Here is a 117772-nt window from a genome sequence, read left to right as displayed (position 1 = left end):
CAGTGCACAACCCAAAGATATAAATAAATCAGAAAACACTCACATTTGAGAAGCTGGAATCAGAGAATTTATTAATTTTTCTTCTTAAAGAAAATGACTCAAAACGATTAATCGATTATTAAAATAGTTGGCGATTAATTGAGTAGTTGGCAACTGATTGCTCAGTTTGATTGTTCTGGGAAGCCTTACCATCATGCACCTTAGATCTTCAGAACTAATTGCAGATATTGTTGATTACACCTGTGCTTTTCCTATAATGACGTGTCAAACGTTACGTCATGACAGACGTCTATCAGTAAGAACAGAACCATCACCTGACCGAGCTAAAGCAATATGTGACCCTTTGTTTTTTTTGTTGTTGTTGTTGTTGTTGTTTTTTTTTACATTTTTGCATGGTAATTGTATTGTGGCTTTCATGAGAATTATAAACTGCATACAGCAGTTATTATGCCTTATCAGCGTATTTCTAGAGCAGTGAACTGTATGTTCTCGTTGCCGCTCTGAACCTCTCAGATAAAAATATCATGGGTGAGTCGTTCTCTGGGCCGCTGTGGTTGGAGCAGCTGTTTAAAATGTATAGAGAGAACATCACCACACCCACCGGTTTGTATCCTACTTCACGCAACCTTTTTACACATACAGCAGCACTCTGCGCCTAGAAGAACTGACATAGCATGTTTGCTTGGATACACCCTCACTGACCTCGCACATGTGCTTGTTTTGATCACCAGGGGACAGAATACCGGGACCCACTGATATTATTACCTGTGATTCTTGTGCCTTGACATTTTTTTGTCTAACTTTACGATAGAATGAGATTCATAGAACATGATCACTATTATAAGTGTGGTCACGATTTAGACTGAGAACTACCTAACACTGGTACTGTTCTAAAACCAGTACCTGCCAATTAATGCGAGGTTATATGTTTTAATCACTGTGGTTAAAGAGCTCCTGTAGTATTGACTCAGAGAGAAAGTTTTTATTACGGTGGCCCTGACGTGCAAAACACAACATTTCACACAAAAAAACACAAACATTCTACAAAACACAACGACAAATGTGTTTTCTAAAATGTGTTTTGCACCTCTAGGGACACCGTATCTTATGACTGAAGGGTTAAACGGTAATATGTGTTATCAATGTAGTGCCTTTAATACTGATGCTGATGTTAATGCGTCCGTGTTAATGAGTAGGTACCACTATACTGTAGATGTACTGTATACTTCCTGTAGATGTTGCCTTTGAAAACAGAACTGAATTCCTGATGTTCAGTTTTATTGAATAGTTAAGTAGAATAATGTAGAATGATTTAGAATATTTCATGACAAATATTTGGGTAATGAATAACATATGCACTACTTGATAGAAATGTACTTTTTTTTCTTTAACCTGTGGAGTTGTGAAAAGCCAAAACAATGGATAACTGGATAGAAAAAAACAGAAGATTCATTATTCTGTGGAATATGACATTGATATCATATTGTTTGATGCCATGTTAAAATAAAACTGTTTCTGACTACTTTCCGTTCACTTTAACAGATGCATAATAATTGTGCCAATTTTGTATATAATAGCATATAGTATGTATTACACAGTACATGTTCCCAGAGCCTTAAATGGATATTGGATTTGAAGTCTTGTTGTCCTAAATAACCAAACATGTGCACAACACACACTTCAGTGGAGGCTGTGGAGGGAAATGCTGCAGAAGTGGTGGATCTGGGATAGTAAACCACAGCTAACTGTTGTGGAGGAGCACTGATCAACGGTCAACTCATCAGTGATGCCTTATGCTGAGAATATTTATTGAACAGAAACCTTATCAATCACAGTTGAATGTGCATTGATGCCATCTCTAATGGATTTCAGCTCTGACTTTGGTGTTTAAACCCCTACAGATCATACCATAAACACTATACATCCAGAAAGTTAGTCTATTGGTTCATTAGTTTCTAAACAGGGAAATGTTTTTACCTGTGTTAGTTCAGGTCACATTGCACGGAGCTTCAGGTCACTGTTGTCTGATTATGCCAATGGAATCTGCACAATCACCTATCTGTGGTGTCTGGGAAGTCTCGGGGCCATCTCCCTGACCTTGGATACCATGACAACGCTGGTTTGCCCTTTATCAGAGTGGCTCCTGCTTTCCCCAAACATCCAGACAGCTGCTGCGCACCCAAGGAGAGGAGACAGTGTCTCTCTCTGTAAGATTTAGATTCATGATTCATGCTTGACCCAGTGTAACCCAATTTGTAACCCCTGAAGTTAGAATTTTCTATAACGTTAACAGCATCAATAACCTGGAGATCAGCACCGTCTTGTGGCCTCTTTATGTTAATATGACTCCTACCAGAAACCCAGAAACAAGCCTGTGTTCAGATGCAAGATCAAGATGGCGAAGTTAACGCCAGTGAGGCCGACTGTATCTGCTGCTTTCTGTTAGAAGTCACATGACCTCTTCAAGCACCTTCAGGTTAGAAGGCAACAGGTAAATTACATCTTCAGGCTAAATGAGTCACGTTTAACAGACATTAGACAACACTGAACTCTGTTTGGAGCCAAATGACTGTCAGATTTACACCAGGTCTGAACTAGTTCATTTACAATGTAAAACAGAAGAAATCCATTACTTTTGAACTATTCCACGGGCTATATATACATATTTGTGAATTTTCTCCTATATATTTTTTTCTCATCAGAACAATTTAAACCTGCATTAGACTGGCACAGACCAGTACAGATAAAGAATTAAAATACACATAACAAAGTTACATAACTATAGACAAAGCCATATAAAATCAAGTTCTGGCTAAAGCTGCATAAATATTATCATACTTTACTGCAGCATGTGTTTCGTTCTCTTATTACAAAGTGTAACTGTTGACATGTTTGATATCTGACCTGGCTGCTCTTTCTTTAGCACTCTGATGATCCAAATGTGTGCAGCTGCTTCACTCATGAACTTTATACAACGTAAAACCTCATAGGCTTGTTTAATACACCTATATATAAAAAATCATATCCTGAATCACATTTGAGGTTTATTTAGTAAGAAATAAATTATGAACACTTAGATTTTTAAACAAATCTAATTGCAAAATTTCATTTTTTGATCTGTTTCACAAGTAGGTCTTTTGATTTGCATTTTTTATTTGTTTCTATTAAATTGTTAACACTTAACCTAACCTTAAAAATATTCAGTTTCTATTTAAACACTATTAATTGTGTGCAGAATGAGTGATCATATGGAAACTCTTCCTTCACTGTCACATTCAAATCCATGTGACATGCAGCAGACGTTTAAAGGCGGGGTTTGTTTTAGTTTGCTACACTTGGACAGCTGCACACCCAACCCTAACCGGTCCAGCAGCTCCACACCCACCCCGCCCACCCCCCTCACACACCTCCTGGCTTTCCCCCAACTCCTCCTCTTCCTCCTCCTCTCTTTCTTTCTTGAGCTCCTCTCCAAGCTGCTCTCCCCCTCCTCCGGGTTTTCCTCTAGCTCATCCCGTAGCTCTCAGATTCTCTTCCTAGCTGGCCCCATGCAGTGCCAGAGGATGAAGAGTGGACTTATGTGGTGCTCTATGATCAGAACAAGATCCTCCTCAGAAAGCTGACGACAGTGAGCTCCCCTGAGAGGAGTGAGGAGGTTGGCAAGGCTGTTTCTGTGTGTGTTCCCCTCTGAATGGCCCTGAGCAGAAGTGGGTGAGGAGCCTGGGGGCCCTCAGGAGGGAGGTAAACAGGTGACCCTCCAGGGAAGCGCTCCTTTAACACTTTACTGTAAATTCATTTATTTGACTTCATCTGACCTGATCTAATCTTATTTGAATTTCTTGTTATTTATGTTGATCTGTTCATTGATGTGGATCATGTCTTGATCTGGTTAGGGTATCAGTCAGGAAGTGTGGGGGTGATCTGAGGCGGGCGGCGTGAACCTCCTATGTGTCACATCCTCACAGTAAAGCAAATGATAAAAAAAATGGAGGTTCACAAGCGTGTGTCTGCACCCACCCGAAAGCAACAGTTGAATCACCAGTGACGGGTGATGATGATGTGTGATGATGGTGTGAATAACGGAGGACTCTAGATACATACACAACACTTGTTAGTAGGATCAGTGCACATGAGATTTGTTGACAATAAGAAAATATAGAAAATCACCATCTAAATCCTTATAGTTTATACAGTTATACAGTTTATGTGACAATTTGCAGCAAGGGCCATTAGCTTTTTCTTGTTATTATTCATATGACAAAATGTATTTTATAATCATAAAATTGCAGAACATACAAATGTAGCATTTAAGTAAACTGCTGTTTATTGATTTGGGACAAATACACAGGATAGTATGTGTTTCTATATATAGCTGAACACTCTGCCCACTCAGAGGTGACAGTTTGACAGACTCACTGTGGGTGTGCATCACTTCATGTTGTTTGCACAGAAATCAGCATTCTCATCATTTCCTTTCTGTTCTGAACTGGGGTGATAAGAGGTCACCACCCCAAAAATAATCTCCTACACTATAAATATCAAGACAAGTGAGGTAATAGAGGATGAGCAGATAAAAGTCAAGACATTTTCTTTTAGATCCTCAGGCAGGAGATCTGATACATGGAGGGGGTGGTGGTGTGTCTTCCACAAGCTCGGGTCCTCTACCAGAGGTCTGCTGGGAGTTTGAGGGTTCTGCACAGTATCTTAGCTGTTCCTAGGACTGCGCTCTCAGATGTTGTACCTGGAATCTGCTGGTGCCACTCTCCCAGTTTGTGGGTCACAGCCCCCAGTGCTCCAATTACCACTGGCACCACTGTTGCCTTTACTCTCCACATCTTTTCTAGCTCCTCTTTCAGCCCTCGGCATTTTTCGAGCTTCTCGTGCTCCTTCTTCCTGATGTTACTGTCGCTTGGGATTGCTACGTCTATCACCACTGCCTTCTTCTGTTGTTTGTCGATCAACACAATGTCCGGTTGGCTAGCCATCACCAGTCTGTCAGTCTGGATCTGGAAGTCCTACAGGATCTTAGCTTGGTCCTTCTCAACCACCTTAGGAGGCGTCTTCCATTGTGACCTTGGGACTTCCAGCTCATACTGCAGATGTTCCTGTACACTATGCCAGCCACTTGGTTATGGCGTTCCATGTACGCTGTTCCTGCCTGCATCTTACACCCTGCTATTATGTGCTGAACTGTCTCAGGAGCATCTTTGCACAGCCTGCACCTGGGGTCCTGTCTGGTGTGGTAGATCCCTGCCTCTATTGATCTAATACTGAGTGCCTGTTCTTGTGCTGTCATGATTAGTGCTTCTGTGCTGTCCTTCAGTCCAGCCTTTTCCAGCCACTGGTAGGATTTCTTGATATCAGCCACTTCTTCTATCTGTCGGTGGTACATGCCGTGTAGGGGCTCGTCCCTCCATGATGGTTCCTCCTCCTCTGCATCATTGGGTTTCTGCTGCATGAGGTATTCACTTAGCAGTTCATCTTTGGGGGCCATCTTCCTGATGTATTCCTTGATGTTGGTTGTTTTTTCCTGGACAGTGGCTCTAATGCTCACCAGTCACCAGTCCTCGGCCTCCCTTGTTCCGCTTAGTGTACAGTCTCAGGGTGCTGGACTTGGGATGAAACCCTCCATGCAATGTGAGGAGCTTCCTTGTCTTGTCAGTGGCCTCTATCTCCTCCTTTGGCCAGCTTATTATATCAGCAGGGTATCTGATGACTGGCAGAGCGTACGTGTTGATGGCTGATACCTTGTTCTTCCCATTCAGCTGACTTTTCAGGACCTGCCTTACTCTGTGTAGGTATTTGGCTGTGGCTGACTTCCTCGCGGCCTCCTCATGGTTCCCAACTGCCTGCAGGATCCCAAGGTATTTGTAGCTGTCCTGAACATCTGCAATGCTGCCTTCTGGTAGCTCAACCCCCTCGGTTCTGACCATCTTCCCTCTCTTTGATACCATCCAACCACACTTATCTAGTCCGAATGACATTCCGATGTCATTGCTGTAGATTCTGGTGAGGTGGATCAGTGAGTCGATGTCACGCACATTCCTGGCATACAGCTTGATGTCATCCATGTAGAGGAGGTGACTGATGGTTGTTCTACTTCGAAATCGGTATTCGTAGCTACTCTTTGTGAGGATCTGGCTGAGGGGGTTCAGGCCTATGCAGAACAGCAGCGGGGATAGTGCATCACCTTGGTATATGCTGCACTTGATGTTAACTTGTGCAGTTGGCTTTGACTTGGCCTCCAGAGTCGTTTTCCACAGCCCCACTGAGAATTAATGAAGGCTTAATGTCCTGTTGATGTTGTACATTTCCAAGCATTCCAGTATCCATGTGTGGCATTGAGTTGTGGGCTTTCTTGTAGTCAATCCGGGCGGTGCACAGGTTGGTCTGCCTGGTCTTGCGGTCTCGGGTGACTGCTCTATCGACTAGTAGCTGATGCTTGGCTCCCCTGGTATTACTACCAATTCCTTTCTGGGCCCTGCTCATGTATTGGGCCATGTGCCTATTCATCTTAGCTGCTATGATGCCTGACAGGAGCTTCCATGTTGTACAGAGGCAGGTTATTGGCCGGTAGTTGGATGGAATCACGTCCTTCTGGGGGTCCTTCATGATCACGATTGTCCGCCCTTGGGTTAACCGTTCTGGGTGGGTCCCATCCATCAGCAGTTGGTTATATATATATATATATATATATATATATATATATGTGCTGGTAATGCTTGCTTTTAGCTGACGTTAAAAAATACATAAATGAAAACTACACAAAAAACAAACAATAAATACAACATATAAATTTCAATTGTAGTCCCAAAAAGTTAAATGATAACACAGACAAAAAATTCAGTGTGTGCAGTAGCAGGTATTGTTTCAGTTGCCTGTGGCAGAGTATATGTGACCAGTTTCTATCTAATGGTCCTGCTGACAGGACCACATGCTGCTCTGTGGTCTACATTAGTTTGTGACCTGAGTCATGTTGGTTGTGTGTGACATTTCTGTTGCTGAAATAACCTCCTATAGTTGGTTTGGTTGGTTTGTACTTGCAGTGTAAATGCAGATGTTGTGATGTTCTGGTAAACGATGTTTGGACACATGAAGCAAGGCTTACTCGGTGTTGATTCAGCAGAGACAGAGGTTCTGTAACAGACAAACAGCCAGCAGGTTTAAAAATAACAAACATGACACGACAGCTATCTTTGCATTCAAAGAACCACTCAGTTAATTATTAGTATTTCTAGAGATTCCAGCCTGTTGTTAAACCACGCTGTTCTGTAAGGCCAAGAGGGCATTTGTTGTCAAAGCATACAAAAAGAAAATAAATGATATATAACTCAAAAGAGTCCTATCCACACAGCCATCTGAATGAAAATATAAAAAGGTTTATTAAAAGGAGAGATTACCCCTGAAAATTGATTCTGGGAGAATAGCATCAATATTTTTCTCTGAATATATCTTCATACAGTCGACTGCCATGTTTTTGAGCTATAATGTTTCCTGTTATAAAACTTGTACATTGAGTTCAATGAGATCTGGTGAGGCATGTCTGGGTAATTTTTTACTTTATTTCATGGTTGACAGTTGAGTGTAAATGAGAAATGAGGGGAGAATCCCCGGCGTGACTTGAGTCATGATCACTGTGACATAGTTGGTTTCCAACACGCCTACCGACTTCATTATAAGAACCAAAAATAATAGTTGTGAAAGTCAGTTTAGTCAGTCTAGTGAATGTGTCCATGTTTACGTCATTTTAAACTTAAATGTGTTTCTATAGATGAACACTCTGCCCACTCAGAGGTGACAGTTTGACAGACTCACTGTGGGTGTGCATCACTTCATGTTGTTCACTTCCTTTCTGTTCTGAACTGGGGTGATAAGAGGTCACCACTCCAAAAGATACTGGAGTATAATCTCCTACACTATAAATATCAAGACCAGTGAGGTAATGGTTCTATAGAGGATGAGCTGATAAAAGTCAAGACATTTTCTTCTCAGGCACGAGATTTGATCTAAAAAGCTTCTGACTTAAAAAACAGACCGTGACCAGGAGTTCTTTGACCACTTAGCTTTGTGTGTTTTGCTGTTTTGCTGGCTGGTTGGTATACTTGTGGTTCAGCAGCTGATTCTCAGCTTTTTGTTTGCTCTGTGGTCCACCAACAGGGTGTGGTTCACATCTCAAACTGAAACTCGATGTTCAGGCGGAGGGAAATTCTTCTGTGTTTCTACCTTGCTTCATTTTGGTGATGCTTGCTCATCTTTGATAAATATTCCCTCTTAATAGTTGTTTTATTTTTTTACTTGGAGTCCCCTTTGACTTGTGTGCATCACAGAAAAGTTGAGGATCAAAAAACAGTTTATTATACAGTAATTACAAGAAATAATTAGAGAATAATCAGGTAATACTGATTCTTAATTGCATTGACATTTATCTGTTATTTACTAGAACTTGCTCAAGCAATATAGTACAGTTAGTTATAGTCTGAGATAACAAAAATGTCTGTAATCAATGTCCTCAACATGATGTAAAACTACTAAAATACAGTGTAGTCCTGCACACCAACATTTACTCCTGTAAAAAGAGCAAACCTGAACCTGTAGACCACCAGGACTTAAAAACCTGTAACCTGAACCTTTGAGAATTTGCAGGACTAAAGTGGTCAGAAGGTGCCTTTCTTTGCTGTTGTATCCGGGAAGGATCAGATATACGTCACCAAAAAGGTGACAGCAGGACAAATGGCGTCATTTATCCTAAATATGCTCTCCATTGTTCTCGCCCATGTACACACACACAGGTGAAATGTTGTGCCATGTTGTGTTTGTTGTAGTTTAGGTGTGATGACATAACTGCTTGACCAATCACTGACAACAGCCCGACCAGCACCCCGCCTCCTCTCCCTGCGACGTCCTGGGACTTCATTAATAGCACCTGTTCTCCAAAGCAGGTGGAGGACAGTGGAAACGAAAGCAGAACCCAGTTCGACTACAGCATTTATGTACAGGTTTTCAAAACATATTTTAGTGCACACATATCTATTCCTTATTGACCTGCAGACATGCATTCATACATGATCACACGCCGCACAGGCCTGAACAGGTTTGCTTCTTCTTCTCTAGTTCAACACTGTTTTGAAACTTGTCAAACATGTTCATAATAACAGATGCACTGTCACCTCAAGCTGTACATGTATTTGACTTGTTTTCAACCTTACAGCTGTTGACCACAGTTTGATTTATTTCTGAACATGGTTCACTGAGCAGAGTTGAGACATTTTGTCTAAATATAAAAATAGTCTCTTCTTCTTTGCTGTTATTCTGGTATGCCCCTCTGCACTTTCTCAGTCATAGATTTTTCCATATAATGCAGAAAGAGGAAGTGAGAAGGAGGGCTATGGGTAGCTCTGCACAGCTCTGAGCAGAAAGGGAAGTGTACGCAACAGCGAAGTTCACTAAAAAACAAGCTGGAAAACAGAAACAAGTCGATTTATTCTCTCACACAGGTAAGACCTAAACCTTATTTCTTGTCTTTATTTTTCTGTTCCAAGTGTCTGAATAAGATCTTCATACTTTTACAGTGTTTTAAAGATCGTGTTTTACCATCGGTAGATTCCTCTTCATCACGTCGAAATGTGTTGATGTTACTTGTAGGTTTTATTTGACATCATTTAAATAGCCGATAAATGAATCCAACATGGTCAGTTACTTAACTAAAAGTATAAATTGTGTAAAAATCACAAAATATAATAATATATGTATAATATAAAATGTTAAAAACTCCTTATAAAAACATTAGCAATAAATGTTTTTTATTAATTATTCTTACAGCGAACATCAATCATTATAGATGAACAATTTTATGTTAAAACTCTTGTCTCAGCTGTTTATACTCTGGTGATTGTTACAGGGAGATGTTTACCGAGAAGTATTCGTTTTGGTTTAAAATTTTTTACCCATAAATATGTATTTCACATTTTCGGGAAACTAGTGGTATTTCCACTGTGATGTAATCAGTAACACGTCAACATGTCGACTGTAATATGTTCATGTTGTGTTTAATGAACACAAAATGTGTTTGAAAGGCAGTTCCTACTGAGACTAAACCGAGACGAGACAAAGGAAGTGAAATGTGTCAGCATCACACTTCCTTGCAGTGTGACTGTGAAGTTATGTCAGCATTAATACACACACACACACATACACACAAAAGCAGAAATCAAACCACATAAACCAAACGCTGGTGTTCAGTGCAGATCAGATGTCTCAACTCTGCTCATAATTCTATAAAATGAAACGTATGACATGATGTTTGTTTGTTTGTTTGTTTGTTTGTTAATTTTCTCGCCGCAGGTGTGATCAGAGGTGTGACACGATGGCTCAACGCTGCCTCAAGTGTTTAAAGTACACCATGTGTGTCGCCAACTTTCTTTGTTTTGTACGTATATCTCAATCATCCGGTCTCACGTTCAGATGTTAAAGGACAGCTTCACAATTTTTAAGTCTGTCGTTAAAACAGCAGTCAGGTGTCCGTTTTCCTCGCTGTAATCATTCCTCCTGTTCATACTGGATATTAAAAGATCCTTCAAATGTGCTTTCAACGGAAGTGATGTCAGCCAAAATCCACAGTTTGTCCACACAGTCATTTAAAAGTCTCTGTGAAGCTGATATGAGGCTTCAGCAGTCTGAGTTAGTCATATCAGGTGGATATCTGACACATTTACAGTCTTTTTAGCATCAAATTCCCTCTTTGTGTTTCACTGTTGAGCTGCAGGTGGAAGTATAGTAACAAAAAGAGGAACTTTGGCACTAAAAAGACTGTAACGTTGAAAGATATATACTTGATTTGACTCATTTGGACGCTGAAGCTTCATATTAGCTTCAGATAAACATTTAAATACATTTTTTGCACAGAAGGAGGACTGTGGATTTTGTCCCCCATCACTTCCATTGTAAGGTCATTATGAAGGGATCTTCTAATGGTCAGTATGAACAGGAGGAATGATTACAGCAAGAAAAACAGGTTTCAGTGTTCATTTGGGCTCCTGACTGTTGTTTTAAGACAGATTTGAATAATTGTGAACCTATTGTGGTAACTAGTGTTATATGACTGAAAGTTAAAGTAAAACTTTAAAGGAGAAGTTCACATTTAACTTAACCTAACCTTACGTAAACTGAGTTATTGGAGTGCAAGTATCTTCTGGGTGCCCTCGATCAATGAAGAAACTGTTTTCTAAGTTTTCGAATAGAAGCTTTGGTGTGATGTAATCAGGAGTGTGTAGCATGAAGCTGACTGCAGTGTACGTTGTCTCCTGTCAGATGTGTGGTGTAGCCGTGCTGGGCCTCGGCGTGTACTTGATGGTGACCTTCAAGTTTACCATACTCACCCCGAACCTGGCCAGCTTCAGCGTGGCCAACATGCTGCTGATCAGCGGCATCGTCATCACCTGCGTGTCCTTCCTGGGATTCCTGGGAGCTCTGAAGGAGAACCGCTGTCTTCTCCTGACGGTACCACGCACACACAGCACCCCTGGGTGCTCCAGCCACTTCTAGTCCATCTGCTAACTTCTCATGTTGGGCTATGCAATGTGTTATCTCTACTTTAGGCAATGTTGATGTTGTTTGTACACCGTCACCTTAACTTATTATTCCCCAAAGGTGTCACAAGAAGATAAAAGAGGGAAATATATGAGATTTGGGTTTCTCAAGACATTTACCCCAAAAAACTTGTTTGTTTTTGTTTTTTTACATTTACCTCATAGGGACTATTTGTTGTATAGAAAGTAGTTCCAGTTAAGACTGTTGACAGTGTGTTCTGTGGATTTATCCAAAGTAAGTAAGTAATGTGTTGTTGAAGCAACCGACTGTTTCTCACGCATCGGTTGTCGTCACAAATTATTTTTACCACCACCACCAAGGTGTCTTAAAAAAACTTTTGAACTTGCATCAAGGTCATCCAAAGTGAAAGAAACATTTGAAAACACATACATCATGCTTCTGTTTTGTATCTACATTACATATTATTATTACTACTATAACATAATAAATTGATTCAAGGATAATTTAGGTTCAGAAAGGTTATGAACAAGCCAACAGTTTAGCCAGATTATGTAAACCACTTTATTTAGAGGTCAAACTGTAAGTGAGGGCATCCAAAATGGCATTAATGGTCAAACATGAATCTATGATATCATGTGCTACAGTCATACAAATGCAATTCAAAGAGTAAAAAATACAATAGAATTTAGTGAAATGCTGTTTGTGTTGACAGTTTTTCATGCTGCTGTTCTCCCTGATGCTGGTGGAGCTGGCTGCTGCATGTCTGCTTCTCATGTATGAGACACAGGTAGGGTCACATCCCTCAGTACTCACACTGTATGTTGTGCTAATGAAGGGACACGTGTTATGTGGATAATCTGCAAATCTCACCTCGCTATTTAGATCACTGAGTGGGTGGAAAAGGATCTCAACGATGGTTTGAAAAAAGCAAGAAAGGCTGGAAATGAAACAGTGCTCAGTGAGTGGGATCTGCTGCAGAACACGGTGAGTACATCAGAGCAGAAAAATCCTAACAGCTCACATCATGTAGCAACACAAATCACACTGCAGAGAGCACTGCATTTTATACATGTATCATTTTTTCCCCTTAATGATTTGTTTCAGTTCCATTGCTGTGGAGTCAATAATGCGTCCGACTGGGGAAGAAACGTGCCTCAATCTTGCCACGAGCCACCCAGGAACGGCACAAAGCTTCCGCACAAGCCGGTAGACACAGTGCAACCTTTGTGAACAGCTTGGGTTGAAATGCCCATTAGATACCTTGTTATTGCATTTCCACTGTTGGTTGCAGTTCATCTAAAAATGTGTGCTCTTGGTTCGCAGGGTTGTTTGGCAACGTTGAGGACGTGGTTTTCGGAAAATTTCCTTGTCACCGGGATTTCTGTCATTGTCCTCTGCATTATCGAGGTAAACTGATGATCAATTTTAAAATGAGATATTTGCTATGTTAAAAATATTTTAGGAAATACTGCAAGGTAAGCAGTTATTGTTGAACTTCTCCATAAAATGTTATTGCAAAAGTGAACTCGTGGAGGAAACGGTGGCCTTGCTGATGGAAAGTTGTCTCAGAGAATGAATAATTAAATTTGACAGGAAAGTAAAATAAGATAAAATAGGAATAATAGATAAACTAAAATAGATCTATGTGTATATACTGTACGTATAAGCCCAACAGGCTACATACACTCATACGGTATCTGTTTGTATATACATGTGCGATATCTGTGGTGGTGACAGTTGAACTGTGAGTGTGTCTGGTTTTGAGTCTCAATCAGTAGAAGTAGGAGGTACTGGGTGCTGAGGCACTTTGAGGCACATGGCTGGATGAGTCTGTGGCTTGACTGTGGCTAAGTCATCTCAGCTCAGCATAGAGAGGATGAGAAGGGTCGTCCATGATAGCTTTCAGTTCCCCTCTCACTGTCCAGTTCCATCCCCATCACAGAGCTGGTCCTCCTCAACCGGCTTGCCCAGTTTGCTGGGACCACAACCCCCCTGTGCCACCTCCCCAGCACACCACAACAAAGAAGATAACACTGGCCACCACCAGCAGATGGTCAATCGTTCAGACAATTTATCTGCCGTCATGACCTCAATCTGCACGGCTAAAGATTAACGATCTGGCAGAGAATCGTCCTGTTTTTAAAATGAACCTGGGGGTAAAATCACGCTTAATCAATTAAAAGTGTTTGCCTGCCTTTAGTGACTATTTGAACAGCGGATTGGGGCACCCAGATATTTGCTCAGATGTTTTTGGAGGCCAAAACAGAGTTAAAGTGGAGTAAATATGTTACTTAAACATCTCAACTCTAAATGTCTGCTAATAATGTATGCTAATAATATATTCTAATGTCTGCTAATAACGTATGCTAATAATATATTCTAATGTCTGCTAATAACGTATGCTAATAATGTCTGCTAATAACATATGCAAATAACATGCAAATCACATATGCTAATAGTGTCTACTAATAATATATGCTAATAATGTCTGCTAATAACATATGCTAATAATGTCTGCTAATTACATGCTAATAATGCCTGCTAATAACATATGCTAACAATGTATGCTAATAATATATGCTAACAATGTATGCTACAGCAGCCCACAAGAGGGCAAAAATAATATACTGCAGCTTTAAATCTATCCAAGCTCAAAAAAAAATTCATTTTCTTTTTCTTCTAAATAACAACAGAACCTGAGAGATAATTACATAGCTGGACTCAACAGCCTAAATTTAGATTTTGAAGTGTTTGCATGAATTGCTTGAAAGGCTGTGTGCAATAAATATGAATTTAGAAGTCTTTACATACAATAGGATATCTGTGAAGATGTATCCATGCTGTTCTCTGTCTTTCTTTGTTGACAGGTCTTGGGGATGTGTTTCGCCATGACACTTTTCTGTCACATCAGTAGGACTGGACTGGGCTACAAGTTATAGACCACATTTCCTCTTCATCAATCATTTATTCAATAATAATCTTATTTTATTTCTTGTACAGATCTGCCCTTTAAAAGAAGTGTTTCATTTTCTTGTTGGCCTGCTGTAACATGGAGATTCATGTAAAATGCCATTTCAGGTGTATAAAATGAGCTTTTTTGAATGTAGGAGTTTGCTTTTAAGCCAAATTTCTCCCAACATTGTACATTTTTCAAAGAGAATTGTGAAAACTAGCTGTTCCTGTGAGAAACTATATACCTACAGAAAAATTCTTCCACAAAATTTGCCAATAAAGTTTTGTGATAACACTGTAACCTCCATTTTGACTGCTTGTGTGTTGTCAGATGATCACCATATCCTGTCTCTTGCTTTGCAGTTCGCTGTGTGGTGGAGCCATAAATATAACCACTTCCTCTTTTGACCCTGTTAGTTCCTCTAAATACACTTGTAGAGGCAGTGTGAAGTACTTTACATCCACTTAACTCTCCATATACAGTCATTCTTCCAATTTTTGGGGAACTTTGGACATAACCCCCCTCAAAAAAAATGAAATATTTAAGACATTTCCTTGTCTCACAGAGAGTATTAAAAAAAAAAAAAGGAGAAAACAAGCGACACAGATGAATTTATTTATTTAAAGAATAAATCCTGCATCAATATTTTAAGACAAAAAAACTAAAAAAATACTAAGATTTCCTTTACACTTTAAAATAATTTTGTTCTTTTTGAAACATCACACAAAAAATATAAACAAGTAAAATTTTTTGTAATTAAAAAAAATGTAACTGTACACAGCAGAATATACCATTTATTGCAAACTGAACACCCCTGACACCTCAGAAACTATTAACACAAATATTGCAATTCACCTACAGATATGAAAAGACAAAAAAAAAAAACAAAAACAAAAACAAAAAAACCCCTACTCTGATACAGCTCTCTCATCATCATCATCATCTTCTTCTTCTTCTCTGAAATAAACAGCTGTTTTGTTGAGTCTGGTTTGCCCCCTACGATGCCCCTCTGAGCCTCCAGAGGCAGCAGACTCGTGTATGTGTCATTAAGCCGTTCAGGTCCTTTTCAGTGGGGATCTCCAGTAACTGTGGCACTTGTTCCCTCCTTCAGATACTAGATGAACACAGTCCTCTTTGGGGGGAAAACCACAGTTAACACAAGGTTGAACCAAAAAAAAATAAATCCTTTCTGAACAGGGAAATAAAAGAGAGTCCCTCTGAGTGGCGATTCACAGGAAACCTGGTCCAACATTATTGTAAAGCACTGCTGATCTTGCATTATGGAAATTTAAAAAAGTAGACATTCTGTCCTTGCTATTGCTGAAAGATTACAAAAAGCAGCTCATTTAGAAAAGTTGGGGTTTGTTTCATTCAGCAATACTTATAAGCTACACTTAAATATCACAGGACAGGCTCAAGTTAAACATGCCGCCCACCAAACAAGTTACTTTTACAGTATTTTGAAGTGTCGCATTAACAAATGCTATCGTAGTGAAACCCTATGTAGAAAATGTTGCTAAAAAGTTTGATACCTATTTTGTGCTCAAGATGTTTAAAAAGAAAAAGCTGTTAGAAATGCCCCAGCAAGAGACAGTATCAGAATGAAAGTCATTTGGAGGAGCAGACAGTACCGTGCCTAAAAGAAACATTCTGGTTAGAAAGAGAGAGAGAGAGCCCGACGATGACATGAATGTTGCAAAGAGCGATCTCCCTCGGTAAACATCCACCTCAAAAGAGCCGCGTGTACAGACGAGAGCATCTGCAAAGACATCAATAAATAAGAGAAAGACAGAAACAAAGTCTTTCCCAACCCTGGTTCACAAATCCCCGTCCCACCCCCGCTGGTCAAACCTACGTCCCCCCCCCAACCACGATCCACCCATAGAACTGGAATGAGTAGCGACAGTTAGGGTACCCAGCCCCTATTTTCACAACGTTAAAATATCAAGGTTCAAACGTCTTATCTGCTGTCATTTCATCGTTTGTTCAGTGACGACTGACCTCAACATTGACATCTGCTCTGCTTAATGCTCAGTAACATCAGATACAGTATACAGAGAAGCACAGTCAGTTACACCACCTGACACATCGCCCTCGCTGCTGCTGCTAGTTCATTTACACGCTAAAAACTGCTCGTTTGTATCATAAAGCTAATACTTCCGAGATTACCATTTATGCTTGAGAGCAGTTAACATTAGAAAAATAATAGCAACCCCTGCTGTAAGGTAATGAGCAGGCAACCAACATTCACAAAGAAAACAGAAGAGTTACCTCAATTGTAACTTTTAAAATCCAAAAAGACCAGTGACATACTGGCAAGTCAAAACAAAAAAAAAAGAAAAGAAAAGAAAAGAAAAGAAAAGAAAAGAAAAGGTGTAAGGGCTTCGGTTGAAAACCCTGAAAGAGCTGAGACAACCACTCAGCAGCTGTTTCCACCAAACTATCAAGCCAATTAGAAAACGGGCACTTTTTACTGGTGCGAGCCTATGATAACTTATTATGGATACAAGTGACTTTAGATTTTTCAAGTCTATCTTACATTTCATGTGTACGTTGACAGAGTTAGTAGTAATCATTCCTTCGCTTTATGAGAAGGCTAAATTGAGGCTTCAGCTGTATCTTCAGCTTAATTTGAGTCGGTCAAATTAAGAGGCTTTCTTCATCCTGGCAGTTGCACGTATGTTTGTTGCCGGTGTTTTGTCCCCACTGTCCGTGGAAATACCAGGTGGGAATTTGAAAAAGGTTGTGACACTGAAAGTTAAGACACAGCTTCATATTAGTTTGGTCTGAGTCTAAGAATGCATTTGTATGGAGGAACTGGGATTGTGGATTTTCATTCCACAGCCAGCGTAGCGAGGAGGAATGATTACAGTAACCAATGACTCGGGGTATATATGGCGTATGAGTATTGTATTAACCTCTCCTTTAATTAAGCCAAAACTGTGACTTTTAAATTGCTGCCAACAGAAACTATCTCATTATTTCACAAATACCGTTTTTTCAATTACTATATATTGTTTTTTCCCCCCAAAATCAACCAGCTATTTAAATGAATACCTAGCTATACGGAGTGCCAATTAGGAAATAGATCCTGGTCGACAGCACAGGACTGCACACCATCACCTGTCTGCTTGAAGATGAAGCTAAAGTGTAAAAACAAACATTATTGAACAATTATGGCTTATATATTCATTTCTAAAAATCTGATGACTTTCAGGCATGTCAATTTCTACAAAAAAAAACTGTATCTGAGAACACAAAGCAGACGCCACGTTATATTCTGCTGAAGCCTTACCAAAATCATTAGCATCGGTACTAGAGGCACCAACAAGAGCAAAGCTTTCTAGAAATACAGTACTTTCCACTAGTGTCACAGAGCACAGGAGAAGTTGAGAGGAGAAGCAGCTCTGGGCATGGTTCAAGTAAAGGAGACACTAGCACAAAGTCCCTCCGTCCTGTACGCGTCAGATGCTTCCACATTATTGTGCTTTTGCATTCGATTATAATCCACAAAAAGGGCTCAGCCTGTCCAAAAAATATATACCAATCACTGCCTGTGATGACTTTAAAATCCCATGATGCATTTTGTTCTTAATAGGAGCAGTGTTTCATAAATGACCCCATCGGAAAGGCACAGATCGTCACCCAACGATTTGAGGAGCACAGCGACGTCGGCCCAATCGTAAAGGCCTTCACGATGTCAGCTGTGACGCTGAAAAGCACCGCCCGCCATCGTTGCTTAAGGATGGTATTTGTGCAGCTGTGCCCTTTATTGACCATTTCAGCCAAAGCTAATAATACATCCACAATCCACTGGGAACTTATTGCATCATGAAGCTGTACACACCTGAGTACTGACTGTCGCCAAGGGGGGGTCAAATACAAGAGTCCGTTTACCACGACGGTAAAGAGAAAACAGCAGCTTGTGATGTGTTACATAAGGGCATAACACTGTGAGCAACATGATCAACAAGTCACTGTTAAGGTGAGAGCAGGAGAGGCGGGCAGCGTACGGACGGACGGATGAGCTCGGCCGAGAAACAATAGCTGCATGTGAAATTTTCCTTGTACATTCAGTTTGTTTGAGCACTTTTTATTCCGACGTACGTCGTGTATTGGGAGGGAAACTCTGGGTTGCCACTCGGTTACAGTGATACAACACATTTCCAAAACACTTCCTATTTATTTCTGTGAATTTCTGGCTATCAACAGATTTCCATGCTCCCTCGTTTAAAAGAAAAATAATGATTTGTGTCGAGACTACAAAACTTAATGGACACTGAATTCTTTTGAGTGATGCTTATGACTGTCTTCGAGTGTGGTCATTTGGAAAAGATATAAACACTTGAAGCAATGAAACCTTAATTCAGTAGTTACAAAAAAAATAAAAAAATATCCTCCTGCAGTCTGTCTGAACTAGAGCAACCCATCAACCAACTTACTCACAGTGTTAATGCATCCCCAACAGCTACAGTGCTAGTTAGAGTGTGTGTGCGTGGGCGTGTACGTGTGAAATATGGACCCGAGCTTACTCCATGGTGCAGTGTTCGGGAGCATGAAGAATATACTTTTAAGACTAGACTGCACAAGACTCAATATAGGTCAGTGAGGCCGCGCCCGTGGCGCTGCACGCAAGTCCCAATATGTCTCATCTCCGAGGCGTTTTCACTATATGTAGCAGCAATACAACTAACCGTTTACATTAAGACTGCAACTTACTAAGGTCTGTCGAATCCTCATTAGACAAAAATCATTTTAAAAAATATATTGTACGCAAAAGCCATCTGATCTGCAATCCTGCAGTCTGGAGCTTGATGACATTCTGCTATTAAACTGGTGAAAAGGGAATCTGACACTGTCTGCTGAGAGCTACCAGATGTGTGTCTGAGCAGACACACATGTATGAAGGGTGGAGCGATACAGATACAAACCTGTCAGTGTCACCCACCTAGAAAATGTTGCAGTTTTAAATAATCTGAACTATCTGGATGTTCTTATCTGCATCAGATGTTCATATTCTGCTGAGTGTTAGTGTCCTGTGATGGTGTAACTGGTGTTTCAAAGAGATTTTTCTGCACTGGCAAAAACAGTAATTGGAATATTTTGGTTAGAAAATGTTGAATATTAGAATGATCAGACTAATCCTTCTGTATACACTGCAAAAATATCGGTCCTAACAATTTAATCCTGTATTCAGTCTGAAATGATTCTGTTTCAGGAGCTGACAGCGTCTTGAGACGGTTTTTTAGTTTTTAGTTACTTGTAGGAGCAGTGAAACCAGTTGAACTTGGCCTGTTGTTGTATTGATCCCAATTAATAAGGTTTTAAGACTAAATAGAGGACCAGGTGATTTAAAATGCACATCCCTACTCCTCACACAGCAGTGTGGTAATAGACAAATGTGTGTTTGGATATACAGCCATTTTTGCCAGGCCCTGTTGGGTCAACTGTTCAACTTCCACATGTCAGACACTCTCGGTATTTAGCTGACATCGATGGACATGCTGTTCCCAGATGAAAAATACCTGAGTGCCTGTTTGAGGACGTCTATCCAGACGAGATAAGTAATGCTGAACTGTCAGAGATTTAGTGGAAGAGAAAAGGGGCTGATCTGTTTTTCGAGCCTTTCACCGTTATGCTGTATGTGCAGAGACATGTTTATTTTTCTCTAAACCTTTTGCATAGTGCAGTGTCTGAAATTGCCGATCTATTCTAGGCTTCTACTAGTTTGAGCTTTCTCTTCCTCCTCATGTCAGTTTGATGTTGTGGTTAAATATATTGCATGTGCACCCAATTCCATTACTTTCATTAACCTCAACAGTGAAACATTTGCACAAACAGTGAATACTGGAGGTTCCCTGTGAGACTGTGTCCAAACTTTTACAACACACCCTCAGTCTGCTTTCAAATCACTAGCTTAAATAAAAAAAGGGCACATGACAACTGAACATTTGAAGTATGTAAGCTGATCAGGTGACCTGAACCAGCAGCCTCAGCATTATGGCAGTTGAACTGATTTGAAGTTTTTGCCCATGATCACAGTGCTCCTCAAATGGTCAGAGTAAGACTATTTTACCATGGAAAAGGGGTGATGCTGTTTTGCAGTGTTGTGCAAAACAACAGATTTTTACATTTTCCTCCAAACAACTGACAAAAGCTCCCAGTAGGTCAGAGTATCTACAGCGGATTTGATGAATTTGTCAACTGGCTCAATATGAGGCCTACTGACATATTTACAGTTACAGTAGACAATCGTTTCACCTAACGAGCAGATCTTTGTCACTTGTATAAAAGGAAAAGACTAAACAATGTGCTATGCTTCTTTCTGCAGTTTGTTACTGAGTGCTGCAGCTCCATGGCTGTGCAGGGTGGGGAGTGAGTCGGGCTTCACGGTCTGTCAGGCCAGCCAGCTGTAGCCTCTCTGAGGCACGGGAATGCTGTGGTTTTGGACAAGGTGACTGCCTCTCTGCCCAGTGCTGCCGGCTTAGAGGGGCATCAGCCTGGTGGTGTGGAACAGGAGGGGGTTCAGGTCCTCAGCGTGGACGGCCCGATGGAGTGAGGGCTCAGAGCGACTCCGCTCGATTTTTGGCAGCAGGTCTTGAACCTGCTCAATGGCTACCAGGATCTGATGAAGGGAAACCGAAGGAAAAAGTAACCGTCAATACGATGTTTAAGTGTGGTGTTTATATACTGTACATGTTGGCTTACTCTGCTGTCACCTTGTCTATTGTAAATCTGTTCCCCAGACAAAAATGAAGGTTTTTTTTTTAGAAGTACATTTAAATGCAACACTCTTTCTCAACACTTTTTTCACAACTTGACAACACTTTGACTCACAACTTTTCAAATGTCTCACACCACAAATGCACAGCCTGGATTAAAGCCACTGTATGTGAGATTTAAAGATTTTGGTGTCCCCTGTGGTGGAGTATCATTTGAAAACAGAGGGCTTCACTGATTCATTTTTTTATTGTATGACAAGAACATTTTGTAGGATACCTTTTACTACATGCATAACTTATAGACTTCTCACCTGTGGAAACAGGGGCCTCTCGTCACGTTTGAACTTCAGGCAGTCAATGATCAGCCTTTTCATTGACTTGGGTGAGGTACTATACAGCTTACTGAGGTCTGGAGACAAGTAACCACGTCCAACCATAAAGATTATCTGAGAGAGACAACAAAGAGGAGACAGTTACTGAAATCTGAAGTGCGACTGATGTTAGGGAACAGGACCAGTGCCTCTAACTTCAGCTATCAGAAACAACAACATCAGATATAAAAATCTGATGAAGCTTTGATAAAGCTATCTTATATGGTGATGTGTGAGTGAGTTAATTATTTCTACAACTCTTGGTTGGATTGCCATGACATCTGGTAAAGATATTCATGGTTTCAAACGGATGGATGTTGACTTTAGTGTTGCCCTGACTTGTCTATCTATTAAAATGTTCACTTGCTCTACACTAAAACATACCTCAGAAACTACCAATGTAGAAATTCATGGTGTGTAGATGATGAAATCATAAAGATGTGGTCTCTCTCGGACCTTTCCTATAGTTTGAAGTTAGGCTAAAACTGTCTGTGACATACCTAAAATCTGAAAAGGCAGGCTACACAGTTTGCACCATCAAGCTGGAGGTACAGTAGCCCTAACAGTCAGTGAACCCAGTGCAGAGACTCCATCGTGTTAGGCAAAGATTTCAGAAAGATGAATGTGATACTGTGCTACGTCGGTGTTGTGTTAAAACAAAATACGAGTGTGGTGTAACCTGGTCTCTGTTGTTGATATTCGAGTAAGGCAGGGTCCCTGACATCAGCTCAAACAGCACGACTCCGTAGCCGTATACATCAGACTGGAATGTGTATGGGTTGCTGTCCTGCATTCGGATCACCTCAGGAGCCTTGGAAAAAAAAAAGAGTGGGGAAAAAAAAGAGGTCTAATGATCTAATCATACGTTAAACATTAGTGGTTAAGCTAATTTAGCTGCTAAACAAGCTGACTAATGTCTTAAATATAGACAGTTTGCTTCCTACATACACTATAGTCTATGTCTTTTTTCAACATTTACATGAAAATGTTTACAGCAAGGTGCATCTTAAACTTTCAGTCAACAGATAGATTGAGCTCACCATTTGGTTGTCTAATAACATTAAAGGTCACACTTTTATAGTAACCACAATCATTTCCTAAAAAGTGTCAAAGAGTGGACAGTAAAAGAGAGGCTTACCATCCAGAGAATGGATCCACTGGGTTGTTCTACCTGTTGAGAGCCGCTCCACCGAGATTTCACTGTGGCCAAGCCAAAGTCACCGATCTTAACAGTCCAGCCCTCATGAAGAAAAATATCTAGCAGCAGAGCTAAGGAAATATTATAACAGACGACTGGTATACATATCGGTGCTATTAGTTATACAGAAAACCTCTAAAAAGCAGGAAACTAAGGAAAGGGTGAACGATAGACAGGAAACTACCTAAGAAAACCATGTAAACGTTTTTTTTTTTGTTTTTGTAAAGGGGACATATGATGCTTTTCCTTACTTTCAGACATATATATAATGTCACAATGTTGGATGTTCATGTTAAAAGTGGCCGACGTGTCAAACAACGAGGTAAACGTATGTAGCAGTAATCCCTGTTAGCAAAAAGCAGCAGCTTCATTCTGCTCTGAACGCTACGTTTCCGACGTTTTTTTTTTACTTTCAGCCCGAGCTGCCGTCAGTTCGTCTGCTACGTGCACCAGCGCACGAGTTCGCTGCTCCGCTCCGGGAGTAGTGACGCCGAGCCACGACGCCGTTACACAGCACAGCAAAGTAAAATAAGTAGTTTACCTGTTGGGGGTGTGCTGGTCGTCTGCAACTCTTCATCAAACATCATCATCACTGTGGCTGTTTGTGCTTGTACTCTTCCTCCCTGCGTTATTTCTAACTGTAACAAATAGCTCAAATACCTCCATATATTGTTGTTTCAACTGGTTTTTAACGCCGCTAACGAAGCTCCGCTAATTCAGTGAGGAACACGTTTTTACTTCCTGTAAATTCTTCACAATAGTCTCCCATTAGTTAGTCATTTAAAAGCTTTCAATTTGAAGCAGTAAAGCAGGAAATGTTTGGTTTGCATTGACAGTTAAGATACACAACTCTGATACATAAATCTGGCCAATCAGAGCAGAGCGGACTCATCAGGTGGGGAACCTTAAAGAGACAGGAGCTAAAACGGAGCGTAGGAGAAACTGTGTACACTGAGGGGCTGCATAAAGGGCCAGTATGAGATAAATAAGGAGTTTTTTGAACTGTGAATCATGCAGAGCTGCTCTCGTGGAGTCCAAAAATACAAATTTAGAGCTGAAATGAGCATAGCAGGTCCTCTTTAAACAAAACAGCAGTTGACCAAGTGACAGTTGGTGTTGATTTCACATTCAAAAACATTCAAACAGTAAAAAGGTCACGTTTACCTGGTCTGCTACAATGTCTACAAAGTAAAAGTCTTACACAGTTCACCTGGTGTGGATGCTAACACCTACTGAACAGAGTACAGAGCTGAAAGCCAAAAATAATGAACTCTGCAGTATACCTTCGCCTATTAAAAGGTTATGATTCATGTTTGTGGTTAAACCTCTTGCTAGCTATAGAACACAGTGTGCAAATCTACCCTTGTGGTTATTGGTCGAGTCTTCAGCAGAATAAAGTCAACTATGTCATAGAGCTCACCCTCACTCACTTACACTTTCACACACTTACTTCTCAGCTAAAGCGTTAAAAACCTACCATTGGACAATAAAAAGGATACTGTTTGATTTCAGATCTCGATGAATGATGTTCTTTGCATGGAGATAACTGAAAGGAAGAAGAATAAGATCATTCATTTCATCTCTGGGAGCACTGCAGCACCAAATGTTGTTAACTCCACTTATTGCACCCTTTGCAATTTTAGAAAGCCACCGTCATCAGCAATCAGCTTTCTCAGAGACTCTCCTGCAGTAATAACAGACTGTCTGTTGCGGTTTCTTGCAATTGTTTATAAAAAAAAAAAGACTTAAACTTACACAATAAAATTAATACAAATCTATAAAACAATCTTAATTTTAATGCCCACAAAGTAAAACTCCTACGACTAACAGTACTGGCTATGTGTTACTAACACTTTAAGTTTAAAGATACAAATCTAGATTTGAAACTTTCCGCATCCTGTTTTCAATGAAATGTAAATATGATTTATTCCAGTGAATAATGCATCTATACCAAACCGATATCCTTTTCTACAGAGTGCACCAAGTTGTGTACTGGAAATATTTATCAGTTGACCTTTCTTTACTTTAAAAAAGGGCATCAGCAGTGAGTAAGTGGTGAAATGGATTCTAATAGCAGGCCTTACTCCATGCCTTGTGCTGTCTGTCGGGCCACATCAATGCGCCGCATAGTGTCAAACTTGGTTTCTGTGACATGCAGATGGCGATACAGGCTGCTGCCTTCACACCACTGTGTGATGATGGCAAAGTTGGGCTTAGTCATATAGCCCATGAACAGCAGGATGTTGACGTGGCGAGTCTTCCTGCAGAGAATGGAGAATGTTGATAGTATTAGATGGTATGTTATCATTCAAGTTTCAGTTATTGAAAAGTTTTCATTTAGATATTAGATAGTTATCCCAATAAGAAGTGGTTATTACTGGTTCAAGTGGCCGTCATGTAATGATAACGTCCCACTGTTGAGTTACAACCATGTCTGTCCAGACTCATAATACTTGTAGTGAAGACTTTGAAGGAATTTAATAAAAAGGTATGAAGTGTATTTTCCTTGTATGTGTTCACATGTTTGGCCAATAAAGCTGATTCTGATAGAACACAAAGTTGTAGCCGTGACAGTAGACGATGCCTCACACGCACGTCTTCGACTCGGCAGCAGAGAAGATCTATACGATCACCACAGTTTCAACCAAGATTAGTGTCACCAATTCAGTATCCGACCAAATCCAGACCACACTACTCACCGTAAGACCTGCATTTCGTTTTTGAAGGCCTGTAACTGCTCAGGTGTCGGCTCTGTGACTTTAAGGATTTTGATCGCCACGTCTCCATGCCACTTGCCCTTGAAGACGGTTCCAAAGGAGCCAGCGCCTATTCTCTTCTGGATGTTGACTTCTCGAGAGTGGACCTCCCAGTAGTAACTCGAGTCCCTGTAGCCCCCTCGGTGCTGAAAGCATGAGGAAATCTCTTTACTTGGCCTTTTCAAAAGGGTGCCAGCCACTATTAAACCTCTAAACATGTCTCTGAGGACAACCAATGAGCTGTAAATGAGGTCAAAGACTTCGTACCACTTTCTTTTTGTCATCAGATGAAGAGGGCTTGCGCTCCTTGTGCTCTGAGGGGGACTTGGGCGGTCTCCTCCCTGGAGAGCCGAGAGAGGAGGGTGGGCTTGTGGAGGGCTTCGGTGAGGGCTCAGGACCTGCAGAAATGAGAACACAGGACTTCAAAATATGAGAAAACCACCACATGTAAAATTACAAATGAATACAAATTCTGAAATGATGGAGGGGAAATAAAAAAAGCAAACAAAAACAAAACCATACCGATTATGTTGTTGAATTTTAGTGCTTCCTATAAAGGAGAAGAGATACGACATAATAAATGTACATTTCATAACTTATTACACAGGTTAGAAAAGGTGTTGAAGTGGATATTTGTAAGACTATATTTATATCTAATATCTGTTTATCCTGCAAACAAAATAGTCTATCAAAGAGTTCATCGGGTAACAACAGGTGGTCAAGGCTGAACATTTCTGGTGAACAGCAGGAAATGAGTTTTCTCAGTTTACTTATCTTGCATGAGGTGTTGCTTTTGCGGGCAAGGGTTAACAGTTGACATGTTTTTTTTTAGTTTTATACTAAATACAATGAGATCCTCTCGTAACAACAGCAACCAATCAAAACACGGCCCAAGCAGCCGACACTGACCTCTATGATGCTGGCACCAGCAGGGCCCACTGTGCTGACCATATGAACATTGGGAGTGGAGGTGGAGCGATGCCTCTGTAGAGACTGGCCATCTCCACCAGGCATGGGGAAGGGAAAGGCTGAGGTCGGAGACAGGAGGTCCATCCTGAGTGATGAGGTGAAATAGTCACAACTTTGAATTTGAATATCACTTTCAAAAGATTAATGCTGTCCTTTTTATCTGAATGTAAACAGTTGTGCATGTGAGCTCACCCAGGAGGCTCTGGGGTTAAGGCTATGTTGCTCTGTGACGGGGAATTTTCTGGCAATAATATCTGGGGGTACTCATCTGTGCAGGGATTGGGATCACACCTGGACAAAAACACAGGTGGGAAGGATGAGACATGACAAAAATAACAAGAAAAGGAACTCTCATTTAAGGACTTGCAGTTGGTGAGGCTCTAGTTATATGAAATGCTTTTTAACATAAGCTCTCTGAATCAAAAGATGAAACCCAGCTAATGAGAAAACCATCATCTTATATATACACACAGTAACTCAGCAAACCAGGTTTCTCAACAAGCTTTCTTTCAACAACTAAGTCCATTTTGACATGACAAGCACACAAAAATATGTACCAATACAGAAGACGAGCTGATAACAATAATCAACTAGTCACATTTTTTACACAATCATGTTGTTATCAGATAATGGCTTCATATTTCTATTGTAGGATCTGCAGCACCAACAATGCTGGAGAGTGCATAGTTATCCTGTCTTTATTCTTCATCTGTGCGGCATGAATGTTTATTCTTGGCATTGGAAACAGTACTGTAACTACAAAAAACAAACAAATAACAGTACTGACGACTGTGCCAAATGGGAAAGGCAGTGAAACATCCCTTAATGATGTCATGCAACACATCTTTGGAAAGCTGAGATTCTTATGATTCGATTGATGCAAACCGTTTAAAGATACAACAGCAGGTATAATCAACGCCTCTGTCAGACCACCAACAAACAAACATCTATGAAGCCTCATATTATTCCACTGACTGATACAACTCCAACAGAAACAGTCTTGTGACACTGGGAAAGGTTCAGTTAATCCAATCCAGTAAAAATATTTAATCCAAAAACATGATTACATCAATAAATATCAACAAACAGCTGTTGCATCATTTCAAATTATCCAGCAGATGTCCTAATCTTCGATGTATTTTCCGTCGTAAATACTGGCCACATTTTGGTATCAAATGATGTTTTGACACCTCAGAGCTCCCGTGTCCTGTCCACAGCCTAAGATAGCCAACGACAGTTTGTGCTGAAAGGAAGTGCCCGCCCCTCTTCTTTTGTGTAAAGACCGAGCCAATAGGAACAGTTTCTGCTGATGACCAGCGCTTCGAATAGCCAATGAAATTCCGAAAATGACAATATGCAGCTTTAGTGTTTTTTATAAAGCCACAACATGGAAATTATGTGAATATAAACAGTTTGTTACTTTTTATACAAACTCCCTTTCCACTATAGCACTTGTTTTGACTCTTTTATATGCACAAAATTTAGCTTTAAAAGGGGTGTTTTTTTGCAAGACACCAAGTAACTCCCTTAGAAAAACGTGTAAAATATTCATTTTCTGTGGTATTGTTATTAAAATTGAACATGGACTAGGTACGGCTCCATGCTGTGGTCCCATTGTGTTTTCCAGCTAGTAAGTCTCAGCTATAGCTCACCTGCAGGCATCTGTTTGCAAAAAAACATTCAGGCAGAAATAAAAACCTTATACTTCTATTACACAATGCCAGTAGCACTTACAGTGATTCTGTTGGGGAAACAACTTCAGAGTGTGACCTTTCAAAAGAGACCAAAACCATGCATGTACTCCTATTTGTTCATGAAAAGCTTTGAATGTACTTTAGGTATGCTTTGGTGTTTTGGGCTAATTTTACAGGAATTTAAAGGAATATTGACGTGTTATATCCTGAAAAACCCAATAGGTGAACTTTTTGCAGTTCCTTCTACTCGAACAAGTGCAGTTTTTTTTACATTTTGATTAAATACATAGGAAATTCAGCTCTCCCTTTCCATCTCACAGGTGCTAGAGGTGGACGTTCTGCTGAAGAAACAATGGCAAGTTGGAGAATAACTCCTGCCCTTGTTGGCATCACCTGACCAGTAAGACACTTGGTGCTCTTATACAAGTACATCCACTGATAAACTGAAGAGAATCCCTGCACGTCACTGAACGCTTCTTCACCAACTCACCGTTTGCTCACTGTGTCCATGTCCACGCACACAGTAGGGACCTTGCTACTGCAGTGCTGGTGAAATTTGTAGCCGCATGTCTGACATCTGAAGCCATTAAAAAGAAACTTGTGGCAAAAATCACAGTAAGCCAGCTTGAAGAAGGTTTTCCGTACCTGCAGATAAAGAAGCCACAATATTCACTTCTACATTAGCAATCTTTAAGAATATTTAGGTGAAAAAAAGAGAAGAAAAATTTGGACCTGATCAGTTGCCATTCTGTAAATATATGGTACTTCAGAGAAGCCATATAAATAAATACAGGGTATGTGCGTTTACCAGTTACTTACAAAGTTGTGCATGGTGAGGGGAATATCATCCAAGACCTCTACCAGAAGCTCCTCTCCAACCAGAGGAGTGATATCTGTTTCCCAATCTGTCAGTCTCTTACGACTGGATAGGCAAAGACAAAAACAAGTAATAAATAAAAGAGAAAGTTTGTACATATTATCAGTTTTAAAACCCATACATCTCCACACATTAACTGCTCCCTAAGGCAGCCATTTACACCTTTATAGTGTTTGTCACAATAAAATGGCATTTAAAGATTCCTTGTGATAAAGTGAGAGAATGGCCTTCTTCATAAACAAGCAGTTATCCAGATGATCTAATCCACTTTATTTGTAAGTAAAGCTGAAAGTGAGCAAACTTGGAATGTCAGCAATAATTCCTCATTACACAGGAAAACGCTGCACACAACTAGGTTAAGTAAGGTAGGTCAAAGTTGAACTAGAGAGTTGGTCTGAAAACTGTGCTGGATGTTTACAACAGACAGTTAGGGTAATACCAAACCTTTGTTTTCTCTTTAAATAGCTATGACTAACCTTGGGATTTGATTAAAACGGTCTGATTATCTCAGTGCTTGTGTGTCTTGCCCCGTCTGACTTCTTCTTTCTGAGTACAATGTTATTATTGATAGGATTTATAGCCTAAAACTCTCAAATTTAGATGCAAGAATTTCTCTTTAAAATCTATTGCCTAGATACATTACAGTTAAAGTAATGTATATTAGCTAGGCACTGTATTTTTGAGCATGTATAAATAGCTCAGAGACACAAGTGAGTTTGATTCACACTTCATACTCTGCCTATATTTCACAAATATATAAACATATCACACTGTGCAATGTGTAGATATGAGGTGCAACAATCGTTTGCTGTTGCGTCTAAATCTTCTATGTAGGCGATGAGGGATGCAACTCATTATCCTTATATGGTGTGGACAATAATGCAATCTTACCCTTCTAGCAGGCGAAATACAGCACAGCACTCTTGGCTTAGGCCTCTCACTTTGAGCGCTTTATCTAGACTCTCGTGCACAGTTTGTCCTTGTCGAACATTCACCTGAGAACAAGAAACAGTATTTGACAAGTGTGACTTTGAGGTGACATTCATTGGCCATGTACATACAGATAACAAGGAGGCATACTGAAACCACATCAAAATGACAGTCACACATATTCTGACTGCAAATTATCATGTTTTGACAGATCGACTGTAAAATAGTGTCAGGAGAGAAAACTTCAGTCCAGTGTACAGATCACCTTTCACCCACATAAAAATAATATATTCTTGTTCTGACCACAACAAAGCTCTTATAGAACACTGTGGGATGTCAATCACCCACAGCTGCTGGTTGCTTGGTGATAGCACCACACACACACACACAATGTTTCACAATTAGATGTACATTTCTAACATAGTAATACAAAACAGATTCAGTACAGAGTATTGTGCGTCTGTTCGTTTCACACAAACAGCCAAGCAGGAAAACTGGAAGAGTTCTGCCAAATTTTGGTTTGGCAGGATTTGTTTCATCCAGTTAAGTTCCCCTGGCTTCTTAATTCATCATTTCAGAAGAAGGAAGCTATTACATTGACGTGTTTCTGTCTGAGCGGATGCATACATCTCTATTTAGCAAGATTTTTCAACAATGGGTTATCTGCAATACTACAGTAAAGTGCAAATGTCACAAAAATCAACTTCTGCCAGCAAGTTTTACATATAGGAAGCTTGGACAGGTGGCTTGCTGTTGTACAGTAGAGAGGTATGGATAACATCAAGAACTAATTGTCCTCCACACAATTTTAACTACGATGGACAATCATCATGTGACAATTTAGCTCAATAGCACCGTGACAGGACAATTTAACTATTTTTCAGAATATGAAAACATAACGTCTACGTCTGATAGGAATTATAACTCAAATAAATGGTGGCCAACACCATCTGTGAAACCTGACACCAACTGTCCACTAGCTTACTCACTGACATGCTGTGAAAGATGTCAAACTTTGTGTGAGTAATTACACTCACAACCAATAGCACTGGCAACGTTCTTTTACAATTGGTAATTGCCAACTGTTACTCATTAGTCTAATTACTCATATTTTTTCTGTAGTATGAAAAAACTTGTTTTCTAACAGGAGTTGCTGTATGATTGATAAAGAGCCAATCATCTTACCACTGTCCTCTGTTTGTTGGGGAGGTAGACTCGGATGGTGCCCCCACCTCGGGGTACATCCTCCGGACTAGTCTCCCCCGAGGAGGAGTAGGAGGAGGAGGTGGAGGACATGATGAGAGGCAGGAGGAGCTGGAGAACGCAGCACTAGACACCACAACCTCAGGAGAGCTTCATGCACAGCGGGATCCAGAAGAGTTAGCCCTTTATATAGAAACTGCAACAACATGGACATATTTCAGTTTGGACACCAATATATCTCATGTAAATACAATGGATCTGATTGATGGGAGGAAGAAAGCATTTCTTGATATCATGATGATACAATAAAATATCAACTGCAAGAATCCAGCATTATGTACAAAGCCTGTTCCTAACACCCACAATTATAAAAATAAAACTTCACTTTTACATGAGACATACAGTTGAACGGCACACTCAGAAATGTTGTACAAATCTCTCCATATCAGAAAAGACAACCCATAATTGTTGTCTCCATTAACATTAACAATGTACAGTGTATCAACAATGTGCAAATGCCACCTCATTCATAAACACAAGTTATCATGAAACAGTAGAGCATACTGATTACAGGAATATCTTATTTTTGGTTTATGGCTGTTGAATTCTAGCTGGAAAAACATACATTAGATAAGCAGCAGTGTGTGTATGTGTGGTGGGGGGCGGCGGCAATGCACTTCTGCTCTCTCAACACTGCTCTTATTTGTATGAACAGAAGGTAATGTCAACCTCTTCTAAAATGCTGACGGCTGATCCGAGATACATATCTCGCACAACACGAATCAGTAATCTGCTGGAGAGCAAGCAGAGAGGACACTTTAAAATAACTTCAAAATAACGTTTAAAAAGCGTAATTTTCTTTTATTGGTGGAAACACTGTGCCAGATACTCCAAGTGAATCCCAACGAGTCCTGAAGGGTTATTTAGTTATTCTCACAAAGATAAAATCCTTTACCATCGGGAAGACAATAAAATTGTCCAATTTTTAATTCTGTGTAATCATACGACAGAGGATGAACAGACTTCGACACAACACCGGGTCTTACATACGCGTAACATAGCGGCACAGACGAACGAAAACGACGTTTACAGCTAGGATTAACTTAAGCTAACACGGAAAATATGAACTTACCCCAAAATCATGTAGCTGTGCGAGCGTCAAATTAATGCTGAAATTCCGCGCTGTCAGTCAAAAGTTACAAACCAGTAAACTCACAATCTAAAATAGTTACTTGCATGATGCTAATTGCTACCTGACGTTAGCCGTTAGCTTAGCATGGGATTTGCCTGTGTAATATGTCATTTCCACTTTGGGGAGGCCATGTTTCTCTCGGTGCGCCAGTTTAACGACTTTAGCAAACTGCTACAAAAAGGTAGGGGCAAGTACTTAAGTAGTGACATAATGACAATATAATGCGAAGTTATTAAAGCTTCGGATTATTCCTCTACACTCGACTTGAAACAGTAGTTAGCTAGATAGCACTGGTTTGAGTGTGAGAGGAGATTATGTGGCTAACTCGTTCAGCTTTAATGCTAACTCGTAGCCAGCTAACGTTAGAGTCCGGGGTTTTACCAGCGCGTCAGCTTGTTAGCTTCTTCTGCTGTTCTCCAAAAAATAAATATATATATGACTTATTTAATTGACATGCATAAAACGGCACGACAAACTTGTCGCTATACTTTTCTAAGGATAACAGCAAAACCTTCCACCGCCACCGTCAAAGTGTTGTGATACAGTTTGGATATAAATTAAACTCTTACCTGTAGCAGCCATCTTGAATTCTCTCAATCTGAAGTCGGATCTGTCACAAGAACTTGAGGGAAAGCGGAAAAACCTCCGAAATGCCCCTTTGTCATTGGTCAATTCCTGTAGCTGCGTGTTTTTCATTGGACAAAACCAGCTGCGCATAATTAAAGTGGAAGTTGAATAAACGGTCTCGTCCATGACTTTATACATATATATGTGTGGTTTTGTCATGTAAATCAACTAACTTACACTATAATATTTAGTAGCCGGGACGTAACACTACTATCTCCAATAATACAAATAAATAAACTAATTAATTAATTAATTAAGTGTTTCCTATATATACACTTGCAGTAGGCCTATTTATTTGCGTCTTTTCTGTTTAGATAAATGGACACGTATGCTCGCATCTCTGTATTAAATACTGTGTGGTGTTAGGCGTGCACCTATTCTCTTGCATCCCAATATGTATGTTATTTCAGTATGGTGAAAAAAAAAGAACAAATACAAGTCATAAGAAACAAATTTTATTATAAAATAATTATAATACACACAATACAGTATGTATTAGGTGTCTGTTAACCAATGAGTTTAAAAAACAAAACAAACAAAAAAAAAAACAACCTCAATTTACTTGAAAAATACTGTCACTCATGATGGCTATGATGCAGTTTGATTGATTGCTTGTTAATTAATGGTGACCATTATGATTGACTATGGGAAACCCTTGACTTAAACTTATTATACTTGGTAGGGTACAAAATCTCACTTTTCATTTTAAAAAAGGACCAATGTATAGAATTTAGCGTTTTGAAAAACAGTCCAAAAAGCAGTTTTTGACAACGGTTTAGTTATTCTTTATTAGTTCCTATTGCACACTGAGGACCCTCCTCTTCTTCGCCGTGTGTGTGTATGCATGGTGACGCCACTCCACATCTGCTGTGCTCTCGTTCTCCAGGGTGCCGAGTTTGATCATGTACACTATACAGAAGAAGAGCAGATGTAAACATTTTACACGTCCCAAAAGAAAGGTGGCACAGAACAGAGGAATTCCACTTAAAAATGTCCCGAAATTCGTAGCTATCTTCCAATGGTTTTTCTGGCCCTTATTTAAAAAGGAACACTTTGACACTTTTGAGTATTAGACTGGTGTCTCTCACCAAAATCTATTTTGTTTCATCCATTGCAGAAATAGGTCTGGACTGTGTAGCCTTGCATAACATGAAGGTAGAGTTCAGACTGGGACAGCTATAGCCCAGATGATCCTGGATTTTATTTAGGCGGATATCAACATCTATAAAGACCCTTTTCACAGCAGACAGTTTGACTTGTCAGGTGGAATTAATAACATTAATGATGGCTGCATTCCATTTAGGTGAGCCAGTGGCAGCGCTCTGGTATTGTGCATGTTTGCTTACTGTGACAAATAATGGAATGGAGCCGTCGTTAATATTATTATTTACAGCTGTGCTTTTCCTGCTTTGAAAAGTCAAAATGTCTGCTGTGAAAAGGGTCTATTTAAGAGTTTAAAATGGATGCTCAAGACTTTGGAGGATGGAGGATCAAGACTTTATATAGAGGATCCCTTACATTTAATTATTTGAAACATTGGGCTCAAGATATGCACTGAGCGGGACATTTTACAATGAATACAGTCAGTGCTCTATGATGTACAAACTATGTAACGGTGTCACTGTTTCTTCTGTACTTAGAATTTGTTGACAGCAAATCATAGCAATATATTTATGATAAGCCAATATACCAGCCTGGAAGATTTATCTGTCACTAATTTCAATAAAACAATCTTCCTGTCAATAGAGGACTCTTCTGCTGCAATGCAAAGCCACATCATCCAGCCTCGCACCGAACAGGCCGATCTAGTCAAAATTAGAATTTTAGAAGTCTTCATACTAATTTTTCTATTATACCCCATTCCTGGATGGTATTACATGTTTAAACCGGTACTTGAAGCAACACGCAGGACTGTTTTCAGTCTGAACAGCTCTAACAACAACAGAAAAGATACTCCTGTTAACAAGTAAGTTAGTCACCTGAGTTTTGTTCATGTTAAGTCACAACACTGTTTCCTTCTTCCAGTCTAAGTGCTGACAGGTCCTGGACCTATCTAGAAGTACCTATCCATACTTACATTTCATTTCAAACCTGGGTCCCACTTCTGTCAGCTCAATGTTCTTGTGGTCTGTTTTCTTGTAGGTGTGATGTCTGTAATAAAAGAAAGCTCATTATTGTTGACCTCAATACCACAAAATCTGTATGACATTTCATTGAGGGGGAACTTTCACACTGACCTGAAAGAGATGAAGTCCTCTTGGTTGGCGAACGTCATTACACGCCTACTGTCCTCTTTCGGCACTGGAAAAAGATACTTGAGGATATTCGATACCTGTGCAAGCAGAATTAATTAGTTGTACGCACAAACAACGAGTGAAAGAGAATATCGGTGACATGTGTACAGTGCCGTGGTCCGACACGACACTCACCCTCTTGCCTAGCCGTGAGGTGAAGTTGTGAAAAATGAGGTGTGGGTAGGCCTCAGACATGGTGCCTATGTCTGGAACATCGTGCCTCATTACCACGTTGTAAAGTGTGAAATAGGCTGTGGGTCCAAATGGCAAGTGACACACCACCAGGCCATCTGCAAACATACAGGAACAAAAAAAAAAGTTGACTTTTACATTAATACTCTGATTACAGCGTGCACTGAGCCATGTTGGCAGGGCGATAAGGAAAGACAACCGGTAGATTGATTACCACAGATGGATTTTCAGAAATACTGAAGAGCAATGCACCTCTCACTCCCCACACTCCCAGAAAATCTGGACACCAAAATTAACTTGTATTTTCCAACACGCAGGTCTGAATGGCCATTTCCACACTGCCAGAAATACAATTGTGGTGGGAAAATACTGAATCCTTTCAAAAAAAATACTGAAATATGCCAAAATAATACCAACCCTGCGTCACTTTTCTAAACAGGATATTTTAAAAAGAAGATGCTTAAGTTTCAGGGTCCTGGTATCATGCATGCTGGTGAATAGAACAGAGCCATTGTTAATGTTATTAGTAACACCTGTGCTTTTCCCAACATGACAAGTCAAAATATCTGCTGTGAAAAAGGCCTATTCTTCAACTCCCCCCAGGTTGCTACAACCCACAAATTCCCAGAATATATACGGCGGATGTGGCCTCAGTGGTCGTCATGGTGCTGTTAATACTACTGCCAGTCAAACTAAAAAGCTCCTTTTACTTTGTGTGTTGCTTTGAGGGAAAATACTGTAAAAATGGCGTACCCGGCTGTCCTCTTGTTTCGTGCACGATGACGAGGTCGGTGACGTTGTTGGCTTTGCAGGCTCGCACCAGCGCTGCGATCTCATGGTTTCCCCTGTTCATGCGCTGGGCTCCAGGAAACATCAGCTTTACTTCCTGTGGCAGCACAGGTTATATCATATGTTAGCCCCCCTGCTACCTTTCACATATCTCCTGTTGCTTAGCCAATTAAAAGTTAAAAGTTAAAAAAGGAAGTTGTTTGAATCTTAACAGTCGGTGGCTAACCTCATGTTACCCACTGACAGTTCCTGCAGCTGTGAAGTATTAATGACTGCAAGCCTGTACATATACATTTAATCATGGGGATCGCTCAGAGACACTTCAACATACATAGACATCACCATCGTCAATCTGCTGCTGTCCTAAGTGATAAATTCACCACAGAGAAATGGGCCTGACCTTGGAAAACATTTTGAGTCTGGAGCTCGGGTCTCTGGATGTGGTGACCATGACTTTGGGATCTTCAACTCCGGCCCATTTATACTCATCATCCATGTGTGAGCTGACACCTGCACAGACGAAATAATAAAAAGGTGATGATTGAATAAAACAGGATGAACGCTGACAAGTCGGCGCCATCAGATAGGACAAGACGTGACACTAACCTTCTGCCCCTTCATCGTCATATTCCAGTAGTTTCTGTAGCTGCAGAGCCTCTTTGCGTACCTCAGTTGGAAGGAGACGATTTTCTGTTGAGACAAAAGGAAAAGGATTTGAGGTCTGATCATTTGCACTACTGACTACTTGTAGCTGGAAATCTGCAATCTAATGATGATGATCACACAATCCGTACCATCTAGGGCACCCTTCAGCTTCTCTTTCTTCTCTTCAATCGTTCGGAGTCTGTCCTCTTGCGCCTTCCTGTACAGGTACTCTCGCCTTTGTCTCACCTCTCGACGAAGCTGTTAACATTACACCACATAATCTCATGTAACAACATGCAGAATAATAGATAGAACAGAAACTTTTGATGACATACTTGTAGGAAAACAGAAGCATTATAGAAGCTGGGAACATGAAAAACATTATTTTCTTGTAAAGAAATAGCTGGTAGCAGAATGCTGAAATTAATGTAAAGTGATTGTCTCTGTCACTAGACTATATATGGAGAAAATGTTATGAACTCTTTAAAAGTTTTGAAACATGCCATACAGCTAATATGACAAAGCATCCTCTTAAATTCAGCGTACATGTAACATGGCAACATTTTATCTTTTAAGTCAAACTCCCGTTTACTAAGCAGCGAGATTTATTACAAAGTTGACACATATTGTACTTTAAATGCTGATTAATCCCGAATGCAACTGTGACTTTTGATAATGACGGGAATATGTTGATTAGTCCAGATATGATATAGATGATGGGGTTTGTTAGCTAATGTGAATAACTGCTTGTCTTCTTCGTGGCAGCTTGAAAACCAACTATTTCCACACTGGACTCAAATATGAGTCTCTGACTGAGTTAGTCGTGGTATCACTAGATAATACACAATACATTACTCCAACTACAAAGCCTTTTAACAAGTTGTGGTACAGACTGATGTTTACATTTAACGGGGACACGACGCCGCCATGAATTAGCATGTAGCATTAATTAGCTGAGTTGCTGATTAAGCTAATGAATAAATTTAGTGTCAAGCTTGTAAAGAGACACGATGTTCGTTAACATTTTTATCAACTTCTCACTTACCATGTTTTCTCTTTAGCTGGTTGCTAGCAGGCAGCACTACTCCTCACATGGACACAGGGAGAGGCGAACAACACTTACCCTTATTGGCTAACAATCAACCAATAGAAGCGCTTGATACTGACTAGCAAGATTTCCAAAATAAAAGCAGGGGTGAGCAATAGGCAGCTTACGTTTATACAGTAAGTGAGGAGTTTAGGTATTGGGGGGATTCAGTATACTGTGTCCCATTTTAACAATACTCACCCTACTGGCTTCAAAGTGGCACCTTTACAACAGATTATTATAAAGATTGGTTGTGATAAGACACTTTCATGGTGCAAATTATTAATAAAACCCATCTTTACTTTTCTTTTTGATGATAATGATAATAATCAACTCTCCTCAGACTGATGTCAGACACTGATATGTATCTGTGTGGTTAGACATTTCCTGAAGGCCTGTGACACCTGCAAGAATAGCAGCTTCTCTTCCTCTTTACTACAGAGAGACACTTTGAATACTTGGATTATGCTTTTTCTAATTTCTATGTTGTTTTTGGCTGTAGGTAAGTGGAGAACAAATCTTTCTTTACAGTGTTTAAAAAGGTTTTATTATTAAATTGCTGTATTTACTGCTTTATTTAGCCAAATACCTGAAGATCATCTGCATGAAATGTACAGCAAAATGTGCTGATATTAAAACAAAGGACATTTGGCATATCATTAGAGCTAAATGGTCTCCTGATATACCAAGTGTCCACTAAAGTGGACTACTTTTTAATTTCTTGATGCCTTCCTATAATATTCATTAAAAAAAATGGAAAGCATAAAACATTATGTACATCATGTACTTTATGTTCTGGACTGTAAGCCTTGGTACTTAATACACAGGTTATCCACCTTGAGATCAGTTCTAAGTGTAGTAAGCCTTTTCAAACAGTCAAATGAATTATAAAATGATAAGGTATCTGAGATTTCGATACCATTTCCTCGCACTGCATTCGGGCAATCACTCAACTCAGCAGAACGTCCTACCTGATGATTATTAGTACGTTCAAAACCAAATTAAAAAATCTGCTAAAAACTACTCAGCTCTGTAACCACTGACTCTAAATGTCATCTCATGGTCTTCTCATGAACACAAGTAATCTTGCTTTTCATTTGACAAGCTTACATTATTCATTTCTAGTTGACATTGTGTGTAGCTTTGTATTTTGTGTTATCTGTCCTGTGTGTTTTTCACTTTGTACTGTTTGTTATTGTGCTGATATATGTTTTAATTGTGACTAAAACTGTACATGGTCCCAATAAATACAATACAATAATGTTTCCCATGATCATTATTTTTTTATAATGTATTGGTACAGCAGCAGGTGACACAGTTTCAACCATTTGATTTACTGCTACATGACTGTGTGCAGGTGCCTGTGAGGCAGTGTACTGGCAGAGGCTGACATGCCCGTATGAGCTGAGGTTTGAGAGCATGCCGAGGGTGTGGTGCAGGCAGAGCTCCACCGAATGCTGCACCGGCCTCGTCTTCGGCCAGGACACCCAGTCGGTGGATGGAGTTAAACTGGAGGTGGTGGAGGGCTCGGACTCCTTCACTGTGGCTGTGCGGGAGCTGAGCCGTGGAGAGGGGGTGTACTGGTGTGGTGTGCTGAGTGGAAATGACACCATCATTAAGCTGGCTGAAGGCTACTTCCACAGCTGTAAGTAGAAGACGAGATTCAAAAGTTCATGAACGGGTCAGGGTCTGATAGACACTGTTGTATTGTGGCTTCGTCACATATTGGTTTCCTTTGGCTCATCCTCTGATTAAAGAGCCCAGTTGTGCCCCCAAATGAACTCCCATGGGCGATGTATCTTTAAAACTATTTTTTGTTTTAACACTGAGTTAAATAACGGTGTAATGGTGTCAAGTCAAGTCAATTTTATTTGACAGACAGATGTATAATAGATGTTATGTGTACAGACTAGAACACTAATTACAGAATACAACATTGAAAAGGATAACAAAATTCTAATGGATTTTTAATATGTGTATATATAATATATAAGGTGTCACTTGCAGTTCCCCTCAGATTTATGAAGTCTTTTAGTCTTTTTCCAGCCTGCAACTAGACACATCAACCTGATCTCCAGCTGCAGCAGGAAGCTGCTTTTAGCTTCTGTATGCTACCTGCTCAGTGCCAAACATCACACAGATAAAGTTAGCAACTGGCTACCAAATATAGTGTTTAATTAGGCAATTTCTTTCTATAAAAATGACTATAACAACTTTATAAGGGGATAATATGTCAGTTTGTATTTTATGCTTTAATTTAGATACATTTCAGTCAAAAGATCTTGAAATCTTAACATAACTATTTTATGGCATTGTCATAAAAAGAGGGAATATTACATCATTACTTCTTTATGTTTTTATTCAATTAATTCATGTTTATTTAATAATTCATTCACTTTTCAGATTCATTTACATGTAACTGTGCCCCCTGATGGGTGAGACCTGAACACTGAGGCTATTTCTTACAAATGAAAGCTGAATGAAGTGGTTTTATCAAAGCTTTTAAACTGAAAATAACTGGCTGTTGTGTTTGAAAATTAGGTTCATTTTTGAAAACCAAATCCAGATAAAAGAGTAAAACACTGAGTGCAGCTTTAATTCAACTTTCTCATAAGTGACGGTGGTTAATAATAATAATAATACATGACTGGATAAGTGTTTGTTACGTCTAAAGTTTATTACATGAACGATGGGATAACGGTCAGAGATCATCAGGCAAACCTGCAAACTGTAGATGTTTGAAATTATTGAAATAGAAATGTTATAATAAAACTCATCAGGCCTCGCACCATCAATACTCACATTACCTTTCTTTGTCATGCCTCTGCAGACTCTGGTCTTCATCTCATTCGCTGGATTCTGCTGCCTCTGTTGCCCATGGTGACCGTTTTCACCTACATTTACTCCAGAGGTAAGCTGCTAACGCCACCAACAAAGACAGACAAAAAGATGCAGCAAATGTTTCTCTTCTTAGTTTGATTAGATTGTGGATGATAGAATTGTATATAAAAAAATGGAAATAAAAGGTTTTCTAGTGTTGAACTGAGATGATTCATCTACAATATAATGCAGATTATGGTAAATATGATCAATTAGCATAACAAGGAAGTAAACTCTCAATGTTTTCTTCTGCAGCAACAACAAAACACATGCGTAAGGTAATAAACTGCTTATATTTTCATGCTTTCATTTTTTTTTAAAAATTTGCTTGACAGTAAGAGTTGTAACATCTTTTTCTTCTTCTCTTTAGAAGACAGAGGAGCCTCACGATGACGTTACTCTGCGCAGACGTCTGGCTGAGCCGCAGTACGAGAACACAGCAGCTCTGAATGAGCTGGAATGATGAAGATGATGAAGGGAAATTTAAAAGGCTGTCTCACACTCCATCACATTAAGAGACTTTTAGGACAAAATAATGACAAGAGTCATCAAAGTCATGGCGTTCATTGATTTGAGGGTGAAAAAAAAGACCATATAAATACCACTTATGAAGAAATAAGTTTGCATTTATTGGACAAACCAAACATAGGCAAACTCACACATAGTGTAAAGATGGAATATGTCATGGGGTGAAAAATAAATGAAGGGATTCATTCCAAAATGTCATACCATTTGGGGAAAAAAATACCTGAAAGACAATATTTTCAAAGTGCATATCCGTCCTCAGTAATGTTATGAATGTTATAATAATCCCCCTTTTGGATCTTTCCTGTCTGTCATCATTTTATAGGAATTCAGTGACTTTTTCCCCCCCAGATGGTGTATATATATATATATCATTTTGGAATAAAGCTCTTCAAATATATATATTTATTTATATACTTTATACATTCTTTTCTTGCTGTACATTTAAGTCTCATGCTTCGCTTGAAACTGTGCTTTCAGCATTTATCCTCAATCACATGACAAAAAGACCAAAAAAAAAAAAAAAGAAGAGCATACAGTATTCAGGATCAATGCTGCATAGTTTCAACTTTGGAATATTAAACATCATTTTCTTTGTAAACCAACTGAGTATAACTTTATGTGTATGGAAGATGGAAACTGTACGAAAATCTGTAGTTCTAAAAATACACATCATTTATCCGAAACCTTTTGGTGATGCAATCTATGGAAGATGCTGCACGTCATATCTGTCTTATCATGAGCGCTGGGCAAAAAGAGACGAGACATGAAAAGGTTTAACCACAAACGTCGTCTTAAAAGCAGCGGAAAGTAAACCGTCGGAGGATGTTTTTACAGGAAAAAATAAAAAAGTTTAGAATTGTGAACAACTTTAACCCACAAAAAAAAAAAAGCTGCATGATGTGTTTGTTGAGGGCAGTTTTCAGCACAAATCACACAAAGCAAAATAGAAACAATAAATAACAAGGATAAAACAATGACCTCGGAAACGTTGCACTTACAGACACATAATTCCATAATACTCCTTAAAAATGACGGTGTTTTGCTGTCTGAGTGAAAATCAAAACAAAAACTAAAAAGACAAACAAACGTACTGATTCACTGCAATCTTATAGCAGGCTTTATAAAGATGATATGGGTTCTGTTTCACCAATAAACGGGCTGGGGGCAGCGTTCTGAACCCCAAACCGAGCTACCTACCAGTTTACAGTAAGAACACTTCAAATGGTTCATGAGGATAGCGGCACATCATTCCCTTGTAGTGACCTCTATTAAGGCATTTGCAGAAAAAACATGAAGAGAATTTGAATGTAGCCTCTCAGGTGAAGCAGAGAAAGGAGGGCCAGTAAGAAAGACATTTAATCATTAAGTTGTCCTAACAGGGAAATGATTTACTGATGGATTGATCCCAAAGCGGCTTTAAGGGATAACAAAAGACTACGTCCACACTAAGCTGGCTCATTTTTGTCCACATTAGTGTTTTTTTTTTACACTGTAAACAAGAGTCCACACAATATTTTTGCAGTGTTGACTCACAATTGGAAACAGGAAATGAACAACAGTTAAAGTCTGATGTTTTGTCACTCTGTAATTACATCATTACAGCCACTAGAGGGCACAGTCACCTGAACGTAAATATATATACGTTGTTTTCTTGTGAGGACGGTCTCGCTCGTGGGTGATAGTCAAATAGTTACAGGTTCACTTGAATGGAAGCGAAAGCGCGCTCTTCTGATATGTTAGTCTTCATCGTCGTCTTCACACGGTACACAAAAATAGAAAATAGTAGACAAATATCAGTAAGGAAGCCCCACGTCTGTCAGGTCAGATCCAATATTGTGTTTTTCTCTTCGTCCTTTTTCATTCAGCAAACAGAAGTGATCCTCAGCTGGTTGAACTGCTCCTACTCTCTGTTTTAAAACACGCAGACTTATAATTGACTTCTTCTCATTTACATATTTTTCTATTGATGTTGTGAGATGACTGAACAAACAGGAAACAGGTGATTTGATTGTGGCAGCTTAGTGTGGACGGAGGACAAGAACATGTCATCAAATGTACTGTTACTTATTGTGGACGTAGTTAGAGTCATTTCCTTTGTTGGTGACGGGCGAAAATCTCTGAATTCTTCTTCAGTCTTCATAATTACAGACACAAGACTAAACCTGGAAAAAGATCTGCCATTAACTATTTAAGTAGGAAAGAAAGAAAAGAAGGAATACTATGGAGTCTCTAAGGAGTCAGTTGTCACTGAGCATGCTCTCAATTATTACACCAACCACACAAACATTCAGACGAAATGGTAACCCTATTTACAGCAGCTGGATCACTTGGAGAGTGTTATTAAATCAAAGAAAATATTAAGCTAACGTTAGTACAAAGAGCCGTTCCCTCGCAGCTACACCGATCATCGAATTTGAAGTCACGTCTCACTACAGTACACGTTGGTCTCCTTGCCGTTTCTTATTGGTTGGAATGGAAGTGACAGCAGTAGTGCAGATGGGGGGGGAAATCAATCAGAAAGGAACATACAGGAACCAGAGTCCTGGCTGATTTTACCTGGGTGTCGTCGGTAGCCTTGCGTATTGCGTATGGCTTGGAGATGCTGCTTTATGCAAGTCAAGGAACCAGGAGGTTTTTTTTTTTTTAGGAACGCGCAAACGCTGCTGTTCTGCGGCTCGTTTTCCTAAGAAAAACGGGAGGCTTTATAGTTCTTCGTAATCGCCGTCGTCTCTTTTGACGGCTCCCGCTCCTCCGCCCAGAAAGTCCTCCAGCTCGTCCACTTCCGTTTTCTTGGTCCGGGATTTCTTTTTCTTTTTCTCTTTATCGTCCCCGGCCCCCGCCTCGTCTTTTTCCTTTTTCTTGTGTTTGTTTTTCTTCTTGCTCTTTTCGTCCTCCTGAAAAAAGGAAGAGTAGAATTTATTACACTGATACTATGGACTGTTAGACAAGATTTAACGTGTATCACTACAACTCCACCTCTTTGCTTTTCTTCTTCTTTTTCTTCTTTTCTTTGGAGGAGTGTTTGCTGTCTTTCTCTGAAAGAGGAGCAGATACATACAGTACAGCAGTCTGTCAATAACTGATCATTTTAACATATTAAACATCAGTTAAATCTTTTATGTAGTAAAAAAAAACAGTAGAAAAGCCTCTGAAGCAGCTTTTTCAACAGCTTCAAAGAACACTGACTCATTTGTTAGATCTCAAGTAAACACGTAACGTTCATATAGTGTTGTTGCTTTAAAAGTAGCTGAGTCAACGCATCAGCCCACAACTCCCTGAGTCATTTTGTTTTTTTTTTAGCCACATCATTATACACAGAATAATTGACAGTGACAGCATGACAGGCTGTAAACCTTTAGAGTCTTTGAATGACCTAAATACATAACTGTGAGAGACGATCTGCTGTTTAAACAGACGGGGAGCAGCTTCTCCTCCTCAATCAACTCCTGAGAAAAATATCAGGCTCTTTAGCTGCTAAATGCTCCACTAAGTTCTAGCTAGTTCAAGCCACTTGCTAGTTTTGGTGCTGATCAGGTTGTATACAGCTGATTTATAAGAGCTGTTGCTGGAAAACAATGCTGTAGAGAGCAGCGAGAGTGAACAAAACAGTACAGCTAAGGACTGTAAAACCAAAACAATAAGCTGAAAGATGCTAAAATGCTTCGTAGACCTGTTGGGAACCGCAGAGTTGGGTAATAAATCTCTGCGGGTTTGTCACGATGAAATACTGATTAGTGCAGCTTTAAGTTAGCTGGTCAGGAAAATATAGCTAGTTGCAGCCCTAGCATGAATAGTGATATTAGGTATTTTCCTTCTGTTGCATGCATCTTTAAGAATGTAAGAAACCTTTACTTGAGGCACAGTGTTCATGTGTCATAAAGACAAACTGGAACAACATCTGGTGCGGGGCCCTTACGTGTAAATTCAGTAGCTTGACAGCAGGTTTTATAAACTGAACTAAAATCTTCTGTTTTTACACCACAAAAGATGCGGATTTGAAGTCTTACAGGTAAAACATGTGACTCATGACTGAAGGGGAGACAAGATTCTGAATCCAATCAAACTGACAGATGTTTCATGACTTGCCTTCTTGCTCCTCGCTGCTGTCTTTGGCTGCGGGAACCTCTTCTTGGAAGCCGAGGCCGAACAGGTCAGTATCGTCCTTGTGTTTGAAGGAGATCACAGTGGGCTTCAGCGGTTCTGTCACCTTGGCTGACTGCATGTCGTCGTCAGAGAGGTCGGACAGAAGCTCATCCCTGATAGGAAACGTGTCCTGGGGAGAACAATGATCACTGAGGATATATTTTGGTCTTTCCATAAAGGCAGGAAGATACAGACATGGCAGTATGAGCTATGTGAACCTCAGAGTGAACCTGCTCTATTTTACCTTTGTTATTTTTGGTGTGTCTGATGCTTCAGACTCAAAGTCGGGGTCATCCATGACAAAGGAGAGCATCTGCTGGGCGACGGGGGCCTCGGGGTCGCTATCGGAGTCCTCGGCCTTAGGTGTGCTTCCCTTCTTCTTGCCTTGGTGTCGGGCCGGCTGCTCTGCTGCTGGGGTTAAGGTGAGGGAGATGGGCGTGGCGGTCTGGCCTCTGGACTCTGGAGCTTTAGATGCCACCTTTGGTTTTGTGATGTGGATCTCAGGCCTGAAACAGGATGATATGGAGAATTATTGCATTTTTATATTTATTTTACTTTTTTACCCCACATTTACCCCAAATATCCTTTTCTTATGCTTTCTTGTATGCTGCAGCAGTGGAAAACACTCAACTTTCCCTTTATCTGAAAATCACAGAAACCACAGGAACCCTGCAACCGTCATGGTTACTGGTCTAGTCTACGGTGCATTATGTGGGAGATCTAAATGATAGCCAGCTCAGGCCATGCACCAGGGATTAAGTTTAGATTAGGAGTCGACATTAACTGGGTGCAAAGACATGGAAAGCAAGAAATATGGCAGAAATGCCCTGAAATGGAATGTGTGAGTTTGTGGTTTTGTAAATGAGTAGTAGATGAGACTATTTGCCATTTAAGAAGGTAAATACATGAGATGAGCAACATATCTGATAACAAAACAAGATGTCACGGCAAGTGAGCTTGCTTCTGATTGGCCCACAGGGCCGCCCGTCGTCACACCTGCCTTCAGGCGTTATATCCTGGCGGTCAAGGATGCTCACATAGCCGACTATACTGTTGCTTTAAGTCACATTAGGATTACGTGAGATTGCTGTTTACAGATTTCAGTTCATCTTTCAACACCAAAATTCCCCCCCGACTGGCTGCTAAACTGACAGACCTTTATATGTGACTGTCCTGGTGCAGTGCCCGTTCAACATGTACCTGTTCAGAACAGGCTGGTTGTTGCTACTTCAACAGCACGTCATATAAAAATATTTTTCTCTGACTCGCTGTACAGCTCTGATCTGCAGCTGTGCTTGTGACGTGCGATCCTGAAGCCCCGCCTCACCGCCGCAGAGCTGAGCGACTCGCTGATCACTTGTTTATTCAAAGTTTATTAATATCCAAATCACACCAAATTTGACACTGCGCTTACTCGGGTCCTCAGCGATACACCTGCCGAGTGTGAAGTAGATCGGATAAACAGTTCTCAAGATATGCGAAGGACAAACATACAGACAGACAGACAGAGAGTCCTTGCTTTATAGGTAGATTATAGTTGATCTTTTGCTGTATGTGCATTAAACATTTTTGTTTATATGAAATTTTTATCTGAGAATTTTTTCATTTATGTCTCTTTTGAGTCTTATTTTTCATACTAGTCATTTTTGGTTTTTAGCTGGCTAGAGGGGCGTGTCAGTGTCTGTGTTTGATTGACAGCAGCTGGCGGTGTTACACTGTAGGGAACAGAGCTTGAGCTGTAGTTACATGTCACGGTCAGACAGTGTGTTGTTAGCAGTGGTATTGAAGACTAAGGCTGCATTCAGACCAAATCATAACGTTTTATTGATCTGATTGTTCAGCTTTCTCTCTACCGCCGCTCCCTCTCTTCATCACTCTCTAGCTCGCTTGACCACAGCAGCTCTCTCTCTCTCTCTCACTCGCTGGTGCTCTCAGTTCTCTCTTTTTAAAAATGAGAACTTTACTTTGAACTTTATCAGATGAAGAGAGATGTCCTCCACTCTTCCTAATAATGTCTTTGTCCTCCCTCCCTCCAAAAGTCGACTCTGGATCAACTTTCTTGCCGCCGGCAGCTTGGTTTCAGATTTTCTTCTCACAGGAGACACAGGTCAAGTGTAGATAGTATATAACATATTGCTAGTTGCTAGTAATCTCCTGGGTGAGCTTGGTTAAATTTCTTATGTAATCCCTGCTAAACGGGGACATCGATCCTCAATATCACAACATATATTTGCATAAGATCCTATGAACGACTGAATTCTGGAGGTTTGATGCCGTGTTGTTCTGAGAAAAAAGACTCACGCTTTCAGATCAGGTTCACTGTCCAGGTCCTGGTCCTGCATGATGGTGTGGGCTGCTGGTACTGCCTCCTCCTCGTCACTGGTCAGAGTGATATCTTTACTGGGGGGCAGCGTCTTGGGCTGGGGGAGGTTGGGCTCGGTGTCGTCTGGGTCGAGCTCATCCTGGAAACCGGACACCATGGGGTTTCCTCTGCCTTCACCGTCGCTGGGGCGGAAAAAGAAGAAAACTGTCCTTTAACTTATATTCCATTTCTGACAATAGAGCCCCCTGAATCTCACACACTGGTCCTTTAATGCATTTTTGAATAAAATTGATTTATAACACTGTTTAGGTATCTGTCAATATTTCCCATTAGTATGTAAAGGCTAACATACAGCATGTTTTAATATGTGTTAAATAAGACCTACTTTATTGATTATCCACATACAAACACAGGCCTGCTTCATTCATGGTTGACTGAAAGTCTGTTGTTGTTGTCTAAGAACAAATCTGTTCTGGTCCAACAAGTTGTAGAATTAAAACAATGTTAGAATTTACATATTTAAATATAGACTTAATTTCAGCACTATGCACTGTTAGCGTGACACAAGCATGGTGTAAATGCCTCTCCTGGTGTTGGGGCAGTATGAGATGTTACTGTAACAAGCTAATATTCTGGGATCTACAAGAAGCTTGTGTTTATTTTGTCATCTACGATAGATTTGTGAAAAAAATATATTCATTCATATCATTAAAGTGCCTTTTTTAAAGCCGACATTTGGACTCGTTATAGTAGGAAAGGCGTTACTAACAACATTAACGATGCTTTTCCTTCTCTGACATGTTAAAATGTGTGTTCTGTAAATAGACAGTAGATATAAAGGGCTTATTATTCTAAACACAACGGTTCTTATTTTCAGGTTGTTACACACTAATTATTATATTTCATTTCTTCTGAGTCCGTTCTGCTAGATGCTGTTAAACCTTTAAGTTAAACACACATTTTATTCATTAAAAAAATACACTAAATAACGTTTTGTTGCTTTTCCACATGAATTGCATCAACAAATACTAACCCTCCCAAAGATGAACAAACTATCTGAACAGTCTTTATTAAAGCTCACCTGTCGCTGTCCACAGCCGGAGCTGGCTGAGGCAGCTTTGTCTTGGAGGGCAGGCTGTCCTCCAGGAAACTCTTGTCCAGTCTCTCGTCTGGCACAAAGTCGTCCACGCTCTGCACCTTCGCAGGACACACCGGTGCAGGCGGCTCCTCTGAGGAAAACATTAAAGTAGTAAGAATGAAATAAACAAATCGATTTTTAATATAATGTTAAAAAGCTCCGATCACAGCACCGCCATGCGTCGTCTTGTCACAAAAAAAAAAAAAAACTCAGACGAAACGGTGAAATCACATGACATTCCTCTAGCAGCCGGGTCCTTTGATCGTTGTAAAAGCTCTGCATTTCTCAACCGCTCAGTCTTGAATCTTGTGACTGCCTGCTATGGACTTCATATAAGTTTCAGTTATGGCTGAATAATCCATTTAAAAAGGTGGTCTCCAACATACAGCCCACTATTCCCAGTCACACAAAGCTGCTTTTTGATGAATGAGTTTTAGTGCATGTTGGATCCTGGACGTAATGACTTAAAGAATGACTAGAAACAGATGCATCCTATTGTATTCAAATAATGAGGATAAAATATCTGCTGGTGTCAAGCTCCTACATATTTTTTTACATGGCTAACCACCAATACAGAAAAAAAAAATAGTATCACAACAGCAACATGTTGTAACATCCTTCCCACATAACATACTCAAACACACTCCTCTACTTATTAAAAGCAGATTGTCTCGTTGTATTTCAGATCTCAGCCTGACAGATGTTGTAAAAATATCACAAATCATTAATTCAGACGTAACAACATGAGAACTGTTTTACAGGATAATAAGATAATAATAATACATTTGATTACTTTTACAGAAGCTACAGCTCAAAGTGATTTACATTAAAATGTTTAGAACAAGCTGGTTTCTTAGATGTCATGTAAAGTAGAATCCTGGTTTCTATATTTGGGTTAGGAGATTAGATTGACTACATCCTATTCTACACCGAAGTAGTCTGTAGAGGTCTAAATAATGACATGCGGACTGGTGAGGAGTAATGTGTGACAGAGACTCACCTGGTGCACAAGCAGGAGTGTCAGCAGCAGCAGATACACCAAACCAGCGGGATATGAATCCGCGTTTCTGCGGGGCCGCTGCTGCTGCTCCAGGAGCGGCGGAGGACTGGAGGTGCTCGGGCGACTGGGCCGATGGCTTTGACTCTACAGTAGGTGAAGCTGCGACGCTGACTGTAGCCGTGGTGGGGGGTGGAGGGGAGGAGGCGGACACGGATGGTGATTGTGGGAGCACCTGGGAGGGGACGGGGGGCTGAGGGGTGCTCGGGCTGGAGCTGCCTGTGGAAGCCCCGCTAGGAGGGACGATGGGGGACTGGGAGCCCGAGGAGGGACTCTGACCGTTGGCTGGACCGGGGGAGCCGTAGCCCTTACTGCGAGACTCCAAGTTCTCCAGGAAACTGTGGAAATCAGAGCAGGACTAGTTAATACACTGCAGGACTGGTTAATACACTGCAGGACTAGTTAATATACTACAGGACTAGTTAATACACTGCAGGACTAGTTAATACACTGCAGGACTAGTTAATATACTACAGGACTAGTTAATACACTACAGGACTAGTTAATACACTGCAGGACTAGTTAATATACTACAGGACTGGTTAATACACTACAGGACTAGTTAATACACTGCAGGACTGGTTAATACACTGCAGGACTAGTTAATATACTACAGGACTGGTTAATACACTGCAGGACTAGTTAATACACTACAGGACTAGTTAATACACTGCAGGACTAGTTAATACACTACAGGACTAGTCAATACACTGCAGGACTAGTTAATATACTACAGGACTAGTTAATACACTACAGGACTAGTTAATACACTGCAGGACTAGTTAATATACTACAGGACTGGTTAATACACTACAGGACTAGTTAATACACTGCAGGACTGGTTAATACACTGCAGGACTAGTTAATATACTACAGGACTGGTTAATACACTGCAGGACTAGTTAATACACTACAGGACTAGTTAATACACTGCAGGACTAGTTAATACACTACAGGACTAGTCAATACACTGCAGGACTAGTTAATACACTACAGGACTGGTTAATACACTGCAGGACTAGTTCATACACTACAGGACTAGTTAATACACTACAGGACTAGTCAATACACTGCAGGACTAGTCAATACACTGCAGGACTAGTTAATACACTACAGGACTGGTTAATACACTGCAGGACTGGTTAATACACTGCAGGACTAGTTCATACACTGCAGGACTGGTTAATACACTGCAGGACTAGTTAATACACTACAGGACTGGTTAATACACTACAGGACTGGTTAATACACTGCAGGACTAGTTCATACACTGCAGGACTGGTTAATACACTGCAGGACTGGTTAATACACTGCAGGACTAGTTAATACACTACAGGACTAGTTAATACACTGCAGGACTGGTTAATACACTGCAGGACTAGTTGATACACTGCAGGACTGGTTGATACACTGCAGGACTGGTTAATACACTGCAGGACTAGTTAATACACTGTAGGACTGGTTAATATATTGCAGGACTAGTTAATACACTGCAGGACTAGTTAATACACTGCAGGACTGGTTAATACACTACAGGACTAGTTAATACACTACAGGACTAGTTAATACACTGCAGGACTGGTTAATACACTGCAGGACTAGTTAATACACTACAGGACTAGTTAATACACTGCAGGACTAGTTAATACACTACAGGACTAGTTAATACACTGCAGGACTGGTTAATACACTGCAGGACTGGTTAATACACTGCAGGACTGGTTAATACATTGCAGGACTAGTTAATACACTGCAGGACTAGTTAATACACTGCAGGACTAGTTAATACACTGCAGGACTGGTTAATATATTGCAGGACTAGTTAATACACTGCAGGACTGGTTAATACACTGCAGGACTAGTTAATACACTGCAGGACTGGTTAATATATTGCAGGACTAGTTAATACACTGCAGGACTAGTTAATACACTGCAGGACTGGTTAATATATTGCAGGACTAGTTAATACACTGCAGGACTGGTTAATACACTGCAGGACTGGTTAATACACTACAGGACTAGTTAATACACTACAGGACTAGTTAATACACTACAGGACTGGTTAATACACTGCAGGACTAGTTAATACACTACAGGACTAGTTAATACACTGCAGGACTATTTAATACACTACAGGACTAGTTAATACACTGCAGGACTAGTTAATACACTGCAGGACTGGTTAATACACTGCAGGACTGGTTAATATATTGCAGGACTAGTTAATACACTGCAGGACTAGTTAATACACTGCAGGACTGGTTAATATATTGCAGGACTAGTTAATACACTGCAGGACTAGTTAATACACTGCAGGACTGGTCAATACACTGCAGGACTGGTTAATACACTACAGGACTAGTTAATACACTACAGGACTAGTTAATACACTACAGGACTGGTTAATACACTGCAGGACTGGTTAATACACTGCAGGACTAGTTAATACACTACAGGACTAGTTAATACACTACAGGACTAGTTAATACACTGCAGGACTAGTTAATACACTGCAGGACTAGTTAATACACTGCAGGACTGGTCAATATATTGCAGGACTAGTTAATACACTGCAGGACTAGTTAATACACTGCAGGACTGGTTAATATATTGCAGGACTAGTTAATACACTGCAGGACTGGTTAATACACTGCAGGACTGGTTAATACACTACAGGACTAGTTAATACACTACAGGACTAGTTAATACACTGCAGGACTAGTTAATACACTGCAGGACTGGTTAATACACTGCAGGACTAGTTAATACACTACAGGACTAGTTAATACACTGCAGGACTAGTTAATACACTGCAGGACTAGTTAATACACTGCAGGACTGGTTAATACACTGCAGGACTATCTGTGGTGTCGTATAACGGGATAAAAACAAAGCAGACGCTACATCTCATAGTTCTGATCTTCAGTCTCCTGCTGCACACAGAGTTCCTCCAGGGTGGCGTCCATGTCCAGCTGGTTGGTCTCCAGCTGCCTCAGGAGGGTCTCTCTCTGCACACGCACACACACACACACACACACACACACACACACACACACACACACACACACACATATATATATGAATGACTGGGCAGGAGCTGAGATTAAACCTTCATATTCACGCAGCTTTACATTAAGAATCTTAAGTAGCAATAATAACAGAGGAATGAATCCTTGATAAATAAAACCATTATGATGCTAGTGATGAGGAGTGAAAGATAACCTGTAGCTGCAGGAAGGGGATGTTGAAAAACCTGTGTAAATATTTCAAGCCGAAGCCGTTCTTCATAGAGGACTCAGCGTAGTGGATGTAAGATGATCCCATCGGTCTGAAAAACACAAGTAGATTCATAAAATCAAAAGCAGTATATTTATATGTTCAATATATCAACATTAGGATTGTAAACATGTTAAAGCTGCATTCATTATTTCTTATCTGACAATCACTTGTAATGAGCAAACTGTCATTTTACACACTCAGCAGACACAGAGTGAAGTCGTGCTTGAAGTTGTGTTTGAGGTCCAGTACTCACTTTCCTTTTAGCTGTTTGGTCTCCATCAACTCCTGAGAGGAATATCTGGCTCTTTAACTGCTAAATGCTCAATCAATAGTATGATGTAACCATCCATTTCCCTCTTTTTAACCTATCTGCAGCCAACTGAATCTGGTCTGATCAGCTGTAACTGAAGCAATCAGCAATGCATTTTGTTCTTCTGACACTTATTCAAATCATTGTGACTTTGTTCAGCAGCAGCCAGTGATCCCTCTCTATCAGAAAGTTTGAAGTTAAAATGTTCATTGCTTTGTCTTTAGGTCTTCTCTACTTTTTTTAATATCATTAATTCATCCAGTTCCAAGTTTTATCAGTGAGATTAAATCAGTTTTCTCTCCTGTCGCTTTCAATGTTTTTTCTAATCTTTATTTCAAATTCTGCTACTTTTCATATGATGAAAAGGATATTATTTTCCTCCTCAGTAGTGCCTGAAGTCCATCCTGTAATTTTAAAGGACTAACATCACCACTGTCATCAGATTACAGCAGGTTTCATCAAAGCAGGTGTCTGCTGAGGCTGTAAATGAGGAGAAAGACTCTGCAGAGGTGACCTGAACTAATAATTCTCTGTGGCTTTGCCGCTATAAGCAGCAGCAGCAGTCATTAGATCTATTGTTGATATTAAAAACAGATGAGTGCAGCTGTAACATTTCATTTGGAAAACACCAACATGACTCATGCAGTTGCACAATTTCTCACCCAGAACTGAGATTAAATCTTCTCTCTCGACTCTCAGCCGTGCACGTCGCTGCACTGTTTAAGGCTTTTACAGTTACTGGTGTCAGGTATCTACATTATTATATCAATTTGCTAAACCAAGGAAACTTATTATTAATTTGAAGAGATAAATTAAACTATCTGCAAACACGAATTATTAATTTGCTGAAAAAAAACTCTCTATCAGAAAGAGAAAAAAGATTCATTTGACTGAGTGAACTAGTGAGGAGACTTCTACGAGGGTCACACAGTCAGAAGTCGGGTTGGATAAATGTATTTCCTGTTTCTCACAGCCTGACTCATTTCCTTCTTGTTTTTTTTGTTGTTTCTCCAAAACCTTTTTCTTTGAACTTGTTGCTTCATCACACGGTATAAACACAGCACTGTCATTCTCTGATGTAGTTTAAGAGGAGAAGAAGGAGAGCTCGGTTGAATTTGTCGTGTATGAAACTCGAGCGCTGGTCTGATCTCTACCTGTTGAGTCCGGCGATCAGGTCTCTTATGTCATCGGGCAGGATGACGCGGTGCTCGCCCATGTCCCTGTGGTTTCCCAACACACACACCGGCACATGAGTGGGTACTTTGGGCAGTTCCCTCAGGATGTAGTTAAATGTCCTGCAGTTAAAAAGATTACGACACGGACTCTTCATCACAACACAGCACGTAATCAGATTAGAAGAATGAATGAGAAGAGGTTCAGTTTAGTGTAAAGAATTCTCCATATTAGTTTGCTAAAACTTACTTACTGTATAGATATTACCAGGTACAAATATTAATCAAATGTGCTGCTGCAGGCACTGATCACCAGGTTAACATATTTCAATGTTAGCATGAAAAATTATGCAAGTGCTAATATTTTGTTAAATCTGCACTAGGCTGACGTATCGTCGATGAGAGCAGTGAGAATGAACGAAAAACAGTAAAGTTGTGGTTCATAAAACCAAAACAATGAGCAGAAAGAGGCTCAAAGACTCTGTGAGCTGCACATTACACATAATCATTTAACGGCTTTTATTATTTACTACCATTCTAAGGTACGTCTGACAGATTGGCATAAAAACATGAACGAATCTGAAACCAAACTGTTAATATAAGTAAAGTGCAGAAAGCGTTTAAATACCTATCGCTGCATCATGTCCCCTTGTGGCGAGACATGCTATCATTTGTGATCATTTCCTGAATTTATTCCCTCAGATATGCTGCTTAAAATAGCAACGCTAGAATGTCTTTAGAGGATTTTGCCTTTGAAGCTGAACAAAATCCACCAGTGGAAGCTCTCGGCTTCACTGACACGCAGACTGACTGAAACCTAATCTTTCCATGTATTAGAGTTCACTGATCAGACTGTTGGATAACAACACAGACAGACGACTCTTACCACTGCTTGGTAATGTCAAACATCATGATGACTCCATTGCAATTCTTGTAAACATCCAGGAACTCTGCATCCAGGGCCACCTCATCTGACTGCAACACATATATATTCATATTAAACATGATAATGGAGAGAAACAGAATATTTGAGAACTTTTTTTTTTAAATGATTTACAGCCGAGAAGATCTCTTTGGCCGATTCTAGCACTGACCCACAAGACTGAGCTTTTTTTTTTTTCCTTCTAAACACATGACAATCATGTGACTATCACCTCTTGGGGCTCATTCTCCAGTTTCAAATTGTCTCCACGCTTTTTGCCTTTGCCTGAAAGAGCAAGAAATCAGAAGTGTTACGTTTAGCTGGAAAGGCAACATCATCATCGTCTACAACTCAAGTTTGTTGCTTTACATTTGTCCATGATGAGTAAAGCAAGCACAGCAGCACAGCCACTTTTCTTATGGAAAAGCATCTTGCAGCCTAAATCCAACACACATGATCCTTTTAACAAACGCTGCAGCTGCGTTAAGTTACGTCTCACACAGTGCAGGCGCTCAGGCTCCATCTATACACAGCAAGAAAAACATCAGCCAAACTCTGAAACGTAGCCACGCAGCAAACCTGAGGGATAGCCAAACCTTGAGAATATTGACATTCAGATAAGAGTGGAACGGGGCAGGGCAAACTACACACTATAGTAGTGCTCACCTACACCTTCAGGAAGAGGATATTTTTGGCCTGAGATGAGTGTGAGAGAGGTGCAGAAAAGAGAACATCAACACTGAGGACAGAAAAACAAGCAACCATGCGTCTATTTGATGTCATGAAACACTGTCGACTGCAGTAGACAGAGAAAAGTTATAACTTGGCATGGCAACGTCAGCCACAGTAGAAAGTCTGCTTATTTAACTGGCATGTGTGTCAACACTCACCTTTGTCTACTACGTCCCACACCTCCACTTTGACCACATCATCAGTAGCTGAGAGAAACAGAACAGGTGATTATCATGATTCAAATGTACAGGTTGTTAAGTTACTGTAATATATGTAGATGCAGAAACTAAATGATCATTTTAAAAAACACTACAACAAAAGTTTGCTGGAACAACTAACACAGATACAGGATATCTACTCTAAGAAGGACAGCTGAGGCTAAATCTAAGCAGTCTGATTTTTACCTTGATATGGAGCCACTGAAATTAATTGTCGAGGCAAAAACAGCGAATGTCAAATATTTATATGAGCGAAATAAGTAAGAAAATCAAAGATAAAATAAAAGCTGTGATGCTCAGAGACTTACTTTTGTAATTCCAATGGATACTTGTGGCTTGGATCTCCTGAGTGGGTATGTACTCCTCCACAAACTTCTTACCCTGCAGTCGGTGCCATAAAGTACTCTTTCCAGTGTTTCTATCTCCCCGGATGACTATTTTCACTTGAGTGGGGGAAAGAAGCAGATTAAACAGCTTAGCTAAGAAGCTAAAAATTTGATATTTATACAGGAGACATATTTGACACCTGATTGGCTGGATGACTTACTATTATACTGGACCCCTTTGGCGAAGCGTCTCTGCAAACTTTGGTTCATGGACTGCAGGCCGGCCGGGATGTTCTTTGGACCGAGCTGCCCCGGCTCAGATCCCACCAGCTTCTTCAGCGCTGAAAACATCTTGCCGAGGCTTCGCTAGCTTGTACGCTAATACTCGGTAGTACGGTGGAACTCTCCCCCCCCCGACGATTCGTCGCACAACTACTGAAGGAAAATGTAACAGTGTATCCTAACGGCTGAGGAAGTTAAGGGTCCATACTAAGAAAAGAAATATGATGTCAAATGACTAAATGTTGAGTCTGAATTGAATGAAGCTGCTCTTAAATCTGACCAGATGTTCTTGCTCGCCAGTCAGAGGTGGAGGGAACTACCATGTTGTTTTGAGCATCATCTGTGAAAAAACAAAACAAAACAAAAATAAACGGAGGAATAAAGAGGAGGAATGCAGGTGTTGTGAATTAGCAGGTTGGCAGGTTTTACAAAAACATATACCCGCAATAATGTACTAAAAGGATGCAGCCAAACACACCCACACACAACACATTCTGCTTATTTTGGGTCAACAAATATCTAGAAACACAGACTATTGTTTCTCTAAGATGAAAATCACACCATTAAGACTAAACATCTGGTTTTCAGATTTTGCCTGGTGATCTTTATGTACAGAACCCTCAACGACTGTCGAGACCATCTGGATGAGAAAATATTGCATCTGCTGCCTGTTAAAGGAGCAGTCTGAAGGGTTTAGTGACATCTAGCAGTGAGGTTGCAGATCACAACTAACTGAACACACCTCCCCCTCCCCCTTCCACGTGTGTAGGAGACAATACGGTGGCTGCGAAACTCACGGAAAATGCAAAAAAAGGCCCTCTCTAGAGTCAGTGTTTGGTTTGTCCATTCTGGGCTACTGTAGAAACATGGCGGTGCAACATGGCGGGCTGTGCGGATGAGGAACCGCTCCTTATGTAGATATAAAGCACAACAATTCTAATTTTCATGGGATTATACACTAATGAAAATATACTTATAAATATTATATTCCATTTCTGCCAACCTGTTTTCCAAACCTATTGGAAGACAGTAGCAAGAAATGATGTGTGTATCCTCAATTTCTACGATGTGAAACAAGGTTTAAGTGTTATTATCACTTATGTTTCATTGTGTAATTTTATATTTCCATACAAAATTAAGTGTTTTTATTCTTTTATGTGTCAAAGACATATGTAGGTTCTGGCTACTGGACGGGAAATATGGTCACAACATCTAAAAAAGGTTAAAAATAATCTTTTTTTAACAGGCAGCGGACAAAATAGTTTTTCATCCAGGTGGTTAGAATAGTCTTTGATGAGTCTGGAAATACTCAGAACAACAGTAAGTGTTGTAACCCAACCTTCTGGGTGTTTCAAAGATTGCTGGTTATTTCTTTCTTAGCTCTCTGACTTTAGTGGCAACACATGTGAGGCACACACTGGAGCTGGGTTTGAGGATGTGGTCAGGTGACATTTTGTGCAGAAGGTCCATTAGGAACTTATTAGTAAGTAGCTCATGGATTTATATGTGACATATTAGAGCCATATTAGTGACAGATGAATGTACGGCTTACAGCTGTGTATCACAGCATGTCTCCGTTTACTCATAATAGGTTGTCACAGTGTCCCAGGAGGTATTTCATTATTCACTATCAAGATCAGCTTCGGGATTTGACTCCAGTTGACATCATCAGCACAGTGTGTCTTTGTTCAGCTTGAGGAGAGACTAAATAGCTCTAATTCAAAGCTGTAACGCCACACTGCAACTATAACACAGTGAATGGATTCTAATTGGGGTGAATTTTCCCTTTAATGTTACCCAGCTAGCATTAGCTTCCCAGGCTGGTAGCTCGGTTAACAGAAGGTTTGACCGATTTTTTGAGGCAATTATGTTTGAAAATATTAAAGCCAAATACTCTAAAGGGTATGTCAAGGTCACTCGAGGTTTCAAACAGTTTGTTACCTACACTGACTAAAAGGTAACGTTATCCTTTGGCTCTGTCTTAGCTCAGACAACATTAGCTTAGCTTTTCCTCCTCCACGCTCGTTGACGTTAAACGGCAGCTACACTGGATGATTTCTTCTATGTCGTATCAACTACAAATACTCACGGTTATTTAATAAGATAAGAAACTGCAGTCCCGACATCTTTTTTTCAAAACATCTGTCAGTCCTCCATCCCGACAGAAATACAACAGCAGCGACATTCCTCTGCAAAGACAGCAGCAACAGCGACCGAGCGTCAAGCGCCACACGACACTGCACCACTTCCGCTCAGTGTTTCAAACAACAGCTGACGAGTACAGCAGCTACAAACAAAACAGTCTCCAAAGATATTATTTACCTGTCACCTTCACAAAAATCAGATTTTCTCTCTTAAGCCCTGTGCTGTCTGGTCATGCAGTTTGTTTCAGTTTTAGGTCCCATAACGATCAAACCTCTAAACTTGTGTTGCCACCACAGTACAATGGAAATAGTGTTTGTGCTTCTAAGAGCATTGAAAAAATAAAATGTAAAAATGTAAGTTCATTCTTATCCTTGGAAACAGAAGTTTCCCTTGAAGGAAACAAACCTGGCATCTGTAATTCCATAACTAGACAAACTCAATCCACTGATGAAGATCGTGTGATATGACCAAAAGCCCCGGGGCAGCTAGTACATGAACATGAGGGGAGTTTTTCTCTCTACACTTTAGACAGTCATCAGGAATGTATCTTTACAGAAAACAATGTCCCTGTTGTTCCGGATAATCCACAGACATCAGCGTGAGCAGATTTTGAAGGAATATTTATTCGGTATATAAAAATTAGAGTGGCAGCAAAAATCTCAGAAGAAGAATCCTCAAAATCTGAGTACATAATAATGAAGCTATTTGCAAGATAGTTCCACTAATGGTAGGTACGAAAACAATGTATTTTTATAATTTGGATAAATTGGAAGTGACCCTTTAATTAGTTGCCCCTCATAATTGCAGTGTGAACTGCTCAGTTCAACCACAGTGGTTTGATGGACACTGACTGGCTCCTCTGCAATTGCTGGGCCTGCTCCATCATATTCACACCATCTAATCCAGTATCCATACTGAGGATGAAAACAAGTCACTCACATCTCTCATACTCTACCAGATGAAACTGATGATTTTGATATTGGCCACATGGAAGCACACAATAACAATGCATATAGTATCAAGTTTCAGACACTTCACTTCACTTCCATTCTATTCAATTCAATTTAAAGGGGCTTTATTGGCGTGGGAAACACATGTTTACATTACCAAAGCAAGTGTGAAATGAAAAGAAACCCAAAAAATGTATACTATAAGTAAATATCAACTAGAATAAGGGAATGTGTAAACAGAATGTATCACATTGCAACATTTTTTCAATTATGATTTTTATTATTTCCTTCACAGATATCCAAATAGGCAGTTCAATGCATTTTTCAGATGATATTCACAAAAACCCAAACAAATAAATAATTAAAAAATAAAAAGACAACAACAGCAGGTACAAATAAAATAAAAATTGTAAAAGCTACATTAAAGTTACAAATTAAAAATACTATAGATACAAACAAACATATATACGCACATGTATCACATTGCAACATTGTCGTCAAATATATAAATAATTTCTCTCTCTCTCTCTCTCTGTCTCTCTCTCTCTCTCTCTCTCTCACACACACACACACACACACACGCGCACACGCACACGAACAGAAACACTTTGCTCGTGCGTTGCAGACAGGATGACAGCACTTCATCCCGGCTATAAACGTCCTCGCCTGCATGCTGCTCTCTCGTGCTTGCGGCGCCTAGTGGTAGACTCAGTGAAGTGCACCTGAACGTAGCATCCTCTGCTGTCACTTTTATCACATTAAAGCGTCTGGTCCTATTTTTTTTCTAAGCGCATGAAGATCACATATCATTACGCGTTGTTAACATGAGCAGGAATACATATTTTAATAAATAGCAAAAGCGCAATGAGTCGTTGCTGGAGAATATTGCTAAAATCACATTCAGCTGTGTGTGCTGCCTTGAACACACCCCGCTGAGTACCCCGATATTGTTCAAGGGGAATAATGGCTGCACAGGAGCCGTCTCCACCATCTTCCCTGGAAGGCAACAAACCTGGCTTTCCAAAGAAAATTCTGGCCAACAACCTCGAAGACAAGCATTTGTGCAATTCGTGCCAGAAAGTCCTGAGAAGGCCCCTGCAAGCCCAATGTGGTCACCGCTTTTGTTCGTTCTGTTTCAACAAAATAGTGAGGTGAGTGTAGTGTCATGGTTGCAAGCGAGCTAGCTAACAGTGAGATGTGCAGCAGTCACATATGAGCAGTCAGAGCTCGTTACCAACCCTACCTCTAAAACCGTTCAGTTTAATGCTGCTCTGTTTATTGTCACAGGTAGCGAGTAAACAGACAAGTTAGGGTGTTAAAATTGCAAAGAGCCACTGCAAAATTCGGCGTACATATGATTCACCAACAACCACTTTATCCCGATAAAATCTCCACTGTTGATGTGCTGTCCTCGCAGTCTCGTCCCGCTAACCTCTGTGAGGCTGGCCGGAGCTAGCCGTGTACATTTCACAAGTTGAACTTGACAGTGTCTTTTATTACTGTCATATCAGTTCAGTATGTATGCCGAATTTACTACAAGGTCCGGCAACTGTTAAAGTCTTTATAATATATTTCACTCGGTGTGTATATTTGTCGATAAGCGTGCGAACCTTAAACTGATCAATTTCTAATCGTAGTTTAGGATGACCTTTATTAATACTGTAGATAAGTGACCTGATTATGATCCATCCAATTTATTCACTATGTACATCATAACATTTTTATATTCTAGCTTAACAGCAGCAGGGACGAGAATATGTTTTAAACAATCATAATAGAGAAAGAGCACATTGAATATTCCCATATTATTATTATTATTATTATTAGTATTATTATTATTTGCATTTGGAAGTGGGAACACAAGCTTGCTTATTGCTGGTTGTTGTTTGTTTTTCTTACATGTGTATGTTTTAGTTTAGTAAAATGATTCTGATTAATGACTGCTGTCATTCCCATATTCAAAAAAAAATCTTACAAAACAGGTGTTACACTAGAATCTGTGGCTCTATATGATTACAGTGGAGTCACATTTTTACTAACAGCTACAAGTGCAGTAAAGTATGTAAATGCAATAAAGAAATACATCAAATTAATAAAGTAAATGAAATGTAGCATAAGGAATACAGGTGAACTTTCTCAGGTCACAGAATTCATAATCAAACTGCTTATATGGGCAAGAAATCAGGTTTTTGTCGGTGTAAATGTAGTTATGTTGACGCTCTCATCCCCACCCCAATAACAAGTCCAAGTTTTGTATTTAGACATTGTTATGGAGTATATAAAATACAAATACTAAGGAATTATGATCTTACCCTGTCGTGTAGAAGGTCTCAGTGTTGAGTTTTATTGTAGTTATTGTGGTTTACATTGTGATTACATGCTGCATATTCCTAAATAAACTTGTAAATAACCACAACTAAATGACAGACAGGAAACCTGAGGTCAGGTTGTAATATTTCTGCCAGAGGAGAGCTGATTGGTTTTCTGGGAACTTGTCATACACAGTGACACAGAGGTGGGAGGTTGATGTCACTATGTGGCCCAGCAGCAGATTTCTTTCCCTAGAGAGCCTCTTAATAAGTTAATATGGTCATGCATTTGCAGAATGTAATAACTGATCACTGACATCTGCATGTAAACAAGATTTTACAGTAATCAGACTATGTTAACATGTTATTCATGTCTTGTTATCAAATTTCACAGTCATCTGTTCTCTTGTGTGCATGTAAATGTGAACAGCTTTTGCTACAATGTTTCAAGCTTTTCCACATTTTCAGGTGCTGTATTTGAACTAACGAGACCAGTGTCTCATTAGATAAAATACAATCAATACAATGATAAAATGATCTCAACACAAGGTAACCTGGTTGCCGTTAGTTGGAGCTTTCAACATGGTCTCCACCAGCAGTGGTGGAGCTGCAACTAATGATTCATTTCATCATCAGTGAATCTGCTGTTTATTTTTTTACATCCTCAAACATATTTTTGAGTTTTTCAAAGCCTAAAGACAGTTTACTATTATGTAAAAGCATCAAATCTTCACATTAGAGGAGCTGGACCCAGTAAAAGGTTGATATTTAAAACAATGATTCGGTCATCAAAATAGTCGCCAGTTGGTTTTATGTCGATCAACGTATTGATTAATCAACTAATCGTTGCAGCTCAGTTGCAGGAGGGTCTCTGTTTAAAGATCCACTGACTCCTGGTGGTTGACCTTTGACCTTTTCCCAGTGGATACTGTGTCTGGTTAAGGTCTGATGTTCACAGACTTCCAATGTTATCTGTTTCCACTGTTCATTCAGTCTCTCGTCGAGGGTCCTCGTTGTTTCACCGCTGTAGTTTACCCCGCCGCTGTCGACCGTGATGTCATGCTGATGTCATATGTTCGAGATGAGAGAAGCCTACCAACCACAGCCAGAGTTTAACAGTGTTTTAATAATGAATATAGTCAAATCTAGAGCTGAAAGGATTAGTCAATTAATTGTTTAGTTGATAGACAAAAAGTAATTGGCAACCATTTAAATAATAGATGAATTGTTAATTGACATTTTTCAAGCAAACATCTAAACTACTCTCTGCTTCCAGCCTCTCTGTTTTTGTATCATTGTCAGATAAAATACTGTATTGTTGCCATTTTGGGAACCTGTGACAGACATTTTTCAATAGTTTAATAATTCTGATGTTTAATAGACCAAAAAATGAGTCTAGAAAATATTCAGATGAATCAATAATGAAAATAATTGTTAGTTGCAGCTCAAGTAACATCAAGTATCTTGTCTGACGCGGGGTAGATAGCATCTTGATAATGCAGTTCATTTATTTATGTGTCCTTCCTCTCTTCAAGTTCTGGGCCACAGAAATGCAGCGCGTGCATCAAGGAGGACTTGTTTGAAGAACCCACCTCCATTCTCAAGCAGGGTGGTGTAAGTACACAGAGTTTCTCATGGTCACAGTAAATACAACACTGATACAACACTTTGTTAACATTAGGAACAGTTTGTAATTAGGAGAAGAGTTCAGCCAGGTTTGGTATTTTTGGTTGCAGGGAATGAGAGCCAAAATTCTTCTGGATGTAAAAACCCTTTAAGTAACATAAAGAGATATAAAGAGTCAGCACTGTAACGTCACACTCATTGTTTGTTTTCTAATCCACTGTGCCGGAGCACAGCGCCAACACAACAAAAAACTGTCCCAGATCGAAAACTTTGTGACTGCTTCATGATGTTTGGCAGCTCAGACAATAGATGGAGCAACTATAGTCCAGTGTCCCTACAATGACCATATGTGTGGGGAGAAATTAGAGCCAGAAGAGAAAAGTGAGCTCCAAGTATCCTGATCCTCAGTAAATTGATGCAGAGTTGCTCGTAGGTAACACAACCCTTTCAGACTGTAACCGAAGACACAAACCAGCGACAACCAATCTCTGCTTTTCCATCCAGGCGTTTCCAGACAATGCAGCCCGGAGAGAAGTGGAGGCCTTGGCAGCCGTCTGTCCCAATGAAGGCTGCACATGGACGGGGACTATCAAAGAATTTGAGGTGGGCAGCAGCAGCAGCAGCAGTGGGATGTTCTGTTTGCATTATCAGTCATTGAGTACACTTACACGGTGAAAAACACTAAAGCTGATTTCCTGTGAATCCCTCGTGTTTAGCTAGGTGACCTAAATCCGTCACTACTAATAAAAACTAATTTCTGAATGTAAATACATTGGCTACTGCAAAGAAACCTGCATTCAGTCTGAGCAGCTCATTTAGATAAGATTGTAAGTAATTAATGAAGTAAAACTTGATTTTATAGCAGTTTTCAAAAACAGGGTTATAAAGTGCTTCACAGTTACAAAAAGACAAAAAACGCATTTGAATTAATATCATAAAATAAAATATTTTATAATATCATAAAATACTGCTGTTCATTTTGTGTACTATCAGTAATTAATGATTTAATATTGGTCAATCACTACTGGATCTGTCACTAGCACGGATAGACAGTGTGGTCAGCATGTTTTATTTTTTATTTAGTTTTTTTTTAAAGTATTCCTTGCTGTATTTTTGTCACCTGCAGGTCAGCCACGAGGGCCACTGTGACTTCATGATCATCCTGTGTCCTTCCTGTAAAGAGCTGATGAGAGCCAACGAACAGGAACGGCACAATGAGCGAGAATGTCCAGAGAGGACACTCAACTGCAAATACTGCAAAGAACCCTTTCTCTTAAAGAACATCAAGGTGAGATGTGCTAGTTTGGTCCAGGTATATGAATTTATTATAGAGATATATCATCTTGTAATACTGTAACACGATACTTGCAACTGATGTTATAATCAATATATATTATGAATTAAAAGCAAACCTTTAAGAGAACTTTGCAGCTTTTAAAATATATTTACTAATCTAGGATGAGATATTTCAAACTGAGCTAATCTTTTGTCTTTTTTTTTTAAGGCTCATGATGAAATCTGTCCAAAGTACCCGATGATTTGTGAAGGTTGTGCAAAGAAAAAGATTCCCAGAGAAAAGGTATGCCAGATATTTGTTTTTAAAGTGATTGTTCATAATTCTGTTAGATTGATCTCATTTACTCTCATTTAGCCAGGTACACAGTGTTCTATACATCATTAGCTTCTTTCATTTTTTTGTTTTGTTTTGCAGTATGTGGACCATATTAAGTTCTGCAGTAAATTTAAAGCACCATGCAGATTTCATGTTGTTGGCTGCGATACGTCTGTAAGTAGACATTTTTGTCATAATTTGCTGTATGTGTAACAATGGCTAATGTAAGAAGTGCTGGATTATTTAATAACTTGGCAAAAATCAACAAAATAACCCACTTAGTGGATAGAAAGAGTTTGTAAGATACAATTTTCAGACTGATGTTTTGACTAATAACTATATATCATGTTGTTATTATATTTTCACCATTTAGAGGAAGATTCCTTATTTTGCCAAGGTATTACATTATTCAATAGTTGGTTGCTACATTCCTGTAAATTAATTATATGTTGTTGAGTATGAAGCTCATGTGTGTGTATGCACAATACCTATAGAAAGTATTCATCAAACATGGACTTTTTCATGTGTTACTGTTCTACAATAACACATGAAGTCGCTGCGTTCAGACACTGATCAACAGAACTGTGATTGCAGTGTTGACCCCTGCAAGTCTGTATTACAGTAGAAATTACAGAAGAAATTCTAACTATGAATATCTGGACACTGCAGCTTTCCCACTATTCATCTTTACAAAATGTTGTGAAATTGAGATCAAATAATTTAACAAAGCAGACTGAAGAAGATGGTGAGATGGAGTTGAAAGCTAGTAAGGAAAAAGCTTGAGTTAAAAGAGCACTTCACTGATTTAGCATTGCACATTGTAGCAGAACCAGAGATAGCGTCTTTTTTTTTTTTTTTTTAAATCCATGCATTCTTCTTCCTTGTCAAAACCTGGTGCCTACATTACCCAGAATGCAACTCGACCACCAACAATTCTGTCGGAGATTCGGGTGTGTTATGCTAGTAGCAGCTAATGTAGCCTGGAGCTGCTAGCCTCCAGCAGAGACGAGGAGGTCTGGTCACTTCTTTCTAACTCCACACTCCCAGATTTTTTAACTTTTTACACTTGTAGTCTTCATCCCAGTCGACGCTGACTCAGGTGAAATCATTTCAGGAAATGTATCAGATTTCACACAGCTTCTTAGTTTTATATAACTTTTTCACATATGCACCGCCTGGAGTTCACTTTTCCTTTTTTTTTCTTGTTAAACTGCAGTTTCCAAAGTCAAGAATGAATTTTCATGTACTATCAGTGTGTGGAGGTGTAGGAAGTCCAGCCACAGATCTGGGCTCTAACTCATTACTGCTGTTGTTCTGATGTTTGGCATTGATGTAATACTGAAATATAAATATCGGTCCAAATGGAAGTTCTGCTGCAGCAGGTCGTCCTCCAGGATCATCTGACCTTTTCTTTCACAGTCTCTGCAGGGTGTGCAGCAGGGGGATGCTATGTTTCTGCTCATGTGCTGTGCTCAGTATCAGATCAGGTCAACAGACCACAGAATGCACCTGTGGTAGACTATAAACCATCACTAGCCAGGCTGTCCTGTGAGTTTTTTCAATAGTCATAAGATTGCCCAGTTTTCAAACCAGATTAACAGCTGTGCTGCATTTTGTCTGGTGTTTTTTTTTTTAATGATTGATCAGTTTTATTACTGTACCAATATGCATACAGGCATAAAGGCATATTCAGTGCCTTGTTCATTTTCTTGCATTCTTCCCTTGAATGGTCCTTTTAATTCACATTATTCTGGACCAGATTTCTTGTCTTCATCCTGTAGTTTTTGACAGAAAACTGACTAATCTGCCGTTGAACCATCCAGATGCAGGTTTATTTCTCCTAAGATTAGTTTCTTACCTTCACTACATGTAGCTAGTCTCCTTTCAGCTTAATATGCAACCAAAAGTATGATGATGATGGTAAAGGGGGTTAATAGTTATGTTTTATATTTCAATTTTCACTTTAATATCAAAGCGTTTCTGTTGTTCAGTGTCATTGTGATTAAATAATAAAACATGGAAAACTGTGGGGATGAATACTTTGAATAGTGTATTTATCCATCATTAGCTCCATGATTTCTTTGCTGTATGCTTATGGCTCAGTGTCACACATCATTGTCATGCACATGTAACGGATGAGACTATTGTCTGTGTTGGTAATGTGTATTGTGTGTGCTTGTATCTTTTTTTTTTTACCCAAAGGTGGAGAAAGAGAAGATCCATGACCATGAGCGGCAGTGTTCGTACGAACACCTCAACCTGCTCCTGCATTTCATCATGGGCATCAAGGTGAGTCTGGAGAGCCTGCAACCCCAGAGCCTGGAGGTGGCCAGCCACAAGCTGCAGGAGCTCCACCAGTCCCTCAGGGACCTAGAGATGAAGATGAGCCAGCTGGGTGGGTGTGTGGCAGCTCCCGTGCAGGGTGCATGCGCCCCAACCCTGACCACCTCCTTCACGCCGCTGCCCAGCGCCATGGGCGCCGCCCTGGAACTGCAGCTCCAGAGCGAAAAGACCAAGGTGGCCGAGCTGAGCCGGCGCTGCCAGGAACTGGAGCTTAAAGTGAGCACATTCGAGAACATCGTCTGCGTCCTCAACCGAGAGATGGAGCGCTCCTGCACCACCATGGAGGCCTACAACCGCCAACATAGACTGGACCAGGACAAGATCGAGATCCTCAACAACAAGGTGACAAAATGACAATAATGACATACAGTCCAGTGGTGGATCTCACTGCATTAAATGAAATCTTAATGATCCCAGTGGGACATTATATTGTCAAGGCAACAGGAATTAAAATATAGCTAGTAACACTAGAGAATATTAAATGGTCACTTTGTCGGTATGTTCTCATCCCTGTCAGTCAAAAAGGGTTTAATATATTTCTCAAAACATCTTCAACATAATCCAAATGTTTCGTAAATGATTGCACTATGATCCACAGAACAACTGTCACCTATATTTAGTAGAATTATTATAATATTATTATTATTCAGGTGTTAGCTTGTTACATTAAACTACATCTACTGGACAGCGAGCATCATCTGAACAGGCTTGTTCTTGCTGCAGGTTCGTCAGCTGGAGAGGACTGTGAGTCTGAGGGACCTGTCCATCGTGGAGATGGAAGGGAAAATGAGGGAGATGTCTGCAGCCACGTATGACGGCATCTTTGTCTGGAAGATCTCTGATTTCACCAAGAAGAGGCAGGACGCCGTGGCCGGCCGCGCCCCTGCTATGTTCTCTCCTGGTAACAGCTTCACATGACGACCAACATCTGAGTTATAATTCAGACAGTGATGAGAAATCTTTCTAATTAAAGATTGTCCACTTCTTGCAGTGAATAACACACACATTAATATGTTTTCCAGCCTTTTATACCAGTAAATACGGCTACAAAATGTGTTTGCGGATCTACCTGAACGGTGACGGAACCGGACGAGGAACCCACTTATCTCTGTTCTTTGTGGTGATGAGAGGACACAGTGACGCACTCCTCAAGTGGCCTTTTAATCAGAAGGTAATCAGGATCTCCACCTTGCAGACAGACATAATGACACAAATAATTAGTTTGAAATGGATATATACATATATGCATATAAAACTATATTATATTATTCAAATAGGTTTAATGAACTGACCATATCATGAAAAGAAATGCTTAAAGATCCCAACCAGACATGATTTAAGACTAATAAAAATACTCTCCTCTGAACAATAATGTATTTCCACTAAAAATTCCAATTACCTAGTTAAATATATAATATAAATTTACTCCTTTTCCCTCAATGAAACCACCCACTGGACTCTGAAGTCTCCTATTTGACTGAAGAGTCCGTGTATGTGGCAAATTTCATGTTTCCAAATGTTAAGTGTTAAGTTGCATTTCGGACTAGGATTGGCTTCTACACTAGCTGTGATATCACAAAGTTATGCTCTTATGAACATGTCTTAAATCAGATTTAATTTAGTGTCAAACTCTGCACAAACATCAAAGACATATTGCGTAGTTGGGAATCACGCTCAGTTCCTTTCTTTCTGAGAGTGAGAGGAGATGATTGATCCGACTCTCAGGTCTAAGTGCGGAGCTGGAATCAGGATGTATTTTAACAGCCTACCTGGAACCAGAAACACAGGAAACGGGGAAACTGCTGACTAGACTCTGTCCAGAGTTGGAAAAATATGCCTACCGACACCTCTACAGCTCACTTATTAACAAGTTGAATCCTGTTTGTGTAACCTGTGCACAAATAGAAATGTAAGAGAAGTTACATGCTGGAACTATTTCTTAGCTTAACAACATTTTTATGAACAGTTTATAAAAACAAGGAACATCTTATTTAGCAACCTTTTCTATGTGTTGGTAGGTGTATTTTGTTAAACAGTATTATGCTATATATCCATACTGCAGCTCCCTACTTCACATACAGACATGAGACCGGTATCAGTCTTTACATCTAACTCTCAAGAACAAAGCTACTGGTTTATAACATGCACAATACTTCATACACACTGGATATAAAAAGTATTTTATAATTTTGACCTGCAGGTGACTTTTGGCTTTATTTTTAGATGATTTTAAAATCCAAAAGTACAGTACCATGAAGGTCTTTTTTGATTTTATTTTTTAAAATTAGTTTCTGATTTAAGTCTTTTTTTATTAATTTGACTTACCTTCTATGAGCCATTGTTAATTTTGAATATAATGTTAACCTTATTACTTTATAACTAGCTTCTGGAAGTGCATTAGTGGGTGAGCTCCAGTTTTTTTTATAAGGCTAGACTCTGGCTAACATCTGTACCCAGGTCACCCTAATGCTGCTCGACCAGAACAACAGGGAGCACATAATTGATGCCTTCCGGCCCGACATCTCCTCCTCATCCTTCCAGAGGCCCGTCAGCGATATGAACATCGCCAGTGGCTGCCCGCTCTTCTGTCCGCTCTCCAAGCTGGACTCTAAAAACTCCTACATTCGTGACGACACCATCTTCATCAAGGCCATTGTAGACCTCACCGGGCTCTAAGGCAAAAGATGAGGGCATTAATCCAACCCTGCCTTTTGTTGCTACTAACCTGTTTGAATCAGCAGGCATTTTTATCACCAGTGACTGGCATTTCTCTTTGGGGTCTGTCTAGTTCATTTGGTATTGGATTGTTGGTGGCAATATGCAAGACCAGAGCGGGAAACTAACTTTTTTTGGCCACTAGCCACTGTGGCTGGTGGTCTTCCTTAGCCACTGTAACTATTTTACCAATCAAACACTTTTTATTCAACAAAAATATTACCTACCAAAGTGACTGGGCGAGTGAACACAACACATATGCCAGTATTTGTCTGGTGACAGTTGTTTATTTGACCCTCACGCAGCATTTCAGCTGATAGAAGCATCCTAAAGGTGTGTTCAGACAGAACATGAAGCAAATTTTCACCTTGCCTCATTTGCGCGTATTTGACTGCTGGACCGTTTGTATTTATTTGCCAAAATACAAACTGTACATTAGCTGTAAACTAGCTAGCAACGGGCACACCGACCCACTATGTAATTTTTTTTGCTCAAGTTGAGACATTATCAACTAACACGGACGTGTATTTACATCTGGGCAAATTTGCGTCCACTCAAGTCTTTCCATTGAATTTGTATGCAATCGCGCCGCCCTTAAAATTCGCTTTGCATTCTGTCTGAAAACAGTAAGACCTACATAGAATATTATGCTAAGTAGACAACTAAGATGACTCTAATGTCTCTAATCTCTAGTGATCATCATATGGCTTCTTGCACCATAGATGAGGCTTATCATGTTCAGTTTTTCCACAAGAACTTATTTTAATCCCTATTTTATGTCCCCTCATGTTCAAAGGTTGATGTTTCCTGCTGCAAGTAAATATGGTCTTCTTATAAAAAGGGCAGCTCATATGTTGATTTAAGTATTAGAGAGGGAGGACAAAAATGGGGAGGGGGGGGCGGGGACACCAATCAGCTGCTAGCTATGGCCCAGAGTCCCTCAAAAATAATTAAAGCTGCATTAAGTTTTTTATTTGTCACTTGGGGGCAGAACAAGCTAAAAAATGACATGTTTGACATACTATGGCCTTGTACAGTTGCTCTGGCTCATTTGTTAGCAAGCTAACACATCCAGCAGAGCAGCATTAGCATTCATTTGCAGTTGTGTTTCTGGTGACCAGATAAATGTAAGTACAATATTCACTCTCCTTTTTAGCTCTGTTTTGGTCTCCACCAACCCCTGAGAAAAAATATCATCTGATCATATTTATCTGCTAAATGCTCCGCTGTTTACCAGCTAGTGGCTAACTTTGCCTCTGCCGTTTAGTGCTGTGACAGGTAGTGTACAGCGGCTTTATCAGAGCTTTTTCACTTGAAATAGCTGTGAGCCGCTGCAAGAAAAAAACTGGTGAGAGACTGAACCAAAACGGTAAAATTACAGGTTGTAAAACCAAAACGATTAGCTAAACGAAGCTAAAACACACCGTAGAGCTGAGGGAAACTGATAACTGTCTGTAGGTATGTCACTATGAGTGACTCATTTCATGTCACATGTAGTCATTTGCCCCATTGTTAATATAAAAAATATTGATAGTGCAGCTTTAAAAAAAAACAAACAAACGTCAAACTAAAGTGCTTGTGATGCAAATAGTATTTTTGTTATCGATTTTCACCTGGGTTTTTGTATTGTATTTTTGTATTTTTAAAGTTTGAAATTTCAAACACCAATAAATTCCCAGATTTTTCTTTTTGTTTTTGAAAATAAAAAAAAACAACTGAAAATTATGAGCCTTAGACCAGTGACACCGTAGCGATGTAGATTTAAACAGACTACAAACACAGCGATAGATCAAGCAGGTCTAGGCGCTTGTGCTCACTGTTGGCTGTACTGCCTGACGTTGTGTTGACCATTAATGTTCTTTCAATTGCAGTTTTTGCATTTACAAATGTGGAGTTCCAATAACAGTGTGATGCCCATGTAGCCTTCACAATATCGCTCAGCTTTGCACACAGTTTGTAGTGCAGTAGGGATTTTTGAACTTGTTTACTCTTTCTTAACATCTATGCCTCCCAACTCTCAAGTCCTGTGTTCATTGGTAATCATTTGTGGCGGTGGACATTGCTTGAATTCCATGAATTCTGAGTGCAGTATTTAAGTTGTGAATGTTGTTGTGCGTGTGTGTGCGTACTGTTCCAATTCTTTGCTGTTAGTTGCAGTGTTTGTTTGCATGTTGGATCTGTGGAAGATGCACCGTAGCTTGCAACTGTGGCTGTGTCCAGGAAACTATAACAGCGATGGTAGTCAAGCTGATTTGCCCAAATGGAAATATAACATATTTTATTAGAAATAAAGCATATATTTGCATACAAGTTCTTATAGATTCAATAAATATCTTTTGATATTAGACTTTGGCTATATTTCAATATTTGCTGTCTGCATATAAAACAGTTCTTTGACCATCTTACTAAGGATATTTTCATTTTCATTTGTAATATTTTATAACATGCATACGTACAAATATTGAAATGTCCAAACTTGAATATTAAATATATTTGTGCAGTGATTTTGTACCTGGATACCCACATGAGAGGTATATCAAAAAATATGTCCACTGCAGTGTCCTCACAAAGTATTTAATTCCTGTTTTTAGCAATGCTAACAGCGTAGCTCTAGGATTGGTCGGTGAGCCGGTCCGCCACCTTTGTCCAGACTGAAATATCTCAACAACTATAAGATGGATTGCCATGAAATTTCGTACAGACATTTATGGTCCCCAGAGGATGAATCATAATGACTTTGGTGATCTTCTGGATTTTCCTCTGGTGCTGCCAGATCAGATCACTTTTTTTTTTTTTTTTTAGTGAAATGTCTCAACAACTATTGGATGGATTACAGTGAAATTTGGCGCAGACGTTCATGTTCCCTTCAGGAGTAATTGTAATAACTTTGATCTAGATCTAAAATTTCTGTCCATCTAATATTTAGTTTTACAACTTCATGCTTGTAAAACTATTCCCATTAGCCTCAGCTGTACTTTGTGTTACAGGACAATTAGCATGTTAGCATGCTAACATGCTAAACTAAGATGACTAAAACTAAACAGATTCTCCGTTCAACTTCATCCTGAAGGTTTTCAGTAAAACTGATATGCAGGGTATTTATTTTTATGTTATATATATTTATTATTATCTGATGGCCATGAATGGAATATCCTTTTCTTGATCATCATGAAAAGGTCAACTGCCCCCTAGCAGCAGCTAACACAGCGTCCGTGTTGACTTAAAATAACGCTGGGTGAACAGATGTGTACCTTTTATTGAGGTTTGCAGTTGGAACGCCATACCGATGGAGATTGGCAGGTTGAAGAAAGGGTCGGTAACCCCTAATTTAGTAACACACATCTTGCAACAACATGCTGCTCACTTTGATCGTCACTTCCTGTTAATGAACATAAACACAGCGATTGCACGGCTATAGTCTCCTATTCAGTAATGAGACAAATAAAAAAATAATGCGAAATAACGTTTACCTGGATGTCACTCCAGTTTTATAAGTGTGTGGTTCGCCCATCGATGCTCTTTATCACAAGGTAAATAAAAGAAATTTCTTGGGAATATATTTGAAGCATAATAGAGCCTGATGGTGTATAATACGTGCTTCTACAGTAGTGTTGCAGTAGTGTTATCAAGTGACATCCCTTGCTCAATTGTACATTAAAACCTACCATCTACAGCGGGACTCCTGTTAACACCTTGTGTCAAGAATAAAACCAGCTTTCCTCTACTGTTCAGTGGGGATCGGAGGGGCAAAGGGTCTGTAGTGACACTGCAACAAGTGGCATGTTTTAGTGCTGTGGACTGATTGGCTTCAGCAGTTGCTCCATGTCGCAATTGTGAGCCAGTTTGCCAGACCAGGGTGCAGTATGCTTGAAACAACCTAGTTTGTATGAGGTGTCACCCAACCATGACAGTCTTCCTGGCTGCATCCCGTTGCCTCTCTGATCTCTCTCCACCAACTCTTATTTGTTTCTTTGTAGTCTCGATGAGATGAATCCTACAAAAGGGGAAAACATAATGGTGCACACTCTCCTCAAAGGCATTCATGGTCTTTCTCTTGGTTGTACACACGAAAAGTGACCTAAGTACTGTGTGAAGAATGAAAAAGGAGAGCTTGAGGGAGCTTTCAGACCTCAGACACAGCTAATTCCACCTTCAGAGATTTTGTTTCGGGTGCTGTCAGACAATCCGACAAGCACTTAGTTTTAAGTATACCGAGGCCTTTAGACTCCTCACTATAACTCATGTTATGGTTTTCATTTCTTCAGGGGTTGTTTCTGTTGTGACACGCACTGATATCTTTGGGGGCGTATACAGTCTGATGTGTTTCTCTCTAAATCTTGACCACATGAGGATTCCATTCAAATTGTAGCAACATATCAAAAAGACATACAGAGAGTGCTGGCTGCACCTCCACTGCAACATTACTAAATGCAGAAAACATTGGGACCGTTGAACACTTTGTGAAGACACCAAGTTATATTTCCATATGGGGTGTAGCCCTCAGACATGTGGAGGCTGGAACTGAGACAGGAAGGCCTCTTGATGACAGCAGAGCAGACATATTAGATATGGTTGAGGAAATCGTTGATGCTATCGTTATATTTTCCTATTTTTGGCTTTCCTTACAGCTTTGAACTGACCTACTTTTTACAGAAAAAGAAGTGCCTGTACCTTTTTTATGTTCCATGAGCCCACTGAGTTGTGGATGTGCTTTCATGTGAGTTTAAACTACCAAAATGTGAAACTTTTGATTTTGCGCAGTATATATATTTAATTTCTTATTGTTGTCAATGATGAAGCCCCCTCGCCTGGGCCCTTTGATGTGATGAAATCTAAGTGACTAAGAATGTTTCCATTGTCCCTTTGCAGACATAGAACGAATGAATGTCATACAGTGTTTACTTTAACTATACTGTAGATTCAATGAAGTCAAAATATCGGCCTTTTCATCCAAACATATACAGCATGCTTTTAAACCTCTCAACATATATACTGAAACCTCTCTGTGCATGAGATGGTTCAGTAGGAAAAAATACATATATCAAGCACTGGTTCATGTTGTGGACCAGCATTTTATTTTTTTATGATTTCATGAACTATATACTGTATATATATACAGCTTAGGAGCATTACTGTGAGTGTGTGATATCATTTTTGGTGATGCTGAAGTTTGATGAGGTGTGTGCCGCTGTGAGAAAGTTAAACATATCTAAATAATATATAGATTGCATTAATTTCAAAAAAAATATACTGTACAGTATGTTGAGACAGTTTAAAAGCATGTTTGGTTTGTTTGGCTGATGGTGACCATCAGCAAGAGACAACATGCATCTGCAGTCTGACCTCGAGAGGCCGTTTCTGCAGAAATGTTTGATTATCTTGACATGATAGAAACATATCTCTTCTTTTTTTCCTCTTTAGACTACGTTGTTATCGTTGCACATTATGTAGACTACATTTTGCATGTATGACCGCGGCCTCAAATAAATTAGCTGCTACATTTGTTGGGCCCCTATGTGCTGATTCTTGCTCGTAGATGCAGCCTGGCAGTACTGTACGGATGTTTCTCTTTGCTCTTTCTTGTAAAACGTGTTACTTGATGTGGGCTGGGATTTCAGAATTATTCATAGCTGGTGAACATAACAAAAGGGCTTCACATTGCATTTCCATCTGCTAAATGTCACATACAGGCATACATACGCTATATGTCTGTTTCCCCCGCTGTAGCTTGACCTGTTTAATGGATTGGACAGAACCTTCACAAGACTCCAGCTGAGAGGAACGAGATCACATTCGAGCTGGTTGATTGTTATGCTGAATCAGTGATATTGACTTGTCAGAAATGCCACACTTCCTCACTGTTATTGCAACAGAATAAACAATATGTCAATGTGATGTATGTATTTCAAATACCATGTCAGAGTTGTCAAACTGAAACAGCTCAGTTTGATGTTTTGATTTATTTACAAATCTATTTCTCTGTGTATGAATCCTCTGAAGCCCATGTTGAGATTAAGATGAAGAGCCTTCATCTGTAGCAATGACATCAAACTGCAATCTATTTGTTGTTCTCTCTGCTACATTGTGTGGATAGTAAGTCGTGTGTTAGTAAACTCTTTGTACTACAGGAAATTTGTTCCATATTTGTATTTAGTTTTGTTTTATTAAAGGTTTAAAGATGCCCTCTATGCAAAGAAGTGGACTGTTTCTCCATTTTATAATGTAAGTGTTGACACGTTTGCTGCTTACAGCTTTGATTAACTCTATTTTACCACATGGGGGCGCACAACGCACACGCACACACACACACACAGCTGCAGCATGCCAGTGTTTGATCATCTCAGAGAATATTCCCTTTTTACACAAGACACATTTTCACATGTCAGAGTAGGAAAAGCACATGAAAGCTACATTTTTGACTTTCACAGCTTTACATATTTTTTTCACAAAAAATAGATGACAAAATAAACACAAGGTTCATGTAGATCCCAGAATATCAGCTTGTTACAGTAACATCTAATACTGCCCCAACACCAGGAGAGGCATTTAAACCATGCTTATGTCACACTAACAGTGCATAATAAACCTACCAAAAATGACAGTATATTTAAATATGTAAATTCTAACTTTGGCCTGTTGGACCAGAACAGATTTGTTCTTCACAAACACAAGCAGGTGGTAGTCTAACATTAATTATGTGTTGATGCCAGGTTTTTTCTAACAACAGACTTTCAATCATCCATAAATGAAGCAGGCCTCTGTTTGTATGTGGGTAATAAATAAAGTACATCTTTATTCTCAAGGTGCAGCATAACACATATTAAAATATGCTGTAACTCTGTTAGCTCTCACGTACTGATGGAAATATTTGACAGATACCTAAACAGTGTTCTAAATCAATTTTATTCAAAAATGGATTAAAGGACCAGTGTGTAAGATTAGAGAAGCAATTGGTAGAAATGGAATATAATATTCATAAGCATATTTTAATTAGTGTATAATCACCTGAAAATAAGAATTGTGTTTTCATTACCACACCAAACACTCTAAAGGGGAGGGGTATTCAGTTTGTTGCAATCTGCAATTTCACCACTAGATGCCACTAAATCCTACACACTGGTCCTTCAGGAGACCTAAACCAAACACTCACTGTCGGCCTGTGTTCCCCCGAATGACAAATCCTGAAAACCCATGACTGAACCTAACTGCTGACTGCTGCATTATTTGGACAGTTCAACAAGATGCATGGAGGAGAATCATGCCATTGTAAACACCTGTCTGGAGAATAATTGATCAAAAATCTAAAATTTATCAAATTGTGACTTGTATGAAAGATTGAAGTAAACATCTTAAAAATACATTTAGACTAACAGATGCTCTTAAATCTAAGACAGTTGCAGAGGTCTCTCTAGCAGGAAGTCCTACACGTCTGCAGTGCAGGAAGAGGTCATGATGATGTTATATAAAACAACGTCTGTAATTCAGGATACTGTTCTTGTAGCCTACTGTTTGCATTTGTTTAAACGTTATAGGATATTACACCACGTTTTTGTTTTAATGAACGTATCAGATGTGCCAGCCACAAGAATAAAGTTAGCGTTCATTTTATATGCAATAACTCTTCTTGCATCCTTGTCTGCACTTAATGTGGTAATAATTATCTCCATCTCTGAGTTTCTTTCCTGTTCCAGTTTGGGGTTTTTTTGTTTCCATTTTAACAAAATTCCCATCCATATCTATTTATATATATTAGGTATATTAGATTCGACTGATTAAAAAAATAAGATTACATGTTTTGACTAAACAGCATATCACATAAAACACAAAATGAGTAAAATGGGACCTTAAGGACAAAGTGCATGGGAGCATGTCAACTGCTGGTAAACAAGTTTGTTACAGACCGGCTACAGCTACAGTTCTTTTGGGGCCACTTTGTTGCTATGTGTGACTAACAAGTCATATTCATAACTTCCAGAGTTGGTTGCCTTGGCTACAAGGAGACCTTGAATGCATTTCAGTACATCACCTGCTCCTTTGACAGGGACTGAGTCTGGAAGAGTGATTGAGAAGCTGATAGCTTCCACAGAGACCTACACAGACAGGGTAGTTTGATAAACGACACAACCTTTTGTCATTAAAAGCAAACTAATGTCTACTTGTAAGCCCCTGTCACAGGTTGCATGTGACTGACAGTGATTTGTCTTACTGAGATTGTTTCACTCAAGCAGTTTTACAGACTTGGAGAAGAAAAAACTGTTATATTATTATTATGTGAGGGAACTTAGCCACAGTGTCAAGGCACGTGGGAGGCAAACTCAGACTCGTCCAATCACTAAAAAGGTGATTTATTCGGACCAGTATCTCAAGAAAAAAGAAAAAAAAATCAAAGTTATCTTAACTGGCTTAACTCAAGTGACCTCAACTTGAGACATGCTTATGTGCACACAGCTGCACAGACATCCTCTTTACTTACTGCTATACCTCTAAAGCAACAACTCTCCCCTTAAAAAGGCCCTCAGATCTATCTGGGCAGACCCATATTTCTTACAGGAGTGTCCTTTCCCTTATACCAACAACTGTTATATGACAATGTCACGTGTATCACTTAAAGGCACAATATGTAATTTCAGCCGCTAGGCGTCTCATTCAAAACAATAACAAAAGACGGAGTGTGATGACGGTGTGAAGTAGCAAGGGATCATGGGAGTTGTTGTCTTCGTTGTTAAATAACTAGCTTCACCGGGATAGGATTACTACAGTGTTCATCGTTCAGGATGTTTTTACCTGCAGAGGTCTCCTCCTCTCCACAAACGGACCCGGAGATTACAGGTAAAAACACTGAATAAAGCTGTTTCACCCAAAAAATCAGTGTTTCTCAGACGATGTACGGCGACCACCGGACGTCCGGTACGGGCTGTTAGCTGAGCTGCTGCTTGTTCGGTTTATTTCTCTTATAACTTTAGATCCAGACGTTCGGCCGGTTTCTCCCGGGAGCCGAATTATCCGCAGAGGTCTCCTCCTCTCCAAAAACAAACGTACACGCAGATTAAAATCGTTAAAAATACTAATTAAAGCTGTTTCACCTAAAAAAAATCAATATTTCTCCGACGATGTTTGGTGACCACCGGACTTCCTGGAGGGGCTGTTAGCCGAGCTGCTGCTAACGTTTGTCCAGTTTATTTCTCTGATAACTTAAGATCCAGACGTCCAATGACTAAAATCCTTCTTCTGGCTAAAAGATATAGTTGAAAGCGACCTAAATTTATCATGAAAATGTGGCTTAAAACTGAATAAAAGTCAATTTATAACAGTTTCTGTGGAACAACCACAACACCGATGTATTATCTTGTATGTGTTTAAGTTACTCTTTGGTAGACGCCATTGTAGTGGACAAACACAGCGCCGCCGTATGCATCTTGTGCATGTTTACTCTTTGGTAGAGGAGGTATGACGTCATTGACAGGCGACCAAATGAAACGGTCCGTTACTTTGATTAAATTACAGATTTCTCTGGGTTTGAACATTGTTGGAAACATTTGGGATAATGTAAGCACACAACTCAACAACATATATAACATAGGTCTAGTTGTTCTTAGACATTTTAATGTGGAATAATTACATATTATAGCTTTAATATTGTTTACACACTCAATCCACAATACAGTCTTCACCCTGAGCCAAAATAAGCACAAATAACATAAACTTGGTCCAACTCATGACATCACTGGTGATCTCAGCAAGAGCTTAAAATCAGGAAGTCATCAGGTGACTCCCCCTTTGTCTCCTGGAAAGCATGATGAGTATGGTAAGTGACAAAGCAAGCCAATATATAACTCAGGAAACTTAAATCAATAAATAATAAGTGAACTTAAACAATACTTGATTAAACCCGAAATGCAGATGTAAATGTAGCAAAACAAACAAAACCTGGGAGAGTGTATGTGAAAGCAATGTCACAAATATAGATTAGGTTAAAGCAAACAAATGTTAAGAAATACAGTGAAGTGTAATAGGACAAATGTTGTGGTCGCACCCACTTTGTCACATATTATCACAATAAAAAACAGATAATAAACAGACTGGTATAAACAGAGAATAAAATCTAACATTTTGTGTAGCAGAAAAGTTTTCCCCTCTTTTCCAGTCTTGTTAATCATTTCATGCACATGAAGCCAAGGACTTTATTATCTCAAAGGAAATTTGGTTTGCAGGCAGGCGATAAAGACACAGATCACAAGAGAAGAGGGATGACTGAACAGCAGCAATCCATTTTAAAAGACATAAAAGCAAAGATCAAATAATCACACACACACACAGACAAGTCAGTACTGCAAGTACAAGTTTTAGCCACATCTGGTTCCCTCATTACACGAGTAATCACTCAATGAATGAACTATGTAACAGATAAAGGTAATTATATGGATTGCATAAGTATAAGGACCCCCACCAGGAAAAAACAACAGAAGAAGATATTCCCTCTGTTGTGGACTGCAATATAAAATATATAAGTGAGAACCTCTACCATCCTGTATTTAAAAAACTAAGATTAACATCTTAGACACACACCAAACATTGAGCCAAGTAAAGTGCAGATCCTTGTACAATAAAGTGCATATCTGAATTACAAGATTGAGAGATTCAGTATGACAGAGAGTCTGGTGCAACAACGGAGGTCAAACTTCCTATGATGAGACTGATCAGGGTAGTTAAGCATCAGCTGAGCCTCACTGATAACTATAACTGTAAATGTCCTGCAGACGCTGGGCTCGCTGCACCCTCATCACCTTGCAGGCCACCTTTGCCGATTTTTCCAGCCTGTTTTTATTTACCAGACTAAGGCATCATAACCAAACCACAATACAGTAAGTAAGAACAGATTCAATTAGAAGAGTGTAGATCTCTGCCACGTGTGTCTGGGGGCATGTATAGTATTGTCACTGAGCGTCCTCCTTGGTTCACCTAACTGTATAAACTTAATAAGGTAACAATAAACAGGACAATAAGTCCTAACTTCTAAATTTAAACATTATTTTTTAATAAGAACATTTTGTTGTTACCCACCACACAAGATAACTCCCCTCCCTCCCTCCTTCTGCCCTCCAACGTATCGCATCATGCCAAACTTTAGTGGGTCATAACATATCGGATTGTTGTTGATCACTTGCGGCTCCTACCAGCCAGTTAAGAGGAGTGAGGAGTCAGCAGTCAATGACGGTATAAAACGCATTATAAAATAGGTTTTTCAACAATTGTTAATCACTGCAACAATGACAGGTCCTTGAGCAGTCATAAATGTGCACAAACAATATTAGGCTGCAAGATTAGCTGCAGACACACACACAACAAAATGCATAATCTCCATGATGATAAAACACTAATGAGATGCAGTAAGGGCATCGAACACCTTCAATGAATTCATCTTAAAAAGAAACCTTTTTAGAGGCAGTATTTGTTTCAAATGATCAGTCACAGTGACCAATGTCCTTACAGTGGATGGTTGTGTTAGTAATACTGGACTGTGTTCTTCAAAAATCAGTGACCGTGTCTTTTAGTTTCTGGTACATTTATCCTGAGATAATCGTCAACAGCTGAACAGCCGCAGCTCTGGGAACCACTGATTTTTGGAAATTGGAAATTTATGGGAGGTTCAACTCACATAAAGTCAGTTTACTCACCTTTTCAAGCTTTTATAAATTCTAAGTCACGGTAAAAACTTGTGTAAAATGGTTCAGGGATGCATAATAAATAGTGAACATATAATGAAAGTCTGTTAAATGCAAGCACAGATTCATATTGTTCTACAGATGTATACTGTATAGCCACAGTGGGAGATCACTTGCTTTATATATAACCTCATGTTTATTTTACTGCCAATTTATCAATGGAAATGCCAAATGGTAACACACACTTATGCACATACAAAGAAGCTCTTCTTGATCTCATCCAAGATGCTAGGGGACTTACGTCGGTAATGGATATGCATTACTGACTCCTCATTACGTCATCCTGCTAGCAGTGTTTCCCAGTCAATCGCCTGGATCTCCTAGGAGCTAATGTCTTCCACACATCTGGTAAAGATCTCCCTGTGTCCCACTGACTTCCTCCTGTGTGTGTGATTGAAGATCAGGCAGTAAATCATATTCTGTGGCAGTGAGCATGAACGGGAATATGAATGAAATCCATTAAAAAATGATGGGTTGGATGGTTTGTATATTTGGATGTTCTTTTAATGTTAAAACTAAAAAGCAACTTATTGTTGCTGTTGAATCGAATGCTTATATTTTAAATTTTTACTGTTTAAGAAATTGGAAAAGCAGGTTTAGCTTCATGAGAACTGCTCCATGAAGGACCATGAAAGTCTCTGAGGTTAACCATGAAAGTAGAGCTCCTCAAAAACATAATCATTGCCATGCTGGTTTTCTTTTCTGTGTGGTATAGAAAGAAACATAGGCAGAAGCAGCCTTTACTAAGACCCATTGTTTGGTTTCTTTCTTGGGCAGGATGGAAACTCTGGTGGATGCATACAGTAGCTTCAAAGACAGAGATCATGTGGAGTCGCCAGCACCTCTGGGATTGAGGAAATGACCAGTGACAGGCACTCAGGAAGATGGTGAGTTTGTTTTAAACGCTAGGAAACAGTACCTGCTATTTCTATGAATGAGGCTATAGTTGTCCATACAGGCTGATCTTTGTGAGGTGTGCCCCCCAGTTCTCCCCTGATCCAGGTTACTACTGTATGCTGCCTTAAACCATACAAAGACCTGCAAAGAGAACTGAGAAAGTTCTTCCCAGGGTGCAGACCTCATTAAAAGAATATGCCCAGGATTAAGGGTAGTACCGGAGTATAGATTCCTCTTAAACAGACACTTCCTGGCCAATGTCACTGTGTTTATATTGTACTTAGCAGTTGAAGTATGTTGGAATTAGACTTGCGATTCACTGAGAAAAAGGAATAAAGTGTTCTGTATGCTTCAAATGATGTTGGGTTGTTCAACAGGGCCTGAAAACTCCCACCACATCTCTGCAAATTCAAAATGATGCTTGTTTTTCTTTTCAAAACTGACAATCACACTCCACACAGCAATTGGCCAGGTGTGTGGAGGTGTGAAAATAAGGCAGGATTCTCTCCCAGGTCTTCTTCCATTCTTCACACAGTGACTTGAGTCGCTTTTCATGCGTACAAATAAAGGCAATGCCTTCAAGGAGAGATTGTCTGAAGGTGTACGCTGTTATCGCCTCTTGTCCCTCTATAGGAAGGCAGGCTTTTTGTCCTGCCTTTGAGTTTTGCTGTATAAATCAGGTCTAAACTTTTTCGGTCAGACAACAGATCACCTCGATTAGTCTGTGCCAAGCATATCCCTTACTCACGACCTTTGCCTAAGGTAGCAGTACCTGATTCCACTCTCCAAACCACCGTCCTTGAGGTCATAGAATTGCCTCGGTCTTGTTTCTGTATTTTCTCATATTTTTCTTGGTCTTAACAAGGCGTCTACAGCCATATTGGCAGCTCTGTGAGGCCAGCTGAGGCGGATGGAAATGTCATTAGTTATGCAGGTACTTTGTCATAAACCAAAGTATTGGATAAACAGAAATTTGAAGATGAAGGGAATCACCAAAGTAAATACAGTTTCATCCTGAGGGGAACACTAATGTCTGCACCAAATTTCATGGTGTTCCATCCAGTAGTTGAGATACAATATTTCACTAAAAAGAAAAAGTCAGAGGATCACCAGAATCCCTAGGATTCATCCTCTGGAGAACATGAATATCTGTACAAAATTTCATGGCAATCCATCCTTTTAAGTGCTAATATCAAACCAGCAAAGTATTGGACTGAGAGCCATGCCACTAGCTAAAAACGACTGGATGTTTACTTCCTGCCAATGTATGGTGCCCTCAAACGTTTATGCATTCATGTTATTTGGATCTTATGCTGTGAACAGAGCTCCTGCAGATACACCTGACCAAAAACTCTGTAACTCCTTAGACTTTTGCTCTGAGTCAGACATACTAAGTAGGTTTCTTCCAAAATTAGATTGATAAAAAAAAATGTTAACACTGAAAGGGAAAACAAAAAGGGGGCCAAAAAGCACAACAGCTAACAAAATATCTCACAAACGGGCAAAGCAAATATCAAGGTCAGGAAAACACCAAACTGTAGAAGTGCAGCTTGCACCGCCTGTTGTGCCGCCACAAATGTAGGGCTCTAAAAGTTTGTCGCTTCATCACCCGCCATTGTTAGCGTGGTAAGTGTGGCTTAGAGCATCACTAGCAGTTACCAGCGTAATTGCACAGTGTGTGCGATTAGGATCTTAATAATGCCTTCAGCAGCCAGTGCGTTGAGCCAGGACATGTGGTCTAATACATGGATTAGCACAAGGGATATCCTAGAGGGAGACTTTCCTCTATATACCCAGAGGCATTATGGGACACGCTTAACTCTAAATCCCTATACCAGTCTGAGGGCAGAGCAAGCACTTGTTATCAATTCATCAGTGTCATTGTGGAATTACTGGTCAAGGGCAAGAAATTCCTGGACAAATACTGCGGATAGAGTGAATGGAGAAACTAAGTCAGCCCTCTGTGCTGTTACTCACTTTGGAAAAACGATTAAATCAACATTAAAATGATCAGACAGCTTTCAAACATTCCCCAGGTTAGTTAAAACTCAAGCAAACAGTAAAATTATTACCCAGACTGTCAGTTGTAAACATTTCTTTTTAGGTATTTCTTACCATGGAATCACATTGTTTAAGTCACTGAATGAGTCTGTGAGTCTGCCCCCTACCACCTTCTAAGCACTTCCTGACAGGCTTCCCTGCACCTTCCAACAGATAATCTGTAGATCAACTAGCTCAGCTGCTTGCTTGTTTACAACCTCTCTGATTGTCTGAGTGCCCCGTCGGACTTCGTTGTGGCGACGTTGCCGCATTCCTAAATCGCAGAAATTACATATAATGTTATCATAAACGATAGGAATGATGACTAACCTGGAACTATCCTTCAGTGTAAGGCCCAGAAACATGGGATGAACTGTTTATTAAATGAAATGTCTTTAAAGTTCTTTAAAGTGCTGAAAAACACATGACTTCAATATCTGAGAATGAATGCTCTATCATGGATGAATGGATGGTGGTTTTGTTCCATTTCTTTTATCTGTTTAAAAACGATTGATTGATCGACACAGATTCCAAACCTTGTATACATTTTGCATGATTCTGTATCTCAGGATTAATCTGCATCATGAGCCTCAGCAGAGGGCAGGCTTGTCCCAGGTTTTCACTGCAACACAAACACAAACAGGAGGGATTTGAATATATCATACTTTTCTTCCTCTTGTGTTTTGTATTCCATAAAATCTTTATCCTGTCTCATGTATGATTAACAGAACTGTTGTTGTTCTCATGTATTTTTATCAGCTGAAACAGCCACCGTCACCCACTGTGATTCACTATACCCCTGTGTGTATTATTAGAGATGCAGAGAGGAAAGATAGCCTTGTAGACCGCTGACAGGTGAGGAGAATGATTAATGTTGTCTGACACACATTTTCTCCCATCTATCTATCCATCCTGCCCACCCTCCTGCCACCTCCTCAGCGTGGTCAACGTGCCCATGCGTGATTAAACGGTGTGTTTTTTTTGCAGCATTCATCCCTTTTCCCCTCAATGATATCATTTGAACCACTTCCCCTCATCCTCCGGGTGTATATTTCCAAACCTCGGTCAGATTTCTCTCCAAGCTCAGCTTTTAGTGAAGAGTGAGGCCTACCAGGAGTACTCTTGTGTTTCCTCTGTTGGATACACAAGCAGCCATTCTCTATCTCAAAGGTAAACAGTGGGCGGCCACTGAGGAATCTCCCTGCTGAGTTCATTTACACTGCAGGATGGGGATGCAGTTCCATGCAGAGGGAGAAATACAGCCAGGAGTCCCAGAAAGACACAAGAACTCTTGTTACAATGTACTTTGTTTAGTTCATTAATGTTCCTTTTTAAGCTGCTTAACTGTATTTTGCTCGACTGCATACTGTGTTACATCAAGTGACAGATTTTGCTGGCTGATTAAATCTGTGTCATAATAATTGAACTAAATTATTTTCTTCCACTGATGGATTTCTCTTTTGTGGTCATTTTGTTTTTAATTTTTCAGTCTCAGTTCTGAATTTGAAGCACATGAGTTGAGTCAACTACCTTAACTTACTTAAATGTAAACATGATCAACATTAACAAATATTGAATTAAAGTAACATTACTGGAGGTATTTATTTATTTATTTATTGTTTGTTTATTGTAGCTGATGTGGTTGTTTTCCTGAGGTCCATCGTTAGCCTAGTGGCTTATTAATAGCTAGTGTTACCAGCTAGTAGCACATTATAAATCAGTTTAGCAACAATTTTACAGTGAATTACAACATGCAATATCTCAGTAAGCATTGATTTCATGTTTGGTTAAAACAAGGCTGGTTGAAAAGAGAAATTCTGCCTTCAGGAAGATAATGACCAGTTTTTGTTAAAACTATTTTAGGTGCTGTTGAATTGTACTGTTGTATTGAGTGTTTTTTCTAATATTTTCTGTTCCCCATTTATATCAATGAGGTTAGAAAACTATTAGAAACACCTCTCAGTATAAGACGAATCATCAGAATTTCCTGCAGTGCTGCTGTGTGACACTGCGTTAGTTTTAGCTAGGTGTTCCTTATAAATTGCCAATGAGCCTTGAAATCGGTCATTGAAATAAACGATAGTTATATGTAACCTGTTGTGCTTTTCAACCTAGTTTAGCCCAGTTTTAATCTAGATGTCTCAACGTTTTTTGACCTGAAAATTGCTTACTGGGATTAGAGCACGTTTCTTGTTTCTATTTGAAGTGGAACTGCACCAATTTTTAGTTGGGCTGCACTACTACATATGTTAAAAAAGTAAAGTTAGTCACACTTTCCATTCATACTAGTCTACAATCGGAGGTCCGCGGATACAGACATGCGCACAGTAGTAAACAGAGTTGCAGCGTGATAACTTTCCAGAGTTGTAAAATTCATTCTGTGAGTATTACAAACTGCTAAATGCAATAATCACGGTGATGCAGACCCTCCCAGTCTGCGGACCCGGAAAACATGAATTGGCCTTCAAGGTTTTTGTGGATCCAGATCTGGAGCTGTGTGAAATCTGATTAATTTCCTCAAGTTATGTCACTTGAGTCAGCGTCAGTTGGGTCTGAAGACTACAAGTTTGAAAATGAAAAAAAAAAATAGTGGTATGGAATTAGAAAGAATGAGGTTACCAGACCTTTGTAGCCCAATCCTCATCTTTGCTTGATGCTAGCAGCTCCAGACTAAGTTATTACTAGCATAACACACCCGAATCTCCGACCAAATTATTGACAGTTGAGTTGACATGCGGGTAATGTAGGCGCCAGGTTTTGACGAGGAGAAATACATCGAATAAAAGTGACAATATCTTTAGTTGCCAGATTGTCTAATTGTCATTTAGATTTTGTTGTTTGGTGCATTGCTAAGTCTGTGCAGTACTCTTTTAAGTGTGATATTTTGCTCCTCTTTCCTCCCCTGATATACCATCTCAGGAAGAAAATCAATAGGCTGACGTCCCCGAGGGAAAAATAGTGGCACTCAGAGAACATCTTTATCTTGGGACCAACAACAATGATAAATAGACCTACTATTAAATGTTGAACAATACATTTTATCTGCAGTGAAGGTTTTTCCATTACTTTCCTGAAAAGTTGTAATATGAAGTTTTTTTTGGGAGAGAAAGCCCTTTTATTTATAGGCTATATATATATAATATATTGAATTTTAGTACCTCATTCCCTCTAGTATCTATTCTAGTGGAGATATACTGGACTATACTCAGTTTGTATGTTTGTCTTAGATCACCCAGTGCCAGACAATCACTTATTGTTATTGCTTTTTCGGGCCTTCGAGAAGACATACCGCATAGACATACTGTGTGTTCTCTGGTCTATTTGTCTTTGGGCCAGCAGCTGTTTTACTACTCAATGGAAACAGTGAATGGCATTCAGGAGATGCCGCTGGGCGCCCAGAGCTCCTACCTGCTGTGTTGTTCATCATTACGGTTAAGACTTACCTACTGAGTGGCAGGGCCGCCTCTGTACACTCCCCCATTGGTCCTCACTGTGAACTGAACCTTGATATGCTTGTTAACCAAAAGCACAGTTTTTTCCAGCTTAGATGGAAAAGTTGTAAGCGTTCACCTCCTTTTTAGCTCTGACTCACCGAGGCATTTCAGGTCATTTACAACTTACCTCTGGGTCAACATGCCGAAGTTCCTCTAAACTGACAGATCACGTAGACGCACATGATTTTCACACTAATGAGTGAGTCTTGCTTACCTCTTAATTATAGGAGAACATCAGCTTTTGAATGTGATCATTGTGAGGTCTACAGAAGTGCGTCAGCTTACAGTAAAATGAACAGTAGCTGATATGTCATGTTCCTGTATTACTCAGCAACACACTTTAACCCATGATTAACATGGAGCCCATGGCTGGAAAACTCCTGCAGTGCAGAGGGAAAAAAAAAATCACGGATTCCCACAAAACCCAGAGGAGTCCCTTTCATGTGGTGCATTTAACAGTGTAACCCACATTCTGGTGGCCTGAGCTCACTTCCAGACTTCATCTCACAGTTCTGCTTCCCCTGCTGATGTGGTGAGTACACACATTCATAATGTCCTTAATTAGTCCTTGCAAATACACACAGACACACACTTTCAAACAGATGCACGCAGTGAGCGGCCGGTGGGAATGGAACAAACTAGAGATGACGGGAGGTCGGACTCCTTCCACACCTCGAAAATCTGCTTAGCTAAACCGTCTGTTCCCGGTGCCATGGCAACACCATCAGCAAAGTCGAGAAAGCTTCCTAGGTTCCCTTGTGAATTACTTGTTCCATAAACACTGCACGGACAGGCATTGCTCAAACATCTGGATGCAGGCTGTCAGATACAAGCGGGCTGTATTTATTTAGGTTTTCCTCATATCTCCATGACATTGAAACATTGTGAGAACTGTCAGATCATTTTCCCCTCTTGGTTGGGCATTCATGTGGTCTTGTGTGGCTCAGTGTGGTACAGTTCAACATGGTTCTACCACTACCAGAATTTCCCATTAGGGCCACCCAGACTAAAAGACTCATGCACTTATGTTGATGTAAACCACTGATTCCCAACCAAGGGCACTTGTATCCCAGGGGGCACTTCTGCAGTTGCCGGGTGGTAAATGGAAAGATTGTGGAGAAGCTCGACACATTTTAATTAATATTTGTACAAAGAGATATATCCACATAATTGTGTTTACGAAAAAAATCTAAATAGAATTACAAATTGGTGTGATATGCATCTTTAGTACATTTACTGTAACAATAAACACTAAGTTACCAGCTACCTTGACTGCACAGAGAGTATACAACTTCCACCAGCCTGAGTCATTTAACACTTTAAAGCCACGTGTTACAATTCAGAGTGCTATAAAACTAGCTAGAACGTGAGCAGAAAAATGGCTCAAATAAATACATAGATATGGTTTAAATAGTGAGATTGAATTACATAAAAGTAATTAATAAACTGTGAAAATAATTATCTAACAGTAATAGATAAACAGTTAGCTAAAATAATGGTTAAACATTTGAAATAATTAGATAAAAGTAATGAATAAACAGAACTTTTGTCTCCCCCTTCTGGCAGTGAGAGTAATTACCAAAACACTGTCGACATGTGCTTAAAACGTGTGCCTACAGGTGAGCTCACCCCTGTCCTCAGTAGCGCTGTCTGTCTTCATTGGATCATGTTTTACCTGTTTGACATCAAATGTTGACCGGCCAATCATCTCAGGAGTCTGGCTGTTAGCAGCTGAAATTACCGGCTGGTCCCACCCAGCCAGCCGGGAGCAAATTCCCAAATAGGCATTATTTGAATGAAATTGACCACATACTGGGAATCTAAATGGTTACTTTCTCGCCTGTGACACATTAACAGTCCTACAGTGGAAATTACAACAGCTTTAGCCTGTCGCATCAGATTTGTTGGGAACATTACGGGCATCTACGTCGTGCAATGATGGGAAACCAAACATTGCTGGTTGACGTAACATGCATCACTACCGGTGCGCTAGTGTGGGCAAGTCATAGTGGATACCAGATTAAAAAACTTTGTATACTGTGAAATACAGAGAGATTTATTTGGCATTGTGTGAAGCACTTGTGAATTCATTTGGCAAGGGCTTGAATGTAACGGACGTTCATTTATCTGTGAAAGTCCCACACTCCAGCTTTAAAATAGTTAGCATAAATGGTTAAAATAGTTAGCTAAAAGTGATGAATAAGCAGTTGACATACAATAATTAGCTTAAAGATTTGGGTTGAAAGCTGAAATAATAAGTAGAAGCATGAATGCAAAATAAATCTTAACACTGGCAATTCAAATTTTTACTTAACATCACCTTTAAAATAATTTGAAATGAACAAATTTGGAATATGATGTATGAGGTCGGTGAAGGGGAACTTGAGCTCATCTGATAGGGATGCAGGGGTACGTCAGCCAGAAACCACTGCCACTGAACCACTGCTGTAATATAGTCAAAAGTCTCCACCAACACTTCACACATCAATGGCCTGCATCATGCAATGTCACCATGTGATCACCTCAAGATGGAGGTATGTGCCAGAGCAGAGGAACCAGATGGTGGAGTGTGAAGCCAGGGTCACGTTAGGGTTCAGCTCCAAGGACGGCAGAGTTGTGGAGAGGCAGTGAATTTTGTCTGACAGGGCCTGGGGACTCCCCAGAGAACAGCACTATCACATAGCACCACAGGCCATATTACCACATGAGTAAGACACCACAGGTGGTATCGGGCTTTTCCGAGAGTCATTGTTTCTCTGGGCTGGGTTACTGCATGCAGACATCATAATGGTGGAAAAGATGAATTTCAGAGATGGAAGTTGGTTGCAGTTGGATATAAGTGGCGTCCCATCTCTCGGGAACTGGGATGATAAAGCAGCTGTCTGAAGACACTGGCTAGAAGCAATTTTTCATGTGTAACAAGGAACATTCTCCAGAGTGTTGATACTGATAGGTTATAGAATTTCATTAGAAATGTAACAAAATTCCTGAAATATTACATCTGCAAGGGCTTTTTAATCAACACCCCTGACTTCAGTAGCATACTGTTTTCTTTGCAACAGGAAACTGAGACAGATGAATAAAAAGGAAAAGAGGGCTTCATTATAGAGGATGTTTTCAATGTGTGATTAGAATTCTTTAAAATGGGAATTGGCCTTGGATCAAGCAGGCAAAAGTTTTTTAGTCTTTCAAATATTTTGTGTTGTGATATACTATTACAATCACAGCAAATTTTACACATTTATTTTATTCTTACCATGAATAAAGATGATCATTTTTAGAGGTGTGAGAATCTTGCCACAATACGGCCTGCTTTTTGTAAAAACTCAGCCCTTTTACTTCTGTATGAAGATATACGGTATACTGTATGAGAGGTAGAGTCATCATTTCCTGCATCTTTATATGATTAACTGTAATGGATCTTCAGGATACGGATCAACAATTCAAAGTTTACTTTAATAAAACAACCCACTCCACACTCAAATGTGATTACAGCCATGTCCTCACACCGAACACTTAATTGAATTTGACAAACGCAGGCCGGATATATCCTACTTGGACAAAGACAAGTTTCAGGTGTACTTTGCAACACTCAAAAAATGAATAGCCAAAGAACTATTCAGCACCTCACTCCAAAGGAAGTTATCCTAAAGTCTGGATTGTGGATTCAAAATGAAACAGTTAAGCCTCACAGTCCAGTATTCCACATTTATATAAACAGGCTTATTGATACGGGATATTTGAGTCAATGTCAACAGATTAAAAAATGAAACAAACAAGATTAGTAAAAGACATAAAAATGTAAATAAAAATGTAAGCACATGTGAAAGAAAACATCATCAAGTCAATAAAGACTCTCTAAATGTGGATGCTTGTATTTAAGCAGCAGTGAAACAAGCTTGGACCACAACACTGACATATTATCACCTTTTATAAAGATGTTATGGTGAATGTGTTCGCAACACTGTTTTGGTCTCCACCAGCTCCTGAGAAAAGCTCTTTTAGCTTCTAAAAGGCTATATGTTCACCAGCTAGTGGCCATCTTTGTCTTTGAGACATTTGGTGATGGGCAGGTAGTGTGCAGGAGGTTTATCAGAGCTTTTTTGATGAATAAAGGTGAAGCTGAACTACAACAGTGACGTTGCAGGCGGTAAAACCAAAACAATGAGCTGAAAGAAGCTAAAACGCTTGAGGGGAACAACCCCTTTCACAATACACAGCCATTTAATCTATAGTCAATATAAAAGTAATGATTAGTGCAGTTTTAATCTCTTTTATCTAAACTAACTCTATTGGACTGTAGGAGCTAGGGGTCCATTGGTGTGAATGTACAGACTCTATTACCTCAGACATGAAATAAGAGACTTGACGATCAATAATATGTGTGGCTGTGTGTGGTTTAGACACTGGCTCTTCTTTCTGAACCACTCTACTGCTCCACAGATATGTTCTTAAAACCATCCTTTACATTCTCTGCATGCTGGTGGTGCGTTAGCAGTGATGTTCTTATAAAGCCTCTATTCTTTGGAAGGGTTTTATAACCGTCAGAACATTCATCCCCTTAAGATGGCCTTGCGGTTGGCTTCAGCCTGTCTGTCTCTAGATGGTTTGGACTTAAAGGAGGCTTTATTTTCATTGCTGGAAGCAGAATCCTCTGAAGCACCAGGGGCCATGTTTTCCTTGTCAACGGCTACTGTTTTCTTTTGAGGCCTCACGCTCACACTGATAGAGTTGCAGTAGCATGAGGTGAAACGTTTTCCCTACTGAGTGACATTTGTGGAGCAAAACAAAAAAAAAAATCCTTCATTTCAGGACAAAAGCGCTGTATAGTTCTCATGATCAAACATTGAACTTTCAATTTATGAGCTATTCTCTCAGTTTACCTCCAAATGGCCTGCTACACAGATGTTGCTGTTTTGTGAAATTAATGCCTGTTGCATGTGATGTAATGGGATGTAAATCATGTTTGGTGGCTTAAAGGTCCAGTGTGTAAGATTTAGTGTCATCTAGTGGAACGGACTTGGTAGAAATGGAATATAATATTCATAAGTATGTTTTAATTAGTGTATAATACTATAAAATAAGAATGGTTGTGTTTTCACTAGCGGGTCCTCTTCCATGGAGGCCGCCATGTTGAACCGCCATGTTTCTACTGTACAAATCAAACACTGGCTCTAGAGAGTCTATAGGTTCTCCTGCATGCTTTGGAGAGGAAGGGTATTCAGTTGGTTGCAATCTCACTCAACCTCACTGCTAGATGCTGCTAAATCTTACGCACTGGTCCTTTAAGTCATCTAATTTAGACTCACTCTTCACAGCTGTGTGTGTAATATCCTGCAGATGTGTGTAACCTATTTTAAAAATTAAGATACATGTCTTGATTGAAGCAGGAAAATGGGTCACATACTTCCCCACTGCTCTCCTGATTACTTCTTTTACTCACGTTCAGTCTGTAACTGCCTTTTTCATTTTTTTTTAGGGACTGTAATGAAATTATTGAAGGGAGGAGAGAGGCTGATGCCTTGTGCTTCACTTTAATAGTGTAGCTCATAGAGTAACTCAATTTAAACATCAATGCCTGCTTTATGGATTAATCATTTTTATTTCATGCACACATCCACAGAGGTGAAACGGTGGTGAAACTGCGGAGGCTGTTCACTCTGGCTGCTCTGTTTTTGACCTACTAAATGAAACACGTCATTAAATGAATGAATTGTTCTTAGGGGTTCAAACACCTTAATATTTTACCCCACCCTCAGATTTGCAATAATAAAAATAAATATAAAATTAGCTGAAAATATTCATAACATAAAATCACCTTGTACGCAGACGATACTCTTTTGTTTTTGTCGTCCGCTAAGCTAGTGAGTTAGCTACCATATCCGCCTATAAGATTAGTTTAGCAAATCTGAAGCTATGTCATTAAGAACCCTAAATAACAAAGATGTTTTGGACAATTTTCCTTTTAGATGATCAATTTCTGGTTTCATATATCTGGGGATAGCAGTACTGCCAGATTTAAGCATCTGTGGATAATTTTGCCCCAATTTGCGCATCAGTTATTAAGATGAATATCCTCTCTCGACTTGTAGATGCTTCCTCTGTATTTACCCAGGAAAATCAACCAGGACTTAGAAAAGGCATTCCCTAAATTTATTTGGCATGGCAAAAACACCTAGTCAGAGCCTTAAAATATTACAACTATCCACAGACATGGGTGGTCTTTCTATGCCCAATTTGGTATTTTACAACTGGACCTGTCATGCACACCACTTCTGACTATGTTTACATACATGTCTTAAGAGAGAGAATTGTATTGATTCCTGGGCTTGCTCCCCACACACCCCATGGAGTCTTGTGATGCAAATAATATAAATGCAGAAGAAAAGCGCAATCTTGTTATATACAACAGTGTCAGAGTCTGGCATGATATAACTAAAATCCTCGCTGTCTCCTACAGTCTAAAATCCTGACTTTCCTGCAGGCACCGGCTCATCTGTGATCTCTTCTGGACGAGGTGATTCATGTACTTTGGTGACTTATTTAGGGCTGTAGTCTGCTGGTCAACTGGTTGATTAGTTGGTCGAATAATCCTGTGTTATTTTCATAAGGAGAGAAGTGCTACATCAATAGCTTTCCAGGAGTAATCCATTATGTCCTGCGGTGGGAGGGACAGACTAACAAATTACTATTGGTAGCGTGGGAAAGAACGAGTAGGAAAGAGCGAGGGGCAGAGGAGTGACGGTGGATGTGAGCGGGGAGGAGGAAAAGGTTAGTAGTGAGTTGTCAGTACAGTACAGTACAGACTACAGTGTGTCAGTTAATAAATGCTAAAAAGTCACGTCTGTTGTTTCCCCAAATGCTGGAAAAGTGAAGGAGGTTAGCTCCAAAGTTAGCAACAATGGGTTAGCATAACCTGAAGACGCAAAACAGAGAAATACAGAACAGAGAAATGTGTAGCTGCCGAGTTTACTGTGCACTCTGTCCCGCCCCAGTCGACCAAGATTTTCTTTGGTTGACCACAGCCCTAGACTTATTTGAAGATAATGCTTTACTGTCCGTCCAGCAGTTAGAAGAGACATTTGATATTCCTGTTGGGACTCAGTAGGAGCAGGTCTGTTATTAGCAATAAGTAATACTTATTAAAAATGAATAAAATTATTATTATTATGAATTAATAGTTGACTAACTAATATATCTGGGAGATATTAATATTACAGCATGAACAGTGAAGGTTTGAATTCAAGCACTGACCCCGTCAACAAGCTGTTATCACAGTATGGATGCAAACAATCACAGAGGCTGTGTGTGTAATGGCGACTGCCAGTCAACCAACACGTGTCTCTGATCACTACAATGGTGTCGGACAAAGCTGAGCGTCTCTGTTGCTTAGCAACATGTGTCTGACTACAGGGTAGTGTGTATGAAAGTCTTAATGTGTGTGTGTGTGTGTGTACATGCAAGTCAGTGAGCAGAGAGGAGAGGGTGAAAACACCAAAGAACAAAAGATCTCAGCAGTTATGAGGAGAAGCGGCGCTTTCGCTTATTTATACAGAAACATTGTGTGTGAACGTATTTATTTGTCGGCAGCAGTCTGATTTCAACAAATAAAATGCAACCAGGTCTCACATATGATGGCGAGCTGACACACAGCAGTCCAAATGGTTGGACAAACACAAATTAACTTAGTGTGACAAACACAACCAAACAGCAACAGTGTTTTCACAGTATACTCAGAAGCAAAACCAGACTCACGGCTGTTAACTTCACAACAAAACAACAGCAATAAAGCTGAAAATAACAGACTTTAATATCCTAACTCTGCCCAGACTTCAGCCTCTTACTTGTGCTGCTTAAGGAAGCGAGTAAGGTGTGTTTCAGTTCGTCTTTCGGATCCAGCTCGGATGTTGATGGGGAAGTTACTCAGTTAACGATGAGCAGGGCACAGAGGTTATCCTTCATAGTTCTTCTGCAGGAAAGGGTGAGAGTGCTGGGTTGCACAGTGGTCTTCTTCAGATCAGGTAATGTGTTCGGTTGAAGATTGTATGGCCTAGTTCCAGTCACGTACGTACTGGAGTTACTTCCTTACGAGTGTTTATACTCTCAGTGACGTCACGGCCAGGAAGAGGAAATCTGTGGGCATTTCCAGCGGGTCAATGGGAGCCGAGAGTTTGACTCTGCTGGATATGGCACCTAGGTGTGAGTTGAGCAGAGCATGATAGGAGTTGAAGTCTGTTTGGAGTCCTTTTGTTTGACTGTGTGCAGGCCTGTCTTTGTCTCATGCACATGGTGTATGAGGCCCAAAATTCCCAAGGAACATTTCTCTGGATATCTGTGAATGAGGCTTTTCGTATCTTCTCAAGTTACCTCCTTTTCTTTTAACCTCCCTTGAATGGAAAACATTTTAATCATCATAATTTTGTTCACTTCTCAGTCCCTCTGACGCATACAAGTTGCTAAATATTTCTTGTAAATGGAAAAGAGATTTAGTTACTGAATATAGTGAAGATGATTGGCAGGCATCTATAGACCTGATCAGATCCACATTCACATGTAACAGACTGAGATTCTTCATAGGCTGTCCTGTTACCTTGCACAAAATAAATCTTTCCCTTTCTCCTCTGTGCATTCGGTGCCGTTCTGATAGGGGGACGTATTTCCATTGCTTCTGGGAGTGTAAATTAATTTCCAGATTCTGGGCATGTATTTCCAAGGTAATTAGTAGGATATTTAAAATAAAAATTAAAAAAATACCCTGGTGCTTCCTTGTGGGCCATCTCTCCAGAGAATTGCATCACACTGCAAACTTCTTGAAAAGCTCCTTTTAACTGCTCGAAAGTGCATCTTTTGGATTGAAGACTTCCCACCAAGTGTTACCCTCTGGTACATTTTTACCACGCTCCCCCGTGAAATATTACAGGCTGTCTTAAAAGAAAAAGATGAGCTGTTTCCTGAAGGTTGGGTCACCTTTCCTAGATTATTTATCTGCAGACCTGAATAACTTACTTGTAAGGGGTAAGACCCCCTCTCATAATCCCAATTATGGGACACTCAACATGGTTACCTTAAACTCACATATACATATAGTGGACTGGAAAAATATTTTTACTAAATTTCATATGATTAATTAACTTGTTAGATGCCTACTTAGGTTTAATTCTGTGACTTCTTTTTTCTTTTTTAATTATTGTACCCTATGGCAAAATATACCTTTTGTAAGGCCATTTTTTGATGATTTTTCAAAATAAATCTTAAAGTAAAATATAAATCTTCCCCTTTTCCAACCCCACTCCACCCCACCCCTCTGCCTAATAATCTTCTTACGGTCTCTTACATTCCCGGAGCATCCTGGATCACGTAGTGAAAGAAGGCGAATGATAGCGTTGGGAGCTACAATTTTGAAAAGGCAGGTTCACTTTCAACGCCCTGCCTCTAAATCACTGTCTTGAATTAACACCTTCACTAAAGATTCCTGGATGAGCAAGGTTTAAGAGGCCATTCATTAGACATGCCACCACTACTTGGCTAACTTTATGTCACAGATATGGTTTCTGACAAAGTACAAGGCAAAAATATTCAGTCTTTTTTGGTGCTTTCAATATGAAGGACGGTGTTTGTGCATTTCAGGCCCTCCCTCGAGGCTTTGATCATTCACTTTCAAAGACTGCTGGACTACAAGCACCTGGCTCTTTCTCGTGGTTTACAAGGTGGAACTATGTGGCAAAAATGATAATAATAGTTATTATTTCCATATACTGCTGTTTGAAAGGTGGGTGTTAACATGGAATGGGGACATCTGAACATGACCATTAAGTTGCAAAACAGAAACGGTGGAGCGGATTCACGAGAAGTTAAGACAAAGGTGACGTGAAACAACTTAGAAGTGATCGTTCCACTCATCTACATTTAATTTTAGGTACCAAACTGAAGGAAATTTCAGCAGTACACCTGGCTTTTGATGTACATTTTACAGGTATCATCCCATGACCTCCTGGTGACAAGATGGACTCAGGTGGCTGTGCCTCCTCCCAGGCAACATAAGTACCCCCATAAAACAGCAACAAGCACTGTGTGAAGGACAAATGTGGGGAACAAATTGTCCTTTTGCTTGCTGTTGTTCCATAACTGGTGGGCTTCATAGCTAGGTTAGGTGTATACCCACCTACCAAGACTGCTACACCTACTGCTTCAAACCTACTGCTTTTTACACACAAACCAGGAGAGAACTTTCCTTTTTTCATGTATTCCTGAATCCTGTCAGAAAATTAATTTAGGAGCTTAATGGCTATGGCAAGTCACCTGAATAAACAAATGCCGGCAGCTCCAGTAGTCAAAGCGTCAGCAGCGCTATCTTGGCCAACATCCACCCCCCCACCCTCATTTAAATGGTAAAACCTTGCGACGTGGCTTAGCTCTCTCAGTGTACATGTCTCACAGACTGATGAATTTTCAAGTTGTGCTGGCAGAGATTCAAAGAGTGTAGAGCAAGTTCTTTTTCTCCTTTTCTCCATGAAAGAAAATGCTGCATGTCAGTTCTGTAAGAGAGGCCCCTCCGGATGCTTTTTATTGCTGCTGTAAAGTCGTTGCAGCCTAGCTAATGGCATGTACCCGTGCAACCAGTGCAGAGGAACATATTTCAATCAGGGAAGACACCACGCTTCTACAGATGTTTATTCCAGTAATTAAAAGATCTTTGACATTGACCCCATCGGTGAAATCAATTTATAGGGGTGAGACCCTATAAATTGCAGTCATTCCAGAGAGCCCCAGGGAGCCGTAGAAGGGGCCTTGACACCAGTGGTGGAGAGGAGAAGCAGCATGCACTGTGATGACAAGGCGGGCGTCTGCCCTGGGGCCCCCAGACCCCTAGGGGACTCAAAAGCTCCAGGTTCACCATTTGGCAATTCGTTTGTAGTAAATATCATAAATTGCAAATGTGTTTGGTGATACTTAGCATCTCCAGCACAATGTGAATTGAAATGATTCAGCCTTAAGGCGAAATCCGCATCATTACCTAATCTGGTGGCCGTGTGTAGCAGATGGGCTCAAGTTGAAATGTTATTTCAGTTTATATTGTGCTTACCTAATTAAATGTGTGGTTAGTCAAATGACCAATAGCTAATTAATAATTACTAACTAATATATGTTAAGGGGCCCACAGGGCCATATAGTGGGTTAATCTGGCCCTGTGTGACAGGTATGCTACTGTACTTTAAATACTCTGGTAACACATATGCACTCCTGTGACTGTTCAATGATTTAGCCTGTCCCTTTAACTGCAGCCTTTACTATGAAGAAGACATAAATATCATTAACAACTCGGAAATCATAATGATTGAAATACCTTAGTTAATTAATGTATTGTTCTTGCATTAAGGGATGCATGAGATACTGTAAATGCATGAATTAATGTACCCTTGCCATAAAGTGTAATCAATAGCCCTCAGCTACCTTGATCATTAGTGGACAGAAAAGCCATAACTAATGCAGTTAATTCATTGGATAATACGACCAGAGACTGGATGTGGAAATGTGAATGTTTATTGTCTTCCTGTATCAGTTTGTGCTAATAAATCGTATCAGAGTCAATACTTTTACATTACTGTAGGTACTACACAGGTTTGTCACTTTATTAGGCTGATTACTGGATTAGTTGAGAAACAAATATTGGCCATCACACTGCTAATATGAGGTTCTCTCTTGACCCTGTATAATGTGTACTAGTAGTGTACGATGGGCTGATGAGAGTGCTGAGACTGAACCAAAACAGTAAAGTTGCAGACTGGAAAACCGAAACACTATAAACTCTCTGTACACTGCAGAGTTGGGTAATAATTCTCTGTGGGTTCATCACTACAAGTAACCTGTTTCACAATCTGCGTAATCATTTGATCCAATGTTAATATAGAAATACTGATAAGTGCAGCTTTAATCACAGCTACATGAAAGCAGAATTCACAACCTGCTGTTTTGCAATTTTCCTCAATGAGATAACTTTTAATTTAAAGGTATAAATCCATCTTCCCTCACCCAAAGGAGGTGCCGATCCACCTAAAAGAATTTAATTAGCTTATTATTAGGAAACTGTTTTAGTGTTGCTTCTACTAAGAATATAACTGGGTAAAACACTGAATACATAAAGTATTGTAGCATGTAAATGGAAAAACATGAAGCTATTACAAAGTATCCGATATCGGTAGCCTCAGTCCAACAGTATTGTGATCGGCTTAAACATACGCAACTTCAGGGTTGGCAAAAATATCGGTGTGGGGATGATTTATGGTTACAGTGGAACTGAAAGCAGTGACATGGCACATTACTCTCCATAAACATACATGGAGTGGCAGCAGGAGGGAACTCACCTCTTGTTAATGCTACATGATTTCCTTCATTTCTGCGGCACACCACAGAGCCAAGAGGTCAGCGGTGTGGCTTGAACACAAAGGCTCTCTGTTCCCTGAGATCTTCTATCCTGTTACCAAATAACAACCTCCACAGGCCGGACGCTCGGGCTGCCGGCTGCTCAGGGATCCTCCGGTTCAGCCCTGCTGGGGGCTTCGATGTTATATGCTTGCAGTGAGAATGTTTTCAAGATGTCACATTTGCAACTCAAGCTTCTAACCGTAAACTATGACATAACACCAAGTAACCCCCCCTCAGGGACATGCCATCTGACACAATGGCCCTTTGAGATCCAGAGGGCAAAATTCAAGGGTCATTGGTACAGCTGAAGTGTGGGAGGTAATAATAATAAGCTGTCCAAAGAAGAACTGCACCTCCAAAGAGAGGCATGCAGTTCAGTGGGGAGGTACGAACATGCAGACTGGAAGTTTTGTGTAGGCGAGTCATCAGAATCTCCAAACCCACTTGGAAATGTGGGTAGGGGAAGTGACTAACATTTTCCCTTTTCTCAGCAACTGCTGTTGAGGTGCCCTTGAGCAAAGAACTTAATCCTCAACCAGTGGAAGTCTGGTTATAGTGGAAAGCTGTGTGAATGTGTCTGTGTGGATATGAAGCATGAAATCTGCAAAATCCTCATTTATTTATTAAATTTTGGCAACGTTTTAAGGATCTCATAGCCATATTTTTTTGACCACACTTCCCAAAGATCACTTCAATCTCAACTCTGTTCTTGTGAAATCATTTTTTTTTTTTATTGAAGTTCAAGTCAGCCACAGTGTGTTGCTAATGCTTATTACCCAGATCCAGAATAAAGAATTAATTAAAGTTCAACTTTTACTCTTTGCATTATGAATGTTTTTTCATTAATAGGTGTAAAACTTAGCAAAGCCTACCAAAGCAATTTATATGTCTGTAACCAAATCTCAATGTAAAATAAATAAGATGAGCAAGCAAACAGACAGTAATGTGTATGTGCTGGCGTGAGCAACTCTTATTGGAATGATAGGCTGCCATCTTGGATTTATACATCCATAGAACCGACGCCAGTAGAGCTTTCCTTCTTTGTTTCATAAGGACCTAACCAGCCACAAGCAACAAAGGACTGTCATTTTGTAAACTACTGTTCAAAATGAACATCTGTTCAAGTTCAAAACTCTCAAAGAATAAGTGCAATAGACCACACCTCGTAGCAGCTAGCCTACTGTTCTGTTTGCTAACGCGAAATGAAGAAAACTAGCAAGCCATGCTGATTATCATGACACCAAACCATCTGAGAAAGAATGTGAGGAAATATTTTAGATTCAATACCATAAATAGAAAAACTGTTGATAAAGGTAAGACTGTTCACTGACGTTGTAAAATGAAACTGGCTTTTAGTAACGTTAGCTTGTCTGTTATAGCATAGAAATCAATAACAGTAACAAAAGAAACATGTTTGAATAGTCTGAATCTTCTGTCGAATGTGTTTATCTGACTTTGTGTTTCATCATTTTAATTGTTAGTAGCTGTTCAGCTGACATCATTGTTTAATTATGGTGGCGGGCTTTGATGATGTGTTTCTAGTGGGCTGAAGCAGAAGGAGCTGAGGTAACTTCTGGCATTCCACTTCCTCTCGCCGAGGCTACGTGTGGTGACCTGTAGCTGGCCCAGAGTCTGTCCGGGGGGGGGGGGGGATCACAGTAAAGGGAGACACACAGATCAACATGATGACAGATTTCTATCTGTGACAGAGTCCTCTTAACGTAGGGATATTTTCCCATTGCATCAAGAGCCCCCGGGGAAAGGGTTAATCCCGTCTGAAGATTGATACGACTGGTTTTCTCTGCTTCCGCTGTTTCCTCTGCTTCCCAGTTCAAAGAGCCACTGTGTTAGTTTCAGTGACATGCATCATGTATTTTTCCTATGATATCACTTGTATTGTCAACTATTCAACAGATTGCTCTTTGCACACAGACTGAGTTCTCATTAGCCTCCATTAAGTCAACATATGGCAATTATTACAGATTAGCATCTCCCATCGGCAGGGCTAATTGGGGAGGTCTGATGGCATTCTGCATTGGCCATTAGTGTTGAATAGGGTTTAACAGAACTAAAGCCTAACCTAAGCCTAAACAGTGATTTATGCTATCAAATTAGGAGCGTCAGGCAGTGGGACCAGTTTCAAAGCCTCCCTCTACACCCTCGACCAAAGCCTGATAGATTCATTGGGTGTCCAGTTCTTTTCATCTGTTTAATTGCCACCATTAATCAAAATTAAATCTACCCCCCACACCACTGAGCAGAACCAGAAAGTGATGGCGCTCACTTACGACTGCTTTTACAACCTCTGTAACAGTCTCCAATCTCAGCACACCTACAGTGGCCGTGGCGCTTTACTTTTCCCATAATTGTTCCCACTGGATTCAGCAGAAGTTGCTAATGATCAGATAAGTGTTTGAACGTGGCTGTATGGGGTGAAGTCATGTGTTTTCTTTGTGCTTCAGAGGTCAAGTCAATGGGGTGAGAGAGTGGGGGGAAGTTGGATGTCTTGTCTGGGGACTGCAATCCAATCCGCGGGCCCTTCTGTCTCCCAACGTCTGCGATTGAGTTTTAGAGTATGGTGAAAGTGAGATAAATTTACAGTCGGCTGCTTGCGAGTGGAGTTTCCTTAAGTCTGCCGGGAACACAGAAAGTCTTGAAAAGTAATAATGGCGTGGCAGGCTGGAATAAGTTGTAAGTGTATAGCTGATTGTCTTTAAGTAATGCCGCGTGTCAGTAGCAGGGCTCGCTCCTGTGCATGATTTTTGATCCAGAACCAATGTTTTAATAATGGTCTCTGACATACTGCTGGTATATATGCTGACAACCATTTTTCAGCAAATCCAAGGCGTCTGTCATTGCTCTCTGAAAATATGCTATTTTCTAAACTGCCACATCTATAGTTAAAGTTAGCCTAATCAGTGTTTTTATACTAACAACACCAGTTTGGGAAGAGTTAGCACCTAGCTGGTGAACATAGTGGAGCATTTAGCAGATAAAGAATCCAATATTTTTCTTAGAAGTTGGTGGAGACCAAGCCAGACCTAAAAGGAGTGTGAATATTGGACTTAAAACGAATCAAAATGAATGCTAACGTTGCTCTGTTTCAGCTGGAACTGTACAGGCAACTGTTTGCTAACATGTTAGCCATATCAACTTTAGAAGGTGAGACTATGTCAGTGTTGTATTTACAACTGGTTGTGCTGCCCGCAAGTGGCAAAAAAATACTGGATGCAAACCGCAGACTATTGGGTCAAAGTCACACAGTTTGTATGCCAGACCTGCTTCTTCAGAGGTTTGTTCAACTCTATAACAATGTCTCACTACTTTTGCCTTTGCTTCTGAGAGAAAAGCCATTACTCACGTGACCACGTTACTTTTTTAAAATTACAAAAACGTAATTTTAAGTATTTGAATGACTAATGCTGCCATTTTTCTGTAGAAGAAGAAGTGATTACGTGAATCTTCATGACAAGTCTCTCAAAGTCCCTTAAAAGACCTTTTTTTTTTTTTTTTTTTTTTTACAGTGAGATCATTTCACACAAGCACACTGAAAAAAACAGCCGTTGGTCTGAACTTCAGATTTAATTTCATGCATGTGTCTCAGCTAATGATTGTGATATTGTAAAGTAACTTTGCGTGTGTCATTAAAGATCACACAGGGTTTTCCAGACAGTGTAACCTATTGAATCATTTGGATGTTCACCTGGAAATGATGTTATCCCTTATCTCATTTCCCATTCCTGGTTTAAAGAAATTACTCTAATTAGTTTTGAGGATAGTGGAACAGTTACCCAGGTTGTCCTGAAATTGATATTCGAGTGCAATCATTTCCATATGTTCTCCGTTTCAAAATGATTCCTTGCGCTGCCTGTCAGTTATGAATGTCAATATTTAGATGGAGATCACTTGAATTAAACAGTCATGTGTAACCGCCAGGCTTCAACAAATACATCTATCGGGCTTGACAGGATATCATATCAGTCAATATCAAAATGGATGTGGAAAATTACCGAAGTTGGGAGAAATCCCAAGATAGGTCATTAGAGTATCTGCTTGTTGTGCCTCTCTAACTGTTCCCAGCACCGAAGAGTAGGATATGAGATTTATCGATTACACTTTACTTCCCTTCTCTCTGTGTGATGACGTAATTTAAGACGAGCAGGACCGCTCTTCAACCAGCCTTATACTTAACCCTTTGATGCTGTATTCGGAAGAGATGAATATCTCCAGGCACACTTGTTTTTACAAGCTCTCGAATCTGGAACACGCAGCCCTCCAGCTGGCTCAGTTTATTGTAAGTCATCCGGCCTCAACAAAAAACTCAGAGCCCTCACCTCAAAAAAAAAATTGTCATCCAAGCTCATTCAAGCTGACTGAAAATGCAGTTAAACATTTCGACTTATTTCAGGGAGCAGAGGAATAACCAGTCTGCAAATCTGAGTGTGGTAATGATGAAAGATAGATGTCTTGGTATGTAGGAAGTGACTGAAGGCACCGACGGTGAGCAGTAACCCAGCTGACTTATAAAAGATGAAAAACATGAAAGATGTAATTTGCACTCCACACAAGTAACAATGTAACATTTTAGACAGTAATTAGTGAATGTTTGAAGCTTGGACGTTTTCAGTAAAACTTCACCGCTCATTAATCCATCCAGAAGGGAGAGTTCATCCACAAAATCTTATTGACTTGCTTGAGAAAAGCCTATTTACTGGTCACTTGAGGTCAGGGCTTTGGTGGTAACAATACAGTCTACAACCATGCTAGCTAGTGGCTCTGTGAGGCTATAACTTATAAAATTTGATACAGCTCATTTCAGATAGTATCACGTCCATCCTTTTGAACTCTGAAGGCTTGCCAGCTTCAGTGCAAGGGTCATTCTTTTTGTTTTTCAGTCTCCTGTGTTGCATGAGTGGGTGGTGGGTTGCTAGTACTCCTGTACCCTTCTTGTTGTATATTACAGACAAACACACACAGGGAAACAAAAGCACTTGGATTCAAGTGAAATACTTAATCAGTCTTTGGACCTACTCATTGTGCACATGTGAGTACTGTGTCTTTTGTAAAGAAAGATGTCCCCTTTACGCTGCAGGTGTTTTCAATATGACATTTTCTCTGTGGATACCAGCAAAGCTTTTTGGCAATTTTTCCTCCTTTTTTTATGTTTTGCAATACACTGTTTTGCCTGGAGGTCCAGCACAAATGACTGAGGCAGTGGAATCACGGCACTCATTCATGGTTTATAAATAGAACGCATCCTTTTTTTTTTTGCAGGATCCTTTGTGCTTCCTATCAGCTGGGCAATGATGTCAGAGGAGTTGGGGAAGCCCTGGGTCTGCCGCGGTCTAAGCTAGTGGAACAAAGCCACATCGGTGGGGGCTGGCGGGGGGAGGAGAGAGGGGGTGGAAACCCAGCTGTCTGCCTCACAGTGCCACTATTGTCTCCTCGCCACTGTACTCAGACCTGCTCTCTCAGCTCCCATCGTCTAGCATGAACAGGATTAGGACTGAGCTCGGTCTGTTTCAGAGTTTCCGGACAGACTCAGCATCCTGTTGAACCTCCTGAAGACTGACTGTGGTACTGAGGAAAGCTGACTGATCACTTCTGTTTGGTCTGGTGCCCATTTCTAGATTTCCATGAATTCCTTCGAGACGGTCATCATGAGATTAAAGGTATATTGTGCGGGGATTTGCACAATAGCACACATCTTTGGGATTAAATGAGATTCTGTGTTGAATATCAGGCAACCCCCATGCCTCCCCACACACATTCTGACTCTGTTTCAGTTTATTTGCTTTCCTTAACAACTGAATGTTGTTTTTTTTATGTTTTGACGTGAAAAAACAAATGGGATCTATTAGATCCTCAAGACTTTTGTCATTTGTTATGTATGTAAAAACTTTGCCAATTTTTCTCAAATCAGAATGAAGCCCTCAGCAAAATGAAGGACAGTATGACCCTTTTTTTAGTCATGCTAGCGTTAACATAGCACAAACAAATACTGGACAGATTGCAATTAAATTTATACAGATATTCATCATCCCCATAGGATGAATCTACTGACTTTGGTAGCGCCACCATCAGGTCAAAATTTTAATTTGTTCAATATTTTGGTTTATGAACAAATACCTGCAAAACTAAAGACATTCCCATCAGCCTCAGCTGCACTTTGTGTTTTGTACTAATTAGCAAATGCTAGCATGCTAACACGCTTAACAAAGATGGTGAATAGGGTAAACATTATGCCTGCTAAACATCAGCATGTTAGCTTTGTCATTGTGAGCATCTTAGCATGCTGATGTCACCATTTAGCTCAAAGCACCACTGTGCCAAAGGACAGCCTCACAGAGCTGCTAGCATGACCGTAGACTATTGGTCTTGTTTCCAAAAAAAAAAGTAGTAGTAGTATCCCCCAAAGTAGTGTAGCTGTATAGACAAAATCAACAATAGCATAGATCTTCCAAAATGGGATCCTGGGACATAAAATGTTAAGAAAATTGCAAAATTGGCCTATAAACTGATGTCACAAATCATGCTTCAGATTTCAACTTTCCACCTTCAGCAGATGAATGTGAAAAACGTCTTATAGTGTCAAACTCTGTGCATACATCATTCTGCACAGTGAAGCTCAACCACAACCTTATTTGTCATATCGAGAAAACCTGGAGCCAGGTACTATTCTAAAATAAGAGCACTTGTTGGCATGTGGAGCTCTAGGAAAGATATAACGAAGCTGCTGTGTGTTCTCTGCTGTGTGTACTGTACCTGAAGGTGACTGGGTACATACGCAGTCCACAGAGAGTGGGAGGAATGGGGGGTCAGTAGGGCCCATGGGTCTCATAGTGGCTTAATTTGGCCATGCCTATGTACATTCTCTGTTGTAAAGGGACCCCAGAATGGACAGTTAGCTAGAATTAGTGCCATTTGGAAAAGCCAACATGCATAATGCCCTCATGCAACTTTGGGCTTCATTTTAGCATCCTAACATACTACTGTCCTTTTTTTTTTTTAGGTACAGTATCTATGAAAAGTACCGGTCCCAGTCTGATACTGGCCCAAAACTCCATATCTGTTAACCACAAGTCCTTGAACTCTACGTCTGTTCCTGGCCTAGTGGGAAGTTGTTGGCTTGTGTCCTGCCTGAGGTCTGGTCCAGTTATTATCCCGGCAGAGAGAACAGAGTGCTGTAAATCATTTCCCCTGCCTCGCCAGTTCCTGCTACCGCGCATACGCCCCTCCATGCATGTCTGGGCTGCAGAAGAGGCAAAAGTGTGGGACAGTCGTCGAGGGAGTTGCCACTGTTATGTAAGACCTCTTTTCAGCGTACTAACTGTAAGGCAATCGTAAATCCACAAGGAACAGACTTTTATACAATTTGTACCTGGAGATAAAAATTGGCAAGACACCTCACTGCACAGATGGCAGAGAGCGCACAGCTATTCAATTAGAAATGTAATTTCAGAGATATAATTGTCCAGCTGTGCAGTCTATGTTTGTGATTTATGAGGTAGACACAAGGATTCTATTATAGTTTTAAAGTGGAAATTGCATAACATTTTATGATGCAAGTTTCGAATATCTGGCTGTTAGATGTTTCTGAAGTTTATTTCAAACAAAGATGTAACTCATTTTGTGTGTCATCATTTAACTTTATGGCTCTCTACTGTACATAGCATGCATACTGTGGAGATATTCCCATTTTTGAATGTGATATTTGGAAAACACAAACTGCAGTCCACTAAAAATCATCTTGTATTTGCTTTTGTCTTGCTTCAAACTCTCAAAACTGGTTTTTATATGTTGTAGCCCTACACATTTAAAGGATAATTTCTTATTGTCAACAAATACCATAAAAATAACAAAACCAACAATAGATGGATCCTACTAACAAGCATTGTGTGTGTGTATTCAAAGCCTGATATAAACCTCTGTTGTTGTACAAAAGCTATTAAAAACACATCAGTAAGCCACACCGCTGCACTGGGTGACATGTTCCTTCATTATAAAGAATATGGACACTGTAGTTTGTTTAGAAACGGCTCCAAACACTAATACCAGCGATCACGTGTTCAGTCTCAGGAGAGTAGTTCCGTGTAAGGCAGAAGTCACTGAGCATGTGCGGGAACAGTGTTTCACAAGCTTGTTGTGCTAATTTTACTTTGTACTTAAGTTCTTTGAGAAATTTACAATGTTCTGGTCAGAGTCTGATCGATATGAGTATGAATGTCGCCTGACGCACAAGAGGAAATGGTTGGATGTGATGGATTCATAGAAGCAGCTGAGGAAATACAACAGAGACATTTTGAGAGGGAGAAACTGAGGGCAACAGTAGACACTAACATTACCTTGGTCTCGGTCATAAGCATTGAAACTTTGGGGTCAAAGCTTGGATTCTTTATCGCCTCCAGCCATTGACACCATAAAAATGCATTTTCTGTTGTGTATAAAATCATGTGGTGTGACATCTCCACAACCAGGTACAAAGCACTTCATTTGGTAACACTATCAGAGTCATTTCTAAATAAACTACAGTGTCAAAACTCTTTGTAATGAAGGAACATGTCACCCGGTGCCACATCTTAGCTCATTGACGTGTTTTTAGTAGTTTTTGGGCAACAGTGTAGCTGTAACGCACAGAGGACTCAGGCTAATATGTTAGCATACAGTTGCCTATTTAAACATCCAGTAGACATGTAGCAATGTTTCTATTAACACAACAATTATAATAAGAAATATTTAAGATATTTCACTCTCCTTTTAGCTCTGTTTTGGTGTCCACCAACTCCTGAGGGAAATATCTGGCTCTTTAGCTGCTAAATGCTCCATTATGTTCACCAGCTAGCAGCTAACTGTGTTTGCGTTAGCAGGTAGTGTACAGTGGGTTTTTAGAACTTGCTACAAAACTCAGAGTTACAAGTGACAAGCGTTGCCTCTCAGCTTACACATTGTCATTTGATGAATTATTATAAATATTGATTATAGCCACCTCAAGTATACAGTACTGTTCAACTATTGGTAGGTCATTTGAAAAGTCTATCAATGATGTATGTGTTTGTGCGCTCGTGAGACACTGAAATGTGTGAGAGAGAACAGCAACAACAGTATAAGCACACATTAACTTTCTAAACAAAAGATGGAGAGTGTGTCAGTATCACAATAATGGGAACACAAATGACAAAAAAGCCCAACTCCAGTTTTATATGAATCCCAACACTGGTGATATCTATGAAGTGTCTCAGTATACTAAACATTTGTTTCTCAAGGACTATTTTAATGAGGTGATACACAGTGGTGCATAATAGATGTGTACTACTCTAGTTGCCTTCATTGTTGTTGCCGCTTTTATCATCCAGCTGTGACGGTCCGTCCTTGCTGAAACATAACAAACGTTGACTGATATCATGCAGCCTGTAACCTCACGGCCGCGTTTATCCAAACAGAATCGTGCTTTAATTTGTTGGAGATTTCCACCGGTGTAGGTAGCACAGCAGAGGGCAGCAAGATCTGCGGCAGAGCGGTGTCGACAGTTTATGATGCTGGATCGCAGCAATAATCTGACCCTTCTTATTGTAAGTCACGGACCCGTAGCTAATGGGATTCCAGCTATCAGAGGATTATGATGATCTAGCTCCCTTTGTACACCAGCGCTGCCATTTTACATACATTCTTTATCAATTTGACACACACTTTGTCAGCAGCAGTTGATAATGTGCCTCACCAGTCCTGTAAAAAAAAAAAAAAAAAAAATCTAAACTACAGTACAAGGAACATAATATGATTAATGGTGAGAAAAGTAAAGGGATTTGAGGTGTCAGAGTTTTTCTTCTCTTTAAAGATAGTCTCATCACTGAGAATATTACTTTCTGGAATGCTTCAGAGGATTGCCGTCCATTACACTTTCCCAACGATGACAGGGGATTAGTCCAAATGACAGGCAGTAGGACAGGCAGGGGGTCGCCTGCAGTCTGGACAATTTATTTCTTGATTACCCATCGAGTCTGCGGCGGAGGAATAAAGGGGTGCTTCATCACGAGCATTGCCACTATGACTGGGGAATGATGAGGCTTTCAAACAAAGGAAGAGGGTGGCACACTTTACTTGTATGTCTTTTTTCCTCAGTAAATCAGTTCATATTACAACTTGTGACAGGCTGGTGTTAGATATGATGACAGTATGTATGAGGCACAGTCAATCACACGGCGTCCTTTAACTTGCACTAGAAGAAGGTCATGCCTCCTGCCTCGCCAGACTTGATTTTCACAACACGTCCCTTACAGCTGGGCAGACCCATGATGATGAAGCCAGCCGTGACGGACTGAACTGACCCCTCTCTCACGTGAGTCCCTCTCATACTGCCATTATCAACGCTGATGGATGTCGGCTCCCTCGCCTACATGTCCACCCCTTTTGCATCTTTTGGAAGTCAATGAATGCAGTGATGAGTGAAGGGAAGCAGGAGGCAGAGGCTAGAGATGGAGGCACACTGGCACACTGGGGAAGCTCAGTGAGAATTAGGTCATTACCCGGGGCAAGGTCAATAGATGATTAGAAAGAAAAGCCAAAATGTGGGCCGGCCCCCCGTTTTCCTGTAATGCCACCACTGCGAACCCACAGAAGATTCATGCCCCTAATAAAAATTCTCTTGAGGGTCCCTGCTGTGTGCGCGCCAGAGTTACTTTAAAGGGACATATTTAACTCAGCAATTTTCTTAGGGAAAATTTTCCTTTCATTATGAAATATCCAACAGGTTTACTGGAAATTATATTTAAATTTCTTATAACTATCCTCATTTTTTTTTCAGTCTGAACTCCTTCAACTCCTCTCGAGAACATCTACACACTCGTTGCCATAGCAACAGTGTCTCTCTTTCAGTCCTTCCAGGAAGTTGACAGCGCCGGTTTCTTTAGCCGTCAGAGGAAGAGGGAGAGTATCGACCATTTTCTGCTTCCTATAAGATAAAGAGTGCAGCTTAATGAGCAACGAGAACCACGTTTAGATATCTTCAGTCATGCTTTCATGATAAATGAGTCTCTAGCTACTCATCGCCACGGCTTGCTTTAATTGAACACATAGAGAGACCTGCCAATTGATTCTCCACATGGTTTTACTGTACTGTACTCACCGCATGTATTTTTTCTTGATGCTGGGTATGAGTGAGGAGGGAGGTAGCAGATCTTAGTAGCATACAAAGCACTTCCTGCCTTTGCTTCATGTCTGATCATCATAACAATTCTGTGCATGGCCCCCTCTTTACATGCTGACCTTGTGCCGTAATAGATTTTCCATGGAAACCTCATAAAGAATTTCTGCCTGGCAAGCTTATTCTGCTAATACCAAAAGCCATAGATTGCTGATATTTTTGTAAGAATACACAGTTTGTATTCAGTTCAGAATGGCTGCATTGCATTGTTGTTTCTTACTTAACTCTAGAGGCACCTACCAGTGTTCTTATTTTTATTTAGATTTAGATTTATTTAGTTTTAGTCACATTTCAGTGATTTGATATTTTAGTTTAGTTTAGTTAGAGGATTTTTCACAGTAGACATTTTGACTTGTCATAGTAGGAAAAGCACAGGTGTTACTAATAACATTAACGATGGCTCTGTTCTATTCAAGAGTCCCAGTGACCCGTGACAGCAGGCCTTTCTCAATCTGTGTACATGTCTGTATTATAGCTACACTACAGACTGAATAACATTTAATTTACTGCATCTCTCTGTCAATCAGGTTATTTTTTTTTGTGAGAAAAAAAATATTAGTGTTGAAGCTGAGCTGCTGCTGTCAGCAAGTACGCTGCTGTTCCAATCACAGATTGATAGTACTGCATCTCCCGTCCTCGGAAGTTTGTACTCCTGAGTTGAACTTGCCAAGACTGAACTAGCAAGTACGCAAGTGGTATTAAGAAAGGCCCAGTGTGACAGTGAGCCAGCATGCACAACACCAGGACCCTGGAACAGAAGCATCTAAATAGTCTTCATTCATTTTATTATTGCTTTTCCTTCTGTGAAATGTCAAAATGTTATTATTAGTATTGTACACTAAAAAAAAAAAACGCTAAAAAGAATAACATTAAAGAAATAGTGTGACATCTTGGAAATACACTTATTCGTTTTCTTGCCAATAATAAGATGTGAAGATTGAGGAGGTGATTAGCCTAGTTAGCTTAAAGACAAAAAGCAGCGGGAAATGGCTAGCTTGTCCCTCTCCAAAGTTAAAAACAGTCACAAATGGTCATTGAAGGCTGCTTGCCCCATAACTCTCCATAAAACCACAACTTGTTTTTACATTTTGGATTCAACAAACAAGACTTAACTTGTTCATTTAGCTTTAGAGATGTTGTTAGCTATTTTTCTGAACTTTGGACAGAGCCAGACTAGCTGTTTCCACTTTTTCCAATCTTCATGCTAAACTAAGTCCATCATCTTAACACACACAGACGACACTGATATCAGTCTTGTTTTTAACAAACTCTTGGCAAGAAATCAAATAAGCATATTTACTAAAAAATAATATTACTTAAACATCAAGGGAAGATTTAGATGGCTGCACTCATGACTGTCAGTAGCCTACTAATACAATAGAAAACCTTTTTGAAATTTGCATTCATGTTGCCTCCATGGATAATGGTTTGTTAAAGGTCATGTGGGCTACAGGTCGGCCTGTTTTTACAGTTTGTCTCAATTGTTTTGTTGCAGCTTGTCTTCCATTTTACTGAGATGAATTTAGAACATACATGGTTTACTTTTTCTTTTGAAAGATCTGTATGATAGCTAACATTATTGATGCCAGAAGCAAACGTAGTTAGTTCATTTGTCAGTATCTTTGTCTTTTGCATTGTTGTTTAGTTTTTATCCATTGACACTGGAAAAAAGGTAATCAATTTAAGTTTTTGTCATTGTTTTTGTTAATGAAATTAACACTTACAATGTTTAAATGAAGGTTTGCTCACATATGACAAAAATTGCCAACTTAGAAGATCATAATTCATCGTATAATTTGATCATCATTTGAGTTTAGCCATGTTTTGGTGAGAGTATAATCACACGGGAGAGCTTTAACCTTTGCTTTGGTGTTAATAACATCATAACAGCCTCTAGGGACTGCAAAGCATACTAATTAGAAACTTTGTCTTATGTACATTATGAACCTCACTCACAGATGCAGGACAAGTTGGTAATCGGGTTACGCTAATCCATCCCTTCACCAGTGTATCAGAATGCTAAATGAAAGCTTAGTTGAACGACAAAGCCTTGAAATTCACAAATCTGAAGGATTAGATGACTTTCAAGAATCAGACATTTCGAGTGCAAGGATACAGTATCTGCAAATGTGGATATCATCTTATTCTCATAAGGAATATTATATAAAAGCACAGAAACCAGAGGAAAATGGAGGGAAGAAACCTAATAGGGAGAAAAGACAAAAAGACAGTCTGTCTTTTGCTGACTTTGTAGTTACATAAATGCACTGAGAGGTGGGGGATCCACGAGATGGTTTCCTTTAATGCCTGGCAGTACTTCGAGGGTGGTCAGAGATAGTTTACGGCAGATAGGATCTGTAGAGAGACATTCATATTGAAGTTTACCATCTTTCTCTAGAGAATGGAAACTCAAATTGCTCTCCCAAGGGAACATATGTGCCCGTGTATGCCTATAATGCAGCTTTGCAGAACAGGCAGTCTGTGTTGAACTCACATATCACAGTTCATTCCACGATGTTCCTTCTCCTTTAGTGAGACAGCCTGATTACAGGCTAGTGTGCAAAAAACAGGAGAACTAAAAATAGGCCTATAGGTAAAATGACATTCAAGGTTTGTTTCATATTCAAGGAACTGCCAGACGCTTTCTTTCTGTAGATACCACTTATAAACCTTACAGTGTTACAAAATGTACTGATGACTGTCATTATCAGTGTTCTGTGAAGTCATTTAGTCCACCGTTGGGTTTTGTACAGTTCTTAAATCACATCTTGTATAAGGTGAACTGATTTCTTTCACAGCAAATTCACTTTTTGTTAAATTGTGTCTTTTTAGCAGTAAAGACGTGACATTATCTCTCCTCATCAATGAAATTTTTCAATTATTTGAAGAAAAATACCATTTCAAGACATAGACAATGAAATATGGACCATATGTGATGTTACCCATAGGTTTCTGTCGAGACAATCTGGAGCCTTGACTCAGTTGCCAGAACAAGAAAATGCAAATTTCAACAGTTGAGCTGCGGCAGGTCAAGGAGGCTGAGACAACTATCAGTCATAATTCAAGAGCTACTTATCACCCAGTTTTAGTCTGAACACCCGTCCTTCATATATTTGAAAAATGGTCATGGGCTGATCTCCCGTGGGTTTTGACCTACCCCCTATCTATCTATCTATCTATCTATCCACGCCTCTATCTTCATTGGACATGCTTCAGTAGTATTTTTCAGTCGTCTGTCTCATTTTGCTTCAGTTTTAATCAGTATATCTGTCTACATCAGTGTATTGCATTTCACATGTTACTGTGACCCAAACAGCCGTAACTGGAAGTCATGGAGTACGAGGCAGTGTTCCTTTTTTTATTTACAGATTTGTTTTGGTTTACGGGGAACTTGACTGTCTTTGGAAAAAGGCAAATAAGTATAGCTACAGCCATTATAACTGAATCACATTATACTATAATAATGAGACTGTACAACTGCATGAAAAAAGCCCTAATATCTACTCAATGAAACAATAATTTGTATAATTACCACAAATACAGTACACATTAACAATTTAGGACTCTGAAGAATAGTTCAGGATTTGGAGAAGATGATGAGAAGATGGATACCACCATCTCTGTATGTTAAATATGAAGCTAAAAGAAAGAGGCCATTAGCTTACCTTAGCATAAAGACCAGAAGCATGAAGAAACAGCTAGGCTGGCTCTGCCCACATACCAGCACCTTTGAGTTTGATTAAATAACATATTATATCTAGTTTATTTAATCCATACACACAAACCTGAAGACAGAAATATACAAATGACAAGTTTTGGTTTTACACAGGGTTTTACCTCATGTTTGTACCCCATAGTGTAAGTGCTGGAAAGGTGTCTAATGAGAGGAAAGTATTTGTAAGTCACTTACTTTACTGTCCTTCTCTTTGACTGAAAACTTACCTACCACTGTCTGAGCTGCAGTGAAACCCAACCATCTGGCAGTGAACGCAGATTAAAACAAACACGATGATTTGCAGCTACTATTTGACCCAGTTACTCCAGGTCTCCCCTGGTTTCTTGTCCTCTTGCCAGATGTTAAACACAACTCCTGTCATTTATCACACAATGGAGAAACACTAAGTTCTCAAGGTACAAGTAACTCCTCTTCATCCTCTCTCAATTTGGAACAGCTGAGGTCACAGATTAGTTACAGTCACACATGTTAGATGAATAGTGAGGGCAGGTGAGTCACGAGTCATAAAATGTCTGGTCTCCAGGGATGGGGGAGCTGAGGATTACCAGCTCAGAATGGAAACCTCCTTTATGTTTTCTCAAGACACCCTTCAGGAAGCATGCAATTATCTACTCGTGAGGAGAGGTGGGACAGAGAACGAAATGACAAACAAGGGATTAGCAAGTTTCTGTTCTATGAGGCATCTCAAATAACTTGAGGAAACTCTTATTATTTTTCTCTTTCAGTTCATTCTCAAAGACGAGTTAAGTTTGAGTGGAGTTTTTGCTCTTTCCCTTTGTTACCTTACTGTTTTTCATCCCTGTGATTTCCAATACAGCTTAATCAATGATTAGCCATGTGGTTGCAAAAGTTCTTGTCAACTACTGTGAATGCCTCTATGGATTATTATATATACAGCATAGGACAGAGTGCATTATCCTGCTTATAATACTGGACAGTAATCAAAATGCATCTATTGTTTATTTTCCAACCAATACTAGATTTTTTAGGCTGATAATGATATTTGATATTTGACAGCCGACCTGCCTTTTTAATAGTATATCTGAGCTGTGTTGCCTTTTCAATGACGTGTAACCAAATTGACTGATTTCTGGTTTGTAGAACACAGTGGTAACACGTGGTAGAACCTAGAACCAAAGCCTTACAGATGTTAGGAGAAAGTTAAGGTTACGGGGGCACCCCAGTAGCGTCCTGGGACGATTCTGA

At 39.9% G+C, this 117772-nt stretch overlaps 6 protein-coding genes and 2 long non-coding RNA genes across 17 annotated transcripts; 5 read left to right on the top strand and 3 right to left on the bottom strand.

Annotated features, from left to right (window-relative positions):
* Positions 1–9363: 9363 nt before the first annotated feature.
* Positions 9364–14797, top strand: LOC122989556 (leukocyte surface antigen CD53-like). 2 transcript variants are annotated; one of them, XM_044362526.1, is made up of 8 exons: positions 9364–9491; positions 10339–10423; positions 11305–11493; positions 12257–12331; positions 12427–12528; positions 12649–12750; positions 12868–12951; positions 14412–14797. In XM_044362526.1, exons 2-8 carry the CDS (start codon positions 10361–10363, stop codon positions 14481–14483), a joined length of 687 nt encoding a protein of 228 aa, XP_044218461.1. In that variant the 5' UTR covers positions 9364–9491; positions 10339–10360; the 3' UTR covers positions 14484–14797. The 2 variants fall into 2 exon arrangements, with proteins under 2 accessions (XP_044218461.1, XP_044218471.1); XM_044362536.1 differs by having other exon boundaries at positions 10321–10423.
* Positions 14798–15273: 476 nt separating this feature from the next.
* araf (A-Raf proto-oncogene, serine/threonine kinase) lies at positions 15274–33156 on the bottom strand. 2 transcript variants are annotated; one of them, XM_044362435.1, is made up of 16 exons: positions 32979–33156; positions 31200–31413; positions 29976–30079; positions 29027–29129; positions 28698–28852; positions 26706–26804; positions 26454–26598; positions 26067–26094; positions 25812–25942; positions 25488–25690; positions 24873–25049; positions 24288–24334; positions 22729–22847; positions 22270–22401; positions 21531–21665; positions 15274–21122 (listed from the first exon to the last, which is right to left on the bottom strand). In XM_044362435.1, exons 2-16 carry the CDS (start codon positions 31308–31310, stop codon positions 20982–20984), a joined length of 1830 nt encoding a protein of 609 aa, XP_044218370.1. In that variant the 5' UTR covers positions 31311–31413; positions 32979–33156; the 3' UTR covers positions 15274–20981. The 2 variants fall into 2 exon arrangements, with proteins under 2 accessions (XP_044218370.1, XP_044218380.1); XM_044362445.1 differs by lacking the exon at positions 32979–33156 and adding an exon at positions 32350–32438.
* Positions 32494–42428, top strand: si:ch211-102c2.4 (uncharacterized protein LOC568178 homolog). Its single transcript, XM_044362481.1, has 5 exons — positions 32494–32590; positions 39401–39688; positions 40874–40954; positions 41179–41201; positions 41294–42428. Exons 1-5 carry the CDS (start codon positions 32494–32496, stop codon positions 41384–41386), a joined length of 582 nt encoding a protein of 193 aa, XP_044218416.1. The 3' UTR covers positions 41387–42428.
* imp4 (IMP U3 small nucleolar ribonucleoprotein 4) lies at positions 33795–38108 on the bottom strand. Its single transcript, XM_044362471.1, has 9 exons — positions 38002–38108; positions 37106–37214; positions 36918–37001; positions 36712–36821; positions 36276–36408; positions 35466–35620; positions 35274–35368; positions 35114–35187; positions 33795–33945 (listed from the first exon to the last, which is right to left on the bottom strand). Exons 1-9 carry the CDS (start codon positions 38002–38004, stop codon positions 33833–33835), a joined length of 876 nt encoding a protein of 291 aa, XP_044218406.1. The 5' UTR covers positions 38005–38108; the 3' UTR covers positions 33795–33832.
* Positions 41529–59603, bottom strand: rabl6b (RAB, member RAS oncogene family-like 6b). Of its 2 annotated transcripts, XM_044362411.1 has the most exons (17): positions 59443–59603; positions 57293–57693; positions 57054–57188; positions 56686–56733; positions 56462–56491; positions 56028–56080; positions 55760–55848; positions 54856–54996; positions 53335–53440; positions 53017–53120; positions 50056–50450; positions 48999–49146; positions 47896–48099; positions 45839–46100; positions 45538–45724; positions 44428–44486; positions 41529–44345 (listed from the first exon to the last, which is right to left on the bottom strand). In XM_044362411.1, exons 2-17 carry the CDS (start codon positions 57420–57422, stop codon positions 44154–44156), a joined length of 2283 nt encoding a protein of 760 aa, XP_044218346.1. In that variant the 5' UTR covers positions 57423–57693; positions 59443–59603; the 3' UTR covers positions 41529–44153. The 2 variants fall into 2 exon arrangements, with proteins under 2 accessions (XP_044218346.1, XP_044218358.1); XM_044362423.1 differs by lacking the exon at positions 56462–56491.
* Positions 59604–60992: 1389 nt separating this feature from the next.
* Positions 60993–76888, top strand: LOC122989504 (TNF receptor-associated factor 2-like). 2 transcript variants are annotated; one of them, XM_044362462.1, is made up of 10 exons: positions 60993–61599; positions 64293–64371; positions 64888–64986; positions 65510–65671; positions 65888–65962; positions 66095–66169; positions 68198–68680; positions 69062–69239; positions 69361–69509; positions 76781–76888. In XM_044362462.1, exons 1-10 carry the CDS (start codon positions 61412–61414, stop codon positions 76877–76879), a joined length of 1587 nt encoding a protein of 528 aa, XP_044218397.1. In that variant the 5' UTR covers positions 60993–61411; the 3' UTR covers positions 76880–76888. The 2 variants fall into 2 exon arrangements, with proteins under 2 accessions (XP_044218397.1, XP_044218394.1); XM_044362459.1 differs by having other exon boundaries at positions 61000–61599; positions 70796–76888.
* A 2957-nt stretch (positions 76889–79845) lies between these two features.
* LOC122990276 lies at positions 79846–87309 on the top strand. Of its 2 annotated transcripts, none has more exons than XR_006405298.1 (4): positions 79846–79882; positions 83554–83663; positions 86473–86568; positions 86701–87309. It is a non-coding gene; the product is annotated as an uncharacterized LOC122990276 (long non-coding RNA). The 2 variants fall into 2 exon arrangements; XR_006405297.1 differs by lacking the exon at positions 79846–79882 and adding an exon at positions 80658–80858.
* Positions 87310–89143: 1834 nt separating this feature from the next.
* Positions 89144–109505, top strand: LOC122989476. Of its 5 annotated transcripts, none has more exons than XR_006405080.1 (4): positions 89144–89406; positions 89539–89739; positions 106905–107302; positions 108643–109505. It is a non-coding gene; the product is annotated as an uncharacterized LOC122989476 (long non-coding RNA). The 5 variants fall into 5 exon arrangements; XR_006405081.1 differs by lacking the exons at positions 89144–89406; positions 89539–89739 and adding exons at positions 105001–105924; positions 106039–106130; XR_006405083.1 differs by lacking the exons at positions 89144–89406; positions 89539–89739 and adding an exon at positions 102772–102891.
* The last annotated feature ends 8267 nt before the right edge of the window (positions 109506–117772 follow it).

Source organism: Thunnus albacares, chromosome 2 (genome assembly GCF_914725855.1).
Source record: "Thunnus albacares chromosome 2, fThuAlb1.1, whole genome shotgun sequence".
Taxonomy (NCBI): domain Eukaryota; kingdom Metazoa; phylum Chordata; class Actinopteri; order Scombriformes; family Scombridae; genus Thunnus; species Thunnus albacares.
Note: the sequence above shows the minus strand (reverse complement) of the source record. Positions and strands in the feature narration are given on the sequence as shown.

Coding starts and splice junctions, on each gene's coding strand:
- LOC122989556 (XM_044362526.1), top strand. CDS start 10,361: ATGGCTCAACGCTGCCTCAAGTGTTTAAAGTACACCATGTGTGTCGCC. Junction 12,332..12,426: donor TTCTCATGTATGAGACACAG/GTAGGGTCACAT, acceptor CTCGCTATTTAG/ATCACTGAGTGGGTGGAAAA. Junction 12,952..14,411: donor TTGTCCTCTGCATTATCGAG/GTAAACTGATGA, acceptor CTTTGTTGACAG/GTCTTGGGGATGTGTTTCGC.
- araf (XM_044362435.1), bottom strand. CDS start 31,310: ATGTCCTCCACCTCCTCCTCCTACTCCTCCTCGGGGGAGACTAGTCCG. Junction 28,853..29,026: donor CCCTCACCATGCACAACTTT/GTAAGTAACTGG, acceptor CTTTATCTGCAG/GTACGGAAAACCTTCTTCAA. Junction 26,805..28,697: donor ATGGACACAGTGAGCAAACG/GTGAGTTGGTGA, acceptor GTTTTTGTCCAG/GTGTGATCCCAATCCCTGCA.
- si:ch211-102c2.4 (XM_044362481.1), top strand. CDS start 32,494: ATGGGATTTGCCTGTGTAATATGTCATTTCCACTTTGGGGAGGCCATG. Junction 39,689..40,873: donor TGAAGGCTACTTCCACAGCT/GTAAGTAGAAGA, acceptor ATGCCTCTGCAG/ACTCTGGTCTTCATCTCATT. Junction 40,955..41,178: donor CACCTACATTTACTCCAGAG/GTAAGCTGCTAA, acceptor TTTCTTCTGCAG/CAACAACAAAACACATGCGT.
- imp4 (XM_044362471.1), bottom strand. Junction 35,621..36,275: donor CGAAACAAGAGGACAGCCGG/GTACGCCATTTT, acceptor GTATGTTTGCAG/ATGGCCTGGTGGTGTGTCAC. Junction 35,369..35,465: donor CCTCACGGCTAGGCAAGAGG/GTGAGTGTCGTG, acceptor CTGCTTGCACAG/GTATCGAATATCCTCAAGTA.
- rabl6b (XM_044362411.1), bottom strand. CDS start 57,422: ATGTTTTCAGCGCTGAAGAAGCTGGTGGGATCTGAGCCGGGGCAGCTC. Junction 49,147..50,055: donor CACTCCTGCTTGTGCACCAG/GTGAGTCTCTGT, acceptor TGTTTTCCTCAG/AGGAGCCGCCTGCACCGGTG. Junction 44,487..45,537: donor CAGCAGCGAGGAGCAAGAAG/GCAAGTCATGAA, acceptor CTCCTCTTTCAG/AGAAAGACAGCAAACACTCC.
- LOC122989504 (XM_044362459.1), top strand. CDS start 61,412: ATGGCTGCACAGGAGCCGTCTCCACCATCTTCCCTGGAAGGCAACAAA. Junction 68,681..69,061: donor TCGAGATCCTCAACAACAAG/GTGACAAAATGA, acceptor TTCTTGCTGCAG/GTTCGTCAGCTGGAGAGGAC. Junction 69,240..69,360: donor CCCTGCTATGTTCTCTCCTG/GTAACAGCTTCA, acceptor TATGTTTTCCAG/CCTTTTATACCAGTAAATAC.